The sequence below is a fragment of the Syngnathoides biaculeatus genome, chromosome 10 (assembly GCF_019802595.1).
Source record: "Syngnathoides biaculeatus isolate LvHL_M chromosome 10, ASM1980259v1, whole genome shotgun sequence".
NCBI classification, from domain to species: domain Eukaryota; kingdom Metazoa; phylum Chordata; class Actinopteri; order Syngnathiformes; family Syngnathidae; genus Syngnathoides; species Syngnathoides biaculeatus.
The window spans coordinates 1,506,349-1,638,440 of record NC_084649.1 but is presented as its reverse complement, the minus strand read 5'-3'; the positions used below and the strand labels follow the sequence as shown (position 1 = coordinate 1,638,440).

Sequence of the window (132,092 nt, the reverse complement as noted above, 5' to 3'; positions counted from 1 at the left end):
ACGGGTACAACTTGCAAACTTCACACAAACGGGGATTGGGATTTGAACGGCGGCCCTCAGAATTGTGAGGCTGACACTCGACCCAGTGCCAATAGGAGTGAATGTCAGCGCAAATGGTTCTCTGTTTATATGTCCCCTGCGATTGGCCAGAGAACAGTTGAGGGTGTACCCCACCTCTTGCCCATATAACTCGGATGGGCTCCAGTACACCTAGGACACTTCCTAGGATAAAACAGAAAGTGGATGGGTGGATGGATTTACTTCAACAATAATGTCTCATGTTCATTGGTTCATTTTCATGTATTATTTTGTTTTGTGTTTGGTTCCACCTTTGTCACGCCTACACTCAACAACAATGAATCAATGTGACACTTTTGTGGTCAGTGGATGAAGATGAAGCGTGGTATTGCAGATATGCACACCGTCATCAGTTTAATAGACAACTGCAGATTCTGCACACTTCCAGGTCCAGATTTGATTCCATGAACTTGAGGCCTGAAATAATTTTTTTACTCTTTGCCTCTAGAGGTCACCATAATACTACTGTGCTTTTGTCTTTTCAAATTCAATTGCACACCAACTTTCACCCTGAGTGAAAGTGGTTTACCATCATTTGTTTCACTTTGACCTTAAGTATTAGTAACATCATATACAGGAGCAATGAGAAGTTTATACGTAGTTTAAAGAATAACAAATACAACAAGTTAGATTTAATCATGTTTTATGTTGTTGGTTTTTACTTCTTTTGTTTGTGATGTTTGCATTGATATCTCAAAAGAACCTTTATTAGTATAACTCCATGGTCAAATAATTTGCCCTTAAACTTCTAAACTTTTTAATATATTAACCTTTCTTCTAATCATCATGTCAAACAATTCCGAAGCTTTTCCTGTCTTAATACCAACATTCAAAGTCCCTACACTCAGTAGTAGGCTCTGAACATTGCTCTTCTTCTTCTGATGAGGAATCCGTCCATCCATCCATCCATCCATCCATCCATCCATCCATAATCTACCGCTTCTCTGGGTCGGGTCGTGGGGAGGTAGCTTCAGCAGGGATACCCAGACTTCCCTTTCCCCAGCCACTTCTTGCAGCTCTTCCGGAGGGTGTGATGGCCCTGCCGGTCCCTCTCCTGGCCGTAGCTGTCTCTGTGGCAGCACGCACCTGCCGCAATCGGCGGAGGTGCACACCTGTGTCTCGTCTCTCGTAATTACGTGCCAGGTATATAGAACCACACGTACAGTCTGGCCTTTGCCAGATTGTTGCTTCATGCCTCGTTCCCGCACTCTCGTAATCCCATTCCTGATCTCCCATTTACTGACTCCTGCCTGCCCACTGACATTCCTCTGACGCCTGACATTCTTGTTACTGCTGCTCCCATTGACTGCCTGCCTGATCCCCGACACTGGACTGAATAAAGATGTTTCCTGAACTGCCTCTACCTCTCCGGAGTCGTGCATTTGGGTCAAGCCCCATGTTCTGGTCGTGACAGAACGATCTGGCCATAACATGGACCCAGCCGACTCAGCTGCAATCTGCTAGTCCTTGCGGATCCATGGCAGACGTATACGCGTCCCCATAACATGAGGCAGCGGATGCTTTGATTTCGCTCCGGCAGGGGCACCGCAGCATTCCAGATTACTCCATCGAGTTCCGCCTTCGAGAGGCGGAGAGCTGGTTGAACGAGGGAACGGAGCTTCGCATCACAGACTGCCGGTTCAGGCTGCTGAAACGGAGCCCATGCAAGTTGAGGGGATTCACAGCTCAATGGAGGAATGACAACGACGCCGGCGAGAGGGTCGCTGTTACTACTGCAGATGGTTGGGCCACTTCGTGGTTCGCTGCCCAGTCACCCGTATGACCTGCACTCAAGGTATCCACGATAGTGAGTCTGAATTACACCGCGGAAAGCTTGACGCGGTCCCTGGTTCAGCTGACATCAAGTGGTGGAGAACGCTCATACACAGCTATGCCGTTCATTGACTCCGGGTCTGACGCCAATCACCTGAACACGTGAGTAATTGGCTTATTGGGTTTAGAGACTTTTAGAACACAGGGTCTCCGAGACGCTCATGCAGCCAATGGGAAGTTTTTGTGCCAAATTACTCACCACACTCGGACTTTAAACATGACGTTCCCAGATCCACAGACTGAACGCTTGAGTTTTCACGTGTTCGATTCACGAAACAGTGACATCATGTTGGGGAGTCCCTGGCTCAGGCAACAAACCCCTGTCTTTGACTGGCCATCCGGACAAATCAAGTCGTGGGGTTCGAAATGCGGAGACGAGTGCTTCATATCCCCTGATAAGCAGGGCTCGCAGGTCGCTTTGGAACGTCCACGGGACTCTCTGCAGGAGCCGGATTTAACCTTGGTCTCTGACTGCTCCTCAGTGTTTTCTGAAGCTAAGGCTAAGTCCCTTCGGCCTCACCTGCCGTATGACTGCTATTGATTTTTCTTTTCCCAATCATAGTTAATGAATGTGAATTTGTGTAAAACCAGGGGTCATTTATTTAAATATTGGTAATTGTATTGAATACTAGCTGAAAAGAAAGGTTAACATGTAGCCGAACACACTTCTGCATTCACAAGCCATCTCCCCGTTGAGAACAGATCCAGCAACGAAGTATTTGTATGGGTCCAGACTTTTCTACGCTTTCAAACTCTTCTGTATAAATCTCAACAACTTACTCACCATATACATGTGTAGATCCAGTTGTCCAAGACAAGTGGAAGCGGGTTAACAGTACAATTTCTTTTCGTCAAAAACATCAACTTCGACATTAAAAATGGGTCCTCTATGCCAAGTGCCTTTCATTTTTCCACATACTTTCATTTATTATCACCTTCTAAATATTTAACGGTATCAGAAAAAAACTCTGGGCGTCGTGATATAAGACATGTTTTCGTGTCGTTGCCAAACGACTTAGCATTGAGCAATGCATACTGGCAGTATGGCCAGTAACATGACATTGGTGACGTAGGTTCACCAGCTCTATACTCGCTTTGTTGGCTCTGAGCTATTACTATTTAAAGCGATCCGCGAGTGCAACCCCACCCCACCCCCGCCGCCGGTCGTTCAGAAGAGACTGGTTGCTTAAAGTTATTCCCTACATCGAAACCAACTCCTCAGAAAAGCAAGAAATCTCCACAGTCCATATAATGCGATTGTACATCATACTATTTTTGTTTTGTTTGTTTGTAATTATTTCTCACAAAAATCAGTCACAAAATGCCACTTAGTGGATGTTCTCTGTTCGGTGAAATGTATCCACGACCAATGGGGGCTAAGAACAGGAAGCACTTTAGCCGTGGCAAACGCTGATTGGCTGTCAGTTTTCCAGCCAGGATCAGTGGAATGTCTGAGCGAGAGAGGAATTTCAATTATACTTTTCAATTTAGAGATGTTTCTTGGTGAAATCTGTGGATAACGCTGGCATTAAAAGAAACACTGAAGACTCATCTACTAACTTTTAATGTGTGCTCCCACTCCTATTAATTTGGACAAAGTGTTCCTTTAATTGGGGACTCAATCGGTCAACCACCTAAGGTCACAAACCATAGCGGGGGAGCGGATTGATTTTAATGAAAAATATGTAATATAATAATACAAATAATGACACATATAACAATATATTTTATCTATTAAGCATTTTGAATTGCATTTATGTAATTTTCACTACATTGGATGAAAGGTGCTTTAAAAATGTAAATGATTGATATTTCAATTGACGACTCTTTCAACAATTCAGCCCGGATGAAAATAGTTTAGGTGTTTGTGCTTTACCAATACAATTTCCTGCAGGTCAAACATATCATCTATCTAATTTAATCTTCAAAACTTAAATTATAATCATATTTTTACAGTAGTTAGAAGGGGTATTAACCTTGTCAAGTCCACTTCCTGATTAAATAAGTGAATTTAAGACACTTCAGTCTTCCTGGAGAATGTTGACACAGCAGGACAAACGGTGTGGCTTTGTTAAAGGCTGTTTCAGGAAAATGAAGGGCTCTCAAAACTTTGTATTGGTGACCTGATGCTGTACACAGACCTCTTAATTGGTGTTAAAGGTTTGGATGGTTGTGAAAGCATGGACAAACACCTCAGGTGGAACAACTGATATTGCTTATATTTTTCCCTCCATCTCATTTGAAAAAAAGTTAAATTGTGAGACTCATCAAAATAATATTGGAATTGTATATCTTTGTTTTTCTGAACTTGTTTTGTTCACATCAAAACAGACAATGACTGAATTTAATTGCTAGGCTGCTGATGTAATTGGCCTCATGTGGTTTCAATCAGTCATTCGCAACGAATGATACAGGAAATTCCATTCGACTAGTATTTCTGCAGACTATCTGATGTATTAGCAAAGGATGGATTTGGAATCCTGTTTTAGATTTTTTTTTAGATTGGGTTGGTGTTCCTACTAAAGGGGCCGGTGATTGTAAAGCAGGGGTGCTCAATCCATCAAGTACGTGACCCAAAAGAAAATGTCAGCCAATCATCCATCATGTCGTTTGATTTGATGTTGAAATATAATCGCTTACATTTGAATTTTTCTGTCTCTTATGTGACGCACGTGCGCAAACGACAGTGCTTAAGGTAATTGCAGCTGCGCAGACAACTTCTCTAAATATCCCAGACAGAACAAGCTAGTCAGTGAGTTCCTGTCATGATCCTGCCGCTCCAGCCTGGGCTGGGTGGGTGTCCGCAGTTGCGCTGATTGGAAGGTGCACACCTGCGCCTCATGCAGCCTGATTATGCTATGGATTTATATGACCGCGATGACAACTGGCCGGGGCCAGTTCGTTGATCTTCATGTCCCGTTCGTGTGCTCCGGTATCCCTGATTGAACCTGTGTGTACCGACCTTCGTCCGTTCTACGACCAACCCCGTAAGCCTGACTCCTTCGATACTTCTGCCTGCGTTGATTGTTCTCCCGTGTACCGACTCCTGCCTGTCCGCTCATCTGCTCTCTTCGCCCGACGTCCGAACTACCGCTGCTGCACCGGACTGCATCCTCGATCCCCAACCTCGGCATATAATAAACGTGTCTCTTCTTGAACTACCTTGCGTCTTTCGAGTTCCTGCATTTGGGTCCTACTCTCGTTTCCGATGGGACGTGACAGTTCCCTCCAATTTTTTATATATGTTTTCTCTTAAACTTAAAAGACGGCATAAAAATGAAAGGGGAGCTGAACCAAATTAGAAGGGGGAAAAAACTTACCACTTTCGTATAAAATGTGAGGAGTTTTTTGCCGTTTGACCCTAACTGATGAACATTTGGAAGTGTGTTTGAGGCTCACTGTAAGCAGCTACTGTCCGGGTTGTATGCAACCCTGGGTGATTCACTTCAGTGCAACCCATGTGAGTAAACTCGGGTAATGACAAAAAAAAAACTTTAATTTTGTTGTGCAAGACTGTGGATCAGCTGGAAAGCTTTGGCCTTACAGTTCTGAGGTCCCGGGTTCAATCCCGGAGCCGCCTGTATGGAGTTTGCATTTTCTCACCGTGATTGCGTGGGTTTTCTCTGTGCACTCCTGTTTCCTCCCCCATCCCAAAAACATGCAACATTAATTGGATACTCTAAATTCTAGATGTGATTGTGAGTGCAGCTGTTTGTCTCTATGTGCCAACCTGGCTGGTAACCAATTCAGGGTGTACTCTGTCTCCTCCCCGTTGACAGCTGGGATAGGCTCCAGCAGTCCCCGTGACCCTCGTGATAAGCGGCAAAGAAAATGGATGGATGGATGGATGGATGGAATTTCTGATTATAGCAATTGAGATGGATGCTAGTGTAAGAGGGGAACAAAGGAGCGCATGAAAGGGAAAATTTATTTATTGGTGAATGCTTTGACTGATCCTCAACATTTTTGTTACTATTCAAAAGGTAGCATTACCCGGTGGCGTTGGTTGGCTTCAGTCATGTGACCTTGAGCGCTAATCCTAGAGTAAAAGTCAAGATGACAGATAATGGCATAGAATATGGTAATGGTTGACATTGAAACATTGTCCAACAGGGCGCCAAGTTTCATGATCCAATGTTCCCTTCTTTTAGTCAGGCAACTCGGGATGACTTCGATCCAGAAGAAATTCAACAGCATAAGAATCCCAGACATGTCTGGATCACTGGATCAGTGTCCGTCATTGGCAAGGTCAAGTACAGCTTGGCAAAGTAAGGTGATTTATTGATATGATTTCATGTACAGCATAGTCTTTTTTTTTTTTTTTTTTTTTTTGCTTTGTTGTCCAAGTCTCATCATTTGCATGTTATGTCCTTTAGTATCCAGTGTCTGTGGGGTTACCTTATTCTGCTGTGGATCTGGTGCCTGAGACCAGTGTCAGGCTATTAGTAACGACTACATCAGTATCAAGAAAAATTGGAGGGCTAAATTCAGCAGATTGTGAGTGAGACATGCACACAAAATACCTTCTTCCTAACTTAGTCCATATTTACAACAATTTAGATTTTTATTGTTCCCATGTAAGTTTGTTGTTGCGAACGTGGCCTTTCACTGACTGTGACAAGAAAGCCAATTGTGATTCTGATGTCTCTTAACAGGAGGGACGGTGGTTTTTTTTATTTTATTACGGTGCTTTTATTTAAGCTGGCTATACAATCTTTTCATAAACGTCATCAGTAAGGTAAAGTGCTGCAGAAAAAGGTGAGCACTTATTATGCACTCTTGACTGTTTCCCTTGCATGCTGGTTTTATCATGTATCAAATTCTACCAGAAGGAATCTTAGTAGTTAGTGTGCTTACCTAACTAGTAAAAAAAAAAAAAGTATAGTTCTGTATGCTGATAAAGTGCACAAAGTACCAGTCTAACAAAAGTTTATAGTGTTGCGAAATGACGGACAATTTCTGGTAAATTTCCCTGGAAGAATGCCAGGCATGTTGAGATGAGATTTGAAAAACTGTAAAATGTGTGAATTGGAACTGTAAACGAGATGTATCATTCAGAAACACAGCATTGGTTTTGTTAGAAATTTATAATAGACATGCACAGAACATCTGCTTCCTCAATCTTTCATCCCCTTTTGTGTAGTCGATTTATGAATGAAACAGAGTTGACTGGATGTACTCTGGGTTGAGGTGCTGTAGTAATCTTAGAACGTTGTGTGTGTGCGTGTGTGTGTGTGTGTGCGTGTGTGTGTGTGTGTGTGCGCGTGTGCGTGTGCATAGGATAGGATTTGGTTCGATTACCTGTTACAGTCTAATCTGTTAAACTCATTCATGTCAATGTCCACAGTTAATTTCCATTAAACAAGGAGCCAAATGTTTCACTGTCCCAGATTAAGAAAAAAATGATGAACTTGTTTTATTTCCAGTATAAATCTACTGAGGTTCACCACAATAGAATGAACTCAAATGTCAGATTTTAAATTGAATCCATTATTACAGTACTGCATACCGAACAGCATTGCACCATAATTTTTACCGCACTATATTACTACAAATGTACACTTGAAATTCATATTTAATATAATGAGTTCAGGTACAGAAATTTGGGATTACTTTATGTAGCAAGAGAGCAGGTGTCAATTCTGAGGTTGAACCTTGTTTAGGTGTCAGTGAGGAGAGGGATTAAATGACTTGTAATCACAAATATTGCCTTCAGAAATTGTCACTTTTTTTTTTTTAGCATAACACGTGCTAAATTTCAAGAACTTTATGAAACTAGTAAGCACAGTGTACAAAAGGGTGTCTTACTAAACCTTAAAAAACAAGATTGACTATACTGCCCACATCTATTTTATATGGGCAGCACTCAGAAGGCATCCTTTCAACAACCTCAAAATTGATTGACACCGCTAACTCTGCAGCTCCGCCGGAGCCCTGAGCTTGTCCAGTCCTGATGATATGGTGAGCCACAGAATTCTCATTTCAACTGTCTACTCTCACGCTATCGTGCTGACCTGTAACTATTCTGGCTCCATCGCCACAGAGCTCTCAACTCTCCAATCAAGCTCAACACCTGAACATTTGAAGTTTTCATCCCCCAGATGACGGGACCGAAATCTCATCATACTACTAATATTGCTGTGTGTGGAAAAAAAAAATCACATGTATTTACTGTGCCCTTTGTAGATGACGAGTGTCACTGCCCCATTTGTTTGTCAATGGTATGAGGCGAGCTGGAGCGGTCACTCTGAATAAGTGAGTTCCGAAAAAAATTTACTTTGTTCTAAGAAGATAAGGAGGGCCAAGAGGTCCTTGTGAGGATGAACCTCAGTCTAATTTTGCTTCATTTGCACAGAATGGATCTGACCCTGGAGACAAGTTATGTGGGATACTTTCAGGTAAGAGTTGGATTCAGAGACAAATTACAGCTTTTATAGTTCATAGCGATGAAAGGAACTGACCTGCACTACATTTACAGGTCAGATATCTTGACATCCTGAACAAATTCCTGAAAGTTGTTGTTATACCCATATTTGAATGGTAATTTTTTTTAACACTTTGGCCTGTGTTCCACCATGTTGCCTTTTTCTACATTTGTGTTTCTGACATTTTTGACAAAATAGGTCTTCATATTATTATGTAATGAAATTACATACAGGTCAACTGCCAAATCTTTAACATGTTTAGATCGTGTTCTGTATTTGGATCTATATTGTCTTGTCAGCTAATCTAAATGTATGGATTCCTCCATCGTTCAACTTGGGAAAGGATATCCTCTCCCTTCCCTTGGAAAGATGAACCCCGTCAACACTGACCTTCGGATCCTTAAGGTTTGTACATTTTCAGTAATAAAGTCTAAATCATAGTCTTGTTTTAAATGTCACTGTTCTTCTGTAGGACTATGTGCTGATTGGGACAGATGTTGAGTTTACAGCGTGATGGAAGTAAAATAACTGAGCGACAACACATCTCCAGCCTTAATTTCAAACATAGTATTGCTCAAAATGAAGTTTTTGTCAAATCAATTACTGCATGTTTCCCTTTCCTTGCAAATAAAAATGAGGAATGTCATTCTTCCCCCCCACTTCAGCACAGATTTTCTGTCATCCAGACTGTGCAGGACAGTATTTGCTTCTGACATCTGAATTCTCTTTTCCATTTCAATTGCATGCTGAAATACTCTTATATAATAAAGTAACTACAGCGAAGAAAATAAGTATTTAAACACCCTGCTATATTGCAAGTTCTCCCACTTACAAATCATGGAGGGGTCTGAAATTTTCATCACACACACACACACACACACACACACACACACGTTCTAAGATTACTACAGCACCTCAACCCAGAGTACATCCAGTCAACTGTGTTTCATTCATAAATCGCAATATAGCAGGGTGTTCAAATACTTATTTTCTTCACTATATGTGCTGCTGGAAGACATTTTATGGTGGGATGAAAACAAAAAAACCCTGATCTGATCACAAACTGCTTAAAGTGCCACTGTCATGAAATGCATCATTTTTAGTATGTTATTAATGGAAAAAATGGCAGCTGACATGGACCCATGCGTTTTTTCACCACAAAACATGATTTTGACATATACAGTTTTTTGTAACTCCCGCCATGAAAATCCTCTCGAGGGATTTGTTTTCGAGAAGCAGGAAGTGACCTACATGGCAGGACTGCCCTCAAGTGGACTCGTTAGTTTTTATTGGTTTTAGCTCTGGGAAGGTAGCTCGTTGTTCCTTCATGTTAGCCAAAATGCCGACTTGTTACATTGCTGGACACGTGAACACTCGGGAGGATGGATTTATCATTCATAAGTTTGCCAGAGACTCAGTTCGTCGTGAAAAATGGATTACACTGGTGCAAAGGACGGGAGCTTTGTGGGTTCCAAATGACAGGTAGGTGTATATACAGCGACTAAAACAAAATAATAGTTGGGGTGGGTGGCGTGATCCATAAATCAGGGTTGCTAAATGTGTCGATGTGTGCATCGGAAGGGTTCCATGTAGTAGCCGCTTAAGGGCGGCCTCCGCAGACCTTGTGGATCGTTAGGCTGATCTTTCCGTCGGCCAGGGTGGCTCGTCGCCGCGGTGGCTCATGTCCGCCGTAGAAGTGGGCATTTATCACCCCCGTGCGGAGGTGGATAGGGCGGGGAGGTCGTTTGGCCGTGATCTGCATGTTATCTAAATATGGCTTGAAACAATCGGGTAATATTATAATAACTTACTCGGTTGTAAGATGTTTTCTTCGAAAAGAGCTTCCATGTCTGAAGGGGCGTGTCCTACAGTAGGGGCCACAGTGTGTTTTCAATGGGGAATGTCCGGCGTGACAACTACTTGGATGTCAAATGAGACTGACGCAAATTTGCGCATAGATGCCGCGCTCTACGTTCATATTAATTTTTTCATGTCGACATTTAAGTGAATAATCTTATATGTATTTTTCATTTCAATATCTATTTTAGAATGTTTATAGGGATGACACTAGACCTTTAAAGTGCCACTGACATCCCTATATATATTTTAAAATAGATGTGAAAACTCCATATAATATTCACTTCAGTGTCTATACGGGGGGGGGGGCAGAGAGCATGCCATTCAAAGTTGCGGAAGTCTCATTCGACATCCCAGTGGCAGCCATATTGCCTGCAACGTCATTTACAGATGTCACACTGCGAGAGTCACCATTGAGAAGACGCTGTGCCACCTGAACAACAGAGATTTTCCGATTTTTCCGATGCCCCTTTTGACAGGGACGCTCTTTCCGCAGAAGAGAACATCTCAGAATCGAGTGAAATGACTGGGGCCATATTACCCTATTGGTTCGAGCCATATTTAGATGATATGCGAAACACTTCTAACAACAGACTGCTCGACAGATGGACGAGGAACCCGATGAAATATTTAAAATGACAGGCATATAATTGTTGGATTTCCTAACTCTTTTACAAGTCTTGTGTATGTAGCATACTCAGGAAGACCCATGCCAGTCGAAATAATGGGATGCCCAAACATCGGTGGCCAGTGAAAAAGGGGAGCTTCTTTCTCCATCCCGCACACGGCTAAACCACCGCCAGCCCTATCCATCTCCGCGTCAGGGATAACATCGCGGTCACCGGCAAGCGACAACGAATCATATGTTCCTCGCACCCCAATCCCCAGCCATGCTGTTTGTGCTGTACACAGATGTGAGGAATGTTATTTTGTTATTGTATAACGAGACACTCGTAGTGTAATTTTTGTCTCAAGTGGGCAAATTATAAGTGCTGTACTGTTGATTAAACATTCTGTTACCCACACGCCAGCTCCAGCAAGATTCTCTGAGTGATGAAATACGCAGTCCTCCCCTTTATGAAGCCCCGAGGGGTTAAAAAAAAATCCTTCAGTCTTGACAGTCTCTGCATCAGTCTCTGTGGGTGGCCAGGGTCTGGCACATCGTCATGACCAGGTGGCTCCAGCGGCTGAACTGCCACAACAGGTATATGATCTGGAAAACCCACAACCCATTTCGGGCTCACTGGTACTCCGGACTCCAACTCAAAAAGCTGAACCTCTCTACCCCTGTACGGTGCCAATCGGTCTTGATGCCCCTAGGGGTATCTTCCACCCTATCTACGACCTTCCCTACTAGCTCAAACACTCTACAGGGTCCATCCCAGTTATTGTCCAATTTGGGGTAACGTCCCTTCTTCCGCTTGGGTGAGTGCACCCAAAAAAGCTCCCCTTACTTGAAGCCTTGCCCCTTGCTCCGCACATCATAGTTTCTCTTTTGTCTCATACCAGCTTTCGCTAATTGGAAACACAAACACATGTGCAGCCTCAAGTCAATCCTGTAGTTTCCAAAAGTACTCCCTGTCACAACCCATCGATACAGAGGGAGGACCCAAATGCAGGACTCGGGAGACACAGAAGTAATTTGGGAAAAACATTTATTGTTCCAAGGTAGGGGATCAGGCAGGCAGTCAGGTGCAGCAACGGTAGTCAGGGCGTCAGGCATAGAGAGCAGGCCCGTGGGCAGGCAGGAGTCGGTACACGGGACATCGATCAAAGAAGGCAGGAGTGTCAAAAGAGTCAGGCTTACGGGGTCGGTTGGAGAACAGGCGGAGGTCGGTACACAGAGGTTCACGATCAGAGATACGGGAGTGCAGGAATGGGGCATGAGTTGCAACGATCTGGCGAAGCCAGACCCACTGGGTTCCATATATACAGGAGTCAATCAGCCAACATGAGGCGCAAGTGTGCGCCTCCTAATCAGTGAGGCTGTGTGGGAACCATGCAGGCACGGGGAGAACGTTCAAACTCCACTTTTTTTCCTTTCGGCTTGTCCTATTAGGGGTCGCCACAGTGTGTCATCTTTTTCCATCTAAGCCTATCTCGTGTATCTTCCTCTCGAACACCCACTGTCCTCATGTCCTCCCTCACAACATCCATCAACCTTTTCTTTGTTCTTCCCCTTGCTCTTTTGCCTGGCAGCTCCATCCTCAGCACCCTTCTAACAATATACTCACTCTCTCGCCTCTGCACATGTCCAAACCATCGAAGTCTGCTCTCTCTAACCTTGTCTCCAAAACATCCAACTTTGGCTGTCCCTCTAATGAACTAATTTCTAATCCTATCCAACTTGCTCACTCCGAGAGAAAACCTCAATATCTTCATTTCTGCTACCTTCAGTTCTGCTTCCTGTTGTTTCTTCAGTGCCACCATCTCTAAACCGTACATCGTGGCCGGCCTCACCACTACTTTATAAACTTTGCCCTTCATCCTAGCGGAGACTCTTCTGTTGTATAGAACACCAGACACCTTTTGCCAACTGTTCCACCCCGCTTGGACCTGTTTCTTCACTTCTTTACCACACTCTCCATTGCTCTGTATTGTTGAACCCAAGTATTTGAAGTCATCCACCCTTGCTATCTCTTTTCCCTGGAGTTCACTCTTCCTCCTCCGCCCCTCACATTCATGCGCATATATTCTGTTTTACTTCAGCTAATCTTCGTTCCTCTCCTTTCCAGTGTGTGCCTTCATCTTTTGAAATGTTCCTCCGCCTGCTCCCTGCTTTCACTGCAGACCACAATATCATCTGCGAACATAATAGCCCATGGGGATTCCAGTCTAACCTCATCTGTCAGTCTATCCATTACTACCACAATCAGGAAGGGGCTCAGCGCGGAACCTTGACGCAGTCCCTCCTCCACCATAAATTCTTCTGTCACACCTATGGCACATCTCACCACTGTTCTGCTGCACTGATACCTCTACAGTACTCTTTTAACATATTTCTCCGCCACACCAGACTTGCGCATGCAGTATCACAGTTCCTCTCTTGGTACTCTGTCATAGGCTTTCTCTAGGTCTACAAAGAGACAATGCAGCTCCTTCTGACCTTCTTTGTTCTTTTCCACAAGCATCCTCAAGGCAAATAATGCATCTGTGGTACTCTTTCTAGGCATGAAACCATACTGTTGCTCGCAGATACTTACTTCTGTCCTGAGTCTAGCCTTCACTACTCTTTCCCATGACATTGTGTGGCTCATCATCTTTATTCCTCTAAAGTTTCCACAACTCTGACCATCACCTTTGTTCTTAAAAATGGGGACAAGCAAACTTTTCCACCATTCTTGAGAGATGCAGAACCTGAGTGGCCATTATAGGAAAAACCTATTCCATCCACACCTTACACCTGTCATAACAGCTAACAGCAGAGTGCGGCTGCATAATAAATGGATCCCGTTGCTGAGAACGACTCTGGGACACAGGAGCAGCATCCATGGCCTTATTTAAGGGAATTTTTTGAGTTCGTTGCCACTAAAAACAATTCCTGCCAGATGCGTTCCCTCTTCTGCAAATCAAACCTCCAGGAAGTGTTAGCGTTCTGTAGGAATAATTGTGATCATAATTGTCATACATCTGCTTCCAATAAAGAAATGCTTTGCTCTGCTCTAAATAATGTGGTAGCCTCCTAGCAGGAGATAGCAAGAACAAAAACATCTAATCATTAGAACTGTTAGAACTGCTGCCTGTTAAAGAAATGATGACCACACATGTATTCAGCAATCTTCCACACATTCACACGCACATGAACGAACATGTACCCCTTGCTTCAAACTGTTTTGCTGGTCGTCTCCTTTTTGTAACATCTATGAAAATCAGAGGCGTCTTAAAACTAAATAAATAGAAGTGCTGAGAAGAGGATAATCAGAGAGTGCAGTGGTGAATTGTACGAGACAGTTCCTCTCCTCTCTCCTCGCAAAACTTGAACTGGTGTCTTTGCTTCCTTTTTTGTCCTGTTTAATGAATGTCTGATTGGTGAACCTGACATTTACTTGGTCCTTCGAGCCGGATCTCAAGATACCTGAGGTTTCCAGGGGCTGAGTTGACATCTAGGCAAAGACTGTGGCCACGGCACTTGAGACCCTTTCCGGGACTGGGCCTCGACTTTGCATCTGGAGGCTGAGGGTTGATGAGAAGCCGAAGGAAGTAAAGGTATCTCTGGTGAGTAGGAAAGTCCCACACTCATGTGGAATGAGTGAATGCGCGTCTGGGTGACTGCGGCAGAACCAAACCTCGAGAATACTAGTCCCTATCGAGTAGACTAATTAGTCTATAAAACTGAGAAAAGGCAAGGTGTCCTGTATGTGAGCTCCGTGAAACGTATGCATGTGAAAAAGTATGAGTGGAGGTTCGCTACCTCATTTGAACAGGAAATTGAGTGACAAATGTTTTGAGGATGCAGAGGTAAGAATTCTCTGCCACTTGTGGTTGAAGCTTGAGAATTACCTCAAACGGAACGTAATTGTCACCCTGTTCAGGGGGAAGTCAGTATAGTCACCCTAGGTGAATCACTGACTCCAACAGGGGAAAAACAAATAGCAAAATAGTTGATAAATAGCAAAATAGTTGAAACAGAACATCTGAAAAAAAAATAATAATGATGTGTAAGGACTAGAAGTTTGTAGAAAGCAAATGTCCTACTAAAATAAAACATCTAAATTTGTGGATAATACAATATGACTTTGCTAGCCAGCTCAACCTACACACAAAAAATATATATAGTTAACATGCAGGATAAATAGAGAAACACACACAGAAAAAAAACCCAAAACAAAAAACAACTGGACTCAAGATGATGTGAAAACGGCCATTAAAGTATCACATCTCATAAAGTTGATGTAACATAATTCGTCCAGGGAACGGAAGACTTGAGAAAATCTTACCACTTGAATGGTGTGGAAGTACAACAAATTTGGATGACAGCAAAGTACTTTCTCACAGCAGCAGGGAGTTTAAGGGTTAATATCGCGCACTTCTGCTAGATTTAGAAAAAAAGCTAATTTTTCTGCCATCGGAAGAGCAAAATAAAACAACAATGAACCATTTGAAGAATATAGAATTGGAATGACTGCATGTTTTAAAGCAAACAGTGGCATTCCTGAAGATCACACTCCAGGGAGTGTGTATCAAGGGCAATTAAAAAATTCTCTTCACGTGAATTCAAATAATCCTATAAATTGATTGAAAAACATTGGGCTGACAAACCAACTGGCAGCCTGTAACAATAGGTTAACCAAGCACTACATGCAGAAAGAGTGCTACAAAATAAGAAAAAGATAATTGACACCTTTCTGACAGAGAAAGGAGAAATTTATGGAGCTTTATGCGAAACATTTAATAATTGTGGCCGCAGATGAGGAAGAGAGCAGCCATCTCCCCATCAAAAATGTCACAACTAATGCTCCCAAATTGTAACTTTTTAATTTGTCCCATACGTTTGTTGGGAAGAGATGGCTTGCTGAAACTGGGACTGTGCTTAATTCCCTCTCTGACAGGAAATATAGAAGTAAAAATAAAAAAAGGACTTACTGGGAAGACAGTTAAATATCTTACAAAATAGGAATCCAGCACTCTAATATTACACCATAGATATTCCAAACAAACCTCCCACAAGAACAGGAGATTTCTTTCTAAAAACGGCTCGAGACATGATTGAACAACCACAAAATGACGTAGGAAGTGACTCATTGCATGTGACTATGTAGTGGAAGATACTGTAAACTTATAACAGCTCACACCAGACAAAATCATGATTGATAATCTGTACTCAGATGGTACATCAGTCGTAGTGGCAAGAACAAGACTGACTGACAAACTAAATGCACTACACAAGGAATGGACACCACCACACGTCATTACAACGGGAGTGGAAGAGTTTGGGACAATTTGTTTTGGTAGTACGAAATTTTCCTGATTGGACAGAAAAAGAACCACATTTGGATTGGGACGACTGAACTGTACAGACAATATCTTATTGGACAGTCTTAAACAATCTGAGACCAGATGCTGCTGTATTCACGGTGGTATCACAATCTACACAGACAATACTAGAAAAATAGAGCAATAGCAACAACTACAGGGAACACAGTGACACATGCAGAGCTACTACAAAATTTGCTCAGAGCAGTTCTATTACCAAAAGAAATAGCCATATGTAAATGTGCAGTACACACGTCAGATACAGACAAAGAATCATTAGGAAATGGATTTACAGATAAAACAGCAAAAGAAGCAGCAGCCAAAACCTTTATGGGATTAGCTGACCATGTAACAAATGAAGACATACTTTGAGATGATGTGTTAAACAAAATGCAACAACAAAGCTTACCAGCAGAACTAAAAATGTGGAAAAAATAAGGTCCTACATTACAAAATGGGATTTATGTCAGGACAGATACAAGAAAAAAAAATCTACCAAAAACATTTGTGGGCGGCAATCTTCAGCCATGGGAAGTCTCAGGTTTCAACAGGGGGAATGGTAACCCTGGTACAAAGGCATTACATGATCCATGGATTTAACTTGTAAGCAAAAAACTTTTTTGTCGGGCTTGTTTGATCTGCGTGCGACATAATCTACAACGGAATGTGTATCCAAAACGTGGTCAGTTTCCTCAAACTACACATTCATTCATCCCTCCATCCATTTTCTTAGCCGCTTATCCTCACAAGGGTCGCGGGGAGGGCTGGAGGCTATCCCAGCTGTCAACGGGCAGGAGGCAAGGTACACCCTGACCTGGTTGCCAGCCAATTGCAGGTCACATGGAGACAAACAGCCACACTCACAATCACACGTAGGGGCAATTTGGACACAATGACAGATTTAGTCTCACTTTACATACATTACAAGCACGTAAGGGTCTCATTCCATTCAAAACACTGTTTGGGAGACCATACAAATTTCCAATATTTTCCACACAATGAGAGATAGACGAATGATGAAGGAAAAAAAAACACACAAGTGGGTCCCTTTCAGGAGTTATTAACAACCCCAAACAGCTTAAAAAATTGCAAAAAGGGGTACTTGAGTTCATTTGTTCATTGTAGGAAAGTTTTTGCTTTTGAAACTATTGTTAACACAAACAAAACTAATGTGTTTTTATTGGCCACTTGTCAGATAGCTGTTCTCATTCCCACTGCCAAGTTCGCTGTAATCCGGTTACACATGGGAGTGAGACTGCTGTCATAATGGTGACTAAACAGTTCAATTTTACTGTTTGGTGTTGGATGAAAACACTACCCATTATTTTAATTTTTCTGTTCGAGTGGTACCTGTGGGAACCACTCAAGGTCCCACCCCCCAAAAAAAAGATAAAATAAAATAAAAACAAAACAAATTGGATAACTACATACAAAAAACGTGTCCAAAAGATTGTGTTGTTTGCACAGATCCAGCGATAATACCAATGCTATTAATTGATAACGAATGCAAAAAAAAAAAAAATTGGGGGATTATGTGTATCCATTAACTTCTCTTGAAAAACAAAAAAAATGTTTTCTAATGGCGTGTCACAAGGAAATTTCACATGCATCAATTTGATAGGACTAGAAACAAATTGGGAATTTTATCAGCATTGATGTTAAAGCCATTTTTGTGCCATTGTCATGGTGGTGCGGCAGTAACTGTCTTTTTGATTTTTTTACGCTGGATGCCTTTACTGACGCAACCCTTCTGCATACTCCTGGCCGAGAAGGGTGGCGACTGCTCAATAAACAGGAGGATAATGTAGAAATAATTGTAAATCGTATTAAGTCACTGCTTCTGACTGCAATGAGAAATGCTTTGCTCTGCTCCAATTGACCCCTCCGTACAGGGCACTTAACCACGCCTCCTGAAGTGAAGTCACGTCACGTGCGCTGACGTCAGACAAACAATTAGCAAAAATATCGGCGCAGCAAGAAAAGAATAGAGCGAAACTGTCCGATTTACCGGCTGATTTCTCACTCGCATTCTTAGCTAACAGTGAAATATCGTTGAAAAGCAGACAGCAGGGCTTCAAGTATTTCAGCGAGCGGTATTTACATGCATATCAACGGAGAAACCATTGATATTAGCGCGAGATCTTTCCAGAGTCAGCGGAAGACCGAGAAGCCACATAAAATAATACATTATAACCCAAAGACGAATTCGTCATTGACAGTTTCCTATTTTCGTGTTATATTCCACACTTGTGTGCAGAATCTGTGTGTATCTGTATAGCCGTTTGTGAACCGCCGTATGAACGAAAAGAAGGCGAGGCTTGATTTACGAGTTGTTGCTCTCGTTTTCTTTGTGTAACGTCACGCGCTCACCTCAATAATTATTCTTGAATTAGTGCCGAACCTACGTAAGTCCCGACCAAGTACGACAATCACTACTTTAGTGTCCTCAAACATCCTTCCTTCAGTCTTGGGTTGAGGACACTCAAATAGTGATTGTCGTACTCGGTCGGGACTTACGTAGGTTCGGCACTAATTCAAGAATAATTATTGAGGGGAGCGCATGACGTTAGACAAAGAAAACAAGAGAAACTCGTAAATCAAGCCTCGCCTTCTTCTTCTTTTCCTTCATACGGCGGTTCACAAACGTCTTTACAGATACACATTATACAGATTCTGCACACAAGTGTGATAGGTAACACGAAAATAGGAAACTGTCAATGATGAATTCGTCTTTGGGTTATATTAGGATCTATTAACGTACGGTTAATTGCTTTCCACAAATGTATAATATGCAAAATCTAACAAATGCACTCACCCTGCTTGACATGTACAGTGAGCTTCAGATATCGTTGTAGGACTCAACTGCAGATGCAATGTATGTGGCTTCTCGGTCTTCCTCTGACTCCAGAAAGATCTCGCACTAATATCAATGGTTTCTCCGTCGATATGCATGGAAATATCATTGAAATACCCCTCGCTGAAATACTTGAAGCCCTGCTGTTTGCTCTTCAACGATATTTCACTATTCGGTAAGAATGCGAGTGAAAAATCAGCTGGTAAATCGGACAGTTTCGCTCTCGACTTTTCTTCCTGCGACGCCATTTTGTCTAATGTTTGTCTGAGGTTAGCAACAGTGGGGTGACGTGAGTTCAGGAGGCGTGGTTAAGTGCCCTGTATGGAGGGGTCAATTCAGTTACTGTTTCTGCCTGCAATGAAGAAATGCTTTGCTCTGCTCCAATTCAGTTACTGTCTCTGCCTGCAATGAAGAATGCTTTGCTCTGCTCTAGAAAACGTGGTAGCAAATGTAGGATAAACAGGGGGGAAAAGTAGGAATAATTGTGATCATAATTATCATACATCTGCTTCCAATAAAGAAATGCTTTGCTCTGCTCTAGATAACGTGGCAGCCTCCTAGCAGGAGATAGCAAGAACAAAAACATCTCATCATCAGAACTATTAGAATTGCTGCCTGTTAAAGAAATGATGACCACACATGTATTCAACAATCTTCCACACATGCACACGCACATGAACAAACATGTATACCTTGTTTCAAACTGTTTTGCTTGTCATCTCCTTTTTGTAACATCCATGTAAATAAGGGGCGTCTTAAAAGTAAATAAATAGAAGTGCTGAGGAGAGGATAATCAGAGAGTGCAGTGGTGAATTTTACGAGACAGTTCCTCTCCTCTCACCTCGCAAGACTTGAACTGGTGTCTTTGCTTTCTTTTTTGTCCTGTTTAATGAATGTCTGATTGGTGAACTTGAAACGTTCAAAAACACTCTGTCAAACCTCAGGTAACACATACAAGTAAGTAATGAACACCAGCTATGTGATAGCACAGTTATCTGGCCAGCTTACACTAACGTTAATAGTAATAGTAATAATAATACGGTAATAAAAATATTTTCTCTGGGCGCTCTGGTTTCCTCCTACATCCCAAAAACATGCATTAATTGGAGGTTCTACATTACCCCTATTTGTGATTGTGAGTGCGACTGCTGTCTTTCTCCATTTGCTTTGCAATCTTCTGGGAACCAGTTCAGGGTGTACCCAGCCTCCTGGCTGATGACAGCTGGGAAAGGGTCCAACACTCCCACAACGCTTACGAGGATAAGCAGCTAAGAAAATGGATGGAGCGATGGATGGATAATAAAAAGACTGCTCAAAAATGAGCGCTAGAAAAAGCAGAAGGCTAAAGCTGAATGAGCTTGCAAATTATCTAAATTTCAGACTATGCTGTAAATTGCCTCATTGTAACATTTGCCACAGTCAGTTTGGGTTGTGACAGCACAGTGGCGTCACTGGGATTTGAATGCCGGTCCTTATGTAGCGCCTCTCTAGTATACAATACTTTGACGAGGTAGCCACCTGAGTTCTTTCCTTACTCTAAAGTACGAAACTAATAAATTAACTCAATGTTAATTACTCTAAATGTCTATTACAATTTTACTCTTTACTTGTGCATTTAATTCTCTATGAAAAAGTCTCTGAAACAATATTTCCCCTTATGACTTAATATTATCCTAATTTAAATAATCAAGCTACCAAATAAACTCACCACTATTTTAACTGTCTTGCAGATAGTCAAATAATACACCTAGTTAGGTAACAAAAAGTGTGAACATTTAATAACAAAATAAAGGATGGAAAATCAAACATGTATACACAACTGTCAAGTAAAGTCAAATATAGCAGGTAGACAATGGACACATGCTAAGCTAAGGGCCTAAACAAATATGAATATAGCCGGCAAGCAAACGAAACTCAAACCCCAATGTCACTGCGGTGCTTCCCAAGGGAGGAATGAAGAAAGGTGAAGGTGGTTTCTCTTCTGTCCAGCGTCCTCACAGTCCTCGTCCCTTTTTCTTCCTTGAAGTCCAAACACAGCCTCGCTAGCCGCGTTAGCTCGACCCTAGCGCCCTTGTACTCTCCCTCGTGGTCCAACACACAGGCCTTGGTAGCTAGCGTTAGCTGGTTGCTAGCGCCCAGCCAAGTCCCATGCATGCACTTAGCCCCTGTGGTAGTGGCTAACTCCACCCTGGTACGGCATGATTTGAGTAGTCCACTCAAACGACACACTTACCCAGTTGAACTTTCAACAGTCCTATTTGAACACGATCAACTTTTGATAAATCTCCACCGTTCACCTTCTTTGTACTTTTGTTGTCCTCCAATAACTTTGCACTCTGTCTAGCCTTTTTTTTTCTTTTTATCTCATCTCCTCAACACGTCACTTCCTGTCCTTCTTAAACAATTGTTACAAGAATAAAATGAAAAACAAAAGTATGTCTTTTTCACAAGTGAATCAAACACATTTAAATACAAATCCCTCCAAAAGAAAATACAGTCAGCACACAGTTTAACAGTTTAACAGATATTCCACCACATCGCATAAAGAAAATCTATAACCTAATTGCTACTCTATTATACTGAAATTTTATCTGTACCAACTTTTAACTGGGTTACACTTAGAACTGTGAACCTGATGCTCGAAGCAGTCATCCACCATGCCGCTGAAGGTGAGGTGAAGATTCCTGATTGGCTGGCAACCGGTTCAGGGTATAGAGGGAATGCACCTACGTCATAAAATTACAATTTTCATGTATGTCACCATATTGTCGGTCAAACAAAGCATTGTTGAAAATTAATTCCGTTGAGACGAAAAAAAATATAGCACAGAGGACCCATATTTAATGCAGAAGTTGATGTTTTCGCTGATAAGAAATTTGATTGTTAATTCACTTCCCTGTCTTGGACAACTGGATCTGCACATCTATCTGGTCATCGAGATTTACAAAGAAGAGTTTGAAAGCGTATAAAAGTCTGGACGCATGCAAATACTTCATTGCTGGATGGGTCATAGATGTCGTGTCCTGTAGAATTGAACAAAATAAGTCTCATCTTGTGATGCCAAAGGTAAATTGCAACTTGCAACTTGTATAAGACAGGCAATATGGCACGATGGCGTCGAGCTGGGGCGCATTACTGCCGACCTGTTATTTGGAACCCACGAAGCTCTCGTCCTCTGCACCCGTGCAATCAATTTTTCACAACGAACCGGGTCTCTTGCAAACTTATGAAGGGTAAATCCATTCTCCCGAGTGTTCAAGCAATCTCCAGCAATGCAATGAGCCGGCATTTTGGCTAACACAAAGGAACAACGAGCTACGTTCCCCGAGGTAAAACTAATGGAAACAAATGAGTCCACTAGGGGGCGCCGCTGTCCTTTACGTCACTTCCTGCTTCTTCTCGAAAATAAATTCCTCGAGAGGATTTTCATGGCGAGAGTTACAAAAAGCTGTATACGTCAAAATCATGTTTTTGTGGTGAAAAAACGCATGGGCCCATATTGGCTGACGTTTTTTCATTATTTAACATACTAAAAATCATCCATTTCATGACAGGAGCCTTTTAATGAATGACACACAGCAAGTTAGATTTAATCATGTTTTATATTTTTCTTTGCTTGTTTTGTTATTCAATTCTGACTTGATATCTTAACATAACCTTTGTTATTATTAGTGGTACCAGCACAAGGAATTCACGTTTCTATCAAACTTACTAATGAATCAACAACATATCACATGGATGTGAGCAAACCGGTGTCGGGAGTTGCTGACTAAGCCAGCAATCTGAGGAAGGGTGGGCCTGGTAGGGCAGAGGGCAGGCCAGAATGTCACAACACATTGGTGGGGGATAATCAGTGTCACACTAAATAGCCATTTCATAAAGTGTAATTGTCAGCCAGGGGTTAAATACAGACATTTAACTGAAGCCTCTAGACCTCAGAACTCCACATCTCTAAAATAACTATGCTATTTAGTCACATAACACACACAGCATGCAAATATGCATGTATTTTGCTGGTTTGGCTTTGGTTCAGCACATATGGGAAGAATATGTTATGAGTGAGTGAGTCAGTGGGCATGGAGGGGTGAGTGGAAAAAGCCAAATCGATGGAATTGACTAAAATGTACAGTATATAAAGTAGAAGTTTAAACTTTTAATCAGTAACTGCATTTATTTGGATTTCCTCATGTCCTGCAGTGTAATAACTGACCACTTCGATTTTTTTAAAATGTGTTTTTAACTAAGTGGAAAACTGAATCATATTGCTTCACATGGTCTCACCACCTTTGGGAGGGTGCTATAGGGGTCGGGAGCCCTGTGAACTGGGCGGTGGCCGAAGACAGGGAGCTTGGCGATCCAATCCCGGGCTCCAGAAGCTGGCTCTAAGGAGGAATGTCACTTCTCTGGCACGGAGGTATTCCAAGATGAGGTGGGAGGTTGAGGATTTCCAACTACTCTAGGCGTAGACGGGCTCGCCCCCCAGTGATGTTTCTACATTTGGGGCTAGTGGGGCTTGACCCCAAGAGATGGCGCTGGTGAACCACTATGCAGGCTCAAAATAATTGTCCACAGTATTTAACTCTATAAAGTTTATAGAGTAATCATTCAATTTTCTGAGCCACCTATCTTCACGAGGGTCGCAGGAGTGCTGGAGCCAATCCCAGCTATCACTGGGCAGGAGACAGGGTACACCCTGAACTGCTTCCCAATCAATCGCACGGGCAGATGGAGACAGACAAGTCTGTCACTCACAATCACACCTAGGGGCAATTTAAAGTGCCAAATTAATGTTGCATGTTTTTGGGATGTGGGAGGAAACCAGAGTGTCCAGAGAAAATGCACGCAGGCACATGCAAACTTCACCCAGGTGGGGTCAGGATTTCCCCCACGGTCCTCAGAACTGTAAGGCCAACAGCTGCGCCTCCATGCCAACAGAGTAATAACCTATAAATAATATTTGATCATGAATAAGATCCATAATTATGTATACCAATCATGTTAGCAAAGCAATCCCATTGTAAACATTTTGCATAATCCAAAGGCTGTGGCAAAGCCAAGCACAATATCTCCATCTGCAACTCAAATAGGGCCAACCCGTGAGCATTTAAGTCATGAGCCACTAAAATCGTAGTGTGCATGTCTTTAACTGCTCTTATTAAACAGCCATGGGGCCCAGTTATTATGGCTCAAAGGCCAAAATCAACCTATTAAAATACAATATTGAAGAGACATACGTCAACAAACATTCACTTTTGGCGGATTGTGAGCTCAAGGATGAATTAAAGCAAAACATCAATATGAATATGAATCGCTGGTTTGGAGATGTCTAGAGGTGAGAGAGAGAGTATATTGGTAGAAGGGTGCTGAGGATGGAGCTGCCAGGCAAAAGAGCGAAAGGAAGACCAAAGAAAATGTTGATGGATGTTGTGAGGGAGGACATGATGACTGTGGGTGTTAGAGAGGAAGATGCACGAGATAGGCTTAGATAGAAAAAGATGACAAACTGAGCTAAAATTAGAAACTAAACGTTTGGCCTTACAGTTCTGAGGTCCCGAGTTCATCCCGGACCCCCCTGTGTGGTTTTTACATGTTCTCCCCGTGCCTGTGTGGGTTTCCTCCAGGCACTCTGGTTTCCTCCCACATTCCAAAAACATGCAACATTAATTGGACACTCTAAATTGCCCCTGGGTGTGATTGTGAGTCCGGCTGTTTGTCTCCATGTGCCCTGTGATTTGCTGGCAAACAGTTCAGGGCGTACCCCGCCTCCTCCCCATTGACAGCTGGGATAGGCTCCAGCACACCTCGTGTCTTGTGAGGATAAGCGGCAAAAGATAATGGATGGATGAATGGACGGATATTTTAAATCTTTTATGGAAAGCCTTAATCTGTAAAGCTTTGAATTAAAAAAGAATCTCTAACCCTCACTGGAGCAGTACGCAGGAATGTGTGAAGCGACTGGGATGAGAATCAGTACCTCCAAATCTGAGACCATGGTCCTCAGTCAGAAAAGGGTGGTGCACCCTCTCCAGGTCGTGGATGAGATCCAGCCCCAAGTGGAGGAGTTCAAGCATCTTTGGGTCTTGTTCACGAGTGATGGAAGACTGGAGCGGGAGATCGACAGGCAAATTAGTGCAGCGTCTGCAGTGATGTGAACTTTGCATAGTAAAGGAGAAGGAGACCCCGAGGATGACCCAGGACATGCTGGAGAGATCATACCTCTTGGCTTGCCTGGGAATGCCTTAGGATCCCTCCGGAAGAGCTGGATGAAATGGTTGGGGAAAGGAAAGTCTGCTAAAACTGCTGCCCCTGCGACCCAATCTCGGATAAGCAGTAGAAAATGGATGGATGGATGGATGGAGTCACACTGCACTTTCCCTAAATGCATTTTAACCATAAACTGATGAGCATTTACACAGTTATTGATCTTTTTAATACATGGTCAGTTCCATTTGCATGATTATTGTCACGACCCATCGAAACGAAGGTAGGACCCAAATGCAGGATTCGTCAGATGAAAGGTAGTTCGGGGAGAAAACGTTTATTATTAGAAGGTCGGGGATCGGGCAGGCAGTCAGGTGCAGCAGCGGTAGTTGGGACGTCGGGCGAAGAGAGCAGGTGAGCGGGCAGGCAGGAGTCGGTACACGGGAGATCGATCAGGGCAGGCAGAAGTGTCAAATGAGTCAGGCATACGGATTCGGTCAGAGAACAGGCGAAGGTCCGTACACACGGGTTGATGATCAGGGATACAAGAGTGCTGGAACGGGACATGAACCTCAACGATCTGACGGAGCACCAGTCGTCATCGGGGTCCTATATATACACGGGATAATAAACCCACATGAGGCGCAGGTGTGTGCCTCCAAATTAGCGCGAGTGCGCGGGCACCCGCACAGCCCGGGCTGGAGCGGCAGGATCATGACAATTATGATATTGAGATACTAAGAAATTACTAACAGCATAAGGGCAGCATTACACAAATTATTTACTGTGGTAAGATTGGGAAATCCACCCTGTTAGATTCTTTCCACTTTGATGAACTCCTTTCCAACATATTAGTCACATTTTTTTTAATGAATTAGAAATATATAAAATGTCATGTAGGTTTTTGAAAATAATTTGCAGAATTGGAAAGAATAAATAGAAGTCTTTTTTTGTACAAATGTTTTTTACAGTTGTGAGTAAATTGAGAACTAATGTGTTGATTTGCAAGAGATAAACTCGGTTCAGTTTATGTATTACTTCACTGTTATTAAAAAAAAATTACAAGATGAATAAGGAACATACAAAGTGAAAGAAAAGCTCGTTTTGTTGAATTTAAACAATAGCGACACTTCCCAGTGCCTTTGTCCTTAATGAGGGAAATGTGTTCACACTCAGCTAACCATTAATTTTAACTATGATAATATATAGTATAATCATACATACAGTATAATGAGACATATAATAACAGATTTTATCGATAAACCATTTTGAATTGTATTCATGTACAATACTTTGCATTTCACTGGATAAAATGTGGTTTAAAAATAAAAATAATTGATTGATTGTTCGGTTGACAATTGTTTGAAAAAAATCAAACCCTAATTAAAATAGCCAAAGTGTTTGTGCGTCATTAATTTGACCATCTAAATTGCCCTGAGGTGTGATTGTAAGTCTGTTCAGGGTGTACCCTGGCTCCTGCCCGATGACAGCTGGTATGGGCTCCAGCACTCCCGCGACCCTTGGGAGCTAAAAAAAAAAAAAAATGGGTAGATTGGATATTTGTGCTTTACCAAAACAACTTCCTGAAGGCCAGACATTAGAATCAGCACACAAGGATTTTTTTCTCTGGCAGTCGGTGTTGCCCTGGTACATTCAGAACAAAACAACAACCATCCATTATACTGAAGAGCCATTATTAGCTAAGAAGGACTGTAAAATTTTCTGGAAATGTGGGCGTCTTTGTGTCAAACATTTCACAACAATGTAAACTACAACATTTCTCCTTGTTTGCTTCATCTGGGGTATTCACCATGTCAAGTCCACTTCCTGATTGAGTTAGTGAATTTAAGGCACGTGCTGTCCGTCCACTTCCAGTCTTCTTGGAGGAAGTTGACACACCAGCACAAACAGTGTGGCTTTGTCAACAGCTGTTTCAGGTAAGTGAAGGGCTCTAAAAACTTTGTATGGTGACCTAATATTGAACACAGAACTCTTAATTGACGTTTAAAATTAGTTTAGTTTAGTTAGTTAGTGGAACATTTTATATGCCTAAGGTATTTTTCACTTTATCCCATCCGAAAAAGGAAATCCATCGATTTTATGAGCCGCTTCTCCTCACAAGGGTCGCGGGAGAGCTTGGAGCCAATCCCAGGTGCCATCGGGCAAGAGGCATAGTACACTGTGAACTGGTTGCCAGCCAATTGCAGGGCACTTAGAGACAGACAACCCTCACACTCACAAACACACACAAGGGCAATTTAGCGTATCCAATTAATGTTGCATGTTTTTGAAATGTGCGAGGAAACCAGAGTGCCTAGAGAAAACCCACGTAGGCACACGGAGAACATGCAAACTCCACACAGGCGAGGCAGGGATTGAACCAGGGTCCTCAGAACTGTGAGGCGAACAAGCTAACCAGTTTTATCACTGTGTTGCCAGAAAGAAAAGAAATATACATTACTGTTAAATTATAAGAATCATCAAAATAAATTGGAACTGCTTACGTGTTATGCATGTGCAGACATTGGATGTGCCCTTGAATCTGAACTTAATTCAGTGCAAGGCTCCTGACTTCAGTGGCCTCATGTGGTTTCAATCAGGCATTCACAATGAATGGTGATTTCTTGACTGATACAGGAAATTCCATTCAAGTAGTTCTGATGAGGCTATTTGTAAAGCATGGCTTTTGAATCGAGTCGCTGATGGTGTATTTTAACGCCTGACTTTGGCGGGGGCCCCGTTGGATTCAATTCCTGCTCAGTGATGGTGTTTATGTGTGCCCCGCAGCTGACTGACGACAAGGTCAGGGTGTAGTCCGCCTTTTGCCCAATGTTAGCTGGGAGAGGCTTTGGCACTCCCATGAGCCTTGTAAGGGTGGGTGGCATGGATAATGGATAGATGAATCCTGTTTTAAATTTTGTTAAATTGTGTTTGTGAGCCTACAGAAGGTGCCAGTGATTGTAAAGCAGGGGTGCTCAATGCCTCGACCTAGAAAAGTGGTTATCACCCATCACGTCGCCTGATTGATATACAAATATTATAGATTATATTTTAATTTTTCTGACTCTTAGGTGAGCCAAATGTGGAAAAAAAAAACAGTGCTAAAAGATAGTTGCAGCTGCACAAACACATGCTCTAAGTATGCCAGAGATAACAGGTTAGTTAGTGAGTTCCCTCCAATTTTTATCTCTCTGTGTTTTCTTTTAGACCAACGAGTGTGTATAAAAATGAGGGGGGAGCTCGAGCAAGAAAAGAGGAAAAAGTTGGCACTTTCATACAGAATGCAAGGAGGAGTATTTTGCTGTTGCACACTTACTGACGAATATTTGGATGTGTGCTTGAGGCTGGTTGTAAGCAGCTATTATCCGGAATGTATGCATCCCTGGCTGAGTCACTAAAGTGCAAGTCATCGGAGTAAACTCGGGTAATGACAAAAATGGACTCTGTTAATTATGTTGTGCAAGATTACCTCATGCGGATGTGCTACGTACATAAACATACATTGGTACTGAGCTGTGTCAGCAGCCCAGAATGTTCCCTCACATAGTCACCACTCCCCTCCCTCACCACACACGCACACTCAAGGTCGATCGCAGGAGGTTGGCTAATTGAAAACTAGATTTTGGGACAGAAATGTTTGGGCACCCCTTTTGTAAACAGTCTAATCCAAATAAATGATTTATTTTGATGAGGAAATGAACGTCCACTGGAATTTCTGATCAGTTTTCATGTACATTATAGCAATTGAGATGGATGCTAGCGTAAGAGAGGAACCGAAGAGCCCATGAAAGGGAGAATTTTATTTATTGGTGAATGCTTTGACTAATCCTTGACATTTTTGTAACTATTCAAAAGCTATCATGACCCCGTGGTGTTGGCTGGTGTTGGTTGCCTTCAGTCATGTGACCTCGAGCACAAATCCTGGTGTAAAAGTCAAGCTGACAGATAATGGCATAGAATATGGTAAGGAATGACATTGAAACATCGTCTGACGGAGCGCCAAGTTTCATGATCCACTGTTCCCCTCCTTTAGGCAGGCAACTTGGGATGGCTTCAATCCAGAAGAAACTTAACAGCATAAGAATCCCAAACATGTCTGGATCACAGAGAGTGTCTGTCATTGGCAAGGTCAAGTACAGCTTGACAAAGTAAGACAACATATTGATCGTATTTGACGTACAGCATATTGTCTTTGTTCTCTAAGTCTCATCATTTAAATGTTATTTCCTGTAGTATGCAAACAGTGGCTGTTGGATTACCTTCCTCTGCTGTGGATCTTGTACCTGGTACCGGCGTCAGAGTGTCCATTAGTAACGGATACATCAGTATGAAGGGAAATTGGAGGGTCAAGTATCGCAGATTACTGTGAGTGAGAAATACCCATAAAACGTCTTCTTTTTCTTAGTCTATTTTTACTCGACTTTATATTTTTTTTTTTTATTACCACATAAGTTTCGTGTTGGAAATGTGACCTTTCACTGACTATGACAATAAAGCCAATTGTGATTCTCATGTGTCTTAACAGGAGGGACAGTGGTTCGTTTGATTTGAGTGTGAAAGAACTATCCGTCAGCACTGACATTGCCGTCGGAAGTGATCAGACAGGCAGACCTCAGGTCAGTAATGTCAACTGTGCGGCTACTGTTGGCAGTGTGAGCATCAAATTCCACGGTGGAGCCAGGTGAAAGTAGTACTTCAATGCACTACTGTCCAGAAGAAATGACCAAAAAAGCCTTTCCTCATTCATTCCGGTGTTTTTAATTTCAGCTGGCTGTACAATCTTTTCAGAAATTTCATCAGTAAGGCACTGCGCAATACGCTTCAGAAAAAGGTAAGCACTCATGAGTTTTATGACTCTTGACCATTACCCTTGCATGCTGGTATTTCCTATAAGTAAAATTCTACCAGGAGGAAACTTATTTAACAGTAGCGAGTGCACTTACCTAATCAGGACAAAACATAAAACAATACATTAATCCCTTGTTTTTCGCAGTTAATTGGGACCAGACCTAACCGCGAAAAGTGAAAAACCGCAAAGTAGCAGGGTATGTTTATGTGGGTACCAGGACGTTTAAAATATGTAAACAGTATTTGTATGCTGGATATTTGACCCAAAATAGCTATTTAGTTAAATCTTTGATTATAGAACCTTATAAATATAATACTAATTACTGTATAGTTACCATTCATCACTTGGGGACTTCTTCTGGAGGCATTGTGTGGTAACCAGAATGTTTAATCAGCAGGACAGGATACATACTCGAGACAAAAATTACAACAGTACAACTATATAGTTAAACAACAACAATAAAATAACATTTTTATAGCAGCACAGAAAGTCACAAACAAAGCAAACACACGATATCTTCTCCTGTAGAGAGCAGAATGTTCCCAATGCACAGTTGTGATGTCAACTCCATCGTACCATTGTGATGCCACTTACATTTCGCCGGTGTGGAACCCCCTCGTTGACAAGAGGAACATTTGCTCGCGAGGAGAACACGGGCTGTGTCTTTCTCACCATCTGAATCCTGTTCTGGCCACATGTCCACAAATCAGTTTTATTTCCCTCGGGCGGGTCAATACGTAACAAACAGCAACCATGATGAATAATGCTTTATTCATCACTGTAAGGAAACAAAGCAAACACGAGTCAACGTAAGCATATTTAGCATACCAAAAGAGCATTCAAAGCAAATCTAGAGAGAAAATCTGAGATAACTTTATGTACAATTAATCCATTTAATCCAACACCCTGTACAAGGACATAACCCCGTCAACACAATTGCTAAACTCAATCATATTGTAACACGCTTTTGAAATTTTTCAAACCAACCTTTGCTTGCCGAAAAGCCTCGTCCTCGAGGGGGTGAATCCCTCATTGCAGCTTGAGGTTCATTATCACACATTTTGCTTCCTGATCAGAAGTTACTGAAGCAGTTTTATGGATGTCTACCACATCATTCTTTATATAGCACGCTGCTGATTCATTCACACCATAATGGCGCCAAAAAAGCGGAATTTCTGCAGTCTTTGATCATATCCAAAAGTTTTGCTTTTAGGCCGATCCATCAGCTTCCTCTTCCTCATCATCACCGGGGTGTTTTTCTACAATCCGCTTTCCATAACGTGAACACAGCAACCATTTCAAACAGTCCTCTCATTTCGCATCTTGAGGCTTCGATGATGTGCAGCCAATCAGCTCAAAAAGCATATCTGGCTTTTTTTTTTTTTTTTCTCTCATTGGTCCTGTCGCGCCGGGGAGCATCACTCCCCGAATATAAATGTGCCTTCCTGTAATACAGTACGTACTGTATGCCAATCTGGCTTTTTTATTTTCGAAGAGTGGAAAAAAAACATGATGCACTGAAGCCGCAATAGGTGAACTCATAACATTACTGTAATCTTCATTTCCATGCAATCAAATTTGAGTCACTCAACAATGATTCTTAACAGTCAACAAAATGTGTACATACATATTAACTCCAATTTGACATATAGTCAATGATCCCAAATAAAGACTCATATCATTTGCAAAATAAACATTTTCACAAAACAAAGTTTCCTTTTTTAAGAGATGGCTCAAATTTACATTGGATTCGTCTGCTTTATACTCTGGTTCGCTTTTCTTATTACAACTTTCTCAGATTAATTATTGCTAAGAACTCTTAAGGTTACGCCATTGACTAAAATAATGAACAAGGAACATAATATCACGTCACATTTTACCACATGCACTCGCTTAATTCCTGTGGAGGCGCACTACCATCAACTATATGCTTCCCACCTGAGGCATTGCAGCGGGATGATACAGGTCCACCACTTTTAGTTGCGCTCCCATTTTGGTCCCTTCCACTAAATTTATCACTATCGTTCACTGATAACAAATAGTTAAATACTTATATATATATATATATATACAGTAAAGAAAATAAGTATTTGAACACCCTGCTATATTGCAAGTTCTCCCACTCAGAAATCATGGAGTGGTCTGAAATGTTCATTTTAGGTCCATGTTCACTGTAAGGGAGATAATCTAAAAAAGAAAAATCCAGAAATCCCAATGTATGATTTTTTTAACGATTTATTTGTGTTATACAGCTGCATATACGTATTTGAACACCTGTCTATCAGCTAGAATTTTGACCCTCAAAGACCTGTTAGTCTGCCTTTAAAAGTCCACCTCCACTCCATGTATTATCCTGAATCAGATACACCTGTGTGAGGTCGTTACTTGCATAAAGACACCTGTCCACCCCATACAATCAGGAAGACTCAAACTTGTTGCATGGCCAAGACTAAAGGTGTGTTCAAAGACACCAGAGACAATTGTACAACTCCATACGGCTGGAAAGGGGTACGGAGAAATTGCCAAGCAGCTTGGTGAAAAAAATCAATCGGAGTAGAGCCCGATACAACATATCACCTCGTGGGATCTTTAGATCCTTAGAAAGGTGAGGAATCAGCCCAGGACTACACGACAGGACTTGATCAAGGACCTAACCCGACTGATGGTAATACACTAAGACGTCATGATTTGAAATCATACATGACAAGGAAGGTTCCCCCGCTTAAAGCAACACATATCAACGCCCGTCTTAAATTTGCCAATTACCATTTGGATGATACAGAGGAGTCATGGAAGAAAGGTTTGTGGTTAGATGAGACCAAAATTGAACTTTTTGGTCATAATTCCACTAACCGTGTTTGGAAGAACACAAATAATGACTTCTGGTGGAAGCTGAGAAAGGACGAATGTTGTGTGGCCTTTTGGAAAGAGGCAGGCTCTTGATGGACAGGAGAAGCTCCCGAAAAGACTGGACTACTACAGCCAAGCTGATCAGAGAGACAGGCAGGAGAGAACTTGGTGTGTCTTCTGATAGGAAAGGGGAGAAGGAGACTTGGTGGTACAACCCCAAAATACAGAAAGTCGTACAAGGAAAGAGATTAGCGAAGAAGTGAGAGGACTGAGAGGCAAAAGGAGTACGTTGAGCTGCGACATTGAGATGCAGCGTAGGCCAAAGGTTGAGGTGGCAAAGGCTAAACAAAAGGCATGTGATGATATGTTTGCGGAAGGTGTCTGGTTTGTTATGTGACAGAAGAGTTTCTCCTAGGATGAAGGGGATTCTTTATAAAACAGTGGTACAGGTTAGAGCAGGTGGCACTGAAGAGACAACAGAAAGCAGCGCTGGAGGTGACAGAAATGAAGATGATGAGGTTCTCGCTAGGAGTGAGCAGGTTGGATGGGATTAGAAATGAGCTCATTAGAGGGACAGCCAAAGTTGAATGTTTTGAAGACGAGGTTAGAAAGAGCAGACTTCAATGGTTTGGACATGTCCCGAAGCAAGAGAGTGAGTATATTGGTAGAAGGGTGCTGAGGAAGGAGCTCCCAGGCAAAAGAGTGAGAGGAAGACAGATGTTGTGAGGGAAGACATGAGGGGAGTTGAGGTTAGAGAAGAAAATGCAGGTGATAGGCTTAGATGGAAAAACATGACACGCTGTGGTGACCCCTCACGGGACAAGACGAAAGGAAAAGAAGAAGATTCAAATTTATTACAATTCATTTATTATTAACTAATATGCATGTGATATGGTGTTGATTCACTAATAAGTTTGAAAGAGACGCTATATATAATATATATATATATATATGTATGTATTGCGAGTTAATATTGTAAACTCAATACTATTCTGAAACCAAAACAGCTTATCAGGCACTTAACACGTTTGTGAATATCACTCACACATGCAAAACATACATGCACACACTAAAACATCAACTTCCACCATGTCCTGCTTCCTCAATCTTTTGTTTCTCCCACTTTTGTGTAATTGATTTATTTTGACTTGTCTTATTCAAACAATACTGTCAGGTCCCTGCCTTCCAGTCCTGGCTGGACGTGGCCAGCTGATCCCGACTGATTGAACTCGGTATTTATAGGACTGTCACCTGAGTCGTGCATTTGGGTCCGCCCTCGAGTCTTGTTCGTGACAAATACTGTACTATGGTAAAGTAGGAGTACTGGATGTACTCTCTGGGTTCACGTGCTGTAGTGATGTTATGGTTCCGGTAACCCTAATCCATATCATTTGTAGGGTGATTACTTTCCTCTGTGTAAGGTGTCTATGTTTCGATTAATTGTTACAGGCTAATCTGCCAAATGTATTCATGTCAATTCCCACAAAATACATTTCCATTACACAACAAATGAACTTTTTCACTTTGAACTCACCCAGATTGTAAAAAAAAAAACATAACTTATTTTATTCATTTACAGTATACTGTACAGCTACTGAGTTCACCACGGTATTATGAACTGAAATGTCGCATGATTTAGATTAAATAAATTATCATCATAGAACAGTACTGCATACAAGCATCCACATTTTGTGTTTACCCCAGTATATCACTACTTAATGTCCACTAGGAATTCAGACTTCAATTGCACTTAACTTGGCAAACGGGGCCTCCGGCAAGATATGTATTGAGGAACATAAATTGTATATAGTGAAAAGAAATGAATAGTTGAGATGGACAATTAAAAAAAAACGAAAAGAAATGAATAGTTGAGATGGACTACTAAAAAAAAAACTATTTATTCACAGGAATGCTGATTGATAAATCGCCGACAACTGGTAGTTGTCCGTGGTTGAAGCCAGTCTTGGGGAGTAACAGAATAAATGGAACAGGATGAAGTAATCAGAATAGAAATTAAAGAAAAGGTTAACTATGACAGTTACACAAAAAATAGATTTAGACTACAGGTAAATCTATCATAGATTGGGATTATTTTGTGGGATTACAATTTTAATGCAGGAAGAAGCCAGGTGTCTATTTTGAAGTTGAACCTTGTTTAGCTGTGTCAGTGTGGGGAGGCCTTAAACAACTTGGAATTGTGAACGTTGCCTCTAGAAATTGCCTCTATTATTTTTTTTTCATTTTACTCCATCATAATACGCACACCTGTTAAATTTTAAGAACTTTATTTAGATGGGAAGCATGGTGAACAAATGTTTAGCACAGTAAACATTAAAAACCAAGATTATGTTATATGCGCGGCACTCAAACGCTGCACCCTTTCAAAAATCTTAAAACCGATTGACAAGTTCCAGAAATGTTCATACAATGCAAATTTAATGAATCATTATCTGATTTATAATTTCAGATCTGTCCCCTGGTATCTGACGCTGTGTCTGATTTGAACCCTCGTTTGAAAACACTCAATGGTAACATAACTCTTTTTGCCAAATGTGGATGTCAGAACCTGCTTAGTACAGTTTATGATCAGATAACAGTTGCTGAGTAAATCCATTAATACATTTTTTTGAGCCGCTTATCCTAACAAGGAAGTGTTGGAGCCAATCCCAGCTGTCATCAGGCAGGAGGAAGGATCCACCCTGAACTGGTTGCCAGCCAATCGCAGGGCACATGTAGACAGACAACAGACACACTCACAATTACCCCTAGGGGTAATGGCTCCATTTAAAAAAACAAAAAACAAAAAAAACAACCCGAAAGCAGACAACTCTCAACTTTTGTGAGAAGTGCATGGGCCTATGTCTCCTCACAATTTGCAGTAAATTTCCAGCCATGAATGGTATGAGAAACATTTTGCTCTGTTGTAGCAACAACGCAAAAGCACAGCATGAGCAGCCAAGTTGTGGCCCATGGTTGGTCTGTATTGTGTGAACACTTGGGTTACAGGCATTTCGCTGTTGAAATTTGAGAAAATGATACTTTTTGGGATAGGCACTACTGTGAATACTTGACTCTCAGAACTCACACAATAAACAGCAAACTGTATTATGAAGCCACAGCTACTCGTAATCATACTATCCTCTGACTGAAAAGGGCCTTTATTTTTTGGGGGATATTACAAGTAATATTCTTTCATTCCGCAGTCTTAGCTCAAGTGGACAAGTACGCAGAGATTGAATATTCAATGGTCACTCCACCTGCAATCTCAAAGTCATCCATAGGTTTGAGTTTGAAGGTAAAAGTCCCATCTAAAGCTTTAAAAGACATCAACTTCTATATTCAAAAGACTGAGATGCATATATCGATTTTCCGTCTCTGGTGTTTAGGGGGAATTCTACAACATCGGGAAGCATCGGGAAACTCCGTTCCCTGCTGCATTTTTTTCTCTGCCACCTCAGAACAACAAAATGTTGTACCTTGGTCTGTCTGCCTTCACCGCTAACTCTGGCGCTTTTGTTTACAACGCTGCCGGAGCCCTGAGCTTGTACATTACTGATGATATGGTGGGCCACAGAATTCTCATTTCAACTGTCTACTTTCACGCCATCGTGCTGACCTGTAGCTATTCTCGCTCCATTGCCACAGATCCCTCAAATCTCTCCAATCAGGCTCAACACCAGAACATTTGGACTTTTCATCCCCCAGGTGACAGCACCGAAATCTCATCAAACTATTAACTTCACCGGGTGCAGGGGGAAGTGATTTTTCAATAAATATTGCTGTGAACTTTCAGATTGCCAAATCTTTCCCCGGTTTATTGATGAAACTCCTGGTAAAGACGGTGAAAAATCCCATCATCACTTTGGAGCCCGACACCGCAACTATTCAAGCCACCAGCACAGTGACAGGCTACGCAATCCAGCCCAACGGCACACTATCTCCACTATTCATACTTAACTCGGCATGTTACATATTTTGAGTATTATAATCTTTTTGAAATAGTGCATTCATTTTTCATGTGTAAGAAAAACTTTCTTCACTTGTATTCATTGTGCCCTTATAGACGACCAGTGTTAGTGCCCGATTGTTCGTCAATGGCATGAGGCTAGCTGGAAGTGTGACTCTTAACAAGTGAGTTCTGAAAAAAAGAAATAACTCTTTGCTCCAAGAAGAAAAGGTGGGGCCAAAAGGTCCTTGTGAGGATGAACCTCAATCTAATTTTGCTTCATTTGCACAGAATGGATCTGACCCTGGAGACAAGTTATGTGGGAGACTTTCGGGTAAGAGTTGGATTCTGAGACAAATGACGGTTTTTATAGTTCATAGCGATGAGAGGAACTAAGCTTTACTTTATTTACAGGTCAGATCTCTTGACAACATCATGAACATGGTCCTGAAAGTGGTTGTTATACCCATACTGAATGGTAAGTTTTCACTACATAAACCTGTGTTCCTCCATGGGGCCTTTTTCTATATTTGGGCACTGTGTGTATGGAATTTTGACAGAATTTTGTCAATATTATACCATGAATATTTCACATTTCATGCAGATCAACTGCCATATCTTTGACTTGTTTAGATAGTGTTCTGTATTTAGATCTAGATTGTCTTGTCAGCTAATCTAAATGTATGGATTCCTCCATAGTTCAACTTGGGAAAGGCTATCCTCTCCCCTCCCTTGGAAAGATGAACCTCGTCAACACTGACCTTCAGATCCTTAAGGTTAGTAAATGTTCAGTAACAAAGGCTAAATCATAGTCTTTCATATTTTAAATGTCTTCTTGTTCTGTAGGACTACGTGCTGATTGGGACAAATGTTGAGTTTACAGCGTGATGGAAGTAAAACCCAAACGAAGAAATAACTGAGGGTCCTTCCACAGAGTTTTCTATCTAAACTGTGCAGGATAATATTTGCTTCTGACGTCTTAATTGTCTTTACTGTATTGCATTTCAATAGCATGCTAAATAAATCATATAAAAAGTAACAAGATTTGCTGCTCCAAGACATTCTACAGTGGAATGAAAACATATTTGAACCCTTTGGAATTTCTCAAATTTCTGCATTAACTGGTCAAATATATATATATATATATATATATATATATTTTTTTTTTTTTTTTTTTATTGAAAATAAACATTCATAAGACAGCGAAGAAAAAGTAAGTCAAACTTCAAGCTAATTGGTATGGTGCGATATAGAGAAGCACAGCCTAATATGTTCTATCCCTGCTCAAAAGTGCTCTTACCAAAATCCTGAAACTTAAATAACAAACCAAATATTTTACACTATTAACCATAATAACGTATTAAACATGTAATACTAACAGATGTGTATTTGTAACAACAGAGTTCAAGAATCAAATCAGATCAACACAAGCACAGTTAGTTCTCCAGAGTGCCACACATGGTTGAAATGTCTTGACATGAACCTTGTTTCCTGAGCTGTCAATAATGTCGATCATGGATGGGTAGGCAAATGTCCATCATATTAATTGCTGGATAGAGGTTCTGACTGCATCATTGGATGTTTATGACACAAGGCTTGACCTCTCAAACTCTGCGAACTGGCCGTCAAGATCTATATAAGAGAAAGGACAGTAATTATTTCTACACAGCCCGGAGGAGAACAAGGAAGAAAAAAATATATATATATATTTCTGTTGAGTACTACTAGCCACACATGTGCTTGAGGTGTGAGGTTTTGTAGTGGGGTCTGGGTAGGAGCTTCGTGGGCCGTGTGGGTGTGTAAAAACGCCAGCACACGGAACCAAACTATGACAGCATGGGGCTTCACTTGCTTGTGCTTTGATTAAGAAGACAGCTAGGTAGCCAGCTAGCTGCGGGGTGATTTTGGCACTTAAATGTATGTCACAGATATAAGCTTAATTTTAGCACTACTGACTTCCCCCGGCTGTAGGCTTTATCATTTGAATGTTGGGCTTGTGGCTCCTCACCTCCAAGCATTTGAGAACCAGTGAGCGTGTCTGCTGATCAAGCAGTAAGCGACACCATTTCCCCCCTCGACAGAAAAACTCAAATGAACTACCCCTTAGAAGCAGCAAGAGGGAAATCTAAGACACAAACCGTACAGTAGACGTTTTAACATGGCACGTACACCTTCACGTGCTGTGCTCCCTCACATATCAACTGAGCTTTTTTGTTGTTTCTTATTATTTTTAAACAAACTCACACACATAGAATGAGTCTTATTTAAAAAAAAACAAAATCATATGCCGCAGTAGATTCAGCCATGGATGTCTCAAAATTAGGAATATCTAGCAGCGCTCAAGAAAACCTAATTTTTACCTACTTTATGCTTGACAAACTGCTGGCAAATAACCCGTATGAATTCCAAAACATATTAACAATGCAGATGTGACTTTTGACCACCCCCCATAAAATCCTTGCACCCTGACCTTTAATATACATTGTTAGACTTCTATGATATTATCAAATGTGTCTAAATACTGAAGGTTCCCTTTCAAACTCTCAAAGTACACCAATGCAAATCCCACCTTCACTAGCACGTAGTCTCCAGTGTTGATTACAGCAGTGTTGGACTCTGCAGAATGAACAGCAACATCCTCTTTGGGGAAAATCACTTTCATATTGCCATCTGTTCTCCCACACAGCTCCTTGGCTGATCTCTTACTCTCCTGTAGATAACGGAATGGTATTATGAGCATTGTTGCTTGGTAAGGTTGCACTAACCCAGTACAACATGTGCACCGTCTACTGGAAATGAGCTTTGCTAGACATTACAAATCAATTTATCTATTTCTATAAACATCTGCTAGCTTTGAGAATAAATGGAAAAAAATCAGGATGCTAATAAGATTCTAACGCTGCATCACAGCATGCGAATAAATGAAAAACTTGCAATAACTGCCTACACAAGCAACTACTGATAGTCAGTCAGGTAATAGTCTTGAAAATTGTGACTAGAACAAACAACATTGGTATTATGAGACATTTGTTACACAAAATGATGACTGCATAGCCAAGGAAACCCACATTTTTCCTTGGCAGAGTCCTGAAAAGTATCCAGTACTTAACCAAATCTTGAGTAGGATATGCTCGAAACCTACATTAACATAGAACAATAATTGATGAAAGTTAAGTAAGTTATAAAAGATTATCAATACATGCTGACTCGTACTTTTCCCATGTTTTATTTTGATGAAATGGGTAATGATTGAAAAGTGGACCAGTATTTGCTCAAGAACAAAGAAGAACGTAAAATATGAAGGTCGTTGAATGTTTGATCATCTTAACCTTTAACATTAATGGTTAGTGGTTAACTAATCCAGCCCAAGACAGCTGGCTAAGAATGTCTTGGAGGTGAAAAGAGTATCAGATCGAGTGATGAGGCTGAAATTTGAAATTGAAGGTGTTATGTATAATGTGACTAGTGGCTAAGCCCCACAGGTAGGATGAGACCTAGAGGTGAAAGAGAAATGCAGGAAGGAACTAGTTTAAGAAGTTCTAAGCATCCCAGACAGAGAGAGAGTTGCGATTGGTGCAGATTGGAAAAAAAAAAGGATGGACATGCCAGAAGTGAACACTTTTTTCAGAAGAGTCAGGAACATAGCGTGACTTACAAGAGCGGAGGTAGACGCACGCAGGTGGATTATATTTTTTGCAGGTGATGTAATCTGAAGGAGGTTACTGACTGGAAATTAGTGAGGGGAGAGTGTAGCTCGACATCATAGAATGGTGGTGTGCAGGATGAGTCTGGTGGTGGGAAGGAAGATTAAGAGCACAAAATTAGACAAGAAAACCATGTGGTGGAAGCTGAGAAAGGAATAATGTTGTGCGGCCTTTCGGAAAGAGGTGAGAAAGGCTCTCAATGGACAAGAGAAGCTCCTGGAAGACTGGACTACTACGGCCAAGGTGATCAGAGAGACAGGCAGGAGAGTACTTGGTGTGTCTTCTGGTAGGAAAGGTGAGAAGGACACTTGGTGGTGGAACCCCAAAATAAATGAAGTCATACAAGGAAAGAGATTAGCGAAGAAGAAGTGGGACACTAAGAGGACTGAGGAGAGGCGAAAGGAATACATTGAGATGTGACGAAGGGCAAAGGTAGAAGTGGTGAAGACTAAACAAGAGGTATATGATGATTGCTTTGAGGATGCTAGTGGATAAGCACAGACAAGGTCAGAGGGAGATACATTGTGTCTTTGTGGATCTCGAGAAAGCCCATGACAGAGTACCAAGAGAGGAACTGTGGTACTACATGCTTAAGTCTGGTGTGGTGGATAGAATAGAATATTAGATAAATTAAATAATTGAAATTATAATGAAGATGAATTAAATAATAAAATTTGAATAGTACAGGACATGTATGATGGCAGCAGAACAATGGTGAGGTGTGCCTTAGGTGTGACAGAGGAATTTAAGGTGGAGGTGGGACTGCATCAGGGATCAGCTTTGTGCCCCTTCCTGTTTGCAGTGGTAATGGATAGGCTGACAGATGAGGTTAAACTGGAATCCCCTTGCACCATGATGTTCGCAGATGATTTTGTGATATGCAGTGAAATCAGGGCGCAGGTGGAGGAACAATTAGAAAGATGGAGGGATGCACTGGAAAGGAGCGAAATGAAGATTAGCCAAAATAAAACGTAATATACAGTGAAGAAAATAAGTATTTGAACTCTGCTATATCGCAAGGTCTCCCACTAAGAAACCATGGAGGGGTCTGAAATTTTCATCGTAATTGCATGTCCATTGTGAGAGAGATAATTGAAAAAAAAATCCAGAAATCACAGTGTATGATTTTTTTATCTATTTATTTGTGTGATACAGCAGCAAATAAGCATTTAAACACCTGAGAAAATTAATATTAATATTTGGTACAGTAGCCTTTGTTTGCAATTAGAGAGATCAAACGTTTCCTATAGTTGTTCACCAGGTTTGTGCACACTTCTTCTTCTTCTTTTCCTTTTCGGCTTGTCCCGTTAGTGGTCGCCACAGCGTGTCATCTTTTGCCATCTTAGCCTATCTTCTGCATCTTCATCTCTGACCCCAACTGCCCTCATGTCTTCAACCTTTTCTTTGGTCTTCCTCTCGCTCTTTTGCCTGGCAGCTCAATCCTCAGCACCCTTCCACCAATATATTCACTCTTTCGCCTCTGAACATGTCCCAACCATCGAAGTCTGCTCTCTCGAATCTTGTCTCCAAAACTTCCAACTTTGGCTGTCCCTCTAATGAGCTCATTTCTAATCCTATCCAACCTGGTCACTCAGAGCGAGAACCTCAACATCTTCATTTCTGCTACCTCCAGTTCTGCTTCGTGTTGTTTCTTCAGTGCCACCGTCTCGAGTCTGTACATCATGGCCGGGCTCACCATTGTTTTGTAAACTTTGCCCTTCATCCTAGCAGAGACTCTTCTGTCACAGAACACACCAGATACCTTTCATCAGCTGTTCCAACCTGCTTAGACCAGTTTCTTCACTTCCTAACCACACTCACCATTGTTCTGGATTGTTGACCCTAAATATTTGAAGTCCTCCACCCTCGCTATCTCTTCTCCCTGTAGCCTCACTCTTCCCCCACCACCTTTCTCATTCACGCACATATATTCTGTTTTACTTCGGCTAATCTTCATTCCTCTCCTTTCCAGTGCATGTCTCCATCTTTCTAATTGCTCCTCTGCATGCTCCCTCCTTTCACTGCATATCACAATATCATCTGCGAACATCATGGTCCAAGGGGATTCCAGTCTAACCTCATCTGTCAGCCTATCCATTACCACTGCAAACAGGAAGGGGTTCAGAGCTGATCCCTGGTGCAGTCCCACCTCCACCTTAAATTCCTCAGTCACACCTAAGGCACACCTCACCCTTGTTCTGCTGCCATCATACATGTCCTGTACTATTTTAACATACTTCTCTGCCAAACCAGACTTACGCATGCAGTACCACAGTTCCTCTCTTGGTACTCTGTCATAGGCTTTGTCTAGATCCACAAAGACACAATGAAGCTCCTTCTGACCTTCTCTGTACTTTTCCACGAGCATCCTCAAGGCAAATAATGCATCTGTGGTACTCTTTCTAGGCATGAAACTATACTGTTGCTCACAGATACTTACTTCTGTCCTGAGTCTAGCCACCACTACTCTTTCCCATAACTTCATTGTGTGGCTCATCAACTTTATTCCTCTATAATTCCCAGAGCTATGAACATCCCCTTTGTTCTTAAAAATGGAAACGAGAACACTTTTCCTCCATTCTTCAGGCATCTTTTCGCACATTAGTATTCTGTTGAATAAGTTGGTCAAAAACTCCACAGCCATCTCTCCAAATTGGTTCCATACCTCTACCGGTGTGTCATCAGGACCAACTGCCTTTCCATTTTTCATCCTTTGTAGTGCCTTTCTGACTTCGCCCTTAGTAATCATTGCCACTTCCTGGTCCTTCACACTTGCCTCTTCAACTCTTCCTTCTCTCTCATTTTCTTCATTCATCAACTTCTCAAAGTATTCTTTCCATCTATTTCGCACACTACTGGCACCAGTCAACACATTTCCATCTCTATCCTTAATCACCCTTACCTGCTACATCCTTCCCATCTCTATCCCTCTGTCTGGCCAACCTGTAGAGATCCTTTTCTCTTTCTTTCGTGTCCAACCTGGTGTACATGTCTTCATATGCCTCTTGTTTAGCCTTTGCCACCTCTACCTTTGCCCTACGTCACATCTCGATGTACTCCTTTCGCCCCTCCTCAGTCCTCTCAGTGTCCCACTTCTTCTTCGCTAATCTCTTTCCTTGTATGACTCCCTGTATTTTGGAGTTCCACCACCATGTCTCCTTCTCCCCTTTCCTACCAAAAGACACACCAAATACTCTCCTGCCTGTCTCTCTGATTACCTTGGCTGTTGTAGTCCAGTGTTCCGGGAGCTTCTGCTGTCCATTGAGAGCCTGTCTCACCTCTTTCCGAAAGGCCGCACAACATTCTTCCTTTCTCAGCTTCCACCACATGGTTCTCTGCTCTACCTTTGTCTTCTTAATCTTCCTACCCACCACCAGATTCATCCTACACACCACCATCCTATGCTGTCGAGCTACACTCTCCCCTACCACTACTTTACAGTCAGTAATCTCCTTCAGATTACATCATCTGCACAAAATATAATCCACCTGCGTGCTTCTACCTCCACTCTTCCAGGTCACTATATGTTCCTCCCTCTTCTGGAAATAAGTGTTCACTACAGCCATCTCCATCCTTTTTGCAATGTCCACCACCATCTGTCCCTCAAAGTTCCTTTCCTGGATGCCATACTTACCCATCACTTCTTCATCGCCGCTGTTTCCTTTACCAATATGTCCATGACAATCTGCACCAATCACAACTCTCTCGCTGTCTGGGATGCTCAGAACTACTTCATCTAGTTCCTTCCAGAATTTCTCTTTCAATTCACTGCAGCTCTTCCACACAGATATTCTCTAGATCAGACAGGGTTATGGGCTGTCACTGAGAAACACGGAGTTTCAGCTCCCTCTAAAGATTTTCTATTGGGTTTAGGTTTGGAGACTGGCTAGGCCACACCAGAACCTTGATATGATTCCTACGGAGCCACTCCTTGGTTTTCCTGGCTGTGTGCTCCGGGTCATTGTCATGTTGAAAGACCCAGCCACGACCCATCTTCAATGCTCTGAATGAGGGAAAGAGGTTGTTGCCCAAAATCTCACAATACATGGCCGTGGTCATCCTCTCCTTAATACAGTGCAGTTGTCCTGTCCCATGTGCAGAAAAAACACCCCAAAAGCATGATGGTACCACCCCCATGCTTCACAGTAGGGAGGGTGTTCTTGAGATGGAACTCGTCATTCATATTCCTCCAAACACGGTTACTGGAATTATGACCAAAAAGTTCCATTTTGGTTTCATCTGACCACAAAGCTTTCTCCCAGTACTCCTCTGTATCATCCAAATGGTCATTCGAAAACTTAAGATGGGACTTGACATGTGCTGGTTTAAGCAGGGGAACGTTCCGTCATGCATGATTTCAAACCATGACGTCTTTGTGTATTACCAACAGTCACCTTGGAAACGGTGGTCCCAGCTCTTTTCAGGTCATTGACCAAGTCCTGTCGTGTAGCCCTGGGCTGATTCTTCACCTTTCGAAGGATCATTGAGACCCCACGTGGTGATATCTTGCATGGGGCTTCACTCCAATTGATATTGACCGTCATGTTTAGCTTCATCCATTTTCTAATGATTGCTCCAACAGTGGCCCTTGTTTCACCAAGATCCTTGGCAATTTCTCCGGAGGCCTTTCCAGCTGTGTGGAGTTGTACAATTTTGTCTCTGGTGTCTTTGGACAGCTCTTTTGTCTTGGCCATGTTACAAATTTGAGTCTTACTGATTGTATCTGGTGGACAGGTGTCTTAATGCAGCTAACGACCTCACACAGGTGCATCGGATTCAGGATAACACCTGGTGTGGAGGTGGACTTTTAAAGGCGGACTAACACGAGTTTGAGGGTCAGAATTACTCGCTGACAGACAGGTATTCAAATACTTATTTGCAGCTGTATCAGACAAATAAATTGTTCAAAAAAAAAAAAAAGAAATCACACATTGTGATTTCAGAATTTTTCTTTTTAGATTATCTCTCTCACAGTGGACATGCACCTACAATGAAAACTTCAGACCCCTCCATGATTTCTAAGTGGGAGAACTTGCAATATAGCAGGGTGTTCAAATACTTATTTTCTTCACTGTATGTGTGTGAATGAGAGGGGGAGGGGGTAGTGTGAGGCTCCAGGGAAACGAGATAGCGAGGGTGGATGACTTCAAATATTTGAGGTCAACAATCCAAAACAATGGTGAGTGTGGTCAGGAAGTGAAGAAATGGGTCCAAGCAGGTTGCAACTGCTGGCAGAAGGTGTTTGGTGTGTTATGTGACAGAAGAGTCTCTGCTAGGATGAAGGCCAAAGTTTATAAAACAGTGGTGATGCCATGATGTACGGGTTAGAGAAGGTGGCACTAAAGAGACAACAGGAAGCAGAGCTGGAGGTGGCAGAAATGAAGATGCTGAGGTTCTCTCTCGGAGTGAGAAGGTTGGATAGGTTTAGAAATGAGCTCATTATAAGGACATCCTAAATTGGACGTTATGGAGACAAGGTTCGAGAGACCAGCCTTTGATGGTTTGGACATGTCCCGAAGCAAGAGAGTGAGTATATTGGTCGAAGGGTGCTGAGGATGGAACTGCCAGGCAAAAGAGCGAGAGGAAGACCATTGAAAGGTTGATGGATTTTGTGAGGGAAGACATGAGGGCAGTGGGTGTTCGAGAGGAAGATGCAGGAAATAGGCTTAGATGGAGAAAGATGACCTGCTGTGGCGACCCCTAAAGTGACGAGTGAAAGAGAAAGAAGTTAGTGGTTAACTTGTTTTTACAGGTAAGTGAGAGTTAAATACATATGTAATGCCTCCTCATTTTTAAGAGTGGTTAGAGTGGTTTATTTTGTATATCTATAGTATATATTTAATTATTTCCGCCAACTTATTTTTGCACAAACTTACTTACTTACTTTATTACACCACTTGAACTTTGAACATTAGCAGTGGAACATAATCCATTTCCATTTTTTACTTTTGGAAAAAATGTTTTGAAACGCAAACAAATCAGAGGTCAACCAGGATACCTGAACATTCCTCTCTAGTTTCCACACAAACCCTTTTCACGCTGCCTGTCAATGCCAGTATTTTACCCACTTTTTCATGTCGCTGTTCTCATAAGAAGCACTTGGGGACACATATAATCAGCCTTCAAATGTGATATCAGACCCGTATCAGAGGAAGGATCGTGCCCATGTAAAGCAGAGTGCCAGGACATGGGTGTGACAGGGGAAAATAAGGCTCAGGTCTTATGTAAAAGCAGTGAGTACAGTACTGACCCCTTCCACCAGGACAAGTTGTGTGCTGCCAATAAGAGTAGCATTGACCCTTGAGGCTTCCTGTCTGAACACAGTGATACACTCTTCCAGTCTACGCTGCTTCACATCCACTGGCACGTCATCTTGAAGGTTATGGAATGCATGAGTTTTCTAGGTTGAAGAGCAAAAAGTGAAAAATCACATCAACTATTATGTTGCAATTGAGTACTGGTGCCAGCATTTGCGAGAATTACTCACCTTTCTCTTGCTATAGGCAAAAAGGAACCCCATATTGTAGCCCACTTCTCTCATGAGAGACAAGGTCTGTTGGTGATCTTCTTCTGTCTCGCCAGCAAAGCCTGAGATGAAGTCACTGCTCAGACTTACCCCTGACACACACACACACACACACACACACACACACATACACATTATAACAAACTAATATAATATAACAATATAATGCTGTGGAAGAAACAGTATTTTTTCCCACTTCTCAAAATATCAGACCGGAATAACCTAAATCAACTTTTTAAATGATAAATTCATTTATTCAGAGAAAAAAATGATCACAATTTTGAATTATTTTTCCAAGCCTGATTACCTTCAGACCTGTTTGATAAAGAAATCACCTTAACAGACACTTGCCCAACAAAATCAAGTCAGACGAAAAATCTAAAAAAGCTGCAACAAAATGAAATAATCGCAAGAAACTCCAGAACAGTGGAGAAATTAACTAATTGACATCTATCAGTCTAGAAAGAGTGACAAAAGCCATTTCTGAAGCTTTAGGATTCCAGCAGACCGAAGGGAGGGCTATTACCTTCACATGGACAAAACAAAGGACAGCAATGACTCCTCCAGGAGGCCACAAAGCAACTCATGACAACTTCGAAAGAATTGCAGACCTCTCTTGCCTCAGGTAAGATTACATGACAAATCAATAAGGGAGATATTGGGCAAAAATGCCATCCATGGCAGGGTTCCGAGACGAAAACCACTGCTGACCATAAAGAATATAAAGGCTGATCCCACTTTTGCAAAAAAAAAAAAAAAAAAGTAAATTACTTTTGGCAGAATATAATTGTACATAGACTAACAAAATGAAAGATGAGCTTTTTGGAAGGTGTTTGTCTCGCTTCATCTGGTGTGTGTGGCACAGCAACAGTCAGATGTGGCGGTGGTATAGTGATGGTCTTGGGCTGCTCTTTCATGACCTGGACAACTTGCTAATGGAACCATGAATGCTGCTCTTCCACAGAAAATCCTTAAGGAAAATGTTCAGCCATTAGTTTGTGGCCTCAAAGTGAAGCACACTCGGGTTCTGGAGACGGATAAGGATCCATCACATACCACCAATTTAACTTCTTAATGGTTTAAAACAAAAATAAAGGTTTTACTGAGGCCTTGTCCAAGTCCTGGGTTGAATCAGATCAAAATACAGTGGCATGACCTTGAAAAGGCCCTTTACACTTGAAAACCATTTTTGCTGAATTCAAATGTTTGTGCAAGGAAGAGTGAATCAAAATAGCGCCACAGAGATGTGAAAAACTCATTGCCGAGTTCTAGAACATGCTTGATTTTAGTTGCTGAGGATGGCCTGACCAGTTCTTAGGTTTCGAATGCTTACTTTTACAAACAAGGCCAGGTAACTTTGGAGTGTTTTTTTTCTAAAAAAGTGAAACCGCCACTTAAAACAGTATTTCAAGTTCCCTGGGGTTATATTTGTGTGATACTATTTACAATTCTTTGATAATCTTAAACATTATTTTGGGGAAACTATGCAAAGATAGAATGTGAAAAGCGGGCCAGAACTTTTTCTGAGCACTGGTATGTTGAACTGTTGCCATAATCAGACTCTAGTAGTGTTACAGACACGGTCCACAGCATTTTAAAAGTGCTTACCGTAATTTCCGGCCGACAAGACACGACTTTTTCCACACGCTTTCAACCCTACGGTTTATGAGGTGATGCGGCGCTAGCGTTAGCGCGCGGCTAGCATTAGCGCACCTGGTTATAAGCCTCGGTATATATAAGGAGTTTAATGCTAGCGCCGCGCTAACACTGGAAATATTATTGGGATTGTAATTTTGTAGTGAAACTGCAACGCATCATACAATCACGTTTCTAATATACAGTATTGCCTTTATTAAGCTACAGTACATGGGGGGGTACATTTTGAAAATCCTGTACAGTTTGTTACACCTGATATCTAAATCACGATAACATTAACGAATATATAACGTCTTTCGAAAGGAATATTTACAGTGTATAACAGTTTGACCTTCAACATGTTAGACTATTCCACATAACCTTGAAAACTCTTGACTAGACAATTCATACACACATTCAGTCACTCATAATGTACCTTGAATAATATTCCTGATGTTCTGTACCAATTCAAGGTATGTCTCTCTTGTATACCTGCAATTTGTTTTAAACATCAGTTACTAGAACAAGCAAATGAACCCTGAAACTGGATTTGATTTAAAATGTGATTTGATCTTCATCTAAATCATCGACAAAAGACAAATGGTCTGATTAAACAAGTCCTTCCCCACTCACACTATCAGCTTTTATTAGACACCAAACTTTCACAGTGCAGAATACCGGATTACCAGCAACAAAAAGTGTAAATTAGCATGAAGCTGGCAAGGGTTGCAAAAGTATTTCTAAAAACTTGAATATTTATCAGTCTAAGGTAGAATTGATTGTTTATAAATGGAGAAAGCTTGTCCCATTAGGGGTCACCTCAGCATAACATCTCAGATAAACGCTCATACTGTATTTGTTAGGTACAGTTTTTATGCTGGATGCCCTTCCTGACGCAAACCCTCTTGGGGAGTAGAGGCCACAGTGAGATATGAGATAACTGCTGAGCTATGGGGCCTCTCCCCAACATTAAGAACAATCTGCATTAATATTTGTGATCACAATATTAATCCTTTTTGGCCAACATGTGGTTTGGTTGAGGTTGTTGTCAAAGGAGGCTAAAACAGTTTATAAATCCAAAAGTATACATGGTGTGTTCAGTAAAAACATGGCCCCACAATTGTTTGTGGTATTAATTCAAAATATAGTTAATTATAAAATAGTTTTGTTGTGACTTAGATGAAAGTGGCATGGTGGCGCAGCTGTAAACCGTTGGCCTCACAGATCTGACGACCTGGGTTCAATCCTGGCCCCGCCTGTGTGGAGTTTGCATATTCCCCCCGTGCCTGCGTAGGTTTTCTCCGGGCACTCCGGTTTCTTCCCATCCCCCCCCCCAAAAAAACATGTAACATTAATTGGATACTCTGAATTGCCCGTGGGTGTGATTGTCAGTGCGGCTGTTTGTTTCAATGTGCCCTGTGATTGGCTGGCTCCAGCACTCCCATGACCCTTGTGAGGATAAGTGGCTAAGAAAATGGATAGATGTAGATGAAGACCACATCACAGTTTATAAAGATGCAAAAGCCAGGAAATTTCAAAAGGCTTCCGTACATTTTTTGTCAAGGATATATATTTTCTTACCCACGGCGCATAGCTTTCAAGACCTGACTACTTCCACTTTGAGCTGGAAGATGGATCTGCTTACAAAGGTTTTCCCTCTCCGCAATTAGATGCAATACCTATGCAGAGCGAGAGAGAGAGAGAGAGAGAGAGAGACAGATGGACAGACAGATACACAAAGAAGGATGGAAAAACGGATGTGAGAGCTGATCAATCACCAGTCAACTGACCAAACTCTTATGTCACTCATTCATGAACCTCATCAGGAAAGTCTTTAGGATGGGGTGACGTGAATCTGATCCTCATATCAGGATCAACCTGTGACACTCTGTCCAACAAGCCAGAGAAACGTAGACCTCCCAGCTTAGGCCGGTACACAGTCTTGAAGCCACGGCTCAGCTTTGTTGGAACAGCACCACAGAACTGTTCTTCAGATGTGTCCCTGTAGCTGTTCACATTCTGGCCAAGCAATGTCACCTCTTTCACTCCCTGAAAGGATGTGGACCACATACAAGACTTGATGGTGATTACCTGAATAAATATTTCCACTTCCCATTCAGTTCAGTTTTAACTCTTTGTAACTTGCCTGATCGGAGAGGATACGGATTTCCTCAAGAATAGAGCTGGCAGGTCGACTCCTTTCCCGGCCTCGAGTGAACGGAACAATGCAGTAACTGCACATGTTGTCACAACCCCGCATAATGGACCTGCGAGACATCATTTGAGTATATAATGTGGGTGAATAAAACCACTCCAAAAATAACCTCTTGACAAAACATACACAAAAGCACTGTGTCCCTGAGGAGTGTGGTGGACAGGCATGATGTCAGCGTAGGTCTCCTCGAATGAAAGCAGCACATTGCTTGCCTGTTGACCTCCCTCAGACACAGTCAGTAGACGTGGGAGATCCCGGTAGGAGTCTGGCCCAGCGAGGATGTCGACAAGTTTCTCTCGTTCCAAAAGCTCCATTTTCAGTCTCTCTGCCATGCAACCTACATGGACACACACACAAAACGTGTTGAAATTGTGCTCTGTAGTCGGTGTGCATGTATATACATTTCACATATTGCTCTCTGGCCATCATTTGAAGTTAAAAGAATATATGAAACATTTTATATGATATGCAGACTAAAAAAATAACGCACAACTAGAACATCACATTCCAGAGCATAAAGCATTAAAAAAAAGTTATTTGGATGTTCATAGATGAGATCACAAATATAACTTGAACATCAAAAAAGCACTACCGTTGTAACTAAAAGTCCTTTCGTCTTTCCTTTGCCCAAGCACCCACCAATCAACAGTTCAGTCAAAGGTCCCATGCCAACAATGATTTCTGTTTTTTTAATAATCTTTGATGTCCTTTTATTGGGTTTTCCTGATAATTTGGGTTGGAAACACCTGGCATGCATGAATAAGCTTTTCTTGTATTGGATTACTGATATTTCTACTTTACATGTGGAAAAAAAGCATTGGTCTGGTTGGTCCCTTTCAGCATCCCATTCCAAGCTTTCATAGCAACACTGCATGTCAGTTTTGAACAGCGATCCTATAAAGGCTGCACCTCTACAGCATAAACTGTATATCACTTTTATAAAACTAGTGATTCTAATAGTACCAAGTGTTACTAGTGACACGCAGGCTCCCTCTGGCGATAATCATTGACTTAAATGTGCAAACTGCAAATATCACACATTGAGTCGACAGGAAGTGACGATCAGTGATACAGAAAATGGATAGATGGATGGATGTTTTTCATCAAATACTGTACATTTATTAGGTTCAGTTGGATTTAACTTAAAGCCCAAGTGTCATCCCTACAAAAATTCTAAAATAGATATTGTAATGAAAAATACACATAACATTATTCACTTCAATGTCCATACAAAAAAATAAATGTGAGCGGAGAGCGCGTCATCCATGTGCAAAGTTGCAGAAGTGTCATTCTACGATATCGAAGTGGTCGCCATATTGGCTGCATCCTCTGTAAGTGACATCACTCGGACATTCGCCAATGAAAACACGCGGTGCACCCTAACTAATGGGAGACGAACACGTCCCTTATGACACGGAACCTCTTTTCGAAAAAGACAACACCACACAACCGAGTGAAGTTACCGCGGAAATATTACACTATTGTTTCGAGCCCTCAGGGGAATATTACAGTATTGTTTCAAGCCATATTCAGATGATCTGCGATCACGGCCAAACCCCATCCCCGTCCGATCCACTTCCACGGCGGAGATGAGCCATCGCAGCTCATCGCAGCCGGCCAGTGTGGCTTATGACGGAGTCGCAGTACGATGAACAACACAGTTAGCCGGGGCGTTTTACTGCGCGCACGCAGCTGACTGACGCATTCTTGGCTGGGTTTTTCAGAGCCGCCCCCGTCCGCAAAGCCCGACGCGCAGCCTTTGCAGAAGCTGTGACCGCCGAAGGCAGCGCCTCAGCCGGTGTGGCTCATTTTCGGCGCCGTGGTGGCATATAATGGAGCTGAGGCGTGCCGCTTTTTGAGGGTTGTTCACAGCCACCACAGTACATGATAAAAACTATCGAGACGGGGCACATTACTACGCGCACGAGGTTGAGTGAGACATTGTTGGCTAGGTTCTTCAGATTCGCCGCTGTCCGCACAGAAGCCCAACGCCGTCCAACGCGTACATCGACATATTTCATACGCGGATCTTTTGTTACATTATGAGAGACCGATTATGTGGTCCGCCCCAAACTATTATTTTTTTTAGTAGCTCAATACACACCTACCTGTGATTTGGAACCCACAAAGTTCTCGCCTCCTACACCCGTGCAATCCATTTTTCACAACGAACCGGGTCTCTTTCAAACTTATGAAGGGTAATTCCATTCTCCCAAGTGTTCAAGCAATGTCCAGCAATGCAATGACCCGGCATTTTGGCTAACACGAAGGAACAACGAGCTACCTTCCCGGAGGTAAAACTAATGCAAACAAACGAGTCCACTTGGGGGCACCGCTGTCCTTTACGTCACTTCCAGCTTCTTCTCAAAAACAAATCCCTTGAGAGGATTTTCATGGCGGGAGTTACAAAAAGCTGTATACGTCAAAATAATGTTTTGTGGTGAAAAAAATGCATGGAACCATATTGGCTGACGTTTTTTTCATTAATAACTAAAAATCATCCATTTCATGACACTTGACCATTAAGTACAAAATGCAGCCCTATGGGGGCACAAACCAGTGCAATCTGTAGGCCGGTCCCAAGCCCGGATAAATGCAGAGGGTTGCGTCAGGAAGGGCATCCGGCGTAAAAACTGTGCCAAACAAATATGAGCGTTCATCTAAAGAATCCCATACCGGATCGGTCGTGGCCCGGGTTAACAAAGCCCGCCCCCGGCACTGCTAACCTACAGGGCGTCGGTGGAAATTCAGCTACTGTGGGTCGAAGACAAAGAAGAGGAGGAAACCGGATCCAGCGTCAGAAGAAAAAGAGGAATGCACAGAGCCTACAACTGAGTGTAGGGACTTTGAATGTTGGGACTATGACAGGAAAAGCACAGGAGTTGGTTGACATGATGTTTAGGAGAAAGCTTGATATTCTGTGCATCCAAGAGAGCAGGTGGAAAGGTAGTAAGGCTAGAAGTTTGGGAGCAGGGTTTAAATTATTCTACCACGGAGTAGATGGGAAGAGAAATGGAGTAGTAGGCGTTATTTAAAGAAGAAGAGCTGGCTAAGAATGTCTTGGAGGTAAAAAGAGTATCAGATCGAGTGATGAGACTAAAATTTGAAATTGAGGGTGTTATGTATAATGTGGTTAGCGGCTATGCACCACAGGTAGGATGTGACCTAGAGTTGAAAGAGAAATTCTGGAAGGAACTAGATGAAGTAGTTCTGAGCATCCCAGACAGCGAGAGAGTTGTGATTGGTGCAGATTGTAATGGACATATTGGTAAAGGAAACAGGGGCGATGAAGAAGTGATGGGTAAGTACGGCATCCAGGAAAGGAACTTTGAAGGGCAGATGGTGGTGGACTTTGCAAAAAGGATGGAGATGGCTGTAGTGAACACTTATTCCAGAAGAGGGAGGAACATATAGTGACCTACAAGAGCGGAGGTAGAACCACGCAGGTGGATTATATTTTGTGCAGACGATGTAATCTGAAGGAGGTTACTGACTGTAAAGTAGTGGTAGGGGAGAGTGTAGCTCGACAGCATAGGATGGTAGTATGTAGGATGATTCTGGTGGTGGGTAGGAAGATTAAGAAGACAAAGGTAGAGCAGAGAACCATGTGGTGGAAGCTGAGAAAGGAAGAATGTCGTGCGGCCTTCCGGAAAGAGGTGAGACAGGCTCTCGATGGACAACCGAAGCTCCCGGAAGACTGGACGACGACAGCCAAGGTGATCAGAGAGACAGGCAGGAGAGTACTTGGTGTGTCATCTGGTAGGAAAGGGGAGAAGGAGACTTGGTGGTGGAACCCCAAAATACAGGGAGTCATACAAGGAAAGAGATTAGCGAAGAAGAAGTGGGATACTGAGAGGACTGAGGAGAGGCGAAAGGAGTACATCGAGATGCGACGTAGGGCAAAGGTAGAGGTGGCAAAGGCTAAACAAGAGGCATATGAAGACATGTACACCAGGTTGGACACGAAAGAAGGAGAAAACGATCTCTACAGGTTGGCCAGACAGAGGGATAGAGATGGGAAGGATGTGCAGCAGGTAAGGGTGATTAAGGATAGAGATGGAAATGTGTTGACTGGTGCCGGTAGTGTACTAAATAGATGGAAAGAATACTTTGAGAAGTTGATGAATGAAGAAAATGAGAGAGAAGGAAGAGTTGAAGAGGCAAGAGTGAAGGACCAGGAAGTGGAAATGATTACTAAGGGGGAAGTCAGAAAGGCACTACAAAAGATGAAAAATGGAAAGGCAGTTGGTCCTGATGACATACCGGTAGAGGTATGGAAGCAATTTGGAGAGATGGCTGTGGAGTTTTTGACCAACTTATTCAACAGAATACTAGCGGGCGAAAAGATGCCTGAAGAATGGAGGAAAAGTGTTCTAGTTCCCATTTTTAAGAACAAAGGGGATGTTCAGAGCTGTGGGAACTATAGAGGAATAAAGTTGATGAGCCACACAATGAAGTTATGGGAAAGAGTAGTGGAGGCTAGACTCAGGACAGAAGTAAGTATCTGCGAGCAACAGTATGGTTTCATGCCTAGAAAGAGTACCACAGATGCATTATTTGCCTTGAGGATGCTCGTGGAAAAGTACAGAGAAGGTCAGAAGGAGCTACATTGTGTCTTTGTGGATCTAGAGAAAGCCTATGACAGAGTACCAAGAGAGGAACTGTGGTACTGCATGCGTAAGTCTGGTGTGGCAGAGAAGTATGTTAAAATAGTACAGGACATGTATGATGGCAGCAGAACAATGGTGAGGTGTGCCTTAGGTGTGACAGAGGAATTTAAGGTGGAGGTGGGACTGCATCAGGGATCAGCTCTGAGCCCCTTCCTGTTTGCAGTGGTAATGGATAGGCTGACAGATGAGGTTAGACTGGAATCCCCTTGGACCATGATGTTCGCAGATGATATTGTCATATGCAGTGAAAGCAGGGAGCACGCAGAGGAACAATTGGAAAGATGGAGACATGCACTGGAAAGGAGAGGAATGAAGATTAGCCGAAGTAAAACAGAATATATGTGCGTGAATGAGAAAAGTAGAGGGGGAAGAGTGAGGCTACAGGGAGAAGAGATAGCGAGGGTGGACGACTTCAAATACTTGGGGTCAACAATACAGAGCAATGGAGAGTGTGGTCAGGAAGTGAAGAAACGGGTCCAAGCAGGTTGGAACAGCTGGCGAAAGGTGTCTGGTGTGTTATGTGACAGAAGAGTGTCTGCTTGGATGAAGGGCAAAGTTTACAAAACAGTGGTGAGGCCGGCCATGATGTACGGATTAGAGACGGTGGCACTGAAGAAACAACAGGAAGCTGAACTGGAGGTGGCAGAAATGAAGATGTTGAGGTTCTCGCTCGGAGTGACCAGGTTGGATAGGATTAGAAATGAGCTCATTAGAGGGACAGCCAAAGCTGGATGTTTTGGAGACAAGATTCGAGAGAGCAGACTTCGATGGTTTGGACATGTTCAGAGGCGAGAGAGTGAGTATATTGGTAGAAGGATGCTGAGGATGGCGCTCCCAGGCAAAAGAGCGAGAGGAAGACCAAAGAGAAGGTTTATGGATGTGGTGAGGGAAGACATGAGGGCAGTTGGGGTTCGAGAGGAAGATGCAGGAGATAGGCTAAGATGGCAAAAGATGACACGCTGTGGCGACCCCTAACGGGACAAGCCGAAAGGAAAAGAAGAAGAAGAAGAGACCATTAAGTACAATACATTTGCTATTCATCACTTGGAATGATCTGATTTCAAATATTTATTCAGGCGAAATCTTTATTAAAGTTTTTATGACGATAAGCAGCACATAGATGGATAGATGTCCAAGACAGATGACCATTTTATTGAATCGTTGTTTATATTTTCTTACATTGAAGCACAACGTTAATGTTCAAACTATCCAAAGTCTTACAGTGGCTTACAACAATATGTGATGTAAATTTTAGGAATAAAAGCTCTGCCACACTTTTGATGTATACAGCCACGGCCAAAGGTTTTGAGAATGACAAAAGCATTGATTTTCATAAGATTTGCTGCTTCAGTGTTTTTAGATGGTTTTGCTAGATGTTACTATGATATACTGAAGTATAATTACAAGGATTTCATCAGTGTCAAGGGCTTTTATTGACAATTAAATGAAATTTATGCAGTCACGATTTGCAGCGTTGACCCTTCTTTTCAAGACCTCTGACCAATTTGCCCTGATATGCTGTCAATTAACCTCTGGGCCATATCTTGACTGATGGCAGCCCGTTTTTGCATAATCAATGCTTGGAATTTTTCAGGGATGTGCCGGTTTTTGGTTGTCTGCCCACCTCTTGAGGGTTGATCACAAATTCTCAATAGGATTAAGGTCTGGGGAGTTTCCTAGCCATGGACCCAAAATGTCAGTGTTTCTCTCTGAGCCACGAAGTTATCACTTTTGCCTTATGGCAAGGTGCTCAATCATGCTGGAAAAGGAATTGACCCCTCCGTAGAAATTGCGTGGGCCGCGTTGCTGACCAATCAGGGGCCAGAGATGTGCCTAAACCACGCCCCTTGTTGTCGTCCGCCATAACCTCAGACAAAGTCGCATGGTTCAGTAGAGCTTATGTTTGCGTTTTATCACGTCTTGGGGATCCTTAACAATAGATATGGTTAAGAGGTGTAGTCACGGCCTTTGTAATAGTGACGACAGGTATCCTGATAGGCCAGTTGGTGGAGTTCAATTTATACCCTTTCCAAAACCGAAGACAGAGTACGAAAAATATCTTTGATGTATCAAACTTTGTGGAAGACCGCATGATCAACTGAATCCATTTAAAATCAACCGGAACAGATATGTTTGCACGAAGGATCAAACTTTGTGGAAGACCGCATGATCAACTGAATCCATCTAAAATCAACCGGAACAGATGTTTGCACGAAGGTAAGCCCTATTTTTGATTTTCAATACATGTCTCATATAAATGAATTAGCAGTTCTTCGATTGCAGAACATGGCTACGTGTGAATGATTGACACACTTGATCTGTGTTGAGCGATACTTTGCGAAGACCTGACTGCACAAACGTGTCCCTTTGTTGGTGGCTAGCGAGCTAAGCTAAATCGGACTCTTCTTCTTCTTTTCCTTTCGGCTTGTCCCGTTAGGGGTCGCCACAGCGTGTCATCTTTTGCCATCTTAGCCTATCTCCTGCATCTTCCTCACTAACCCCAACTGCCCTCATGTCTTCCCTCACCACATCCATAAACCTTTACTTTGGTCTTCCTCTTGCCCTTTTGCCTGGCAGCTCCATCCTCAGCACCCTACCACCAATATATTCACTCTCTCGCCTCTGAACATGTCCAAACCATCGAAGTCTGCTCTCTCGAACCTTGTCAGCAAAACATCCAACTTTGGCTGTCCCTCTAATGAGCTCATTTCTAATCCTATCCAACCTGGTCACTCCGAGCGAGAACCTCAACATCTTCATTTCTGCCACCTCCAGTTCTGCTTCCTGTTGTTTCTTCAGTGCCACAGTCTCTAATCCGTACATCATAGACGGCCTCACCACTGTTTTGTAAACTTTGCCCTTCATCCTAGCAGAGACTCTTTTGTCACATAACACACCAGACACCTTTCGCTAGCTGTTCCAACCTGCTTGGACCCGTTTCTTCACTTCCTTACCACACTCATCATTGCTCTTGATTGTTGACCCCAAGTATTTGAAGTCGTCCACCCTTGTTATCTCTTCTCCCTGGAGCTTCACTTTTCCCCCACCGCCCCTCTCATTCATGCACATATATTCTGTTTTACTTCGGCTAATCTTCATTCCTCTCCTTTCCAGTGGGTGCATCCATCTTTTTAATTGTTCCTCTACCTGCTCCCTGCTTTCACTGCATATCACAATATCATCTGCGAACATCATGGTCCAAGGGGATTCCAGTCTAACCTCATCTGTCAGCCTATCCATTACCACTGCAAACAGGAAGGGGCTCAGAGTTGTTCCTTGGTGCAGTCCCACCTCCACCTTAAATTCCTCTGTCACACCTAAGGCACACCTCACCAATGTTCTGCTGCCATCATACATGTCCTGTACTATTTTAACATACTTCTCTGCCACACCAGACTTACGCATGCAGTACCACAGTTCCTCTCTTGGTACTCTGTCATAGGCTTTGTCTAGATCCACAAAGACACAATGTAGCTCCTTCTGACCTTCTCTGTACTTTTCCACTATCATCCTCAAGGCAAAGAATGCATCTGTGGTACTCTTTCTAGGCATAAAACCATACTGTAGCTCGCAGATGCTTACTTCTGTCCCGAGTCTAGCCTCCACTACTCTTTCCCATAACTTCATTGTGTGGCTCATCAACTTTATTCCTCTATAGTTCCCACAGCTCTGAACATCACCTTTGTTCTTAAAAATGGGAACTAGAACACTTTTCCTCCATTCTTCAGGCATCTTTTCGCCCGCTAGTATTCTGTTGAATAAGTCGGTCAAAAACTCCACAGCCATCTCTCCAAATTGCTTCCATACCTCTACCGGTATATCATCAGGACCAACTGCCTTTCCATTTTTCATCCTTTGTAGTGCCTTTCTGACTTCGCCCTTAGTAATCATTGCCACTTCCTGGTCCTTCACACTTGCATCTTCAACTCTTCCTTCTCTCTCATTTTCTTCATTCATCAACTTCTCAAAGTATTCTTTCCATCTATTAAGCACAGTACTGGCACCAGTCAACACATTTCCATCTCTATCCTTAATCACCATAACCTGCTGCACATCCTTCCCATCTCTATCCCTCTGTCTGGCCAACCTGTAGAGATCCTTTTCTCCTTCTTTCGTGTCCAACCTGGTGTACATGTCTTCATATGCCTCTTGTTTAGCCTTTGCCACCTCTATCTTTGCCCTACGTCGCATCTCGATGTACTCCTTTCGCCTCTCCTCAGTCCTCTCAGTATCCCACTTCTTCTTCGCTAATCTCTTTCCTTGTATGACTCCTTGTATTTTGGGGTTCCACCACCATGTCTCCTTCTCCCCTTTCCTACCAAAAGACACACCAAGTACTCTCCTGCCTGTCTCTCTGATTACCTTGGCTGTAGTAGTCCAGTCTTCCAGGAGCTTCTCATGTCCATTGAGAGCCTGTCTCACCTCTTTCCGAAAGGCCGCACAACATTATTCCTTTCTCAGCTTCTACCACATGGTTTTCTTGTCTAATTTTGTCTTCTTAATCTTCCTTCCCACCACCAGACTCATCCTGCATACCACCATTCTATGCTGTCGAGCTACACTCTCCCCTACCACTACTTTACAGTCAGTAACCTCCTTCAGATTACATCACCTGCAAAAAATATAATCCACCTGTGTGCGTCTACCTCCACTCTTGTAGGTCACGCTATGTTCCTGACTCTTCGGAAAAAAAGTGTTCACTACTGGCATGTCCATCCTTTTTGCAAAGTCCACCACAATCTGTCCCTCAAAGTACCTTTCCTGGATGCCGTACTTACCAATCACTTCTTCATCGCCCCCGTTTCCTTCACCAACATGTCCATTACAATCTGCACCAATCGCAACTCTCTCTCTGTCTGGGATGCTTAGAACTTCTTAAACTAGTTCCTTCCTGCATTTCTCTTTCACCTCTAGGTCTCATCCTACCTGTGGGGCTTAGCCACTAATCACATTATGCATAACACCTCCAATTTCAAATTTCAGCCTCATCACTCAATCTGATACATAGACATATTTCTCCACTTCACCAGACTTACGCATGAAGTACCACAGTTCCTCTCTTGGTACTCTGTCATGGACTTTCTCAAGATCCACAACGACGTCATCGAGGAGAGGGGAACAGCTTCGGCCCAGCGGGTCCTCCTGTCCACCATGGTGAGCAAGTAGGTGAAACCGTGCGAAGGAGGAAGCGGGCCCACCAAGTCAATGTTGACGTGGTCGGACCTCCTCTCGGGACAGCGAAGGACTCCAGGAGGGCTTTTGCGTGGCGATGCACCTTAGCACGCTGACAGGCCACGCACGACTCGACCCAGGTCTGCACCCCGTGGTCTGAGGCCTGGTCCGGTCAAACGGGAGTAGTCAACACCCAGATGCATAGTGCCGACGACCGCCGTGGAGAGGCAGTCCGCGACCACATTGGATTTGCCGGCGATGTCCGTAGTGTACGCAGTTGGCGTTGCTGGCAGGCGGACCACGGGTCGGCCACCTTGGACCCCGTCCGACCGTGGCTCTCAGTTTACCTCCGAACTCTGGAACGCAGTCGTAGAGAGTTTGGGGGTCAAGCTGCACCACACTACCGCCTATCTCCCCCAAGCGAACGGTCTCTGTGAGCGGTTACACCGCTCCATGAAAGTAGCCCTGCGCACCAGCTTGACGGACGACAACTGGTTGGATAAGCTTCCGTGGGTCATGCTCGCCCTCAGGTGCACCCCCAAGGAAGGAGTGATCTCCTCGTCCTTTGGGGTTGGGCCTCCCCCTGCACCGGGGGCGGCCCCCTTTTCCCCGCCTCTCTACACCTGCTGGGGTGCCCTCGACCCCGTCAGGGTCCTGGCCCCTTGATTCAATGGACTGTGCGGCCCAGGCCCCTCTTGGCCCTTGCAGTGCACACCCGCCGGGGTAAGGCCATTGTCCCTCCACAGCACAGGGATTTTGACTGTAGGTGAATTCTGGGGGGGCTTGTGTGGTGGTTTACATAATTCACCTACGGGACCTTGAGATAGGTTATGAGGTTCCGCACCGACGTTATTGGTGGTTACACTTCCAGTGTTAGTTTGTTAGAGAGTTCCCGCCGAAATGGGTTCACTGTTGATGTCTGCATTAAAAACGAGGTTTGCTCCTGTGTTCAACACCCCGCCTCCGACTCCTTTTCTTCGGTGCTACAGCGCCTTCTAATGTGGCAAGAATTTAGGACCTGTACGATCATGAAAATATGGTCTATAATAATTTTTTTAAAAACTTGTAGAGAGCAAAGTCCACGAATATGCAGGGCCACTAACAGGAAGCACGAACTGTACCCCACAAATGATCAAACATAATAGTGTGAATACAAAAAATTATGACTGTACCTAAAATGCCAATTTTCAGTGGTGTCCGACTCTTAAGGCGCTTATTCTTCATGGCTGTCAGTTCCTGAAGTCTATTCCAGATTGTTTGTTCAGCTTTTTCTCTGTTAAAAAAGAAAAAAAAAAGCATAAATGAAATGGAAAAAGCTACAAATGAGCATGATTTACAAACATTTCTAGGAACTCCAATTTTCTAAAGAGTACCTGATGGAGCATGTTACAAGAAGTACCACATCTGCCTGCAGATAAAGACGATACAAAACGAACATTGTTGTTATTAAGCTATTAGGTGTTGTTGTTGTTGAACAAACACAATCACGTCTTATACCTCGCGTAAATGTGTCGTGCGCTGATATCCACTCCTCTGCAATATGGACCAGGCAATATCCGTATCATTGACATTCATTTGACACCCATACGTTTCAAAATAGACTGTACCAAGACAAAAGATTGGTTTACAGCTCTCTCAAATCCTCCAGAGTAACGTTAAGATGGAAAACTGCCGTGAATATTTCAATTTACCCTTTCGAAAATGTCGCGGGTCCAATTCAGTTGAAAAATAATCGTGTTTGTATTCCACCTCAATGCCTGAAGTACACGAGTTATTAGCAGGGAGTCCTTGGATGAAGTCATTAAAAGTTGGACCCGAAGATATTTGAGTCTTGAAATGATCCGAAGCTCGCCGCTTTCCACTGGCACTAACTCCACTGCTGCTTGAATAACAGAACAACCTACCTTGAAAACACTTAACAGGTAGACGCAGTAATTTGGGAGAGGGAAACAACTGAATTAAACTCCTAAATTGTTTCATGTTTAGAGGACTGGCTTATTCGTTGCACTCGTGAAAATCGCAAACATTGAATATGATCACATAAGCAGTTAGTCACACTGCATCTAGCATGAGCTAAAGAATGTCCCTAAACCAAGTAGAAGTTGTCCACACATCAAGAGCACAATCCACTATTTGAACGCATCGTCAGGCATATCCGGAAATAACTATCTGTCAAAAATGCCACATACAAAGGGAAGTCTTTTTCGGAGGGATAATGTTTTTGTTTTTTTTTTTTTTTTTTTTTTTTACCTTTCAACAAATTTTTCAAAAATGTAATTTCTTGAATAATGGTATATTTTCAAGGACTTAACTACATCTTCTCCGGAAAATTTAAACGAATACGGAAAAACATAATAAGGAACGCTCTCTTAGTCTAGCAGTCCGTCAGAAAAAGGGTTCCCTATGCGGTCCGCCTATAAATACGGTCCGTTGAGTGAAACAAATGCAGTACTGTAAAGTACCTTAGCAAGTTTTTATTTTCCCCAACTACCCAAGGTGACAAAGGACCACGATCCCTTTTTGGTATTTTGGTAATACTAGACATTTCTCAAAATACATCCACGGCCTATCTTTGAGCAAAATTGCAGCGTTGAAATGGTTTACTATATTTTCCATCCATCCTTCCATTTTCTGGGCCGCTTATCCACACAAGGGTCGCGGCAGTGCCGTCACCAATCCCGGCTGTCATAGGCCAGGGTACACCCTGACTGGTTGCCAGTCAATCGCAGGGCACATGGCGACAGGAAAGACGCACTCACAATCACACCTAAGGGCAATTTAGAGTGTCTAGTTAATGTTGGGTGAAACGGTGGGGCAGCTGTAATGCATTGGCCTCATAGTTCTGAGGTCCAGGGTTCAATCCCATGGATGGATATCTATTTTTCTACCTATTGAGATCCACTGGAGAGAATACAGTTAATATGGGATGTATGATGAATAGGAGGCAACTACTTCAACTACTACTTATATAAAGGTATCATTTTTATATCTATTATACACCTATACAATTTCTTTTCATTGCAGCTTTTATTTTCCAAGGTACACCAATGCACTGTGCACCCTAATGTGCACTGCTCCAATTGTAATTATGAACCATTTTCCATAGTGCCCTTTGCATTGACCACAATCTGAATTAATTAAAGAAAAAGTTTCGATGCTGTTGCTAGATCAACATAATTTATTTGAAAAGTTAGTGTGACAATGAGACTCAGAGTATGCGCATGTAAAGTCAAGAAGGGGGAGTGATCATGTGTGATGTGGGTGTGACTGGGAGGTTGAGTATAAACTGACCATGGATGCAGGGAAAACCATCACTTGTGTTCCAGTAGTTTGGGGTAATGAGAGCTAAAGTAAGCAGGTAGTAAAGCATAAAGAGGAACTGCAAGGATTCTCCGAAATCACATCCAATATTTAGGTAAGTGAGCATAAACATACTGTACATAATAATAGAATGCATCTGTAAATGTCTATCCACCCATTGTTGCCTCTGTAAATTTCACATTGCAGAGATGTTGTGGCTGGGGTTTTGGCATTTTTCTCCAATTGAATTTCTACTGCTGTCCATTCTTCTCCAGGACAGCCTTTATGATGACCAAAGCAACACTGCTGCTGTTTTATTGCCTGTTTATATCTGCAGCAGGCTCCCCACTATATCCCTCCATCAGGTAAGCGCTACTACAAATATAACTGCAGTACTGTCTAACTACTATCTACACATCTCCCTCAGGATAGAGTGTCATTGTGGAAGTTTTAAATTCATTTTACGTCAGTACATGGCTTGTTTGTCATTTTAATTCATGTGTATTTTAATTTCAAAGTTCCCGAGATTAACGAAGACAGCATCTTGTTTTAGTTGCAAAGATCCAAGAAGTACAAAGATGCAACGTTTGCCGAGCTCTTGTAGCGAATGATGGTTTTGTTTTGTTTTTTTGACCCCATGCATGTCGGAGCTGCACCCTTTGCAATTGTTATGTTAATGGGGTCATACTGTACTTGCACTTTAATCTTGCAATTAATTGAAATGTGTGTAATCCTTTTGAAGTGCAAGATTAGTTTGTGAAATATTCTTGATCAAATATCTACATCATTAAAAAAAATTTACAATCCATACAATAGAATCTTGGGGAAATCGTTTTACAATTGAATGCAGTAAATTAATTACTATTAGCTTATTGGTATTCTTCGGGTTTGGCCAAAGGGACACATCGATCCTGATGACATCTTCTCGAAAGAATCCGGAGCAGGTGGATGGCGAAAGTTCTGCCCAAGACAGAACTGACCTACGGTCAGTGTAATTCCACACTCCACTTGCAACATACAGTACGAACAGCGAGGTCAATTCCTCCATTTTTGCTGTGGACGGAAAACATTCAGCTTTCCTGATTATGAGACGAGAGAGCAGCCGTTAAGATTTTTTACTTCAAGGTAATCTCATGTTGATATGAAACATAACTTTGAAAATAACATTATTTTTTAAGAAACACCAAATGTATTGGTGAACAAAAGTACTAGAACAGGAAAAAAATGATTCACAAATGTAATAGGAAAGCAAAAAAATTCATTCCACTAAAAACATTATGAATCTACTGCCCCACGCACACAAAATGGAAAGAGGTGGGGTTTAACCAATACTCACCTACTTTTCAAACAAAGCGCATCGAAGCGAGAAGCAACATTTTGTACGAATAAAAGATGTCATTTCAAAGCCTCATCTTGCTTTTTACTGATGTTTAATGAAGAGATGATGAGGACGAGGCATACAGACAGCTGCAGCAAATAGAATTTAAAAACTATTTTGCAAGCCGTAGACCCACGCATTAATCAGTACCCAAGAAGTAGCTCTCAGCTTCCCGGTCTAGATGCCCTGCTCCTCCACCCTGCCTGCCCCCAAAGATTTTAATGCATTACACAAACTCATCCCCTTTCTTCCAAGACACAACATACAGTGAAGAAAATAAGTATTTGAACACCCTGCTATATTCAGTGATGAAAGTCCTCCGGATTTTCCCGGAATTCCGGATTTTTAAATTTTCATGAAAATTGCTCCGGAAAATTGAGGGGAAATTACCTAAAATTAATCCGGTTATTAGTTGACAACATTGAACGAACATGCGTTTGAGTTCGTTGTTTTGCTTTCACGAGCGTAGCCATGTTGAGGCACTAACACTAGTAAGAGTAACGCCCCTCCCCTCGCATTCTCTCAAGATGTCGCTTATTTTGTGTGGTCTTGACATTAATTTATGTGTTTATTTCATAAATGATGTTAACTAAACAAGCCTGCTCCAAAACAACCGGTATTCACCCGGAAGTAGGAAATGCAAGTTAACCGTACTGAGCATGTACGAAAGCGCATGTTGAGAACTGCTTCACGTTATGCGAGTGCATTTACGTCGAAAGTCATCAACATCATGAGTCATGTCAAAGGAAATTCAGTTACACCAGGCAGGGGTGATCTTTGCGTCGATCGCGAGGCAGTGTGACGGTGTAAAAAAAAAAAAAAAAAAAACATTTCCTCGTAGCTTGATTCAGGTGGCCGGCGTCCTATTTACGGTTGTCCCGTGGTGCGTGCCCCCCCGCCCCCCCACAACAATACGTCACGATTGCCGACAGGAATGTGTATCAAAGATAGTGACAAGTTTGAGACTTAAACGTTAATAGTAATTACTACAGATCAACTCCTTTAATGCAGCCCTATGGGGGCACAAACCAGTGCAATCTGTAGGCCGGTCCCAAGCCCGGATAAATGCAGAGGGTTGCGTCAGGAAGGGCATCCGGCGTAAAAACTGTGCCAAACAAATATGAGCGTTCATCTAAAGAATCCCATACCGGATCGGTCGTGGCCCGGGTTAACAACGCCCGCCCCCGGCACTGCTAACCTGCAGGGCGTCGGTGGAAATTCAGCTACTGTGGGTCGAAGACAAAGAAGAGGAGGAAACCGGATCCAGCGTCAGAAGAAAAAGAGGAATGCACAGAGCCTACAACTGAGTGTAGGGACTTTGAATGTTGGGACTATGACAGGAAAAGCACAGGAGTTGGTTGACATGATGATTAGGAGAAAGGTTGATATTCTGTGCATCCAAGAGAGCAGGTGGAAAGGTAGTAAGACTAGAAGTTTGGGAGCAGGGTTTAAATTATTCTACCACGGAGTAGATGGGAAGAGAAATGGAGTAGGGGTTATTTTAAAGGAAGAGCTGGCTAAGAATGTCTTGGAGGTGAAAAGAGTATCAGATCGAGTGATGAGACTAAAATTTGAAATTGAGGGTGTTATGTATAATGTGGTTAGCGGCTATGCACCACAGGTAGGATGTGATCTAGAGTTGAAAGAGAAATTCTGGAAGGAACTAGATGAAGTAGTTCTGAGCATCCCAGACAGCGAGAGAGTTTGTGATTGGTGCAGATTGTAATTGACATATTGGTAAAGGAAACAGGGGCGATGAAGAAGTGATGGGTAAGTACGGCATCCAGGAAAGGAACTTGAAGGGCAGATGGTGGTGGACTTTGCAAAAAGGATGGAGATGGCTGTAGTGAACACTTATTTCCAGAAGAGGGAGGAACATATAGTGACCTACAAGAGCGGAGGTAGAACCACGCAGGTAGATTATATTTTGTGCAGACGATGTAATCTGAAGGAGGTTACTGACTGTAAAGTAGTGGTAGGGGAGTGTGTAGCTCGACAGCATAGGATGGTAGTATGTAGGATGATTCTGGTGGTGGGTAGGAAGATTAAGAAGACAAAGGTAGAGCAGAGAACCATGTGGTGGAAGCTGAGAAAGGAAGAATGTTGTGCGGCCTTCCGGAAAGAGGTGAGACAGGCTCTCGATGGACAACCGAAGCTCCCGGAAGACTGGACGACGACAGCCAAGGTGATCAGAGAGACAGGCAGGAGAGTACTTGGTGTGTCATCTGGTAGGAAAGGGGAGAAGGAGACTTGGTGGTGGAACCCCAAAATACAGGGAGTCATACAAGGAAAGAGATTAGCGAAGAAGAAGTGGGATACTGAGAGGACTGAGGAGAGGCGAAAGGAGTACATCGAGATGCGACGTAGGGCAAAGGTAGAGGTGGCAAAGGCTAAACAAGAGGCATATGAAGACATGTACACCAGGTTGGACACGAAAGAAGGAGAAAAGGATCTCTACAGGTTGGCCAGACAGAGGGATAGAGATGGGAAGGATGTGCAGCAGGTAAGGGTGATTAAGGATAGAGATGGAAATGTGTTGACTGGTGCCGGTAGTGTGCTAAATAGATGGAAAGAATACTTTGAGAAGTTGATGAATGAAGAAAATGAGAGAGAAGGAAGAGTTGAAGAGGCAAGAGTGAAGGACCAGGAAGTGGAAATGATTACTAAGGGGGAAGTCAGAAAGGCACTACAAAGGATGAAAAATGGAAAGGCAGTTGGTCCTGATGACATACCGGTAGAGGTATGGAAGCAATTTGGAGAGATGGCTGTGGAGTTTTTGACCAACTTATTCAACAGAATACTAGCGGGCGAAAAGATGCCTGAAGAATGGAGGAAAAGTGTTCTAGTTCCCATTTTTAAGAACAAAGGGGATCTTCAGACCTGTGGGAACTATAGAGGAATAAAGTTGATGAGCCACACAATGAAGTTATGGGAAAGAGTAGTGGAGGCTAGACTCAGGACAGAAGTAAGTATCTGCGAGCAACAGTATGGTTTCATGCCTAGAAAGAGTACCACAGATGCATTATTTGCCTTGAGGATGCTCGTGGAAAAGTACAGAGAAGGTCAGAAGGAGCTACATTGTGTCTTTGTGGATCTAGAGAAAGCCTATGACAGAGTACCAAGAGAGGAACTGTGGTACTGCATGCGTAAGTCTGGTGTGGCAGAGAAGTATGTTAAAATAGTACAGGACATGTATGATGGCAGCAGAACAATGGTGAGGTGTGCCTTAGGTGTGACAGAGGAATTTAAGGTGGAGGTGGGACTGCATCAGGGATCAGCTCTGAGCCCCTTCCTGTTTCCAGTGGTAATGGATAGGCTGACAGATGAGGTTAGACTGGAATCCCCTTGGACCATGATGTTCGCAGATGATATTGTCATATGCAGTGAAAGCAGGGAGCATGCAGAGGAACAATTGGAAAGATGGAGACATGCACTGGAAAGGAGAGGAATGAAGATTAGCCGAAGTAAAACAGAATATATGTGCGTGAATGAGAAAAGTAGAGGGGGAAGAGTGAGGCTACAGGGAGAAGAGATAGTGAGGGTGGACGACTTCAAATATTTAGGGTCAACAATCCAGAACAATGGTGAGTGTGGTTAGGAAGTGAAGAAACTGGTCTAAGCAGGTTGGAACAGCTGATAAAAGGTGTCTGGTGTGTTCTGTGACAGAAGAGTGTCTGCTAGGATGAAGGGCAAAGTTTACAAAACAGTGGTGAGGCCGGCCATGATGTACGGATTAGAGACGGTGGCACTGAAGAAACAACAGGAAGCTGAACTGGAGGTGGCAGAAATGAAGATGTTGAGGTTCTCGCTCGGAGTGACCAGGTTGGATAGGATTAGAAATGAGCTCATTAGAGGGACAGCCAAAGCTGGATGTTTTGGAGACAAGATTCGAGAGAGCAGACTTCGATGGTTTGGACACGTTCAGAGGCGAGAGAGTGAGTATATTGGTAGAAGGATGCTGAGGATGGAGCTCCCAGGCAAAAGAGCGAGAGGAAGACCAAAGAGAAGGTTGATGGATGTGGTGAGGGCAGACATGAGGGCAGTTGGGGTTAGAGAGGAAGATGCAGGAGATAGGCTAAGATGGCAAAAGATGACACGCTGTGGCGACCCCTAACGGGACAAGCCGAAAGGAAAAGAAGAAGAAGACTACAGATCAACTCCTTTAACATGTTTTGCTGTACGATGTAGAAATTCTAGGATATATTTTTGTGTATATTCTATATCTATAATATAATATGTATAATGTGGGGGAAATGGCAATTTTAGATGTCTTTTTACTGAATAGTTCACTTAATTCATTTGTCTTGAGGTAAGATATTTTTAAGCATATTTTAATGACAAATGTGATTTTGTGCTATCCAGTGATAGGGAGATGGGGGGCAAAAAAAATCTGGGCTTGGCCCATGGAACTTCTGCCCAATTTTATTTATTTTTTTGGTCAGGACTCAGAAATTTTACTTTCAATTTTTGTCTGAATTTTGTTCACAGATATCACCAGAATGCACCACAGCCATGCATTAAAAAAAAAAATCCCAGGGAGGCGTGCCCCCGGACCTCCCTCGTGCTCGCATTTTTATTTTCAGAAATTTTCACGAAAGTCCACTTTCATCTCTATATATTGCAAGTTGTCCCACTTAGAAATCATTGGTCTGAAACTTTGATCGAAGGTGCACATCCACTGTGAGAGATAATCTAAAAAGAAAAATCCAGAAATCACAATGTATGATTTTTTTTAATTTAAATTTTTTATTTGTGTGATACAGCTGCAAATAAGTATTTGAACAATTTTAATATTTGGTCCAGTAGCCTTTGTTTGCAATTACAGAGGACAAACGTTTCCCGTAGTTGTTCACCAGGTTTGCACACACTGCAGGAGGGATTTTAGCCCACTCCTCCACACAGATCTTCTCTAGATCAGACAGGTTTCTGGGCTGTCGCTGAGAAAGCTCCCTCCTAAGATTTTCTATTGGGTTTAGGTCTGGAGACTGGCTAGGCCACGCCAGAACCTCGATATGCTTCTTACGGAGCCACTCCTTGGTTTTCCTGGGTGTGTGCTTTGGGTCACTGTCATGTTGAAAGACCCAGCCATGACCTATCTTCAATACTCTGACTGAGGGAAAGGGGTTGTTCCCCAAAATCTCACAATACATGGCCGTGGTCATCCTCTCCTTAATACAGTGCAGTTGTCCTGTCCCACGAGTGGAAAAACATCCCCAAAACATGATGCTACCACCCCCATGCTTCACAGTAGCGATGGTTTTCTTGGAACTCATCATTCATTTACCTTCAAACACAGTTAGTGGAATTATGACCAAAAACTTCCATTTTGGTCTCATCTGACCATAAAACCATGACTCCCCTGTATCATCCAAATGGTCATTCGAAAACTTAAGATGGGACTTGACATGTGCTAGTTTAAGCAGGGGAACGTTCCGTCATGCATGATTTCAAACCATAATGTCTTTGTGTATTACCAACAGTCACCTTGGAAACGGTGGTCCCAGCTCTTTTCAGGTCATTGACCAAGTCCTGTCGTGTAGTCCTGGGCTGATCCCTCACATTTCTAAGGATCAGCGAGAGCCCACGAGGTGATATATTGCATGGGGCTCCACTCCGATTGAGATTGACCGTCATGTTTAGCTTCTTCCATTTTCTAATAATTGCTCCAACAGTGGACCTTTTTTTACCAAGCTGCTTGGCAATTTTTTAGGGTCAGAATTCTAGCTGATAGACAGTTGTTCAAATATTTATTTGCAGCTGTATCGCACAAATATGGAGTGGAAGTGGACTTTTAAAGGTGGACTAACAAGAGTTTGAGGGTCAGAATTAATCGCTGATAGACAGGTATTCAAATACGTATTTGGAGCTGTATTAGACAAATAAATTGTTGAAAAAAATCATACATTGTGATTTCTGGATTTTTCTTTTTAGATTATCTCTCTCACAGTGGACATGCACCAACAATGAAAATTTCAGACCCCTCCATGATTTCCAAGTGGGAGTGTTCAAATACTTAATTTCTTCACTGTATACCTATCTCTGGAGGGCATCGGGTTTTAGGTAGGAGGAGCTCGAGTGAGGGAAGCAGTGCACAGCAACCCCGCCCGATCCTCACGGGTCACTCCAAATGCAGCACACAACTCATGGGCCACTTCTCGGTTAGTAACACCAATAACTTCCATTTGGGGACATGGCAGTCATAGCAACAGGGTTGGGGTGGGTTCCCACTAGGATCATAGCAATGCCCCTGGGGAAGGGCCCCTCTGGCTGGATGGGTGCCTGGTGTGGGGGCTCCCCTCTCATGTCCTGTGGATGCTCTCCGGGTTGCCTCCCTTTTCATTCTCTTGTCAGGTGTCCCTATCTTCACACCTTTCCACCAATCAGGGGACACTGACTCATCTTCAGGCTGAGCGGGTTGGTGGAGGGTGTTTCACTTTTCTGGAAATAGAGGCAGCGGTGGTTGTTGGCTGGGTGGTGGCGTTGGGTCGCTGTGGCCTCCTCTGGGTGGCCAGATGGGTCTGTGGGGGCAGTAGACCACCCTGGATCGCTCGGTGTGGGGGTTGTCCCATCAACAAGGCGGCTCTTGGGTGGACCCCTCGAGCTGCTTCTCGACTGGGTGTGATGCGGTCCTCATCCCCTGCAGTGCAGGCACAGCAATTACATGACACTTCTGATGGCTATTGTGCATGCGAAATGGTGTCAATTCACTTGGAATGTCTGCAGACACACCCCTGGGACTTGTTCGCTGACTGTGGGGCTACTCACTCGTTTCATTATAATGATGCAAATATCTTGGCTATCCCCTTGCACTCTGGTTCTACGGGTGTATCTAATTTACACAGCCCCTGCCACTGCCCAAGCCGGATACACAAACATTGTCCTGCAATGCTTTGTTTCCTGTGTCTGTCCTGTCCCTCCTGACTGACCCATACAACATTTGAATCCAATATGTCATTGTACGAGTTATATCATGGTCTGCTTTCTTCACAGCCAAGTGCTTTCAATTGTTGCCTTCATTTCCCGTAATTGGTTATTTAACTCTCTTGTCTTAATCTTTTCTGTCACTTGGAAAACTTTGCTTTGCTTAAAAAGAAAAAAGATTGGTGACCACTGATTTACAGTATGTATAGAAAATCATTCTTTTGTTTGTTTTTTTTTAATATCCCTTGTCTTATTTTAGCTTTGGTCGCCATGCCGATGCCATCTTTACAAACAGTTATAGGAAAGTGTTGGGCCAAATCTCTGCAAGGAAGTTCCTTCAGACCATCATGGGCAAACGTCTTGGGTAGGTTTCACTGGGGAAATTAAAATCATTTTAACTGTGTGTAAATCTAGCATCTGAAAGCACCAGATGATCTCATTGTGGCACTTGGGTGACTGTGAGACAGTGAATCATCATTCTTTTTCCACAGAGACGAAAGTGAGAGCTATATGAAACGCCAGTCTGATCTCTATGAAGGAACCTATAAAGAAGATCTGACGTCCATCCAAAGCAATCAGAGATACAGAGGATTTCATGAAACGCCATGAGGCTCAGGTAAACGGTCGTGATACTCCGCAGAAAGCAGAGAACAGCGTGTCAGGCTTGCTCTAACCCAACTCTTTGTTCCCTACAGAATGCAGAGCAGAGAGAACACAGATTGAAAAGCTGTTCATTGTCAAAACCATCACGGCTTGTTTTATTGTACCTCTATCTTCACAGGCAATATGGTCTGCATTTTTAATTCTCATTGAAAGCTGTTGCAAATGTTCCAAATAGATGTTTGTTTTTTTTAGCATTCCTCAACTTTCCCACTCTTTTGATGCCCCTGTCAGGGCTTATTTGGAACATGTTGCAGGCATCAAATTTAAAATGAGAAAATAGTTGCAAAAAACTAATCAGTTTGAACATGAAATATCTTGCATTTGTATTTAGTTGAAAATAGGTTGAAATTATTATATTCATTATAGTCTGTTTTATTAACATTTTACATAATGCTGCAACTTGATTGGAATTGAAATTTGTACATTCACACTATAACATCTAAATTTGTGATTTCATCAGGTGTGCTGTGGAGCCATTTGTTGTCATTCAAACCACAGAATAATGGCTGTTTAGACACCCATAAATAACACTAAATACTGCAAATGTTGATTGCCATTCAATCTGGAGTTATGTTCCAGATGGCTCATGATGTGATGTTTTATTTTTTTAAATATCAATAGTATATACCATTTCCCTATGGTTAAAATGCATTTGAACAAATTGAAACACACTTTTTACACATATATCATGTTTAAACTCAACATTTGCAATTACAAAATGATGGAAAACACTTGGGTGATGGGCTAGATAAGTACTGATAATAATAACCACTATAGAAAGGTGAGCTAATGTGGTTTCACAAGTTTGCAGCTGTTATTAACCAAAAAACATTCAAACTCCTTTAGCTGTTCTAGTAGTCTTTTCTTGATATCCATCCATTTTGTGAGCCACTGATCTTTACAAAGATCGTAGGAGTGCTGGAGCCAATACCAGCTATCATCGGGCACGAGGCAGGGAGGTTGGAATTGATGCCCGGTCCTCAGAACTGTGAGGCAGATGCTCTAACCAGTTTAATTACGGTGCTACTGCTTTTCTTATTTATTTTTTTTAGACGCATGTAACTGTCCAAGCCAAAACCAAGCATTTTAACAGGGTCGTTACCTTTTTATATTGACTATATAGTATAGTGTATACTTACAGTGGACAGAGGACAGAATTGTTGTTCCCACCGTTAATAAAGGAAAAATCCATAGCGGTCACAGAAATAAATTGAATCTGATAAAATTAAGAATAAATTTAAAAAAATATGAAAATTAAACAATGATAATCAGACTGTTTTTGAATTGTGCTTACATGATAAAAAATAAAAACATTAGGTTGGCAGCATGGTGGAGCAGCTGTAAAGTATTGGCCTCAGAGTTCTGAGGCCCAAGGTTCGATCCTGGCCCCGCCTGTGTGGAGTTTGCATGTTTTCCCTGTGCCTGCATGGGGTCTCTCCGGGCACTCTGGTTTCCCCCCACATCCCAAAAAACCTGAAAACATTTATTGGACACTAAATTGCCCCTAAGTGTGATTGTGAATGCGGTTGTTTGTGTCTATGTGCCCTTCAATTGGTTGGCAACCAGTTCAGGGTGTACCCTGCCTCCTGGCTGATAGGTGGGATAGCCTCTAACACTCCCACAGCCCTCGTGAGGATAAGTGGCTAAGAAAATGGATGGATAAACAGATTGCATGTTCGCCCCATGTGATAGGCTCCAGCGCGCCCGGGCCCCTAAGCAGAATGGAAGATCGATAAATGACAGAAAATAATGAAACAGGTCTGGAGAAAAATGACGGAACCATCCATGCATTGTCTGAGCCACCTATCCTCACAAGGGTCGCAGGAGTGTTGGAGCCTATTCCAGCAATCTTAGGGCAGGAGGCAGGGTACACCCAGAACTGATTGCCAGCCACTCGCTGGGCACTCAGAATCAATTAAGTCTCCAATTTATGCATGTTTTGGCGATGTGGGAGGAAACCCGAGTGGCCGAAGAAAACCACACAGGCACAGGGAGAACATGAAACATGCTCTAACCAAATTTATGTGTTTTTAGCAGGTAAGATGACGTAACAAAACTCCCAAAATGCAGCTCACCTGAAAGCCAATATCAAAGCAACTTGGATTAACATAACACCTGATCTGTGCCAAAGGCTGATGAACTCCATGCCGCACCACCTTGTTATTAAAGCTACAGCAGGTTCAACAATGTACTGGGGCCATAATACTATAATACACTTTTCAGAAAGTCTTCATTTCTGTTTAAGATCTTTGGTTGGTCAGATGAAATATTCTAATATTATAAAATACTGGATGTTTTATTTTTCTGGATGCCATAATCACCAAAATTTAAACAAATTGGCTTGAATTATTTTGCTTTGTTTGAGGTGAACTAATACATTTCAGTTTTGTTTTTTTTTTAATAAATTGACTTTCCCTAAATATTCTATTTTTCAACATACCTGTAGATCCTTTGATACTTGTGAAATAGAACACCAATTGACCATTTCTTTATTTCTTAAGACAGAAACATCCTTCATTTCCACGTTATGAACAATTTATCTTGGGGGTGGAAATTTGTATCAAACAGGAAACAAGTTCTACTTTGACACAATCAAACACTTGGTACTGTAAAAGTACAGTGAGTAAAGATCAGCGTGTAAGATCTGCTGGCCTGTTTATAAACAGAGGAGACAAACGGTAAGTTACAAAAAAAAAAAAAAAAAGTATTTAATTTCATTAAGAAACCACAGACACACACACACAAACAAAAAGAGCACTGACAATGTTATAACAACAAAATCCCGCAAGATGAACTGCTATGATCGATCATGTTGCAACAAAGTGGGGCAGTCTGATAGAACTGTTCTGATCTCAGAGGCGTTCCTGATTTTTCTTCCATTCGGCCACACACGGATTCTTCAAATGCTATGGTGTTCCAAAGTGAGATGGGATGTATTGATCGAGTCCAAGGGGATGGGACGTATTGATGATCGACTCCAGGGGGTGGAAACCTGTGCCCATTCAGTGTTTGTGTTCAATGTTTGCGTCTATTTTTTCTCAATTCTGTGGGGCGAAAAAGGTGAAAATATTTAGATTATGGATTTTCTTTAGGAGTAAAACACTGGTTTTGTGAAAATCTGAAACAATTTTAATAAGATGAACATGCATTTAATTATACAAAAAAAATCTACATCAAGGATGCAAACAATGCTGATGAGTTTGACTCACAATACACCAATCTTTTGATTTAGATGTACAAAAATAAAAAAGGGATTAGTGCACATGTAGGCCTGTCACATTGGCAAAGCTTTTAGGACGATACATTTTCCACAAAACTATAACAATAAACCATACTATCTTTTTTATGACAGTATTAGAACAGCATAAGCAGCCATTTTTAACATTTAGTTCCAAAAAAATACTGAACATTGGCATTGAAATGTAGAACAATAAAGTAACAGATGAATAAGAAAAATCTTAGCTCTGTTTATAAAAATTGCACTTAAAAAAAAAAAAAAAAAAAGGACATTGTGAGACACAGTGGTATGAATTCATTAACGCACTAAGGAGGTCAATAAATGTCTTGGAAATTTGACACATTGCAGAGGAAAGTGTTTTTAAAAAGCCTGCAAAATTTTAATGAAGGAAAAAAAAAGCTATGTATATAACATAAGGTTCTGAAATGATAAACTTTACATCAAGCTGCAAAACTGTGTGGGCGTGTCTGCTGAGTCAAGCCCTTCACCTGTCAATCAAATATGCTGTCGTGTTAACTACTGGCTGAATAACGTACTGTGGTTCTGGTTAAAGGAAAATTTTGGAGGTTTGGAGTAACAATATATCCAATAGGCCATGTAATATGTACTGTATCTTTATAATGTGATGATAAAACCTCATTTCATAGTGTTTTGAGAAGATTATCGAAAATTATGAATTTTCAGGTGCGTCGCCATTTTCACGATTCATGACCTATGTGCGCGGATGTGTTAGTGGGGTTCCAAACGCTTGATTACATGGGACACCATTATCCCTGGTGCTGATTTCTCAGATTTATCCTCATCTGATGAAGAAATAGCAGTACCAGTTGATCAGGAAGACAGAGGAATACTTCCATACATATTTGAACCTGTGGATGTAAATAATGTTGAATATTTGGAAGGTTTTTCGGGCGGATTGACGGGGAGCCGTGAGCTCGCTCCCTGGCTTGGCAGAGCTCGCTCGTCAGACCCCACGTCATTCTGCCCAAAGAACCGTCTTCAATCGCTTCCATGTACGTTCCATGGAGACGACTGTCCCCCCCCCCCCCCCCCCCCCCATCATAGTTAATGAATGCAAGTTTGTGTAAAACCTGGGGTCTTTTATTTAAATATTAGTATTTGTATTGAATACCATCTGAACAGATCAATGGATTCCAGCAGAGATTAACGTGTCGCCGAACACACTTCCGCATTCATGAGCCGTCAACCGTCTTTTTTTCCAATCATAGTTAATGAACGCGAGTTTGTGAAAAAACAGGGGTCATTTATTTAAATATTGGTATTTGTATTGAATACTAGCTGAAAAGATCGATGGATTCCGGCAAAGGTTAACGTGTCGCCGAACCCACTTTCGCGTTCACAAGCCATCAAAACAGTCACTATGTAGGATTTATTCCAGATGAGAACAGATCCAGCAACAAAGTATTCGTATCTGTCCAGACTTTTATACGCTTTCAAACGTTTTTCTGTAAATCTCAACGACTTACTCACCAGATCCATGTGTATATCCAGTTGTCCAAGACAAGCGGAAGCGAATGAACAGTCCAATTTCTTATCGGCCAAAACATCGATTTCGGCATTAAATACGGGCCTCTATGCCGATTTTATCTAATTTTTCCACGTACCGTTGTTTATTTTCACCTTCTAAATGTCTGACTGTATCGGGTAAGACTTTGGGCTTCGTGTTGCAAGACATATTTCCGTGTCGTCTCCAACGGACTTATCATTGAGCAATGCTTAGCTTGACTGGCAATATGGCGAGGTAAACAAAAGTCACGTGATTTTATGACATAGGTGCACGAGCTTTATTGGATACTTTGTTACTCCAAACCACCGGAATTTTCCTTTAATAAACAGTTAAGTTTCCCATGTATGTGTAAAACAAAACAACTCAGAGCACCTGCTCACCTTTTTTTACTGACCTCACCAGGATTGACCAGTTTACAGTACTGTGAGAAAGTATGGCACCTTTGTCAAATTCATACAGTATATTCTTTCATAGTTTCCACTGTTGAATGTTTAGGATCTAATGGAAATAAACAAATCCAACTCAAGGAAACTTAAGCTGCGGTTTAAATGGTTATTTAGAAAACTTAATCTGTTACATTGCCCTATATGAAAAAGTAATTACCCCACTTGTTAAATCAGAAATTAATTTTGGCTAATCACAATTTTCACTGATCACACCCAAGCCTGATGACCTCTAAACCTGTTCGAATATTAAATATTGGTTCTGACAAATTTTGCCCTGACAAAAGAACTAAAAAAGCTACAACAAAATGACAACAGCCAAAGAAATGCCAGAACAGTCGAGAAATAAAATAGGTGACACCCATCAGTCTGGAAAGGGTTACAAAACCCATTACTCATGGTTTAGGAATCCAGCCAACTATAGGTAGAGTATTTCCGTCAAATGGAAAAAACAAGAAGGTGGTATACCTTCCTAGGAGTGGCCATCTTACAAAGATTACTCTAAGAGAACAACAATGACTCATGTAAGAGGCCAAAAAAATCTCAGAACAACTTCTAAAGGACTCCCTTGCCTCAGTTAATGTTAGTGTTTGTTACATAATAAAAATATTAAGAAAGACACTGGGCAAAAATGACCTCTCTCATGGCAGAGTTCCAGGAGGTGGTGTGTGTCTCCTTACATATAAATGTAGCATAGCATTTCAGAAAAAGAACATTGCAAACAATCAAGCGTGGTGGTGTTACATGATAAGCCTTGAGCTGCAGAATTTCACTTTGGTTCTGCAGTACGATGATAATCAAAATCACACCAGCAAGCCAACTTCCAAATATCTTTAAAAAATAAAAAAAAAAAATTAAAAAAAAAAAAAAGGGGGGGGGTTCAAATATACAATCCCACTGAAAACTTTAAAAGGCTTTTCATTCTTAAAAACCCTCAATTTTTAACCGAATTCAACTGATGGACCTTTCCGACTTGTCAATCACCCGTACAATAATAGCCAATCAGATGGCCGCATTGTCCTCACCCCTGGATGGAAACGCCCCTCTCGCCGTATTGTCCCACAAGCAATGCTGGTTTTCAATAGCGAGCGCTTGGAAAAGTTAATGTTACGAAGCAAACAGTTCTCAGATGCGCTTGGGGAACATGCAATTCTGATGAAAGATATCTGGCTAGGTTACAAGGGGCCCAGTTGATTCATTTTCCAAAGTCTAAAACACAGTTGACTAAGTGTTAAGGCTTGCAGAAGACCGCACATACAACAAAATGTGGACAATATCAACAAACAAGGCTGTATGTACAAAGGTAAGTGAGGGAGAAGTATCTTCTCTGAGTTTGATTGAATTATTATCAGTGCTTTATACATTGCAGTAGAACAACTTTTCCTTTGTTAGTGTATCACTGACCTGCTGAATGAAGTGTGTAAGGTTTTATAACCAAGAGTCAGGTTAGTGATACGTAAATGTAAAATGTCATGCAAGAGAAATGTCGATTTGCCTATTTGTATCACACCAGACTTTTGTGTTTTGGATCATTGTCCTGTTGGAAGATAAATCACCGTCCCAGTCTCGGGTCTTTTGCAGACTCCAACAGGGTTTCTTCCAGAATGGTCCTGTTTTTGGCTCCATTCATCTTCCAATCAATTTTTACCAACTTCCCTGTCCCTGCTGAAAGCAGGCCCAAACACCATGAGGTTGCCCACCACCATGTTTGACAGTGGAGATTGTGTGTTCAGGGTGATGAGCTGTGTTGCTTTTACGCCAAACATTTCCTTTTGCATTGCCAAGTCAAATGAATACATATATGATATTACTTGTGATCTTTTCAGTAAAAAGTACTCATCCTGGTTTACATGCGGAGTACGATTCCACTACTCTATCCTGTTGGATTTCAATATGAAGTTTGTGAGGCATCAGCATTTTTTTTTTTTTTTTTTTGTATTGATCGCCAAAATTTTGCTGTAACTCTGACAGTGCGTCCTGCTCTGTCCAAAATCTTAATTCCGTGTAAAAATCCTTGCATGAAATAGTTGAGACGTCTCTGTAGAACTCTCTCGGACAAGTCTGACACATTTGGCAAAAAACATACCCAAATATTAACTGGAATACGTGATAGAGAATCAACTTCAAACATGTTCAATCGCCATTTTGGAAGTTTGTGGGACACGGCTAAGGGGGCGGAGCTTAAGATCGCCATTGGAAAGGTCCATTCTGCAAGGAAGAGTGGGCCAAAATATCTAGTTATAGAAAAGGCTTCATTTCAGTTGCTATATTTTTTTTCCCCTTAGTAAATGAAATCAGTTTAAAAACATTTTATGTTTCAGTTGGGTTATATCTGTCTGATATTTACATTTCATTACATTACATTACATTTGATGTTTGAGTGGGGAAAACCATGCAAAAATATAAGCAATTGAGAAGGGGGGGGTGCAAATACCTTTTCCACAGCACTATTTCACCTTAGGCCACAGACTAGCAAACATTTCTTTTAGGTGTCTGCTGTGCGAACCCGCATGCAGCACTCTCTAAACTAGAGGTACTTTATTACTGTACCAGTATTTGACTTAAAAGACAAAGTTGTGGAATTAACCTAATTGGCTTCATATTAATATATATATATATTAATCAATGTTACAGCTAAAAGTTGAAAATAGCTGTTAAAATAATTATTTGGGACGATTTCTCACATCAAATAGTTTATATACAATCAGTATCAGAGTTACGACTTTTAGATTGGTTCCGACAAACCAGTCGTAAATCAGATTATTCATAAATCCGAGCATATACAAACTGTCCAAAATCTGTAATTGACTAGGGGCATTTCCTGCTGACACGCTGCTTATATAGAGGAAAGGCAAACGTGCAGAAATTCAAGGTGGAAATGTGGACGTCGGAGAGGACACTAAAGGCAAGCCACAAGAAAGTATATAATACCAGTATATTGTTATTGTTTTGGCTAAGGACCCCCAAAAATGGCACCAACGAAGAGACACGCTTATGATACACAATTTAAACTACAAGCTATCAGTTATGTGGAGCAACATGGAAATGGATGAGCTGCAAGAGAATTCAAGATCAGTTTTATTTGCGTAGTAAATGAATATAAAATTGTACTGTATAAAGAGATGTTACTGCGACACTACCTAGTCACTCAGTGTAGTGGTAGAATGCTGCTTTGAGTGCGAGATGCTGGGATGTTGCCCTGCCATGACAGTAATACACAATGCCGGGCTGCCACAACTATCTCACGAACTGCGCTTTCAGGTGAGGCTGGGTGACACCACCTCATCCACGCGCACTATCAGCAGCTAGCTGTAGTCGACAGAACCAGATATCCGCCATCTGGATGTCCCCTAAAGCCGATCTTACTGGTATGTTTTGAAGTTAAATTCCAGATCATGCTGGAGTATGTTGGGCTGAGTGGCAGCAAGCCTCCAGTTTTCATTTTTTTTTTTTAAAGGTAACTTTTTTTCTTTTCCTGTTCACTTCTTAAAAATCTTGACATCAGGTTAGGAAACATACAGTAAACTCTGCATAACTGACACCGTTTAGGACCACAACTTTTGTGTCAAATTAGAGAAATGTTGACTTACACCTAACCTTTTCAGTAGTATTATTGGAGACTGGGACCTCACTTTTAAAGGTCCACTGTCATGAAAGGCACGATTTATAGTATGTTATTAATGGGAAAAAAAGGTAACCCGAATGGACCCATCTGTTTTTTTTTTTTTTCCCCCCAACACAAAATATGATTTTTTTTCCTCACTTTTTTTTTCCGTATAGACATTAAAGTGAATACTGTTATATGTATTTTTGATTACAATATCTATGTTAGAATGTTTATAGGGATGACACGTGATCATCTCATAACGTAACAAAAGATCCGGCTAGGTAAGTCAGTGGTGCTAAATGAGTCAATGTGAGCATTGGACAGCTTCCGCATAGCAACCCGCGGATGGACGGCCTCCGCACCGCCTTTTGGATCGCCCCCGGCCTTGTCAACAAGGCCGAGCTGACCTTATGGATCGGCTCGCCGGCGACGGCTTCCAAATTGGCTCCGACGCAGAGGTGGCTTGGCCGCGTGCAGGAGGAGGAAGGAGCTCTTCCCCCTCCCTGGCATGGGTTTTCCTGGGTACGCTACATACTGTCGGGGAGTCTGTTGGTAGTTAGAAGTGAGCCGAATATTATCTAAATATGGCTCGAAATGAGAGGGTAATATTGCCTCCCACTTCACTCGATTGTGAGATGTTCTCTTATTCGAAAAGAGCTTACATGATCGATAGCTAGTTGCCACTATGTGTTTTCAATGGCGAATGCCCCGGTGTAACATCTGCTGATGACATTGCAAGCAATATGGCAACCACTTGGATGTCAAATGAGACTTTCGCAACTTTGCGCATGGATGACACGCTCTCCGCTCATTTATTTTTTCGAATAGACATTTAAGTGAATAATGTTATATCTATTATTCATTACAATATCTTTTAGAATGTTTATAGCCATGACAGTGGAGCTTGAATGTAGACTTACAGTATGTCTGCTTATACAGTGTTGAGTTATGCAGGGTTTACTGTATTTTCAGTTCCATGTTTTTCTGCTGACAGTACCAAGAGGCTACTGAAACCGATAATTTACATGAAATCTGAATAGTGGCTCGAAGAAGGTGATCTGCCAGTAACTTGAGGATAGTTTAGGCTCGAACCACATTTAGACCTGTTCTTGGTCTCAGTTAATGATTGAAAGTTTGTGTTAAAAGTGCATAGAGATGAAAGTGGACTTTCGTGAAAATTCCTGAAAATACAAATGCACGCACCACGGGACTGCCGTAAATAGGAGGCCAGCATGCTAGAACGCACCTTTATGTGCATGCGCTAGACGTATTGGCCACACCTGAATCAAGCGACGAGGATTTTTTTTTTTTCCACCCCACCGTCACACTGCCTTGCGATTGACGCACTGAGCACTCCTGGTGTAACTGAATTTCCTTTGACATGGCTCATGATGTTGATGACTTTCAACGTAAATGCACACGCATTACATGAAGCAGTTCTGAAAATGCGCTTTCGTAAATGCTCCATATATGCTCAGTACAGTTAACTTGCATTTCCTGCTACCGGGTGAATACCGGTTGTTTTGGAGCAGGCTTGCTTAGTGAATATTGTTTATGAAATAAACACGTAAATTAATGTCAAGACCACACGAAATAAGTGACATCTTGAGAGAACGTGAGGGGAGGGTTGTTATTGTTACTAGTGTTGGTGAAAGCAGAACGACGAACTCAAACGCATGTTCGTTCAATGTCGTCAACTAATATCTGGATTAATTTTAGGCAATTTTTCCTCAATTTTCCAGAGCAATTTTCATGAAAATTTAAAAATCCGGAATTCCGGGAAAATTCAGAGGACTTTCATCACTGTTAACAGTATTTCAGTCAAGGATTCATTTCTACAGCTGTTGTCTTATGCTGCCTCACAGAGGTCATTTGCCAGAGACACAGTATAGCTAGCCTCCTGACACTCACATATGATAACACTGACACACTACCAACCAGTTGCCGTTGGGATACCAATTACTGAAGTTCAAGTGAAACAATGGCAGCTATCACTCTTATCGTTGGTTTGACAACCAAGACTAAAACCTTGTTTGCCAGTATTTGGTGTTTCTGGCGCATACCACATTTATACTCGTACTAATCATTAAATAATTGCTGTTTAATGTCTTACATTTCAGTATTTTAGTCTTTTGACGATGGTTTCTCCTTTTAGCAGGACAGATTTCCCCCTCACCCAGTCACATTATAGGCCTACAAACAATGGGCCAACCAGTCCCCGCATTAACTCCTATTGCTGAGTGTCACGACAGACAGCTCCGGCTGTTACATGGAGTTTTGTGTCAGACTTGAACCTTAAACCTGGATCTCCCAGCCTAGAAGCGGATGCTCTACAGGCTATATCATTTCTATTGACATCGATAAATGTAAGCCACAGCTGTATAAGTTATGCTTACAGGATGGCTTTTATCCAAGTCCTATTTGTAATTCAGTTACGGGACTAGCATCTGGAGTTTTGGTTCAAACTATCTTCCTGCTTTCAAGCGCTGAAATAGTGTTGATATACAAATAGGGTTGAATCCCATAAATTTGGTCTATCTTATTCAGTTCCTGGAGACTCCCAGGTTTAATCAATATATATTTGTCAGACATTAGGTCCGCACTCTTGGATGAAATGCTTCTATTTCACATAGTGCTTCAAAGCGTATTTTGGGAAAAATTAACATGTCACAGAAATCGGACCCGAGTTAATATTCAAGGTTTCTTGGTAGTCACGGTGTTATGTCTTTCCTTTGCACTTAGTTTTTGTTGGCTTACCAAATTGAATTGAAAATCCTTCATGTTACCAGAACTGAAAAAATGTCAAGCTCACACAACCACTTTTAATTCTACATGCCAATCTTTGAGAAAACCCCCACTATAATCCAACCTGTAAGACACAGTTGTCTAACTCAAGGTTGTGTCCTCTCCCCTCTGCACTTCTCACTCTAAACAAACGACTGGACCTCGAGGCACACGGCTGTCAAAACTCCTGAAGTTCACAGATGACATCACAGTGATCGGCTTCATCAAAGACGGTGACGAGTCTGCGTATCAACAGGAAATGGGAAGACTGGAGCTTTGGTGTGGTCAACACAACCTGCCGTTGAACACTCTAAAAGACTGTAGAGATAATTGCGGACTTCAGGAGGTATCGATCACAGCTGCCCTTGACTCTGTCCAATTTTCTTGTGTCAACCATCGAGATCTTCAAGTTCTTAGGAATCACAGTACACAGGACCTGAAGTGGGAGACGAACATCAACTATCCTCAAAAAAAAGCCCAGCAAAGGATGCACTTCTTGCGGCCTCTGAGGAAACACAGCCTGTCAAAAGAGCTGCTGAGACAGTTCTACACAGCGGTCATTCAATCTGTACTCTACCTCTATCACAGTCTGGTTTGAGGCAGGGGCAAACTCAGACTGCAACGGACAATCAAAACTGCTGAATGGATTGTTGGCACCATTCTACCTTGAAGACTTACATGCTACTCGAACAACGTCCAAAGCGGTCAGGATGCCACCAGCTCTTCCAGCTCCTTTTGTCAAGTAAGCACTACTGATTATTGCAAGTCAAAACTAGCAGGTAATCAAACTGATTTTTTCCCCTTTGGCAATTAACTCATTAAATTCTTGATCAGCTAATCTATTTTCTGCCTTCTGCCGTTGTTGGGAGACACCCCTACATCCTGCTGGTCCAATCAGTATTAGTAATATATTTTGTACACTATCACACAATTCGTCACTTTAACCTGCTCCCGTTGCACAACTGTCATTGCACTGGTCTGTAACGGGTACCACGAAGAGGTAAGGGCACTATTAACATAACATGGGGCATTAACGCAATCTTAACTGTTTTAAATTAAGAAGACTCTGGATCTTGCACATCTGTGACCCCTATCAGGAATAGTTCCTATGAACTGAATGTCTTTTTTTTTTGTTCTTTATTTTGAATGCCGTACGCCCAGTACAGCATCGACTGCTGAGACAAATTCCTTGTACTGTTACACACTTGGCCAATAAAACTGATTCTGATTCTACATACATACAGTCCCTTGTGAAAGTATTTGGGGCCCGTTGAACTTTTCAACCTTTCATCACATTTTAGGCTTCAAACAGAACAATATTAAATTAAATGGTTTTGTCAAGAATCAAGTGGGACACAGTCGTGAAATGGAACGTAATGTATTGGATATTTTAAACTTTTTTCATAAATAAAAACCTGAAAAGTGGGGCGTGCAATATTATTCGGCCCCCTTGCATTAATACTTGGTAGTGACACCTTTTGCTGCAATTACACCTGGAAGTCGCTTTGGGGTATGTCTATCAGTTTTGCACATCAAGACTGAAATTATTTCCCATTCTTCTTTGCAAAACAGCTCGAGCTCAATGAAGTTGGATAGAGAGCGTTTGTGAACAGAAGTTTTCAGCTCTTCCCACAGATTATTGATTGAATTCAGGTCTGGACTTTGACTTGCCCATTCTGACACCTGGATACATTAATTTATGAACCATTCTATTGTAGATTTGGCTTTATGTTTTGGATCATTGTCCTGTTGGAAGATAAATCTCCGTCCCAGTCTCAGGTCTTTTGCAGACTTCAATAGGGTTTCTTCCAGAATGGTCCTGTTTTTGGCTGCATTCATCTTCCCATCAATTTTTACCATCTTCACTGTCCCTGCTGAAAGCAGGCCCAAACACCATGAGGTTGCTCACCACCATGTTTGACAGTGGGGATGGTGTGTTCAGGGTGATGAGCTGTGTTGCTTTTACGCCAAACATATCCTTTTGCAATGTGGCCAAAAAGTTCGATTTTAGTTTCATCTGACCAGACCATCTTCTTCCACGTTTGGTGTGTCTCCCAGGTGGCTTGTGGCAGTTTAATCCAGACCTTTTTATGGATACCTTTGAGAAACGGCTTTCTTCTTGGCACTTTTCCATAAAGGCATGATTTGTGTTGTCCTATGGACAGACTCTCCCACCTCACCTGTAGATCTCTGCAGTTCATCCAGAGTGATGATGGGCCTCTTGGCTGCATCTCTGATCCGTCTTCTCCTTGTTCAAGGTGAAAGTTTAGAGGTACAGCCGGGTCTTGGTAGATTTGCAGTGGTTTGAAACTTCTTTCATTTCAATATCTTTGCTTGCACAGTCCTCCTTGAGATGTTTAAAGCTTGGGAAAAAAAATATCCAAAGCCGGCTTTAAACTTCTCCACAACAGTATCTCAGACCTGTCTGCTGTGTTCCTTGGTCTTCATGATGCTCTTGGCGCTTTAAACAGAACCCCGAGACTATCCCAGAGCAGGTGCATTTATACGGAGACTTGATTACACACAGGTGGATTCTATTTATCATCATCAGTCAACAGTGGATCATTCAGAGATCCTCACTGAACTTCTGGAATGAGTTTGCTGCACTGAAAGTAAAGGGCTAATAATATTGCATGACCCAAATTTCAGTTTCTTATTTGTTAAAATTATTAATTAAGTTAATAAAAAAAATTATTTGTTAAAAAACTATAGATTATCCAATACCGTCCGCTCAACTTCACGATTGTGTCCCACTTGTCTATTTTTGACAAAAAAATGAATATCTATGTTTGAAGCCTGAAATGTGGCAAAAGGTTGAAAAGTTCAAGGGGGCCGAATAGGTTCACAAGACACTGTATGTATGTATATATAAATACATACATGCAAGTTTTAACTTGACATACTATTTTAAGCTTGAAGCCTTCTGTTATGAAGGATAAGCACTGGAACTTAGCATTTCACCATGAAAAGTAACTTCAAAGGACTTTTTTTTTTTAACTGATGGAACCAAATCCTATAAAACACTGATTTCCTTTCCTTTCCCACCGATGAGGCACAATAACAATTCATTGTGATGTCTCCTGTCAAACTCCTGAAGTTTGCAGATGACACCACAGTCATCGGCCTTGAAGCCTGTGATGGGTATGCATCGACAGGAAGTGGAGAGGCAATGAAAACTGCTGATAAGATTGAGGACCTTCACGTTTCCAGAACAAAGACAAGAACATGCAAAATCCTCTTGGACATGCTACATGCAGATCACTAGCTCCTTCCCTCGGGTGGGTGCGATCGAACAATGCAAACAAACTAGCAGACAATCCAACAGCCTCTTGCAATTTACTTCTTAAACAGCTAATTTAGAAATCCACTGTAACATGCTGCCAATTTTTTGTCGAGTTTGTCATAATTCTTTCGGGACAATAATACATTCCTCATGCATTCACTGTAGGAGTATCTTCACGCTAGACTATTTGGATATCTGTTGTTGACCAATACTGGCCACATGTGCCCAAGTGCCATCTGCACCACAAGCACAATCAACTGAGGGGCATCTGCATCATTTCCAATCAATAATGTACAAGATTAGCGCAGTACAAGTCACAATAAACCGCATACGTTTCTTGAAGTCTCTGCACTCTTTGCACAATGGTCATTGCATTGGACTATTGATCTATTCCCCATTGAAACTGCTCTAATTGCTAGAAGACTCCAGATCTTTCTGCAGAATTGTAAAAAAGTAAATAAATGAAAATGTAGCGTCATTGCCAGATTAGGAGCAACCTTTTATTGTGCATTGTCTGCAATCAGAATCCGCTTTATTGGTGAAGTATGTAAACAACACACAAGTAATTTGTTTTTAAGTCTCATGAATATTCTGTCAATTGACTGTTGTCGTACTAGAGTGGCTCCAACTACTGGAGACAACTTCCTTGTTTTCAACATATTGAGTAAAATAAAGATGATTCTCATTCAAAGTTGCAACTGCAATGGTAAAGTTTTGGCCCATGTAAATTTCCACCCCATCAGCTCTTACATTGGTTTGGAGACTTGAAAAAAGCTCAAAAAACTGCAAAAGTGCAACAAACCGTTTATCTTGTTAACTTTTTCACTCTTTGCATAAATGTATTTCATTGTTTCACTCACCCAGATGACAGTCACTGAAACTCTGTTTAGTGTAGGGTGAGGCTCAGAACGCATCAGACGCTTAATTCTGAAAACCTCCTGTGGACAGTATAACCTTATTTCAAATGTTGGACTGGGGGACTGGTGATTCATTTAACAAAGTTAAGATATGCAGCCGTTGGGCACAAGCACAATGTGCATGTTATTCATTGGTTTACGCCACTTTGTTTTTCGCCACTTCTTCGCTACTTGTTGCGGGACAACCGGAGAATTAGCCCCGGTTCCAGTTTGTTTTCAATTTTCGATGTCGCATCCTGTTTAGTTGGACCACTATGAGAATTTATTATTTCTGGAGAAATTATCATGTCCATTTTATTTTTTAAACAGAAAGATATGGGCCAAAGAAGACAAAATATTAATTATTGTGACAGGCCGATACACATGGCTAAACAGTAGTCTGTACAGTGAAGAAAATAAGTATTTGAACATCCTGCTATATTGCAAGTTCTCCCACATAGAAATCTTGGAGGGATCTGAAATTTACACTGTGAGAGAGAGAATCTAAAAAGAAAAATCCAGAAATCACAATGTATGATTTTCTTAACGATTTATTCGTGTGATACAGCTGCAAATAAGTATTTGAACACCTAAGAAAACCAATGTTAATATTTGGTACAGTAGCCTTTGTTTGCAATTACAGAGGTCAAACGTTTCCTGTAGTTAACCAGGTTTGCACACACTGAGGGATTTTGGCCCACTCCTCCACACAGATCTTCTCTAGATCAGACCGGTTTCTAAGCTGTCGCTGAGAAACACGGAGTTTCAGCTCCTTCCAAAGATTTTCTATTGGGTTTAGGTCTGGAGACTGGCTAAGCCACGCCAGAACCTTGATATGCTTCTTACAGATCCACTCCTTGGTTTTCCTGGGTGTGTGCTTCGGGTCATTGTCATGTTGACAGACCCAGCCACGACCCATCTTCAATGCTCTGACTGAGGGAAAGAGGTTGTTCCCCAAAATCTCACAATACATGGCCACGGTCATCCTCTACTTCATACAGTGCAGTCGTCTTGTCCCATGAACAGACCCCCCCCACCCCCCAAGCATGATGCTACCACCCCCATGCTTCACAGTTGGGATGGTGTTCTTGGGATGGAACTCATCATTCGTCTTCCTCCAAACATGGTTACTGAAATTATGACCAAAAAGTTCCATTTTAGTCTCATCTGACCACAACACCTTCTCCCATGACTCATCTGTATCATCCAAATGGTCATTGGCAAACTTAAGACGGGCTTTGACATGGGCTGGTTTAAGCAGGGGAACCTTCCGTGCCATGGATGATTTCAAACCATAGTGTATTACCAACAGTCACCTTGGAAACCGTAGTCCCAGCTCTTTTCAGGTCATTGACCAAGTCCTGTCGTGTAGTCCTGGGCTAATTCCTCACCTTTCTAAGGTTCACTGAGAGCCCACCAAGGGATATCTTGCATGGGGCTCCACTCCAATTGAGATTGACAGTCATAATTAGCTTCTTCCATTTTCTAATGATTGCTCCAACAGTGGACCTTTTTTCCCCAAGCTGCTTGGCAATTTCTCCGTAGCCCTTTCTAGCCGTGTGGAGTTATACAATTTTGTCTCTGGTGTCTCCGGACAGCTCTTTGGTCTTGGCCATGTTACAAGTTTGAGTCTTACTGATTGTATGGGGTGTCTTTTTGCAGTTAACGCCCTCACACAGGTGCATCTGATTCAGGATAATACATGGAGTGGAGGTGGACTTTTAAAGGCGGACTAACAGGTCTTTGATTGTCAGAATTCTACCTGATAGACAGTTGTTCAAATACTTATTTGCTGCTGAATCCCGCAAATAAATGGGGGGAAAAAAAAAAAAACATACATTGGGATTTCTAGAATTTTCTTTTTAGATTATCTCTCTCACAGTGGACATGCATCTCTGATGAAAATTTCAGATCCCTTCATGATTTCTAAGTGGAAGAAATTGAAATATAGCAGGGTGTTCAAATACTTATTTCCACTGTATATGGAATGGTACATACAAGACAAACCAGCAAGTTGGCGAGTACATGAGTGAGCTCAGTTAGGATGAGTGAGCACCACACAGCCATGCAAGCTACCAACCATTTTACAGATGCACTTGAGATACTATCTACAGGGAAGTCCTTACTTTAGCCTGGGAGCACAATCAGCTCTTTTGTAACAAATGGCCGCTTTATCGGAGGCTCCTATACTTTTCCAACCTACTACTTTGCTCAGCGGCAATCCTGAAAGAGGAGTAAAGAGACATCGGCATGTGGATAAAGGAGACATACAACAGCACACATCTGCTGAAATTAGGATGTCCTCTGTGTCCTCATTTGTTGGCTACTTGAACAAGGAAGATTATAAAGGGGAACAAGAAGTGGTAAATGTGAAGAAAAGGCAGTGATACAAGTGAATAATTGCTCACTCTGATACTTTAAGGGCTCTACAAGGAATTACCCAATCACACGATCCCTCTTGCTGGCATCTTCCCTAAAGGAGAACTGGCACCGGTAAGCATGCAGGCGAATCCACAAGGAGAGCACTTTTCCCTCTCCTTTGGACCAAAAAATTATTAAGAGGCCTTAGACCATCAATGTACTTATCATCTGAATGACTGATTGCTCTTGCTCCCTCTCAAGGACAAGAACCCTCTAAGAAATCTTTTATGTCAGGCGCAATCGACACACTTGCCTTTTCACGGCTTTCTGTGCCAGCATGCGGTTTCCGGCCAGGAATGTTACACCACCGATAATCGCCAGGTACTTAAGAGTCTGGAACATGTTCAAGTGGGTCCAGTAGACATACATCAGGCCCAGGAGAGCTGAAAACCAGAATGTTTGACAATTAACTTCAAATGAAAACAAGTATCCTAAATCATTTAGCGAGATGCATTGCTATGAGGTTCTTGTAACACTGCTAAAAAGATGGTTATCTGTTGTTTTCCTATCACAACTGTTGAACTGTTCATTGTTTCAGTACTCTTTGTACAACTGTCTATTCTCGAACAGGCCGAATGGGAAAACCCACAACAGGTTTTTGATCCATGAATGGACCAAAATATTTACAAATTTAATTAGAATCGGTATTTCAATACCCTTCTCCAGTATGTCATTCACATTTTGACACCTGAGAACAAAATATCTAATCAACTGTACCTTGCAATTATGGGGCTTTACACAAGATGTTCTCAGAGCAAAGTGGTTAAAAAGTATGTCAACTGTTTGGAAGTTCTTTAACAGAGATGCAAACACTATGCCAACCCACCAACCTGTGACATCCAGACATCCCAGGAATTTTGCTGAATGCAACAGTTCTATTAACAGGAATTGTTCAAATTTCATCATCATCATTATTATGCACGCGTGACCTACAACTGCAGAAAATGTTTGGTTGATGTTGCTCCCAAATTCAAGGGGTCACACTTTTTCCTTGTACTGAGGATATCTACATTATGCTGTGTAAAAATATGAAGACAATTGGTTGTGTGGTTAGTTTAAGCACAGAGCAGCCATGTTTATTCTTGTGATTTAAAAGATCACATTTCATGTGATGAATTTAGATAGAAATCTAAGAAACTTAAATGGCTGGCAATCTTTCCTGAGAATGTCAGAGTATTATCAGCAGGATGCAAAAGAGCTACTGAGAGGCTGAAGGGTCACAAAAAGGCAAAGTGGACATCGTTGGTAATTTATTTGTCCATTTCTGGTCCACCTGTGGTGAATTTTACCTATCAGCTGCCTGTTAGAGAAAAAGATGTCCAGACATTACTTAAACATTGAACGGTTAGATATGTAAATTAAAATTTTATTTTTAATTTTAAAGTTAATCCTGAACTTGTTACTGAAAACTTAATTCATTTTTTCCAAGTATATTCACTGGTTTTCAATACTCAATGGTTAAGTGTCATACATTTACACTTTTTTTTTTTAAACAAAAAAGGAGACAACACTTTTGGGTTTGGCCCATAATAATACGGAACCTTGATTAAATTGGGCCTAATATCACCATTGATTTATGACAGCCACATGAAAAAAGAGGGACTAAACAACCATCTATAGTTAACAGATGAGACCAACCTGCATGTCCAAAATGGAAAAGAATGGTGCTGGGAGAAAAGCTAAAGTTAGAAATGTTTGCCCCAAGCTTTATCCACTGCAAAGAGAATAAAAAGAGCGTGTTATTCTTTTTAAGTGACGTGAACAAAGGAATGGAAAATACATTTATCACCTAATACATTTACCTGATCGTAACAATAACTACTACTGAAAAATACATATCTTGGGAAAAAGACAAATAAAAGAACTGCAATTGGGATTTAAATTATAAAAAGTATTTAGTCCTCAATTTCTGAATATGTGTTGAGCCATTTTTTGTAAGGGAAAAAAACATTGGGCATTCAGCGATAACTCTGCTCCATAAGTTTTCCATATGTTTACCTGACAGAAACGAAAATAAGATATGAGTGCATTGTTACCAGAATGAGCAAAAGCAGGAGGGGAGACAGGACAAGTGCAGTGAACGTGTTGGAAACAACTGTAGGAGGCTTCTTCTCTGGTTCCCTGAATAAGTGCTGCATAGGCAGGATAACATTTCAATCTACTGTACTGCAAAATATATAGTTTCACCTTGTCGAGCAGTAAATGAAAATGATTTACTTGGATCTCTGGTTTGGGTACGTAAAGAGTCTTGGGTTGAATTGTAGCTGGAGAATCTTCATCAACAAACCTGAGCACAACATCAGCCTTTGAACAGATGAATGATAAATATTACTGTCAGCCATCATTTGGAAGACAACAATTATGGCACTATGCTGAGACTAACCACATTCCATAAGATGGGGTTCTCCAGTGTGGCATCTCCAACCATGAGATACAGGGAATAGGTACCAGAGATGAGGGCAAATTCGGTTTTACGCTCAGCTGCGTCCAACTCAAACTTGTACAGGCCCTTGGTATCAGGCTCGGCAACAAAAACAACCTCTTGACCAGTTTTCTGATTATGCAGACGGACAAAAGTCTGCAAAATAATCAAAATCATTTTTATTGGCCAAGTGTGTAACAACACGCAAGGAATTTGTCTCTGGCAGTCGGTGCCGCCCTGGTAAGACATTCAGAACATAGAACAAACAAAAACAAAAAACAAGACACATTCAGTTCATAGGAACTATTCCTGATAAGAGTCATAGATGTGCAAGATGCAGTCTTCTTCATTTAGAGAACAGTTAAGAGATAAGTGTGTTAACATCCCACATTGTGTTGAGCTTGTACAGAGTGCCCTTACCTGTTAGCCCAGTTATAGACCAGTGTAATGACAATTGTGCAAAGGGAGCAGGTTAAAGTGACAAATAGTGCGGTAGTTTACAGAACACATTATGAATATTAATACTGATTAGACCAGCTGGATGTATTTCATACCTGGTGGGGGGTAAGTTCAACTCCAGTATTGACATCAACCAGCTGGAAGGTCATGGCAAAGTTCTGGTGACTATCAGCGGTGAATGAGCTCTTGGCCTTTGATGGATAGTCGACCCTGGATCATCGGAGAACAACATTTAGTTTTTCACTACCAATAAAAGCGAAACAGTCTTGATTTCAAACCTGGTTGTCTTTGTGCCAATGCTCTGGTCCTTATCCACCACAGAGAGGTCCATATTGGTAACTGCCACCTCAGTTGACACCTTCACTTTGAGCTACAGGTGGAACAGCATCACAAGACAAACACCCAAAGAAGTTGAGCTTACAGCCGTCGATAACACCAAATGTAGACTTCAACGTGACTGAAAGTAGCATTTGGGGCATACACATATGACTGTTGATAAGCTCTAAAGGGGACATTATTAATAAAGGGAATATACAACACCTTAAATCAAAACACTGAATATTCAAATGTAAATGGAAAAGACGACTTTTCATAACCACAATTCCAATTAAGCTGGGACATTGTGTTAAAAAGAAAAACAGGCAGCACAATGAAAGAAGTGGTTAGAGCGTCTGCCTCACAGTTCTGAGGTCCAGGGTTCAAAACCCGGTCCCGTCTGTGTGGAATTTGCATGCTCTCCCCGTGCCTGTGTGGGTTTTGATGGGCACTCTAATTTCCTCCCACATGTAAAAAGCATGCATGGTATGTTAATTGAAGCCTCTAAATTGCCCTTGGGTATGATGAGTGCCCTGTTATTGGCTGACAACCTGTTCAGGGTGCACCCCGCCTCCTGTCCGTAGATAGCTGGGAATTACTCCAGCAACACTTGTGAGGATAAGTGGCTCAAAAAAATGGATGGATAAATAAAATCAGAATACAATTATTTATATGGCAGCACCGACTGCCAGAGAAAATTTCCTTTTTTTTTAACACACTTGGCAAATAAAGCTGATTCTGATTTGCAAATCATGTCTCACCTCTATTTAATTGAATACAACCAAACATATGGAATATTCAAATTGATAAACTTGATCATTTTTAAACTTGGAATGTTATGGCTGCAGAACATTCCAAAAAAGCTGGGGCAAGTGGCAATACAAGACTGAGAAATTTGAGGAATGCTGACATTTGTTTGGACCATCCTACATGTGAACACCCCTATTGGGAACAAGAGAGTGCCATGATTGGGTATAAAAGGTGGTACCTTGAATTGATTATTCACAAGCAAAGATGGGGCGAATTTCATCTCTTTGTGAACAAGTGCATGAGAATATAGTCGAAAAGTTTAAGGACAATGTTCATCAATGTACAATTGCAATAGATTTAGGGATTTCATCATCTACGGTCCATAATATCAAAGGGTTCAGAGGATCTGGACAAATCACTGCATGTTAGTGACAAGGCTGTGAACCAAGATTTGAATGCCCTTAACCGCCAATCACTCAGGCGGCACTGCATCAACAACTGACATCAATGAGTAAAGGATATCACAACATGGGCTCAGACACTTCAGAAAACCAATGTCAGTAAATAGAGTTCTGCATTAGAACCGTAAGTGCAATTTATAACTATGCAAAGCAAAAGCCCCTTACCAACACCACCCAGAATCCCACCAGGTTCTCAGGGCCAGGCCCATCTGAGATTGACTGATGCAAAGTAGAAAAGTATTCTGTGGTCCAACTGGCCCACATTTCAAACTGTTTTTGGAAATTGTGGACATCGCAACCTCTGGGCCAAAAAGGGGAAAAAAAAAAAGAAGAAATAACATTCAAACTGTTATGAATGCAAAGTTAAAAACCCAACATCTGTGATGGTATGGGGTTGTGTTAGTTCCAATGGCTTGGGTAATTTACACATCTGTGAAGGCACCATTGATGCTGAAAGGTAAATACATTGTGTGAAAAACATGCTGTCTTTTCCATGGACACCCCTACTTATTTCAGCAAGACAATGCCAAACCACATTCGGCATGTATTACAACAGTGTGGCTCTGGAGTAAAAAGTGTGGGTATTAGACTGACTTGGATGCAGTCCAGACCTGTCTATTGAAAATTCATAGTGTGCTTTGAAGCAAAAAAAAAATAAATAGAAAAAAAAAAAAAAAAGAAAACAGACCCCGGACTCTAGAACGGCTAAAGTTCTATATCAATCAAGAATGAGAAATAATTCCACCCACAAAATTTCAACAATTGGTGTCTTCAGTTCCCAAACATTTATTGAATGTTGTTTAACGGAAAGGTGATGCAACAGTTCCAATCATGACCCTGTCCCAGTTTTTTGGGAATGTGTTGCAGCCATGAAATTCTAAGTTTATGCTTCCTCCTGAGGAAAGTTTCCTACCCAAAGTTAGCATACCAAGTTTCAGTCAAAAGTTGAAAAGCAATTAAAAATATAGTAAACTGCAAGATAGCGGCTCAACACTCTTTTTAGTGGTTGTCAAAAGCTATCTTTAGAGACAAGTTAATTTGCTTTCATTTGCACAATGCTTCCATTATTAAACATGTCAGCATGAATGATTTCAACTGCTGCAGGTTTAAATGGTTCAGAGGCAAAAAAAAAAAAAAAAAAACCCTCAAATTTTGAAAAGGCAGGTAACTTTAATTGACCATCACAGATGAGAAATTAAAAAAAAAAAGTAAACTCACCTCGACATGATTTGCAATCAATCTGCTATCACCAGTCACAGAAACAGTTAACTGGTAATAGCCACTTGTTGGCTGCTGGGACATGAAGTTCAGTTCAAAGACACCACTGAAAAGCAAGAAATATTAATCTTACATAATGTGTTCACAGTCCAAAGTTGATTTCTTACCAACACCGCATAGCATAATTAATGAATTGAAAATAAATCCATCCAAACCATTAACAGAAAGGACGTCAAAACTGTAGATTTAAGTTTGGTGACAGATTGGTGATGGAACGAAATTAAAATTTAGATTTATTTAGTTATTCCAGTATATTACAGTATATTATGCAATCACATTTTAAAAATCTGCATACAATTTCACAATATAAGTCATACAATAACATGTCTATAATGTTATGGCTTCAATATTTGTTTTATCCAGTGGAAACCCTGCAGATCAATCTGCAGCCATATAGCTTCTCTTGCATTTCCTGTGTCCAACTATTAGCTCGCTGGCACAAGTGTCAAAAACTGTTTGTCCCCTTCCTGATTTATTTTTGTGCATGTTTGTCAAACTTAAGTTTCCCCACCATCACACAAATTGAATTCGAGGGAAAAAAATATCACAAAGTACAGTTTTTGAACAGGTTTTTATTAAGAGAAGAAAAATCTATACATGTAAAAAAAGTGATTGCCCTAAACCTAAGAACTGGTTGGGCCAGGAGCAACTCCAGTCAACTATTTTCAGTTGTTCAAACTTTGGCCCACTTTAGGCCACTCTGAAGCTTTCTTTTATTTTCCAGGCATTTAGAGCTGGACTTAACTCGTTAAGTTTTTTTGGATCATTGTCATGGTGCAGAAACCAAATTAGGTTCAGCTTGAGGTCACGAAAAGATGGCTAGATTTCGTCCTTTGGGATATTTTGGTAGACAACAGAATTCATGGGTCCATTTATCACAGTCATCTTCCAGGTCTTACAGCAGCAACACAGCCCCACCAACACACTATCGCTACATTTTAAATAAATTGAGCGTTACTTTTGCACGAGATATAATGGATCGAGATAATATAATACACACCTTTCCTAAATTTCAGTTTTTGTCTCATCAACTATAGAGGTTTTTTTTCCTCACAAATTTTGAGGATAATCAAGATGTCCATTTATCTCCTACCACTTTTCCGGGTCAGGTCATGGGGGCAGTGGATTCAGGAGGGATACCCAGATGTCCCTTACCCCAGCGACTTCATCGAGCTCTTCCGGAGTCATTCCCAGGCCAGCAGAGTCTCTCCAGTGTGTGCTGGGTTGTCCCAGGGGTCTCTTTCCGATAGGACACCTCAGGAGGGAAGCATCCGGATCAGATACCCCAGCCACCTTTTCTGGCTCCTCTCAATATGGAGGAGCAGCAGGTCGACACTAAGCCCTCACAGATGACCGAGCTTCTCACCATATCTCTAAGGGAGAGCCCGGACACCCTGCGAAGGAAACTCATTTCAGCCGTTTGTCTCAAGAATCTTGTTTGTTCTTGGTCGCGACCCATAGCTCATGACCACAGGTGAGGGTAGGAACGTGAAACGACTGGTTGAGGGCCATCAGATTTGGAGGTGCTGATTCTCATTCCGGCCATTTCACACTGTGCTGTGAACCGCTCCAGTGAGCGTTGGAGAACACAGCTTGATGAAGCCAAAAGAACCACATCATCTGCAAAGAGTAGAGATGCAATGCTAAAACCACCAAACAGCACACCCTCCACCCCTCTGCTGCACCTAGAAATTCTGTCCATGAAAGTTATGAACAAAATTGGTGACAAAGGGTAGCCTTGGCGTAGTCCAACTCTCACCAGAAACTAGTCCGACTTATTGCCGGCAATCCAGACTGAACACTGACACCGGTCATACAGGGACCACACAGCTCATACCAGGGGGCTCAGTACCCCGTACTCCCGATCAAGATATCTTCTGGGAGAATTAAGGAGAGCCTAAATGTTCTTTTTGACCAGCAGCAGTTTTCATGTGCCCAGTCTCTTATATTTGAGCTGTGAACACTGACCTTAACTGACGCAAGTAAGACCTGCAGCTATTTGGAGAATGTTGAGGGGGTCTTTTGTGATGCCCAGCCACTCCTGAGAAGGTTCACCACTGTTCTATGTTTTTGCAATTTGTTGATTGTTGCCCCAAAGCTTTAGAAATTGCTTTATATCCTTTTCCACACTGACAGAGCTCAATTACTTCATTTTTTTTCCTGACTCTCTTTAGATCTAGGCATGATGTGTAGCTTTTGAGGATCTTTTGATCTACTTCATTTTATCAGGCAGGTCCTATTTAAGTGATTTCCCAACTGAGAACAAGTGTGGCAGGCATAGGTTTCGGTAGAGAAATGAAATGGGTATGATAAACCAGTTAAGCTGGGTTATAAAGAGGGGAACTCACTTTTTCCACATAGGAAAAACAAAAAACATTTTAAAAACTGCACTTCATTTTCACATCTTTGACAAATATTGATATTTGTTTGATGGTAAACATTCAAGTGTGACTAACATACAAAATAGATCAGAAATTAGTAAGGGGACAAACAATTTTGCACATCACTGTAGCTGGGAGCGGCTGTCTCAAAACAGCATGTAACAAATATTTCCCTTACCTGAACAATGAAAACCAGCAAGGTTGGGGACAATCCGGATGTTGTCTTGGCTCAGAGCCACAAGCATGACGGTACCCATAATATATACTGTATATATAAATATACTCTACTATAATATACTAAAATGTAGATATGTTATTAGAGAGTGGAATGTATGTATTATTTAACATTTATGCTTATGATTTGACAAGGTTGATTCCCAACCCTGAGTGTAGGCCGTGTGTTATAAACTGACCTCTTACAATTAATTCCACAATGCTTGTTGATAGCAAATGATTCTTTATGCTGTCTACGGACTCATGCGCCGGCCGTTACAAATCAAGGTGTGACATGCATGAGACGTGTTATCCTGGCGCATCAGTAAAATACAGTAGTGTTCAAAATAGCAGTCCAAACGTGACTAGCCAGATTAACCTACGTTGTCAGTAGATATTTTTCATCACTATATGTCAAACAAGTTATTAGTAGGTGCAGTAGATTGTCAGAATACCAACAAGACCCAGCATTTAGAAATGAGCTCAGAGGGACAGAACAAAGTTAGAGGGAGCAGAGAGAGAGAGAGAGAGAGAGAGAGAGAGAGAGAGAGAGAGAGAGAGAGAGAGTGTGTGTGAGTGTGTGAGTGTGAGATGGATGGAGCTGCCAGGCAAAAGAGCGGGAGGAAAACGAAAGAAGGTTGCTGGGTGTTGTGAGGGAATTCATGAGAGCTGTTGGGATAAGAGTGTAACATGCAGGTGACAGGCTTACATTGAAGAAAGATGATGCACTGTGGGGACCCCTAACAGTACAAGCTTAAAGTAAAATAAGATTGAATTTGTTTAAAGATTTTTTTTTTTTTTGTCAGATGTGATTTTAACGAGACAGATTCTGTTAAAGTGACTTCTTGATTGAACATGTCTGAGGTAAATGAATGTACCTAATGAAAATTGTGAGTCGCAACAATTTATGATTTAATTACTTTTTCCACACATGGGTAGGTAACTTAACTAAAATGAACCCCCCATTGAAAAACAGCATTTTAAGTCCACTTGGATTATATTGGATATTTTTGATACTTAAAGTGGGAAAGTGCAAAAATATAACATTTGAGAAGGAGCCCAATACTTTTCATGACACTGTAAGTTTGTTCTTTGTGACACATACTCATTGAGAGTGAATGGTGCTTGGGCAAGAATGATACTTTTTGAAGCCACTGCATATGCAGAATCCACCTGCACATTAGCTGAGGCCAGAGGCTGAGACATGATGTCAGTAACAAGGATCTGAGAACCAGAGAGAAAAACAGAATGACTGAAAAAATTCCATATGACATGCACTGAAATACACAGATGACATTTTGCATTAATACCTGCAGGGTTGGTTGGCTGTGCGATACAGTGGGTGGGCCATGAGTGCTGATGACCACTGGAACATGGAAACGGTTGTTGGAGAGGGTGGCAGCAGCATTTGCGACGCTGAAGGCTTCAGCTAGAGAGTTCCAGGACTTCTTGCTGAAAATGGAGTTGACTAGCTGAATGACTTGATCCTGTGAAAAGAACAAGGTAACCCAAACATTTCAGTGGCATGGTAGAATAGGCATGGCAAAATACACCCCACATGCAATGACAAAGTATTTCAGTGACTGGCTTAGAACAGGAGTGGGCAAAATACACCCCACACGCAACATACAGTCCGCTACATTTATTAACCGGGTAATAAATTCTAATTAACGCATTCCCAAATATTATTACTACAATGAATTTACATAAAGGGAAATCCAGTGGTTTGCATTAACAATGAATCCAATAGGTCATGTAGTATGTACTCTATCTTGACAATGTGACAGTGTTTTGAGAAGATTATCGACAATTACGAATTTTCAGGGGCGCTGCCATTTTGACAGGTCATGTGACCTACGTGGGCGTATGTGACATGTTACGTGCGTTTCCAAACGCTTGATTACATGGGACACCATTATACTTAGCACTGATTTCTCGGATTTATCCTAATCTGATGAAGACATTGCAGTATCGGTTGATCGGGAAGACTGAGGAATACTTCCATACACATCTGTGAGCGGATGGTTCTTCGGGCGGAATGACGCAGAGTCTGACGAGCTCGCTCCGCCAAGCGGTGCCATGAGCTCGCTGCCCAGCCGAGCAAGCTCACGCTTCCTAGAGGCTCTGGATGTTGTGGGGCTGTCCTGGTTGACACGCCTCTGAAACATTGCGTGGACATCGGGGATATTGCCTCTGGATTGGCAGACTGGGATGGTGGTCCCCATTTTTAAGAAGGGGGACCGGAGGGTGTGTTCAAACTATAGGGGGAATCACATTCCTCAGCCTCGCTGGTAAGGTCTATTCAGGGGTGCTAGAGAGGAGGGTCTGTTGGGAGATCAGATCCAGGAGGAGCAATATGGTTTTCGTCCTGGCTGTGGAACAGTGGAACAGCCCTACACCCTTGGCAGGAGCATGGGAATTCACCCAACCACTCTACTACATGTGTTTTGTGGACTTGGAGAAGGTGTTCAACCGTGTCCCTTGGGCGGGAGTATGGGGTACCGAGCTCCCTGATACGGGCTGTTCGGCTAGGAAGGATGTCAATGTTTACCCATGATGCTTGGAACAGATTAGGCTATTTACATGTAAAATGCACTTTTACTTACAAAATATTCACGTTACGAAACGACTTCTGGAATGGGTTTTTTTTTTCGTTAGTAGCGGTACCACTGTACTTTTGTTGGAAGCTTTTCAAAATGATTTTACTGTAAAAACTTGTGGGTTTACAGTTTGAAGTGAGATGCTTACGTTCACAATCGCAGATCAATCTTTGTTTCACAAAAAATTGTTTACATAACTATGAAAATGAATAATTGTGGATAAAGGAGTCAACTGAGTTAGATTATGGATCTGGAGGAACTTGCCATGCTCAGTGCTACAGCATTAGTTTGCTTTCTTTACCCTTCAGGTCAGATGACAAAGCTCTTTACAGCATGGAAAAAAACTGAACTGAAAAGGGCATTAAAAATGCAAAGACTGACTACAGGAGGATGATGGAGTCCCAGCTTGCCAGCAACAAACTGGTGTGATGGTCTGAGCGCTCTCGGTACTGAAAAGTCTCCTTGTGATTAATGCGCATGCAAGTGTATGTGCGTATATTTTGTAAACTTCCAGCCAGTCTGAAACGTCTCCATCCATGCTTCAACATGTGCCATTTGACAACTTGTCGCCGACCGTTCATGTTCGCTATGGATGTCTCGGATAGACGAACATAGCGAACGGAAATGTGTGTGTATATCTTTTTATTAATTTTTGTTTTAAGGTTACATTAGGGTTAAGTTATAACGTATGATAGCTCTGTCTATTTCGAAGAAGGGGAACTATGAGACCGGGCAATTTCCCAGTAAGCGTCTGCTACGAACCCAGAGTTCCCATGTTAGTAACACATGTGCATTCATCATAAGGAGACTTTTCAGCATGGGGGAGCACTCAGACCATCACACCAGCAGGGTCTACAGAGCTTCACAAACTTCAGAAGCTGTCATTTGACACCAGGAGAGGAGAGCAAAGCAAAGCAAATTTATTTGTTTAACACATTTCATACACGAAGTCACTCAATGTGCTTCACATGATTAAAAGTATTTGAAAACAAAGATAAAACTTTTAAAACGGGATAAAAACAAAAATAGTGCAAGAAATCTGATTTTAAAAAAGTGGAAATACTGAAAAAAAATGTGAAAAAAAAAAAGTTTTCAACATGGATTTAAAAACCATTCACACTTGGGGCTGACCTCACCTTTGTTGGCAACTTATTTCATTCGTGTGCAGGAATAATAGCTAAATGTTGCTTCAGCATGTTTGCTTTGGACTCTGTGCTCCACCAAATGACCTAAATCTGTCAATCTCAGAGCGCTCCTGGATTTGTATTCCGTAAGCATTTCTTTTATGTATTCAGGACCTAAATAATTTTGTGATTTATAAACCAGTAGCAGAACTTTAAAATCCTTTCTAAAGCTCATTGGGAGCCAGTCCAAGTACATTAGGATTGGAGTTATATGCTCAGATCTTTTTGTTCTGGTTAGAAACCGAGCTGTAGCATTCTGAATGAGAGAAATGAGTCTTTAGCAGTGGCACTTCGGCACTCTTCATTAACACACGTTCAGGTTCCTGTGAGTCCTGATTTCTGAAGAGCGCTCCTGGACATATACAGTAACATCTCAGAGGTCATCAATAAGGTTCAAAATCCTTCTACTTCCTGAGAGTAATCAGGAAAAACAACCTGGACACAAAGTTATGGCTGGCCTTATAATCACTCATCCATTGAGGGCCTGCTGATGTAATCTCGCCATCTAATACAGGAGCTGCACGGAGGCTGATAGAGCAAGGCTTCAGAACACAAAGCAGCACAGAAGATTGTTGGCTGCCCTCTCTCCTCTGTGACAGATATATACTCCTCTCAGTGCCTCAGCAGAGCTCAGAACATTATTAAGGACAATACACACCCCGGTTTCCAAGCGTTTGAGTTCCTGCCATCTGGGACGCAGTAAACATGTACAAAAGCAAGGATCACCAAACTGAGAAATAGTTTTACCAAGAGTCAACACCACCCTTAACTCGTTTTTTTTTCCGCTCTATCAATGAGATGAATGTGACACCATTCTGATTTTAACATCTTGTGGAATACAGGTTAAGCATTGCATTTTACACATTTTTATTTGTTTTTACTTATTTTAACCTTGCTTTTATGTATGCACTGATAAAGGGAAGTTCTATTGCGTGAAGTGTATAATGACAAATGGCATTCCGAAGGAAGAGCACATCGTGGCACATATTTATGCAGCAAAAGCCAAAATCAACTTTGTGGCCCAACACAGTTAAATGTAGATCTGGGAAACCCTTTATAAGGTAAAAGAGCTTTAAGCCACACTGCTATGGTCAGTCCTACAGTTTATTGTTACCACTCTGTGCATATTGTCTTCAAACATTTAATTCATTGAAAGACAAAACAATAAGGAGCCTGGTTGTATTTTCATTTGATTTTAAAGAGTTCTGACTTTTGTAAGCAAAGCTTCTCATTGTTGCATTATGAGTTACAATGTTTTTAGCTTGTACAATAAAACCTATTTTGTGTCTTTGGTCTCTTTCCTGACCAGGACAGTCTTATGGAATACATTTTTAATTTCAATGAGGTTTCCCTGGATAAAGGATATGAATATTACCCTAAACACCCCCTCCCACTCCTTGGGGATATGACATTCAAAGAAAATGAACTTACGTGTTTTAGGGGGGGCTCCATATCCACATGATCTGAGAGGGAATATGCAGCAGTTACAAACAAGGCAGTGGCCTCGAGTCCCTCTTCAAAATGGAGGTAGATACCGCCAAGATCATCTAAACGTGCTGTCAGATCCTGAGGAAAAAAAATGGGACATGGAGTGTTGTCAGAGACAAGTGTCACAGCACCACCTGGTGGAGGTTAAAGAACTCACCTCAATTTCTTCAAGTATTCTTCCAAGTTCTGCCTGCTGAGACAGGCGTGTGGCTGTTTGCAGAGCTGACGTAATGCTGTAAAAAGTTTAATGTAAGTAAAAAAAAACAGTTTGGTCGAAAACATATTCACTCGTACAAAATCCAACTGATACATTTTCCAACATAACTTACGAAATGACACTGTCCTCCTTGTTGATGCGAGTTGTTAGTGCACCAACAACCTCCTGAGAGGTCAGAGGAAGTCCCAAAGAGCTAAGTGCACTCACAGCACGTTGAATCTGAATCATGGAGGAGTCTTCACTGACAGCAGCCAGTAGCATATCTCGCGTGTCATTGGTCACAGGGATCTAAACAATAACGAAATGGGGTTCAAGTCAACCACAGGTTTATATTACAAAGTCGTGTCTTTGACCCCGTTCCTGATATATATATATATATATATATATATATATATTTTTTTTTTTTTTTGGATGCTTGTTACACTTAAGTTTCCCATCAAACAATTGTAAATGTCAAACACAACAAGTATACAACGTTTAAATGTATGTTTTGATGATTAAGTAAGGAAAAAAGTCCAAATCTCCATGTCATTCATACATTGTCCAAGCTGCTTATCCTAACAAGAGTCACGGGAGTATTGGAACCTATCCCAGCTAACTTCAGGCAAAAAGGCAGACTACACCGTGAACTGGTCACTTGTTCCTTTCTGAAAAACTGATCACCCCCAATTTAAACCTTAAAGGGCCACTGTCATTTATTATTGAAAAAACGGCAGCCGACATGGACCCATGCGTTTCTTCTCCACAAAACACAAGTTTGACGTATACAGCTTGTTGTAACTCCCGCCATGAAAATCCTCTCGAGGGATTTGTTTTCAAGAAGCACGAAATGACGTACATGGCAGGACCGCCCTCAAGTGGACTCGTTTGTTTCTATTAGTTTTACCTCCGGGAAGGTAGATCGTTGTTCCTTCGTTCCAAAATGCCGGCTCATTGCTTTGCTGGACATCGCTTGAACACTCGGGAGGATGGATTTACCTAAGTTTGCAAGAGACCCGGTTTGTCGTGAAAAATGGATTGCACGGGTGCAGAGGACGAGAACTTCGTGGGTTCCAAATGACAGGTAGGTGTGTGTATACAGCTACAAAAAAAAATAACTTGGGCGGACCACGTAATCAGTTTCTCACAACGTAACAAAAGATCCACGTAGATATGACAGGCATACTAAAAGTGTCGATGTGCGCGTCACATGGCGTCGGGCTCGCCGGCGAAGGCTGCTGCGTCACCTCACCAGCGAAGGGACACTGCCGACAATGGCGCACTCAGCCGCGTGCGACGACAATGGCGTAAAGCGCCCCAGCTCGATGGTGTTGTTCATTGCAGACGGCGGCGGCTATAAACAACACCCTAAAGCAGCCCAGCGCCGAAAATGAGCCGCACCGGCTGAGGCGCCGCGTCCGTGGGTCACGGCTTCGGCGAAGGCTCTGAAGAACGCTGCCGATAATGCCGCACTTGGCTGCGTGCAATGACAACGCCTTAAAGCGCCCCGGCTCGACAGTGTTGTTCATCGCGGACGGCGGCGGCTATGAACAACACCCGAAAGCAGCCCGGCACGACTCCGTGATAAGTCACCTCTGCGCCAAAAATGAGCCACACCAGCCGGCTGCGATGAGCCGCGATGGCTTATCTGTGCCGCGGAAGTGGATCGGAAAGGGAAGCGTTTTGGCCGTGATCACATATCAATTGAATATGGCTCCAAACAATAGGGTAATTTTACCCCGGTAACTTCACTCAGTTGTGAGATGTTTTCTTCTTTGAAAAGAGCTTCCGTGTCAGAAGGGGTGTATTTTTCTCTCATAGTAGGGTCCACCGCGTGTTTTCATTAGCAAACATTCGGGGGTGACGTCAAGGACAGGGGATGCAGCCAATATGGCGACCATTTGGATGTCGTCGAATGACACTTCTGCAATTTGCGCATGGATGACGTGCTCTCTGCTCATATTTATTTTTTCGTATAGACATTGAAGTGAATAATGTTGTGTATTTTTCATTACAATATCTATAGGGATGACACTTGACCTTTAAGTTTGGTTTATCACACTTTCACCAGCTAAACTTGGGCTTGGTACTACTATACCAGTTCTCAATTAAGAAATCACCTAAATCCCAGAGGACCTACATTGAAGAGATTTGAACACCGTGCTATATAGCAAGTTGTCCCACTTAGAAATCATGGAGGGGTCTGATATTTTCATCATAGGTTAACTTAACTTTCTCCCGTGACTCCTCTGTATCTTCCAAATGGTCATTGGCAAACTTAAGACGGGCCATGACAAGTGCTGGTTTAAGCAGGGGAACCTTTCGTGCCATGCATGATTTCAAACCATGACGTCTTTGTGTATTACCAATAGTCACCTTGGAAACGGTGGTCCCAGCTCTTTTCAGGTCATTGACCAAGTCCTGTCGTGTAGTCCTGGGCTAATTCCTCACCTTTCTAAGGTTCACTGAGAGCCCACCAAGGGATATCTTGCATGGGGCTCCACTCCAATTGAGATTGACAGTCATAATTAGCTTCTTCCATTTTCTAATGATTGCTCCAACAGTGGACCTTTTTTCCCCAAGCTGCTTGGCAATTTCTCCGTAGCCCTTTCTAGCCGTGTGGAGTTATACAATTTTGTCTCTGGTGTCTCCGAACAGCTCTTTGGTCTTGGCCATGTTACAAGTTTGAGTCTTACTGATTGTATGGGGTGGACAGGTGTCTTTTTGCAGCTGACGACCTCACACAGGTGCATCTGATTCAGGATAATACATGGAGTGGAGATGGACTTTTAAAGGCGGACTAACAGGTCTTTGAGGTTCAGAATTCTAGGTGATAGACAGGTGTTCAAATACTTATTTGCAGCTGTATCACACAAATCGCTAAAAAATATATATTGTGATTTCTGGATTTTTCTTTTTACATCTCTCTCACAGCGGATATGCACTTACGATGGAAATTTCTGACCCCTCCATGATTTCCAAGTGGAAGAACTTAATATACCAGGGTGTTCAAATATTTATTTTCTTCACTGTACGTCTGACAAAGTGAAATAGACCAAAAGATCCCCAAAATCCAGACACCACGCTATGTAAAACAATTCAGGAACAAATTAAATCTATCTGTGTGGAAAAGGTCATAAAGCCATTCCTAACCCTTTCGGACTCCACCGAATCACCAAGAGCACTGAGCACCGAGAACCAATGTAAGCATCCATCCATTCATTCATTTTCTTCACGGCTTATCCTCACAAGGGTCGCGGGGAGTGCTGGAGCCTATCACAGCTATCAACGGGTAGGAGGTGGGGCACACCCTGAACTGGTTACCAGCCAATCCCAGGGCACATAGAGACAAACAGCCACACACACAATGACACCTCACGGCAACTTAAGAGTGTCCAATAAATTTTGCATGTTTTTGGGATGTTGGAGGAAACTGGAGTGCCTAGAGAAAACCCACGCAGACACGGGGAGAACATGCAAACTCCAAACAGGCAGGTCGGGGATTGAACCCGGGACCTCAGATCTGTGAGGCCAACACTTTCCAACTGATCCACCGTGTGCAGTTACCCACAAATACAGTCCCCTCCAAAAATATTGGAAGGGAAACATCAACTTCTTTGTTTTTGTTGTACATTGAAGAAATTTGGGTTTTAGATAAAAACAGAACAATGGATCTAAATTCGAGCTTTGATTTTATCGTATTTACATTGAGATGTGTTAAACAACTCTGGATACAGCACCTTTTGTTTGAAGACACCCACTTTTCAAGTGAGCAAAATTATTGAAACAACTATTATTAAATTACCTCAAAGTCAACATTTAATATTTGGTGGCATAATCCTTTATTGTAGGAACTACATTAAGCCTGCAACCTATTGACTTCAACAGATGGCATTCTTCATTTGAAATGCTTTCCCAGGCCTCGATTGCAGCCTCTTTCAGTTCTTGTTTGTTTCTGGGGTTTGTCTGTTCAGTCTCCCCTCTTCAGGAGGTAAAATGCATGCTGTATTGCATGTGTGTCAAACTCGACCCCGCCATATAATTTTGTGGGGCCTGCGTAAGCAAATTATGTTTGTCAACTTCTATGATTTTTGCTAAAATAAAAGTAAGTTTCTTTCGGCTTGTCCCTTTCGGGGTCGCCACAGCGTGTCATCTTAGATAAACGCACGTTTGGCACAATTTTTACACCGGATGCCCTTCCTGACGCAACCCTTCTCAGGGAGTGGAGGCCCCCAATCATTCTGCCAATTCCATATTGTCATAATAAACAAAAATGGTGAGGTATTGCATTTTATTGTTACAAAACAGTTTTCCAACAATACATGGACAAAATGTCTTCTGATTTCAAAACTAGCTATCCCTCAATTTGTTGTGGATTAGTAAAAGGACTTGGTGATTAAAGGTCAAGTGTCATCCCTATAAACATTCTAAAATAGATATTGTAATGAAAAATACAAATTAATTGATTCACTTGAATGTCTATACGAAAAAATAAAGATGAACGGAGAGGGGGTCATTAATGTGCAAAGTTGCGGAAGTCTCATTCCACATCCAAGTGGTCGCCATATTGGCTGCATCTTCTGTCCGTGACGTCACACTGGGACATTCACCATTGAAAACACGCTGTGCCACCTACTATGGTAGACGAACATGCCCCTTCTAACACGGAAGCTCTTTTCGAAGAAGAGAACATCTCACAACCTAGTGAAATGCAATTTATCCTATCATTTCGAGCCATATTTAGATGATATGCAGATCACGGCCAAACCGCTTCCCAGTCTGATCCACCTCCGTGTTATCTATATAGAAAACACATGTTCAGAGCTTCTTCACATACTGCAAGCGCATTTACGTCGAAAGTCATCAACATCATGAGCCATGTCAAAGGAAATTCAGTTACACTGAAAACATTTCTGGGATATAACACAGGTAATGTTTCAGTATCTAACTATAATAAGTATTAGACTGATTTATTTTGACTTGATCTCAGTTCTAACGTGAGACGAGTCTGTCTATATATCTCAATGCAAACGGTCATTTTCCACCGTGGTACCGCGTTATCTTGAAGTGGGTTTTTTTTCCTAGTTTAGTCATATACTGGTATTTATTATTTTTACTTAATTTTAAGTTATATTAATCTGTTAATGTGAAAAATCTTCCCAGTCATTGACATCACATCAGTATCATTGGACTCATGTATGACTTATCTTTTTGATTTTTTAATTGAGAGTGTTTATTATAAGTGATATACAAGTTATGAAGTTATTTGTTCAAATAACTCCCAAATGTCATTTTATGCATAGCCAGTAAGTTATTTTGAGGTCTTGAGATTCCATCCCTAATCACACCTGAAAATTTATATCTGTGGGCATTACTGACCACACCCATACATTTTTCAAATGTGACTAATTTATTTAAAAATAGCTGGGTTGGTTAGCTTTTTTTTTTTTTTTTTTTTTTTTTAAAATCAACACACATCACACCGAACTCTCCAACAACAACAAGCTGCTCAGTTACAGTCGCTCTTCTCCTTGTCTACCTTACTCCATAACTGCCTCGTACCATGTCGTCTTACTGACTGTCGTGACTGAGCCATATCAAGTCAAGTTTTCATATTTTGACATGTCCGATTTTAGACATTGTTTCATGTTTTTTGGACCAGGCCTCTATGAATTTTGATCTCGTTATGCACGCAAGAGCCTGAATTAACGAAAACTGACAAGAAAATGACAGGACCATGTGCTGTTTTAAAAAAAAAAAAAAAAAAAAAAAAAAAAAAAAAAAAGGAGGGAACTAAATTTGGGGGTTCGGGGGGAAAATCGCTTGGGAGCCCAAGTAGTGTTTAGATATATATATATATATATATATATAGACACACACACACACACACACACCAGTGCCAAAACAACTGAATCTACAAAAAGATACAAAAATCATGATGTTTAATCTTTATGGCATCATAGCTGAAAGTATGAGCCCTGTGGTCATACCTCACATCCGGATATGGCTTGGCTGGTCTCGGCTGCAAAGAAGACTGAGTCCACATTAGTAGGATCAAGCTGGGAATTCAGGAACTGACATACATCCTATAAAATAACCATTAAATTATTTATAGCAAGGCCAAATCAAACACGTGGAAAATCTAAAGCACAGGTGTCAAACTCAAGGCCCAGGGGCCAGATACAGCCCGCCACATGATTGTGTGGCCCGCGAAGCCAAATCTAGTGTCAATTTCCATGATTCTTGTTTTTAAAAAAAAAAGTCACAAAATTTCAAATTGTCATGTATCATAAATGATAATGTTGAGATATTACAAGCATTTTTGTGTTACCAAACACGAATATTTGAAGAAAACATTACCCTTGATTTCTGATTTCAAAACTAGTTCATAAATTAATGTTAATATGATGAGACGATTCCATATTTTTGTTTCACAGTCATAACGGCCCACTGAGGGAAACCAGAACTACAATGTGGCCCGCGAGAAAAATTTGTTTAAGATCCCTGATCGAAAGTCTCAGAGCTTAAGTCCTTGGTCTTCAACATAAAAGATAAAATAAAGCCATTACGTACCTTGTGATCAGGAACAGTGATTCCAAGTTTAATGAGACCGACAACAGAATAGTATGCCGATTCCAGGTCTGTGAAGGGCTGGCTGAAGAGGTTTTGAAGTCGACCAATATCAGAGAGGGAAAGATAGTGAGCTGGGGAGAGCGTCTGAGCTCCAGTCAGAGAAGTCAAACTGAAGACCAAGCCGACAAGCCCTGTGTAAGGAGAGAAATAAAAATTAAATAGAAGACCGTGTACCTGGCCGGGAGCACAAGATAAGGATAGCATCGACCACTACAGTTTTGACAATACATTCATGTTTTTTCCCCCATTTAATTGCGATTTCACTGCAAACGTTCACTACACAGCATTAGCTAGCTAACGACCACGAGTAGGAAAGCTAGACTAATACAGACGTCTTGAGATATTTTCTCATATATTCAACAGACAGCAACGCTATATTGCATACCCATTAGTATGGACATTAAGATGGATCCAAGAAATAAATATATGGATAATGAGACAACAACTCGTGCACTCACTGAACAGTTCCATGTCTCGTAGCCTTAATGCAGCGTCACCGAAACTGAGGATTACTTCCGGTATGGAGCCCAACCTATATCAAGACCGATGTAATATCCGGTTGGCATTTCACAGTAAAGATGTCGTGTGACAAGTCATACAATTTAAGACTGTTTTTATTTGACAATATCCATTCATCCATTTTCTTAGCCGCTTATCCTCACAGGGGTCATGGGAGTGCTGGAGCCTATCCCAGATGTCAACGGGCACGAGGCAGCGTACACCCTGAACTGGTTGCCTGCCAATCGCAGGGCCGACGGAGACAGACAATAGTTGCACTCACAATCACACCTAGGGGCAATTTAGAGTGTTCAATTAATGTTGCATTTTTTTGGGATGTGGGAGGAAACCGGAGTGCCCGGAGGAAACCCACGCAGGCACGGGGAGAACATGCAAACTCCACACAGGCGGGTCCGAACTGTGAGGACAATGCTTTGCCAGCTGGTCCACCGTGCTGACTTTGACGATAATATTCAGCAATTTTATATAATTGCTTGTCCTTTTCAGGGTCCGTAGCTGACTTAGGGCCAAGGCCAGACAACACTCTGGACCGGTCGCAAAATCTAAATTTAAAAAATATCTACTTATTTTGAGAAGATTGAGGCTACAAATAAGTCAAACTGTCATTCTGCGCAAGCAATCGGACAAATGACTATTATCCAAGGTTTCTTTTTCAGGACTTCTGGAGCTGGGCGGAGCAAACCTGGATGCCGGCATATTTTGCGGCATACGGTTGCGCACAATGCGGTGCAATCACAGCTAGGGAACTTGCAATCACATGACCCAACACCTCTGTCAGTCGTACATGCAAAATGGTGTCAGTTCACTGGCATGTGTCCTCAGGCAAACGCCCCTGGGACTTTTTCGCTAAGTGTGGGGGCACTTACTTATTGTGACAAAAAACTTGTGAATATTTGAACTGCTTGGTTATCCCTCACTCACACTCTTGTCACATAAACTTTTATAATTTACCTAGTCACTCCCACCAAACTTCAGTTGTACAACTGGATTCACTTGCCTTGTACTGCATAATTCCTCTCCTGTACTTGTCTTTTCCTATTTTGTCCTGTTTTCTTTCACAGACTGTATGCCCCATACAACACTCATATCAAATGTTTCATTGTTCTAGATATATACAATTTTTAAAATTGTTTTAAAAAAGTGATACATACGATTGAGACAACAAACACACGTACACCATAATTTAGGTTGAAGACAATTCTACATAAAGGGGTTGTCAATCAATCTGGGGGAAAGGAAAAAAAAGATTGAAGAGTTTAAATTTGGGTCAGTCATATTACAGTCATATTATCCAAGCTGTGAGCACAAGAATCAGAATCAGCTTTATTGGCCTAGTGTGTAAAAACACACATGGAATTTTTCTTCAGCAGTTGGACATTCAAAACAAAGAACAAGAAAGCAACAAGAACAAAGAACAAGACATCTCTGTTTGAAGGAACTATTCCTTATAAGAGTCATGCAAAATGTAAAATCGTCTTCATTTAGAATAGATAGATTAGTGTGTTAACTTCCAACGTTGTGTTAAGCTTGTACAGAGTGCCTTCATCCGTTTGCGGTTCCCGTTATATACCAGTGCAAAGTCAATTGTGGAAAGGAGCAGTTTAAAGTGATGAATCGTGTTGTCTACAAAATGTTAAAAAAAAATAAGATAAATATATACCCAGAGAAGAAAATAACTATTTGAACACCTTGTTATATTGCAAGTTCTCCAATTACAAATAATGGAGGGGTCTGAAATTTTCATCATAGGTGCATGTCCACTGTGAGAGAGATAATCTAAAAAAGAAAAATCCAAAAATCACAATGTATGATTTTTTTTAACTATTTGTGTGATACAACTGCAAATAAGTACTTGAACACCTGTCCATCAGCTAGAATTCAGACCCTCTAAGACCTGTTATTCCCCCTTTAAAAGTCCACCTCCACTCCATGTATTATCCTAAATCAGATGTACCTGTGTGAGGTCGTTAGCGCCATAAAGACACCTGTCCACCCCTTACAATCAGTAAGACTCAAATTTGTAACATGGCCAAGACCAAAGAGCTGTCCAAAGACAACAGAGATAAAATTGTACAACTCCACACGGCTAGAAAGGGCTACGGCAAAATTACCAAGCAGCTTGGTGAAAAAAAGTCCACTGTTGGAGCAATCATTAGAAAATGGAAGAAGCTAAGCATGACGGTCATTCTCAATCGGAGTGGAGCCCCATCCAAGATATCACCTCATGGGGTCTCAATGATCCTTAGAAAGGTGAGGAGTCAGCCCAGGACTACATGACAGGACTTGGCCAATGACCTGAAAAGAGCTGGGACCCCCGTTTCCAAGGTGACTGTTGGGAATACAATAAGACGTCGTGGTTTGAAATCATGCATGGCACAGAATGTTCCCTTGCTGAAACCAGCACATGTCAAGGCCTGTCTTAATTTGCCAATGACCCATTTGGATGATACAGATGAGTCATGGGATAAGGTTTTGTGTTTAGATGAGACCAAAATGGAACTTTTTGGTCATAAATCCACGAACTGTGTTTGGAGGAAGACGAATGATCAGTTCCATCCCAAGAACACCATCCCTACTGTGAAGCATGGGGGTGGTAGCATCATGCTTTGGGGCTTTTTTTCTGCACATGGGACACGATAACTGCACTGTATGAAGGAGAGGAAGACCGCGGCCATGTATTATGAGATTTAGGGGAACAACCTCATTCCCTCAGTCAGACCACTGAAGATGGGTCGTGGTTGGGTCTTTCAACAAGACATTGACCCAAAGCACACAGCCAGGAAATCCCTCTCTGGAGGGAGCTGAAACTCAGTGTTTCTCAGCGACAACACAGAAACCTGTCTGATCTTTAGTAGATCTGTGTGGAGGAGTGGGCCAAAATCCCTCCTGCAGTGTGTGCAAATCTGGTGAACAACTACAGGAAACGTTTGACCTCTGTAATTGCAAACAAATGTGACTGTATCAAATATTAACATTCATTTTCTCAGGTGATCAAATACGTACTTCTAATTCTTCACTGTATATTTTATTGTACTTTGGCTAATCTTTATTCCTCTCCTTTCCAGTGTGTGCCTCCATTTTTGTAATTGTTCCTCCTCCTGCTCCCTGCTTCCACTGCAGATCACAATATCATCTCCTAACATCATGGTCCATGCGGATTCCAGTCTAACCTCATCTGTCAGCTTATCCATTACTATAGCAAACAGGAAGGGGCTCACATCGGCTCCTTGATGCTGTCCCACCTCCACCTTAAATTCTTCTGTGTGAATTTGGAACGAATGTTGTAAATCCTCACCGTGGGACACCCCTGGTAACGACTTCAGTGGACTAAAATCATCATCTGTGTAATCTTGCTACCCAAGTTAGAGCCGTATCATTCGCGTTGAAGCTGCTCATCCTAGCCTAGCCTAGCTCGCTAACAACAAGACACGTCTGTAATCAAATCTTTTCGGAGGAGGAAAACATCAAACGCTAGTACCTACACAACATGAAAAAAACTATGTATTGTATACAACGAGGACCGTGAGTACTTATAGGAAGCTGGGCAAGTGGAACCTTCGACGTAAACTTTATTGTCGGCCAGCCTACCTTAGCTTGCTAACAACAAGATGCGTTTGTGATCAAATCATAGCTGTTGAAGGAACATCAAATGTGACTAACTACATAACTTGTATGACCTACACAACTTGTACAACGAGGACCTTGAGGACTTATAGGAAAATGCACAAGTGGACACAACCTTCTTCAACTACTGGAGTGGGAGCCATTGTGGTTTGAATCGCTTTCATCTCCATATCTTTTATATCTCCCTATCCTTGATATTTTCATATTCGAACCTTACTTACTCACATACCCTTTTAACTTTAACATAGCCTAGGTAGTATGTGAATTGTGTACCTTATGTGATGACTTTGTTTATTTGATTGCTTTTATTTGACTATCTGCAGCTCCATGGGGGGCACAAGCTTATGCAACCTCTGTCATGAATGGGGCTCGAGGGTGGACCCAAATGCACGACTCCAGAGACAATCAGACAGTACAGAGGAAACCTTTATTCTGTCCAAGGTCAGGGATCAGGCAGACAGTCCAAACAAACAGAAGTAATAGTACGGCAGGCTTACGAGGGTGGTCAGTGGACATGCGTGGGTCGGTACGCGGAGAGCAGAAGTCAGGCAAACGGGAGTGCGGGAACGAGGCATCAAGGACGACGATCTGGCGGAGGACAAGTCGTCCCCCAGGTCCTATAGATACACTGGGAGGCATCAGCTGGGACAAGGTGCAGGTGTGCGCTGACTAATTGGCTGGCCACGCCCAGCCTGGGCAGGAAGCCAGGAGCATGACAGTGCCCCCCCCCACCCCACCCCCGCTCAACGGCCGGCCCCGGAGAATCAGGATGGGCTGCGTGAAAGTCCCTGATGAGGGAGCGGTCCACATCGAAACGGGAGGGGATCCAGGAGCGCTCCTCTGGTCCATATCCCTCCCAGTCCACCAGGTACTGGACCCCCCTTCCCCTGCAGTGGGAAGACAGCAGCTGGCGCACAGTATACACTGGCCCACCGTCCACCATGCTTGGCCGGGGGAGGCAGCGGTCAAGGGCGATTCAGGCGAAGTCTGCTGACGTGGAACGTAGGGTGCACCCTCATCGACCTGGGCAGTTTCAGTGAGACGGTGACCGGGTTGATGATCTTGGTAATTGGGAATGGGCCAACGAACCTGGGAGCAAGTTTGCGGGATTCCGTCCGCAGCGGGAGATCTTTGGTGGAGAGCCACACTCGCTGTCCCACCCTGAGTTCTGGTGCGGCCCTTCTCTTGCGGTCCGCTGCGGACTTGTAGGCGCTGCTCATGTGCAGCAGTGTCCTCCGAGATGCTTCCCAGGTTCGTTTGCATTGCGTACCACGGCCAGGGCCGACGGGACCGCAGAGTCTGTGTCCAGTGGAGGAAACAGAGACGGAGTATAGCCATGCACGACGTGGAGTGGAGCCATACCTATTGAGGTGGAGGGTAGAGAATTATGGGCATACTCCACCCACTTGATGTGCTGGCTCCACGTGCTCTGGTCCTTGGATGCCAGACATCGAAGACCGGTCTCCAACTCCTGATTTATCCTCTCAGTCTGGCCATTAGACTCCGGGTGATGACCCGATGTCAGACGAGCTGAAGCGCCGATGAGGTTGCAGAATTCCTTCCAGAAGCGGGGGCTGAATTGCGGACCCCTGTCCGAAACGATGTCCTGGGGTAGCCCGTGGTAATGGACGACCTCGTCTAACACCTGCTGGGCTGTCTGCTTGGCCGACAGGATCTTCGGAAGCGGCACGAAGTGGACCATCTTGGAAAAACGGTCCACTACAGACAGCACCACTGTGTTCCCTTGGGAGGGCGGCAGGCCGGTGACGAAGTCTAGCGCGATGTGTGACCACGGACGGAAGGGGGTGGACAGGGGTCGCAACTCACCAACAGTCTTACTGGCTGCACACACCGGGCAGGCGTTGACGAACTCCCTTACGTCCTTGCCGAGGTTGGGCCACCAGAACCTTTGTTCGACCACTGAACGCATTTTTGCCATACCCGGGTGGCAGACCGTTTTGTTGGGATGGGCCCAGATGACGAAGTCTGCCCGCAGAGATGGAACGATGAAAAGGCGGCCCGACGGACAATCCGTGGGCGGCGGTGTCTCTCCCAGGGCCTCCTTCACCCGCGACTCGATCGACCAGGTGAAGCCGGACACGAAGCACGCCTCTGGCAGGATAGGAGCGGCCTCTGATTCCGTGCGCTCCAAGTCGTGGAGCCACGAGAGTGCATCCGGTTTGCCGTTCTTGGAGCCTGGGCGGAAAGACAGAGTAAAGTGGAAGCGGGTGAAAAAACAGGGCCCACCTGGCCTGGCGGGCGTTCAGCCGCTTCGCAGTCTTCAGGTACTCTAGGTTCTTCTGGTCAGTGAAGACCATGAACGGCACTTCCGAGCCCTCGAGCCAGTGCCGCCACTCCTCCAACGCCGTCTTGACCGCCAGCAGTTCTCGATCTCCTACGTCATAGTTCCTCTCTGCCATGATCAGCTTCCTAGACAGGAACGCGCACGGGTGGATCCTTCCGTCCTTGGGACTCCTCTGAGACAAGATGGCTCCGATTCCCGAATTAGATGCGTCAACCTCCACCATAAACTGGCGATCTGGGTCCAGAACAATGAGGACGGGCGCGGCAGTGAAACTTGCCTTAAGCCTGTTGAAGGCCTCCTGGCAGGTCCTGGACCACACGAAGACGTTGTGTGGTGAGGTGAGCGCGTGCAGAGGAGTGGCCAAGGAGCTGAAGTTCCTTATGAACTTCCTGTAGAAATTAGTGAATCCTAAGAACCTCTGTACGTCCTTCCTGCTGGCGGGGGTAGGCCAACGCAGGATGAAACCCAGGAAGGACACGGACGCTCGGTGGAACTCACACTTGTCCATATTTACGAACAGCTGGTGGTGCAACAGACGCCGGAGCACCTCCTTGACGTGTTGGATGTGAGAGTTCAGGTCTGATGAAAAGATTAGAATATCGTCGAGATACACAAATACGTTCTTGTTCAAAAATTCCCCAAGAGTGTCATTAATGAAGTTTTGAAAGACGGCCGGGGCATTTGTCAGTCCAAAAGGCATCACAAGATACTCATAGTGCCCTGTGGGGGTGTTGAACGCCGTCTTCCACTCGTCTCCTTCCCGAATCCGCACCAGATGGTAAGCGCTGCACAAGTCCAGCTTGGTGAAGATCCAGGCTCCCTGAAAGAGTTCGAATGCTGTAGCGATCAGCGGCAAGGGATACCGGTTCTTGACTGTGATGTCATTCAGTCCTCGGTAGTCGACGCAGGGTCACAGTGTGGAGTCCTTCTTCCCACACCGGCTGGTGAGGATGAGGGGCGAATGACTCCGGCTGCCAGCGAGTCCTCGATGTAGTCCCTCATGGCTTGATGCTCTGGTCCTGTTAACGAGAACAGTTTCCCTCTGGAAGGAGAGGTGCCTGGCACGAGTTCAATCGCGCAGTCGTATGACCGATGTGGCGGCAGAGACTTTGCCTTAGATTCAGAGAAGACCTCCCGGAGTTCATGGTAGCAGGAGGGCACCGCGGTCAGCTCCGGGGCGGTACTAGGTTCTGTTAGCCGAACCGGTGCGACTTGAATCCCCTTGTTTTCCTGGACACAGCAACTGCGACAGTCCTCTCCCCAAGTCTTGATCTGACCCGTGGCCCAATCTATGTGCGGGTTATGTTCTTTGAGCCACGGGCTGCCCAGGATGATGTCGCTACTACGCCCGTTGAAGACATGAAAGCTAATACGCTCCGAGTGAGCATCCGGAAAGCTCATACGTAGCGTCTGAGTGCGATGTGTAACCAGACAAAGGAACTTGCCGTTGGCGGCATAGGCGTTACGAAGCAGTTGGGTGGGGAAAGTTGCTGCCCCCAGCTCCTCGACCACGCGGGGATTTATCAGGTTTGCGTCCGACCCGGAATCTATAAAAGCAGTCACAGTGCATGAACGGGAGTCTGTTCCCAAGGTGAGGTGAAGAAGTGACCTCCCTGACTCTGCCGCGATATACCGCTCACTCACCGGAGTAGAGATCCTGATGTCGGGGTGCTTTGGTCAAATCGGGCAGCGGGCGATCAAGTGTCCCAGACGCCCGCAGTAAAAACAGCGACCCTCCCGTCGCCTGCGCAGACGCTCCTCCGCTGGCTTGTCGAGACCCTCCACCTGAATGGGTTCAGCCCTGGAGGGCGGCGTGGACGACCGGGCGGCGGCCGGACTGGACCCCTCCCTCTCTCCCTCAGTCATCGCGGCTAGTTGACCCTGCATTACAAGTCGCTGGTTAACCTTGAGGGCCAACGCGATGAGTGCGTCCAGCGAAGGAGGGAGATCCACAGCGATGAGGAGACCCCGGATTTCGGAGGAAAGCCCCTGGAAAAAGGCGTCGTGCAGGGCGTCCTCATTCCATCGACTCTCTGCGGCACAGATCCGGAACTCGATCACGTAGTCCGAGACGCGACGACGGCCCTGGCAAAGCGTCAAGAGGGAGGCCGCCGCTTTACGCTCTGCATACTGGAACACCTGGGTGAGTGCGCAGATGAATGACGTCCAAGAACGACAATTTACTGAGTTACGACTCCATTCAGCTGTGGCCCATGCCTCTGCCCTTCCAGTCATGTGGGAAATGACAAACGCGATCCTGGAGCGGTCTGTGGGAAAGGCGGATGCCTGCAGTTCAAAATGGAGATCGCACTGAGCGAGGAAAGGCTTGATGTTCCCCGAGTCGCCTGAGAATCGTTCCGGTCAGGAGAGCGGGGTAACACTGCGACAGGGGAGCTCCGTGGCGAGCGGTGCGGGCGGAACCGGTGGTACCGGTGGAGTGGCCACCGTTGGCGTGGCAATCACGCTAGCCTGGGAGGCTAGCCACGGCTCCAGCCGGGTGCAGATCTCATGGAGTCTCTTGTTGGTTACCTGGAGACCAGCCTCCTGCTCCACCAGACGTCTGCCCTGGACTTGCATGGAGCGACGGATAGCCTCTGAGTTGGCTGGGTCCATGTTTTAGCCAGATCGTTCTGTCATGAACGGGGCTCGAGGGTGGACCCAAATGCACGACTCCAGAGACAAGCAGACAGTACAGAGGAAACCTTTATTCGGTCTAAGGTCAGGGATCAGGCAGACAGTCCAAACAAGCAGAAGTAATAGTACGGCAGGCTTACGAGGGTGGTCAGTGGACAGGCGTGGGTCGGTACACGGAGAGCAGAAGTCAGGCAAACGGGAGTGCGGGAACGAGGCATCAAGGACGACGATCTGGCGGAGGACAAGTCGTCCCCCGGGTCCTATATATACACTGGGAGGCATCAGCTCGGACAAGGTGCAGGTGTGCGCTGACTAATTGGCTGGCCACGGCCAGTGTGGGCAGGAAGCCAGGAGCATGACAACCTCGAGGTCAGTTCCAAGCCCGGATATGTGCAGAGGGTTGCGTCAGGAAGGGCATCTGGCATAAAACTGTACCAAAGATATATGAGCGTTCATGAAACGAATTCAATACCGGGTAGCTGTATCACAAATAAATCATTTAAAAAATCATACATTGTGATTTCTGGAGTTTTCTTTTTAGATTATCGCTCTCACAGTGGACATGCACCTACGATGAAAATTTTATATATATATATATATATATATATATATATATATATATATACATGACTAAATTGCCAGAGGGAATTAAAAAAAATGCCTGCTACTTTTGACTTTCATTGATCTGGAGCGCTTTCCCGTTGGAAGGAGCTGGAAGAGCTGGTGGCCAGGATGTGGAGGATTCAAAAGTATCCTGCCTGTTCTGGAACTAGTACGCGTTGCGTGCAAGTCCTCAATAGTGGGTAGTGTGGTGGCGACAATCCCTTCAGCGGTTTTGATTGTCCGTTGCAGTCTGACATTGTCCATTTTCGTGGCAGCCCCAAACCAGACTCTGATGGAGGTACACAGGACTGATTGGATGACTGCTGTGCAGAACTCTCTCAGCAGCTCTTGTGACAGGCCGTGCTTGCCATGAGCAAGGCTTGACCACTTCCAAAAGGGGCGTGGCCAAACCACTGCTCTGGGCAGCGACACCTGTCACCAGTCACAGGTGTTTCACATTTGGACTGTAATTAGACAGGCATTTAAGTTGGAGTTTTCGTCACTGGCATTTGCGAGTTTGTTGCCTTGTGTTAGTGAGTTGCATTCACTCCCTGTGGGAATCTCTGCTTCTACACTTAAATTAGAGTTACCCTAGTCACAGCAATTCTGTGCCCTTTTGTTTGATCCTGTCCCGGTGAGTTTGATAGTTTGCCCCATAGTCATCGGACCTTGCTGTCTGTCTTTTGGATCCCGCCTAGCCTAGCATTTCTGTGCCTCTGCCCTCTTGGACCCAGTTTTCGGAATAAACCACATTGAACATTATACCTCTGCCTCGAAGTCCTGCATTTGAGTACGCTCCCACAATGGAGGTTTGTGACAGTGCTGCCTCAGAGGCCGCAAGATGTATATCCTTTGCTGGGCTTTTTTGAGGATGGAGTTATTGTTCGTCCCCCTCTTCACGTCCTCTGAGACTGCAGTTCCCAAGAACTTGAAGGCCTCGATGGTTGACACAAGACAGTTGGACAGTTTACCACACCAAAGCTCTAGTCTCGCCACTTCTTGTTGATATGCAGACTTGTCACCGTATTTGCTGAGGCCGATGACTGTGGTGTCATCTCCGCACTTCAGGAGTTTGACAGTCGGATGCCACTAGGTGCAGTCATGTGTGTAGAGCGAGAAGAGCACAGGGGAGAGGACACAACCTTGGACTGCATGGGTGTTGATAGTGTACATGGATGAGGTGGTGTTCCCCAGGTTCACCTGCTGTGTCCTGCCCGTCTGGAAGTTGGACATCCACTGAGAGATGCCAGGGGAGACACTGAGCTAGAGAAGTTTGGAGGGATGATAGTGTTAAACGCAGAGCTGAAGTCTAGGAAAAGGATCCTCGCATTGGTACACTCGCTGTTCAAGGATGAAGTGCAGACCCATGTTGACGGCATCATCCACAGACCTGTTAGCTCAATAGTGCAAACTGCAGTGGGTCAAGATGAGGATCTGTGACACTTTTGAGTTTGTCCAGCACATGGCGTTCAAAGGACTTCATGACCACAGATGACAACGCAACAGGCCTGTAGTCATTAAGACCTGAGACTGCTGCTTTTTTGGGGACCGGAATAATGGAGGAGCGTTTGAAGCAGGTTGGTACTTCACATAGTTGTAGAGATCTATTGAAGATCTTTGTGAAGACAGGAGCAAGTTAGTCTGCGCAGACTTTGAGGCACGATGGGGACACAAAGTCTGGGCCCGGTGCTTTGTTGATCTTTTGTTGTTTGAAGACCCGCCTAATGTCGCTTTCATGGATGGTGGACGGTGGAGTGGAAGGTGGTGCAGCTTGGTAGGTGCGTGGTATGGAAGTGTCTGTTTCAAAAATGCAGTAAAAGTGATTAAGTTCGTCGGCTAGTTTTCTACCGGGGGAGAAGATTGCTTGTAGTTAGTGAGTGATTGTAATCCATGCCAAACTGATTTGGAGTCATGAGCATCGAGATGTTTTTCCACTTTAACTGCATAGTCCCTCTTTGCAATGTTAATTTCTTTTGTCAGCTGGTTTCTAGTGCAATTGTAGAGCGCCCTGTTCCCACTACGATATGCAATCCCTTTAGCCTGGTGCAGTTGCCTTAGTTCGGCTGAAAACTACAGCTTTGTTGTTATTGAACGTGCGAAAAGTTTTAGGTAGTACACACACCTCCTCACAGAAAGTGACATACGCGGTAACCGTATCCGTGAAGATATAGGCTGCGCGCCAAATTTTCAAAGACACTCCAGTTTGTGCAGTAAAAGCAGCTTTGAAGTTCTATTTTTTCCTCGTTGGTCGACTTTTTCACTGATTTTACTCAAGGCTTCGCACATTTAAGTACTTGCCTGTATGTTGGTATTAGGTACAGCAAGCAGTGATCAGAGGAGTCAATGGACGCGCGAGGAATTGCACAATATGCATTTTTAATGTTAGTGTAAGATGTAGTAATGTCATAATGTAGTGTATTTAATGTAGTGGAAGTGTGAGTGTTTAGTGTTAGTGTAGAACCTACAACTGAGTGTAGGGACTTTGAGGGTTGGGACGATGACAGGAAAAGCTTAGGAGTTGGTTCACATGATGATTAGGAGAAATGTTGACATATTGTGCATCCAAGAGAGCAGGTGGAAAGGTAGTTAGGCTAGAAGTTTAGGAGCAGGGTTTAAACTATTCTACCACGGAATAGATGGGAAGAGAAATGGAGTAGGGGTTACTTTAAAGGAAGAGCTGGCTAAGAATGTCTTGGAGGTGAAAAGAGTATCAGATCGAGTGACTAAAATTTGAAATTGAGGGTGTTATGTATAATGTGGTTAGCGGCTATGCCCCACAGGTAGGATGTGACCTAGAGTTGAAAGAGAAATTCTGGAAGGAACTAGATGAAGTAGTTCTGAGCATCCCAGACAGCGAGAGAGTTGTGATTGGTGCAGATTGTAATGGACATATTGGTAAAGGAAACAGGGGCGATGAAGAAGTGATAGGTAAGTACAGCATCCAGCAAATGAACTTTCAGGGACAGATGGTGGTGGACTTTGCAAAAAGGATGGAGATGGCTGTAGTGAACACTTATTTCCAGAAGAGGGAGGAACATATAGTGACCTACAAGAGCAGAGGTAGAAGCACGCAGGTGGATTATATTTTGTGCAGACGATGTAATCTGTAGGAGGTTACTGACTGTAAAGTAGTGGTAGGGGAGAGTGTAGCTCGACAGCATAGGATGGTAGTGTGTAGGATAACTCTGGTGGTGGGTCGGGAGATTAAGAAGACAAAGGTAGAGCAGAGAACCATGTGGTGGAAGCTGAGAAAGGAAGAATGTTGTGCGGCCTTCCGGAAAGAGGTGAGACAGGCTCTCGATGGACAACCGAAGCTCCCGGAAGACTGGACGACGACAGCCAAGGTGATCAGAGAGACAGGCAGGAGAGTACTTGGTGTGTCATCTGGTAGGAAAGGGGAGAAGGAGACTTGGTGGTGGAACCCCAAAATACAGGGAGTCATACAAGGAAAGAGATTAGCGAAGAAGAAGTGGGATACTGAGAGGACTGAGGAGAGGCGAAAGGAGTACATCGAGATGCGACGTAGGACAAAGGTAGAGGTGGCAAAGGCTAAACAAGAGGCATATGAAGACATGTACACCAGGTTGGACACGAAAGAAAGAGAAAAGGATCTCTACAGGTTGGCCAGACAGAGGGATAGAGATGGGAAGGATGTGCAGCAGGTCAGGGTGATTAAGGATAGAGATGGAAATGTGTTGACTGGTGCTGGTAGTGAACTAAATAGATGGAAAGAATACTTTGAGAAGTTGATGAATGAAGAAAATGAGAGAGAAGGAAGAGTTGAAGATGCAAGTGTGAAGGACCAGGAAGTGGCAATGATTACTAAGGGCGAAGTCAGAAAGGCACTACAAAGGATGAAAAATGGAAAGGCAGTTGGTCCTGATGATATACCGGTAGAGGTATGGAAGCAATTTGGAGAGATGGCTGTGGAGTTTTTGACCAACTTATTCAACAGAATACTAGCGGGCGAGAAGATGCCTGAAAAATGGAGGAAAAGTGTGCTTGTTCTCATTTTTAAGAACAAAGGCGATTTGCAGGGCTGTGGGAACTATAAAGGAATAAAGTTGATCAACCACACAATGAAGTTATGGGAAAGAGTAGTGGAGGATACACTCAGGACAGAAGTCTCTGCAAGCAACATTATGGTTTCATGCCTAGAAAGAGTACCACAGATGCATCATTTGCCCTGAGGATGCTCGTGGAAATGTTTGAGAATGTCAGAGGGAGCTACATCATGTCTTTGTGTATTTAGTGGAAGCCTATAGCAGAGTACCAAAAGAGGAAGTGCTGCACTGCATGCGTAAGTCTGGTGTGGCAAAGAAATATGTTAGAATAGTACAGGAAATGTATGAGGGCAACTGAACAGTGGTGAGGTGTGCCGTAAGTGTGACAGAAGAATTTAAAGTGGAGGTGGGACTGCATCAGGGATCAGGTCTCAGCCCCTTCCTTTTTGCTGTGGTAATGGATAGGCTGACAGATGAGGTTCCACTGGAATCCCCTTGGACCATGATGTTCGCAGATGATATTGTGGTATGCAGTGAAAGCAGGTGGGGGAACAGTAAGAATGATGGAGGCATACACTGGAAAGGAGAGGAATAAATATTAGTCAAAGTAAAACAAAATATATGTGCGTGAATGAGAGGGGTAGAGGGGGAAGAGTGAGGCTTCAGGGAGAAGAGATAGCGAGGGTGGACGACTTCAAATACCTGGGGTTAACAATCCAGAGCAATGGTAAGTGTGATAAGGGAGTGAAGAAACGGGTCCAACCGGGTTGGAACAAATGGCAGAAGGTGTCTGGTGTGTTATGTGACAGAAGAGTCTCTGTTGGGATGAAAGGCAAAGTTAATAAAACACTCAGGACGGCCATGATGAATGGATTAGAGATGGTGGCACTGAAGAGACAACAGGAACCAGAACTGCAGTTGGCACAAATGAAGATGTTGAGGTTCTCTCTTAAGAGTGAGCAGGTTGGATCGGATTAGAAATTAGTTCATTAGTGGGACAGCCCAAATTAGATGTTTTCGAGGCAAAGTTCGAGAGAGCAGACTTTTATAGTTTGTACATGTCCAAAGCTGAGAGAGTGAGTAAATTGGTGGAAGGGTGCTGAGGATGGAGCTGCCAGGGAAGAGAGCGAGAAGAAGCAAAAGTAAAGCAAAGCAAATTTATTTGTATCGGGCATTTCACACACGAGGTAACTCAATGTGCTTTACATAATTAAAAGCGTTTGAAAACAAAGACATAAAGCATTTCAAATGGGATAAAAACAATAAAAATGACAACAAAATATATTTTTTTAAAGAATTAAAACCGCATACAGTGCATGTAATGTGATTAAAAAGTGGAAATACTCTTAAAAAGCATGAGGAAAAAAAGAGAGTTTTCACCCTGGATTTAAAAACATTCACTCAATTGGCAACCTATTCCATTTGTGTGCCGCATAATAGCTAAATTCTGCTTTGCCATGTTTACTTTTGACACTGCGCTCCACTATTTTACCATGGTCAATCGATCTCAGAGGTCTACTGAGTTTGTATTCCGTAAGCATTTGTTTCATGTATTCAAGACCTAAATCATTTAATGATTTATAGACCAGTAGCAGAACTTTAAAATCTATTCTAAAGCTGACTTGAAGCCAGTACAAGGACTTTAGGATTGGAGTTATATGCTTTGACCGTCTTGTTCTTGTCAGAACGCAAGCTGCAGCTTCCTGAATGAGTTTAATTTAGGAAGTGTGTGGCGGTAGAGGAAAGTTTTTCACGAATTGCCCATTTTGGAATAATTTTGGTCAACAAGTGCTTTTGCCACTGTGGATGCAGATGCATCTTTTGCAAATACCTCAGTCCATTTTGAAAACAGGTCTACCATAACAAGACAGTATTTTTGCCTTCGGTGTGCCAACTCTACATTATCCATCCATCCATTTTCTTAGTCACTTATCTTCACAAGGGTTACGGGAGTGCTGGAGCCTATCCCAGCTGTCAACGGGCAGGAGGCAGGGTAAACCCTGCACTGGTTGCCAGCCAATCAGAGGGCACATCGAGACAGTCACACTCAAAATCACACCTTGGGGCAATTTAGAGTGTCCAATTAATGTCTCATGTTTTTGGGATATGGAAGGAAACCGGAGTGCCCGGAGAAACCCCACGCATACACGGAGAGAACATGCAAACTCCATATAGGCAGATCCGGGATTGAACCCAGGAGCCCAGAACTGAGACTAACACTTTCCAGTTGCACAACTGTGCCACCCTGTATTATGATATATAATCCCCAAAAAATAAAAAAAAAAAATCTTGAAATATTGTTTTTCATTGTGTTCTCTTGAATAGTTTATTATTCACGATCCAAAATAATTTTTTGCTGGATTTAAGATTGTATGTCTGGGCTAAACAGTTAATTTTTGCAGTTCACGCACACACTGAAACAACAGTGATTAAATTAATCTGGTAAAGGGATATTGTGTATTCAAGTTATTTCACTGACTGCATGTGGGCCATGCCTTCCAGGCTTAGAGACTGTCGCAAAGTTGTTGAATAAAAGCATGCATGCATTCATGCGCACACACACGTTGCATGTAAAGCATATCATGTCCCATTTTTTTTTTTATTTAAGATTGATATGCATTGAAGCCACATACAAAACCAAATGTTTCTGGATAAATCAAACCTTTGTATATAAGTTTGCACAAATGAATAGAAAAACATACAGGCATGGTGATATGCAATTAAAACACATTTTCCTTAATTGCAAAAGTATCCAGACATGATTTTCTTCATTGAACATTCATATTTCATTCCAAATATGTTTGACTGTTTCTCTGAAGAAATCTAACTGAGCTGGGTTCAGGCCTTTCAGTGGCTTTTGGAATTAAAATCTAAAAGCACTTATATTTCAATGTGTCCCTGCACGTTATCAATTCAAACTATACTGTAAACATGTCAAATACTAGTATTACATTGTTAAAACATGTTGGTAACAACAAGCACACAGTACTTTTGTTCATAATGATACAACAGCAAACAACATAACATTGTTGTTTGTGTGACAACTTTGTACAAAAGGTGCAAGGAGGCTCAGGACAACAGCAGAGCTCTGTTTCGAGTGCGAGGTCTTAAGGAGTTTAGGTAGCGCCGAGCTTTCTCCGTCATAATGAGCTGATCTTTCGTTTGTCCACATGCAACGGTCTCCCATTCCTTGGACATCTAACAACAATGAAAAGGATAATGATGGCATTAGGTCATAGCAAATACCTTTCCAATTATTTATTTAAAAAAAAAAAAAAAAAAAAAAAGTATCAGAAGATGGAACTTGCCGGAATTGGGGGCACCACAGAAGGAAAAACAGTGCTCTCACTTGGCCCTAAAAGGAATCCCTGATCCAAAATATTTTCATGGGTTTTAGGACAAATTGAGGAGCTTATCTGAACAGTGACAGGTTCTTCCTGTGAGCAAGGGAAACAAAAAAACCACGGATCAAGTAAACATACACCATAAAGATAGGATAGGATAGACTTTTTTTTTTTTTTTTTTTTACCTTGATCCATGTTTTGGCTTCAGTCTTAGATTTGCGTTTGGACTTGGGCATCACCTGGCAGTCATCTAGTGCCAATGACTTTCGAACTTTCTTTATAGGGGGACGACGCTGTGAAGATAATCAAGTCAAAATCAAAGTAAAAAAAAATAATAATAATTAGAAGTTCTTGAACAATTGGAGATCCCCCGAAAAAAAAAAAAAAAAAAAAAAAAAAAAAAAAAAAAAAAAAAAAAAAATCAACAAATGGGTGAATTCAGGAATGTCCAACCCTGAATATGAGTATATAAAAGAGGATTTGACACTCATTTGCCTTCATGGAAATTACTTCTGACTGTCATTGGTGATTCCAAGATACGAACTTGTAATTATGACAGCATGTAACCGCCACCATTTAAAGTGCCTGTGTGTGTGCGCTGAGTCCCATTTTACATGAGTTTGAAAATGAGTACCTTATTCTCCAGACAACAAGTCGCAACTTTTTTCTGGCAATGTGAACCCTGCAGCATACAGACTCTCCTCAACTTCCGTTTTAGTTATGTTCCGAACAGCCGAATGCAATATGAAAATGAACATAAGTTGTTACTGTACGTTCCAGTAATGTGTGACCGTTCATACTCTAATATGTGATCTTTCTGTTTATAAAATGGTACTGACAGTGGACGGAGGGTTTTGGGAGAAACTGTTTTTCACCAGCATAAATTTTCTTGATAATAACCAGCTGGTTCAAATGAGATGCCGGTTCTTTTGACTACTACTATCAGTTGTAGACTTTCGTATGTGACCAACCATATTTGCTTAGGATTACAACTACGCAAAACAATGTATATGTAAACACAGAGATCACAGATACGACGTCTTAACACAAGGGTAAAACCTGATGAACTGGGAAGAGGCAAGGCACATTCAGTTTGTCGTTAGCGCCATGTAAACAATGGATGCAGTGTCAAACGTAAGATTGTTTGAACGTCTCGTACTACGGAGAGTGCGCTAAACTAAAAAAATTACTCACTTTTTTTTTAACAAAATTATTTTAGTCAGTTTTTTTGCACATCTTTCACACACAAAAGTTTCAAGTCATCCAAGCAATTTTAATATCACTCAGATCCAACTCAAGGAAATACAAAATGCAATTTTCAAACGACAATTCAATTTATTCAGGCACAAAAAAAATCTGAACCTTTCCAAACCTCTGTGAAAAAAAGTTATTCCCCCCTTTGATGATTTGAAACCCTTGCGTGTGATCGATTTGCCCCAAAAATAAACAAATAAATAAATAAATAAAAAATAAAAATCAGGAGTGGCAAATACTTTTTCATAGCACTGTCCAACGAAAACTTGTTCGAATGTACTGGTTAAAGCATGGTCGTTCCTCATAATGCACTCGGGTTAGGCCATACGCAAATGCCTCCAACATGTTGGAGAAGAAGACTACCTTCAGCTCGTCAAACACAAAAACGATCTACCTCAAATGTGCGTAGTAGACGACGAAGCTTCCTTGAGCGTGCATAGAAATAGACTGTTAGTTTTTGGCGCGCTCATAGCAAAACACGCACGAAGCCAAAATATATATTTTTAATGTACGTGTGTGTGTGTGACAGAGACTTTCTGAGGCTCCGATACTGAAGACGATACTATAGTGGTTTGAGTGAACAGCAAGAGGGTGAATAAAAACTAAGACCTTTCTGTTAGGTTTGAGCTGTTTATCCTCTGTGTTACAATCACTGTTTGGAAACAATAAATGTAAATAAAATATTTACAAAGTGTTTCTGTGTGAATATCTTATTTTAGAACGTACCAGTACGTACAGTATATATCCTCGACATATGGTCCGGCGTTTCTAGTTTATGAGGCAGGGGTGAGTACAAAAGAGTGGGTGTGGCTTGTTAACCAGTGCATATTGTCATCCGGAAAATACGGTAGTTAATTTTGAACAGAGCTACATCCTAGTTATAAAAGGGTCTGTTGACTTTTGCAACCACTTCATCATAGTTTATTTTTACTCGCCTCAACAAAAGATTCTTAAAGTTAATCGAAGTGCACAAGTTAAAAGTCATATAAATGGTGGAAAAGATTTTGAAATTTAGACCAAGATTGATCTTGGTCGAATTGTTTTTATGACAAAAACCTGGCATTCAAATGGGTGTATACCTTTTGTTCTCAATTTATGTGTGAAAGTACAAGGATCTCTAAAGGGTACTGTATCAGCTCAAACAGCCGAACCTGAATATACCTCTGAAAATGATGAAGCGGACATGATATGACCATAGCAGCACATCCCTAATTATTATGAATTTGACTCTTTAACGCACTCATATATATATATATGATGGGGAAAGAAAAAAAAAAAAAAAAAAAAAAATCACCATTGCTTTGCGTCGTTGCTCAGGAACTGCTGGAAGTTCAGCTACCGTGTCAATCCCCCCATCTCTTAAGATCACTTCATTAATGTCCTCCTCAAGGTTCGGAGTGTGAGGCTGAGGCAGCAGAAGAGAAAACAATATGCCATATGTATGCTTAGCTAGTAGTTAGCTTTTCATCGGGAAACACTATACGCATGCCCGCAAACTGCTTGTCCACACGGGCCCTATACTAAACTATATTTAGAATAGCCTTTTTGGCACATCTAGAACTATAGATAATAAACAGCACTATCATAGTAAGTAATATACTGTACTTTGTAAACGTAACGTACTCACAGATGCCTGTGTTTGTTCCACCAGCCCGTCTTTACAGCTTTCACGCAGAAAGTCAAACTATATGCACCGTATATACTTATCTTTAAAATTTTAGAATTTTTGGCTCCAAATGCTATGCTGTCATGCAAATTTAAAAACCACAATGGAGCTTTAAAAAAAAATGTTTTGAGTTGAAATGTCGGAAGCCCCAGCAACATAAGCTTACCAGAGGCTGCAGCGGGCCATATTTTTCCATGGCATTTTTGAATGGTGTTGGAGTACGTGGCATCGTGTAAAGTTCAGACTTGTGGTTGGGCGTAACAAATCTACACAAAAACAATCTCAATACTTGACACCAACAAACATATAATAAAGACCAACTCAGCATAAGACATCAGATCGGAGAACTTACATTGAGTTCTCCTTTAGATTGATCGGGGTCTTGTCTCTCTGTAGAGGTGTGGTAACAATGGCTTTCTGGCTGCACACGGGCGTGGATGTGAGCGATGGGTTCTCCAGGTCATGGGTATCCTGCTTTGTCCACATATTCAGGAACTGACGCAACATTT

General features: G+C 42.4%; 5 protein-coding genes and 2 long non-coding RNA genes across 19 annotated transcripts in view; 3 read left to right on the top strand and 4 right to left on the bottom strand.

Annotated features, from left to right (window-relative positions):
• The first annotated feature begins 4,814 nt into the window (after positions 1-4,814).
• On the top strand, positions 4,815-8,983 carry LOC133507514 (uncharacterized). Of its 7 annotated transcripts, none has more exons than XR_009796828.1 (8): positions 4,815-4,898; positions 6,063-6,179; positions 6,288-6,408; positions 6,567-6,669; positions 7,775-7,872; positions 7,955-8,166; positions 8,267-8,741; positions 8,809-8,983. It is a non-coding gene; the product is annotated as an uncharacterized LOC133507514 (long non-coding RNA). The 7 variants fall into 7 exon arrangements; XR_009796831.1 differs by having other exon boundaries at positions 6,288-7,872; positions 8,267-8,309; positions 8,390-8,451; positions 8,680-8,741; XR_009796829.1 differs by having other exon boundaries at positions 6,288-7,872; positions 8,267-8,309; positions 8,390-8,451; positions 8,636-8,741.
• An 11,921-nt stretch (positions 8,984-20,904) lies between these two features.
• On the bottom strand, positions 20,905-26,265 carry LOC133507531 (uncharacterized). The gene is made up of 3 exons (XR_009796838.1): positions 25,237-26,265; positions 24,995-25,121; positions 20,905-21,746 (listed from the first exon to the last, which is right to left on the bottom strand). It is a non-coding gene; the product is annotated as an uncharacterized LOC133507531 (long non-coding RNA).
• A 746-nt stretch (positions 26,266-27,011) lies between these two features.
• On the top strand, positions 27,012-37,910 carry bpifcl (BPI fold containing family C, like). The gene is made up of 16 exons (XM_061831521.1): positions 27,012-27,158; positions 29,077-29,184; positions 29,255-29,369; positions 29,455-29,586; positions 29,747-29,902; positions 29,989-30,052; positions 35,388-35,448; positions 36,124-36,215; positions 36,307-36,483; positions 36,566-36,625; positions 36,714-36,881; positions 36,984-37,051; positions 37,158-37,200; positions 37,281-37,344; positions 37,566-37,642; positions 37,713-37,910. The coding sequence occupies exons 2-16, from the start codon at positions 29,082-29,084 to the stop codon at positions 37,752-37,754; spliced, it is 1,422 nt and encodes a 473-aa protein (XP_061687505.1). The 5' UTR covers positions 27,012-27,158; positions 29,077-29,081; the 3' UTR covers positions 37,755-37,910.
• cdk5rap1 (CDK5 regulatory subunit associated protein 1) lies at positions 30,135-63,194 on the bottom strand. 5 transcript variants are annotated; one of them, XR_009796714.1, is made up of 15 exons: positions 63,039-63,189; positions 62,480-62,670; positions 62,286-62,389; positions 62,162-62,196; positions 61,961-62,061; positions 51,073-51,283; positions 50,874-50,998; positions 50,550-50,776; positions 50,313-50,410; positions 49,168-49,223; positions 47,058-47,188; positions 46,821-46,970; positions 39,436-39,576; positions 38,350-38,498; positions 30,136-30,848 (listed from the first exon to the last, which is right to left on the bottom strand). XR_009796714.1 is itself a non-coding variant. In XM_061831520.1 (13 exons), the coding sequence occupies exons 1-13, from the start codon at positions 62,766-62,768 to the stop codon at positions 38,409-38,411; spliced, it is 1,758 nt and encodes a 585-aa protein (XP_061687504.1). In that variant the 5' UTR covers positions 62,769-63,194; the 3' UTR covers positions 38,024-38,408. The 5 variants fall into 5 exon arrangements, 1 of the variants encoding a protein (XP_061687504.1); XR_009796713.1 differs by having other exon boundaries at positions 62,480-62,667; XR_009796711.1 differs by having other exon boundaries at positions 30,135-30,848; positions 62,480-63,194.
• Positions 63,195-63,240: 46 nt separating this feature from the next.
• On the top strand, positions 63,241-75,778 carry ghrh (growth hormone releasing hormone). 2 transcript variants are annotated; one of them, XM_061831522.1, is made up of 6 exons: positions 63,241-63,762; positions 64,364-64,453; positions 64,987-65,073; positions 72,647-72,751; positions 72,879-73,003; positions 73,083-75,778. In XM_061831522.1, the coding sequence occupies exons 2-5, from the start codon at positions 64,374-64,376 to the stop codon at positions 72,994-72,996; spliced, it is 390 nt and encodes a 129-aa protein (XP_061687506.1). In that variant the 5' UTR covers positions 63,241-63,762; positions 64,364-64,373; the 3' UTR covers positions 72,997-73,003; positions 73,083-75,778. The 2 variants fall into 2 exon arrangements, with proteins under 2 accessions (XP_061687506.1, XP_061687507.1); XM_061831523.1 differs by lacking the exon at positions 63,241-63,762 and adding an exon at positions 64,032-64,203.
• rpn2 (ribophorin II) lies at positions 75,517-112,203 on the bottom strand. Of its 2 annotated transcripts, none has more exons than XM_061831519.1 (17): positions 112,089-112,203; positions 111,571-111,761; positions 110,988-111,083; positions 105,131-105,306; positions 104,959-105,034; positions 104,745-104,879; positions 100,840-101,016; positions 100,635-100,753; positions 96,876-96,981; positions 94,410-94,501; positions 94,227-94,341; positions 93,634-93,828; positions 93,468-93,554; positions 93,287-93,382; positions 92,889-92,964; positions 91,504-91,633; positions 75,517-76,094 (listed from the first exon to the last, which is right to left on the bottom strand). In XM_061831519.1, exons 1-17 carry the CDS (start codon positions 112,099-112,101, stop codon positions 76,079-76,081), a joined length of 1,896 nt encoding a protein of 631 aa, XP_061687503.1. In that variant the 5' UTR covers positions 112,102-112,203; the 3' UTR covers positions 75,517-76,078. The 2 variants fall into 2 exon arrangements, with proteins under 2 accessions (XP_061687503.1, XP_061687501.1); XM_061831517.1 differs by having other exon boundaries at positions 112,016-112,131.
• Positions 112,204-127,904: 15,701 nt separating this feature from the next.
• The window catches only part of mybl2b (v-myb avian myeloblastosis viral oncogene homolog-like 2b), an 11,234-nt gene continuing 7,046 nt past the window's right edge, over positions 127,905-132,092 (bottom strand). The window contains exons 10-15 of the mRNA XM_061833540.1: positions 131,936-132,078; positions 131,750-131,849; positions 131,212-131,322; positions 128,849-128,956; positions 128,628-128,756; positions 127,905-128,517 (exon numbers count right to left, since the gene is read on the bottom strand). Of these exons, the coding sequence (XP_061689524.1) occupies positions 128,389-128,517; positions 128,628-128,756; positions 128,849-128,956; positions 131,212-131,322; positions 131,750-131,849; positions 131,936-132,078 (720 nt within the window). The 3' untranslated portion in view covers positions 127,905-128,388. The remainder of the gene's footprint in view (positions 128,518-128,627; positions 128,757-128,848; positions 128,957-131,211; positions 131,323-131,749; positions 131,850-131,935; positions 132,079-132,092) is intronic.

Excerpts from the sequence above, each read along its gene's own strand:
- bpifcl (XM_061831521.1), top strand. The coding sequence starts at position 29,082 with ATGACCCCGTGGTGTTGGCTGGTGTTGGTTGCCTTCAGTCATGTGACC. Across the intron at positions 36,882-36,983 it reads CACTATTCATACTTAACTCG|ACGACCAGTGTTAGTGCCCG; the intron begins GCATGTTACATA and ends GTGCCCTTATAG. Across the intron at positions 37,052-37,157 it reads GGAAGTGTGACTCTTAACAA|AATGGATCTGACCCTGGAGA; the intron begins GTGAGTTCTGAA and ends TCATTTGCACAG.
- cdk5rap1 (XM_061831520.1), bottom strand. The coding sequence starts at position 62,768 with ATGAAACAATTTAGGAGTTTAATTCAGTTGTTTCCCTCTCCCAAATTA. Across the intron at positions 62,390-62,479 it reads CCCGCGACATTTTCGAAAGG|TCTATTTTGAAACGTATGGG; the intron begins GTAAATTGAAAT and ends GTCTTGGTACAG. Across the intron at positions 62,197-62,285 it reads GCACGACACATTTACGCGAG|GCAGATGTGGTACTTCTTGT; the intron begins GTATAAGACGTG and ends CTTTATCTGCAG.
- ghrh (XM_061831522.1), top strand. The coding sequence starts at position 64,374 with ATGATGACCAAAGCAACACTGCTGCTGTTTTATTGCCTGTTTATATCT. Across the intron at positions 64,454-64,986 it reads CCACTATATCCCTCCATCAG|GGACACATCGATCCTGATGA; the intron begins GTAAGCGCTACT and ends GTTTGGCCAAAG. Across the intron at positions 65,074-72,646 it reads CAAGACAGAACTGACCTACG|CTTTGGTCGCCATGCCGATG; the intron begins GTCAGTGTAATT and ends GTCTTATTTTAG.
- rpn2 (XM_061831517.1), bottom strand. Across the intron at positions 105,035-105,130 it reads AAGGAGGACAGTGTCATTTC|CATTACGTCAGCTCTGCAAA; the intron begins GTAAGTTATGTT and ends AACTTTTTACAG. Across the intron at positions 91,634-92,888 it reads TTTCCATTTTGGACATGCAG|CTCTCCTGGGCCTGATGTAT; the intron begins GTTGGTCTCATC and ends TCTGGTTTTCAG.